The sequence below is a fragment of the Necator americanus genome, chromosome II, assembly GCF_031761385.1.
Source record: "Necator americanus strain Aroian chromosome II, whole genome shotgun sequence".
Classification (NCBI taxonomy): Eukaryota; Metazoa; Nematoda; class Chromadorea; order Rhabditida; family Ancylostomatidae; genus Necator; species Necator americanus.
The window spans coordinates 37,835,399-37,979,577 of NC_087372.1; the positions used below are offsets into that span (position 1 = coordinate 37,835,399).

Sequence of the window (144,179 nt, forward strand, 5' to 3'; positions counted from 1 at the left end):
AGATAATAATATAACAGCAATAAATGCATAATACAATATAAATAGTTTACAATTCAATTTTTCTTTTAATTAAAAAAAGGAATCAAATAATTGCGATATTATTTGTTTAAAAAGGGGGAAATACAGGTTTTTACATAGTAAATTCTAGAACATTCACAAAGAGAAAATTCCAGTTTTCTACTTTCTATGAATATTCTATGAAAGGAATTCGTATGGTCGACTGTAAAGTGTCCTTTGCTTTGCCTAATCGTTTTTCGATATCATCTAAATGAATCCCATTGGATGAAATTCTTATAAGGACATAAATACGTTTTAAAAGCCAGCTACATACATGCGCTCGATCCGTATAGGACCTGTTCGACTAAATCCCATTCATCGGCTTAGACTTTAAAGGATTGGAAAAGAAAGGTGTCTTAACGTGAAAAAATATGCACATAGATTAGAGACCAAAGCTGGGCGCTATACTAAAAGACAGCTTCTTACTAAGGTGTCCTTGTGAGAAGCAGATGACCAAAAAACCCATAAAAGCTACAAAAAATAATCAAATTATATGACTCGAACGTATTTTCTCGTCGATTCTTCATATTTTACGGTTCAAGTGGAGCGAGAAAATCGAAAATGAACCGTTTATTTACCGTCAAATCGTTTCATCGTAAAACAGGTGTTGATTGATGTCACTAATCTTTGTTCTCTGTTTTCACCGCATCTCCGCCTTCAAACGAGTCACTGTAGTAGAATTTTTTTTTCCGAGAATCTAGCATCTTTTTATGGCTGAAAGGGATGTATTATTGTTTGGAAATATTTCACCGTGGGATAAGATGCAAATATTTAATAATTAATGCAATATAATAATAATGTGGACAAATAAGGTAAACATAAATATAAAAATAACAATATATATGATCTAACAATACAATACTCACTAATTTTAAATAGTCAGATAAATCAATTAATTAATATTAAATATTATTATTAAATTTTTTGCCATTATTTATCATTAAACAAATAAATAAACTAGTGAACTAATTTGAAAACATAAGAAAACCACCAGTTAATGACCTAGTTTGCTGAGACTTTTACGGAAATTCCTTTTTTATTTTCAACTGCAAACGTTCACCACTCTCTCGGAGGTTCACGTACTGTCCCAAAAAGGACACTGTATAATTCTGAGTTGATGTATAATTAAAGGCGCAATGATTCATGGATCTCTCTGAAATGTGACTGTAGAGAATAAATTTTCGAGAAAAATAAACGCTGAAAATTACCCTAAATCTCATCGCATTTGTTGAAGATACTATTTATGCAGTCATAAACGTTTTACTTTTTTCTCTATGCTCTTCCTATCCATTAATTTTACGTTGCCTCCAAAAAAAAGCAAAAAAAAACCTCATAAAATTCCTCAATTAATTGGGAATCAATAATCTGATTAGTTTCTCTTCGATTCTTTGTTCTCACGATTTTTTTTCCCTACAGTTCTCTGCTACAGTTCTACTCATAAAGGTTTTATGTGAACTGTAAAGTGGTAAGTGGAAAGTAATTGGATTTTCCAGATCGTTCAATCAAATGGAGCGGTTCTACCGCCGGTGAACACCACCTCATCGTATATATAGTTGTCGAAGATACTAGTCATAAATGGGCTAATTATGATCACACCTGCACGCATGGCCTACTAGGCTACGCTTGGTCGATTCTCTGCGCTACCGTATAGTAGACCCTATGGAAGAGTATACATACACGCTCCAGATGGAGTGGATGGTGGATTAGGTGGACTACTCGTGACTACTCGACTGATAAATGATTCATGGATAGTTCGTGTGCACGTGTCCCGATGATAAACAAAGGTGCAGCGATCTGGAAATGGAATGCTCGAATCTTCTCGACGAGTACCAAAAAACAAGGTGGTGGTTATTTTATACGAAAATATGTTGGAATTTATGTGACTGTGGTTTATGGTAAGAATTTTTGAGAAAACACCATTGTCCCATTGTGATGAGAAAATTGAGTTCTTTTGAGTCACATACTTGTTTGTGCATTGAGAAGTTTCAGTAACGTCTACCGCAGTACATATTTTCGCTCCTAAAGAATACGCTCTAGAAAAATCTTCGATTTGCACTAGAACACGGCTCATTGCGTTTTAGGCGAGCATTACATTTTCTGGCGAGAAGAAAGAGAAGCCGCTTTACGGCTCCTTTAATTTGCTCCTTAAGCGGAACGGATATGAAAACACGTTTAAGTTATACAGCTAGTACAACATGCGATTCGCTACGATACAGTCAGATGTAATTTCTGAAGAAGAAATTTGAATTTTTTCTAAATTCTTCTGTAAGCTTCCACATTCTTCCATCTTTTCTCGAAAAGAGTGCTAGTAAAATTGGATCCAAATCAATTAATTAATTGAACATTTTTTTTTTGAGAAAACAATGTTCAAAGACAAATTAGCTAGGATCAAGAAAGTACAAGAAAGTGTATAAGCAAAAAGGAAAATCAAGAAAAATTATTAAAAGGGACTCTAGGAGAATTTCAACACGTTAATTAAAATCTAGAAATAAATCAACGAATGATTAAATGTAAATCAATAAATTGAAAAATAAAAATTGAAAAGAAATCTTCAAAATTATTAGCCTATGATTCTATTTATTCTATTATTATTTTATTTATAAGGTAGGTTTCATGTATCGAATGAACGTTTTTTAAAAGCTATGACAAATTTTCAGGTTAAATACTTTTCTGTCTTCTATTTTTTCATGTTTATCAAAAAAACAAAATGAAATAAAGCGTATTCCTACACATATCAACTATTTAAAAAAGGTGCAGAGTTTTTTTTTTTTGTAACAAGCGTATGTAATAACCAAAGATATTCGCAGAAAATTAAAATATATTTAAAAGGGGTGCAGGGATTTTTTTTCATAACAAACTTCTGAACCAGACGTATTCGTAGATGCAGAGATGAACTACAGATGAGTTCATATGAACTAGTTGAATCAAATTCTTAAAGAAAAACTCTGTCTGAAGGATTAGGAACATCGGTTATCGCTTGATATTCAGGGAAACTTTACCTCTTACCCAACTTACATAACTTCACTTCCATTAGTGAAATGGGTGAGCGTGGACTCGACTTGAAGGAAGGAAGCGTTGATCATCTATGACACATATCCTGGCACAATCCTAAGCTCCGCCTTTTCACAAACGTTCTCTCTTTTTTCTTTTCTTCTTTGCCTTCTCCTTCTGTGCTCGCTGCTATCGAGGTACAAACTGACTCATCTTGACGTTGTGGCCACGGCAAACAGAATAGGAATTGTTTACAGGACAAATATGAACCTGTTTGATGAGTGTTTCTGGTCCTGCAACGCAATTACTTTCCTCCTACAGTTTACTTTTTACGTTTTGATGGGATTTGCTAGCAAAGTTTAATTGTGTTTAATTAAAAATTACAAGTAATAAATCACTAGGGCGAGTTTTAAGTGACGGCGGATAAAAATTTTTTTAAAAGGTTATGATAAATTCCTTAAAACAACAAATTTCTTAAAAGGACCATTCAAAAGAGAATTATTAAAAGTTCACACTTTTCTATATTACGTAAGCTGAAACCGAGTCTTGCTAAGGCCAAAAAATCCTTAATTTTTCTAGAAGAAAGGGAAAAAAGAAAATATTTCGCAAAGATAGAGCTCTCTTTTTTTCTTGAGTGAAATCACAACAAAAGTTACCGTTCATCAGTGCCTTACGGACTCACTTATAGAATTGAAAACGATAGGACTTTTTTCTTCCAAAGGATGTTAGCAGAAAATCGTTTCCATGGAAGGCCGAAAAATTTCCAGAAATTGTGGCGGATTTTTCCCGTTAATTATGCTCTTCATTCTCATTTATAGAATTGAAGAGAACAGGATTTTCTTCTTGAAAAAGATGTTAGCACATTTTCCAGGAAAAGTCGAATAAAAGTGAGAAATTATTGGAAAAAGTAAAAAAAAATTAAAGTTAAGAAATTAGAAAAAATTAAAGTTAAGAAATTAGAAAAAATTCCAGAAATTCCGGCGAATTTTCCACGTGTTTTTTTTTTCGTGAATTGTGTTGTTTATTGGTGCACAATTCTATCCTAAAAACTTTTTGTCACTCTTCTGAGGTACGTGACCTCGAAAAAAACTCACTCGATAATGCATAGATTCGGTTCACCCACCAGATGGCACACATTTTCGTTACTCATAATCTCACATCAGCACACATATGGTGCTTACGGTCGCTCAACACTACACTAATTATTCAGCACACGATCCACGATCGCTGCTGGTCGGAGTCGTGGAGAAATCGTGCGCTTGGCGCGATGCCAATCTCGTCGAAACGCACCTTTCTCGATAACAATAACACTAACTGACTCATGCACACAGCATCGTTCAACATCAGTAGGCGCTGATTCTTCGATATGATACGGGATTGTGAGAGGTCGTTTCAGTTTTTTTTTCGTTCTGTTTTCACCCGAATCACCCGGATCGTAGCGATTCTCCACTGACTTCCAACCCTGAAATTATCCAGCATCCACTACGGGACCAACGAAAACGAATGAAAATCATGAAAACGAGACCATTCTGATAAAAACGAAACGAGAAAGTAAGCCGAAAGAATAGAGACAGAGTAATTATCTCCGAATGAAAAATGATCGTTTTCGAATGAAGCGTTCAACTTTATGGAAGGAGCACGGAAGTGGAAGAAAAGCTAGCATATTTGAGGATTTCAGCGAGCTCTTCTGTTCCGTAAAATGCTGACTACCAGATCTAACTTTAAGGTAAGCTTGGTAAGCTTAATTTTATTCCCTTTCCAGATACATACTCCTCATGTTAGTAGAAGTAGTAGAAATGTGAAATCAGCAACTCACTCGCTTTCAAATGGTATTTTCAAAATCTAATTTCAAAAAAATCATTAAATAAATCATTCATTATTAAATCATTGAATTAATCATTAAATAAAATCATTAATTTATTTTTCTCTAAGATTTCTACGGTTTGCGTGGGATCAATCCATCGGCGGGCGACTTTGCGACAGAACTTGGTAGTGATATTGTAGTCACATCAATAGAATGCTGAATGACATCCGTATGATTCCGTGTTTGATTCAAGTTCAATGGATTTTTTGTACTTCTTTAGCTTTTTAAACAACTTTACAAGAAATCCATTCAGAGAGAACCTGGAGAGACTCTCTAACACCCATTAATCTTCGAAGCAAAAAAAAAAATGGAACCTCTAAACATATTTCGTTTCGCTTTCGCTTTGTCTAGCAACTGCAGATGCTCGCCACCATTAGACATTTTTTTCTGGATGGTTGCAGAGTTAGCGGCAGGCTCCAACCTTACGTATTTGAAGAGAGAAATCTTTAGAAGCGTTATCGAAGCAGCCTCACATGTGTAAGCGAACGTAGTAGGAAAAATGATAAGGAATTAGGAAAAAAATAAATGAGTGTTTCAAAAATCCATGAGAATAAGAAATAAAGCTAATTAAGGACTAACAGCTGAAAAAGAAGAACATGGATAGAGTAGGAGCGAAATTAAGAGGGAAGAAAAGGAAAGGAAGAAAAAGACATTTTGCACGACAAACAGCGTCGACGCCACCATCTGAGATCGTTTTTTTTTCTGGATGGTTGCAGAGTTACAGAGAGAGTAAGAAATGGTCGCCACCTCGGACCTTTCAGATCAATGTGATTTATTTGAGCGAACAATCGAGAGCTAATTGGTCATACTAAATTCTCATAAATCACCCGGCGCAGATGTTTAAGAATCCATTTACCGTCACGGAAAAGGGAATAATAAATGGAGACGATTACTAGACGATTGAAAAAGCAGGACAACGAAAAATTCTGCATATATCAACTAATGGCATTTTTACTGTGACCGAAACCGTATGTATTTTTGTATGTGTTGATTGTACATTGTAAAGATAAGGTATTGGTCTTTTCTATGTTTTTTTTTCCAAAAGTGGTCCAAGAGTTTTAAATGTTTGATGAAAGAAACTTGAAGGTTGAAGAGAAATTCTTGATGACCGTTCACAAAATTTTAAAGTTGTAGGAAAAAGAGAGAAAACTTAGAGAACAAAATTGTAGCAAAGTTATTTTTGAATGTCAGCTAGAACTTAAAATAATTGGTTACTTTCAATTTTCAATTGTCATTATTCTCAAGATGAGCGGGTGTAGCGCAGTAGGCAAGAGGTCCCACTGCCTGCACGATCGGTCAGAGGTTCGAATCCGCTCAAGTACTCATCAAGCCTATCATCCCTCCGGGATCAATAAATTAATACCAGATTTGTTCGGGAGGATAAAAACACTGACTTGACTCATCGGCTAACCCCAGTAAGCCACTGTATAGGCCAGTTACATGTTCCTAAACCTCAAACGATTCTGAATTGAAGTGAACCTGATGGTGGATCCCAAGCGGATTGTCTAATGCCAGATACTTTATCCACTTTTAATCTTAAGATGATTAACGTATTACTTTAATGAAAGTGATTAGTTTTTTCTTGGTAGTTGTTTGTTAGCTGCTATACGGTAGTTTCCCATACTTATCTAATTTAGGTGCCTGTTTACAGAACAACCCAGGGATCTTGACCTCCTGGAAAAAGTGTGGGAAAGTTTGATTCATCGGATTAAATTAGGAATTACAAGGATCCGAAGGGGTTCTAGGAATAATTTCTAGCATCACATGTGCATACGATCTAACTAGTAGCAATTACAGAGTCGTAGGCCTACATATTTGTTAATATAATAGCTATGATCATGAGGATCAGTAGGTGGCGAGGATAATTGCGCTGAGTATGAACTCTTACAGTATGCTTTTGTTCCGATTAAGTGAAATATTCCCATAAATCCTTATGTTTGAACAAACAAATATAAAAGTCATTTCGACGTCGTCGAAGAACTTTCACAAGGAACTCGGCGGCCTGTTTTCCACTAAACTGCCAGTTTTCACTTAACTACCATCACATTATCGGGGAGGAGGAAAAAAAAAATCTCGTCCACAAAAGGAGTTCTCGACGATGTGTCGATAACCTATTATTTAAAGGAACGAATGCAGAGAATTGCCAGCCATTTTCAACATCATCTTCGTGTGAGTTCTTACCACATACACACATACGCAGACACACCTTTTTTTTCATTCACGACCTAGAAATCCATGACAACACCACACGACCGACCCGTTAACGCGGCTGAAATGAGGTAATCTATAAGCCGGGGGAAGAGGGATCTTCTCCGCCGTTTTCTACAGCTAATCGAAATCGCACACGCGACCAGATGTCGTCGGTGAGAACGCACGATTTTGACGTAATTTAGTGGATAAGGTCGTCGGCGCAATCGTGCCTCTCGCCACTAATTGATATCGCTGCGGAAACGGAATTAAACAAACAGCCATGCGTAAGAAGCGATTAGGAAGATCAGGGTGGGATTGGGAAGGGAAGTGAACGAAGGGTAGGGAAGGGAAGGGAAGCGGCGGGAGGGGGTTCCGTCGTCCGTCCGGTCACCACCTGGGAGGAGACTATCAGACTTGACTGCCTCGGACGACAATAGCTGCTAATCCAGTGAAGGATAATCCTTCATGCCCCGTCGACATAAAGGGATCGTCGCGAACAATGATGATGTTCTACATTCGTGATGATCGTAAATAATTCAGGATTCGAATGGATCGACGACGATACGCGCTCAGCATCGAGCAACATTCGATTCGACAATGATCATCGTAGCGAAACCCGATGGAGAACGATGTAATCAATCAGCATATGACCTCAATGTTATCGTCTGCTATCAACGCGGCGGGTAGAAGTCATTTCGGATAGGAAACGGCGGCACGTCATGCTGGATGGTCATGATCGCCGGCCTCGACGATCATGGATGATCCGCGCAGTTTTTCTTTTGTAGCTGAAACAAGTTTTGCACATAAGCACTGCAAAACCACGTAGGTAAAAATCAATTCGAAAGCAATTCATTGAATCCTGCCTCATAGTTGTGTGAAGAGCTCTTTGGTGGCTTTTTCGTGCAGAATATGACTGACACGGCTCTGTATATCCAGATTTCGAGCGCCACATTATTGTGCTTCCGTTTACCGCTCTTTATATACTCTTGTGAATATGGGGAACTATGAACGAGTCCTAAGTTCTCGCCAGAAAGTCACAAATATGACCAAAAAGGATTAGAAATGTGGAGGGAAAAGGGGTTAAAGTTCATGGAAACTGTGGAATGATTTAAGGTGGAAAAGAATCAACGGATAAAAGAAAATATGCTGGGAGAGACGAAGAAAAACAAGAAAAATGGCAAAAAACTCTAGAGGCAAAGCTATTTTTTGAGAAGAATGTTTTTTTGAGAAAATAATGAAGGCATATTATACCTTATCCTAACTCTTAATCAAAAAACTTATGACCTTGTAAGTTAAAAGAAACAAGGAAACATTTAAATATGAGCGACAGAAAAATATTTCAGGATACTGTAAGAATGATGGAATTCACCCGTCAAGAGTGAGTGCAAGAGCTAAGAGTTTTTTTTTCTGCAATTTCATCGTAATGTCATGTGAATAAATGTGAAATTTCCCGTCGAAGATAAATGTAGCCAATTAGTCCAGCAGCAATGAAGGCATGAAAAGAAAAGCGCAGAAAGCACGAAATTCCCAGGAATGCAATGGAAAGGTCAGAACTTTAAATTCATCAATGGGTCGGCATATAAAAAATAGAGTTCTTCAATTGTATGTGACGGCTAAAAAAAGAAGTCTCGATGAAGATGCGCGATAAGATAGAGATTTAAAAAATTTCAGCAATACAAGAAGAAGCTTTCAAACTACAAGAAAAAAGAAAAGAATAAAAAGAAAATCATTCTAGAAAAAAGCAGTTTATTAATACATAGTGTTTCAGATAAAAACATGTATCTTTATAATCAGTTATAGAAAAAAAAATATAAATGAATTATCTCAAAAATCTATGACAACCACACACACACATTATATGAGAACTCAACATTTTAAATAACTTCATTTATTTCTCCCCTTTAAGTTTTTTGGATTCATTCAAGGAAAAAAATTGAAGTCTGACAGCTCATTTACTTAATGGAACGCCTACACTTTTATAAAGATGACTCCCTTTAATTTAATATCCCTATATCTCAAATTACTTATTTAAATAAACCCTTAAACGAACTGTTCAAATTAATTGGGCTACCAACTACAAAATAGCTGCTTCAGGAATGGTTTTCTGAGATGAAAAGTATTGATTTTCCATACGTTCGCATTAATAATTTCAGGAAAGTATTCTTGAATATCGATCAATCAACAAAAACTGTGAGTAAGCGCAACTCGAATGATATGAGCGCGAAACGGAAAACTCCAGAAAATTATTAATCGAGGCTCAGAAAGGGATAGCTGTGCGTATCGTGGAAATTATTTTCTCTGTCGCTGTGGGACAATCTCAATCAATAGCAGAAAGGTCACTGTATCGTTCCTCCAACTCCTACGTCCATGTTGTATTTGAATGTTGTATTTGAAAGCGAAATATCAATATCGATTGATTAGAACCGCGCGTCTCCAGCGCAACTTCCTATGCCCGAGAAGAATATCGAAGTCCGTCTTAGTCAAGAGCGGCACTGATTCGACGAGTGCTTCCGTGTGAAAGAGCGCCGAACGGGACGGGAACGAGGACGGCGAGGGAGGGAACCACAAAGAACGTCTTGCGTCTTCGAATCGGTAGCGCTCACTAGTCTGGACCATACCCGACAGAAAGGAAAAAAAAAACTACGTCGATACCAGAACCTTTGGAGTTTGTTTTTCACGCGTATGCATCCCGCGTCGGAGGGCACTAAGAGGAGTACGGTAGCAATAATGACTATAGATTAGAAACCAGCTCACTCGCTCACTACACTTCCTTCCGTTGTCGAAATATTTTTGAAATAGAGGTGAAATTCCGGTGAAAAAACTCTTTCTGAAAATTTTGATCTATTTTAAGATGAAGGGAGAACTCGTCCGCGTATTGTCGGTACTTGAAAGCCATTGCTTGTAATGCTGAACGCAGCAATTTTTGGTTACGGCATAATTAAAAGGAAGATCTCGGAGGATTTGGAGGGACCACACAGGACTGGTGGGAGAGAGAGGGTAAATAAAAAATAAAAAATAAATCTTCCAGTAACAATACTAATAATAATAGCAATTTAATAATAATAAATTCAAAAAATATAATTAAATACACGGCTAAACCTTAATATTCTGTCTCCTCAATGTTTCATCATCAGAGATCTTTATTTAAAGTAAATGCTACTATTTAAAGCTTAATTTAAATTAAATTTGAGTTCATCGAAAATATCAGCCCCGAAATATTAAGAAAAAAAAACAAAAAAAAATCGACGATGAGGTGGTAGTTTCCTGCAGCTTTTTCTTTTTTTATCAAAACAACCTCGGAAAAGAAACCTTCTCACTTTAGAATAGAATTGAAACTAATATTTTATTTTATATTTATATATTATTATTTGTATTATTATTTATATTATTATATTCATTTATTCTTTATTTGGATATTTTGTACTGGATTGAAAGGCTTTGTGGTAATTTATTTACGGGGATTTTTGATTTCTAAAAAACTTCTAAGGAAGATTTTTGATTTGCTCCCTCTTCTAGAAAGATTAGTTAGTAAGTTTGTTTGTTTGTTTACTTAGTTTTCGCTTAGTTTCTGTTGAGAAATTGAAGTGGCTATGTCATCGGATCCCAGAGGGAAATTGATGTTGAAGGTCGAATAGCCGAACTGTCTACTCCCCTCCATGAGGAATGGCATCGTTTAAAACCGGCCGCGTAATTGCAACCAAACGATTGGTGAACTTTCTAACTGTCTGTCGAAGAAAACGAAGCGCAGACAATTCGGAAATCGTTGAGATGCTTTGAAAATTTTTTTCGAAGAAAAAAAAACTCGGTTGAGTAGCTGCTTTTCCCCCGTAGAAGTCCGTTTCGCTGAAAATCGGCGATGGCGGGTGCTATTCGGTAATTTTCTCCCATTATTGCCGATGAAAGACGAAGATTTATTGGAAAAATTTAGCGACCACTATTCACTACATAGAAATACTGGATGAGTCGTTGCAACGAAAAAAAAAGAAGGAAAAAAAGAAACCCGTAGAACATCAGAGTTATGCGAAAGAGAACAATGAAGAGGAGGAGCGCATACGTATGTAGGAGGAACACAAGGAGGAGGCGAAAAGAAGCGAAAATGAGTTCGACCGTGGAGTGATTCGTGCGTGAATTGCTGATAAAAATCCAGGTAGACGTATGTATGACGATGATATTATGTACAGAACAACAGACATACATAGTACAGAGGAATAATCATGCCACATTAATCTCCAAGGATATTCGGATGTGTGGTTTGATATTCACGATAGCATGCTTTAATATGTTCGAATACTTGTAAACATGGCAAAAATTCCAGAGGATTTGTCGGTTGTGCGTCATTTGTACGACAAAATTGTAGACATTTACCACCGTGAAATGTGAGTAGACCGGCTCGTTGACAGCATGCACTATGATCCACCTGTAAACACGTAAACACACACACACACACAAACACATCGCTAGAGAAAAATTACAATAAAAAATTAGAAATTTTCGGATTAAAAGATTCCCCCCCCCCGTCAAAACTCGTTTCCTGTGATGTCTATAAAATGATAGAATGCTAGTCACACCTTTGATGATGCACAATCGAACGCATCACGTTGTTGTGGGCCCGGACAGACGTTCGTTAGGAATGCGGAAACCAGCTGGAAAAAAAGAAGAAGAGGGAAGTGTCGCCGAGAAATCATATACGTGTGTGGATACAATGCGCTACCGTATTCGTTGTAATGCTAAGAAAAAAGTTTTGCAGATTTTTTTTTCACCTATTCATTTCCCTTTTTCTAGCAGATTCATCCAAAATTTTCCCTTAAGTCTTTCTATGGCAGTGGTTTAAAAAATAAAATAATAAAAAATAATATAATAAAAATAATAAAAATAAAATGATAATAAAAATAATAAAAATAGCAAATTATATAATCAATAATTTTTTGAAGTAGTTTTTCAAACTTTTTGATCTCCCTAACCTGATCGGCGGTGATAAAAACCGTATTACTTTTCTATGCTACTTATTTGTTGAATTCTCTGGATAAACACTTAGTAATTTAAATAAATAAAGTAACAATAAACATAGTGAATTTTATCATCAATCATTTTTTTCAATTTCAGCAATTTTTTATAGCTTTTTTTGTTCTCCCTAGCCTACTGTCCGGGGTGATAAAAACCTTTTTCTGGATCTTCTACCTTACTTGTTTCTTGAATTTTCCAGATAAAAATCGCTCACGAGCCCATTCTCGGATGCTTACCAGTCCACTGCATTGAAATGACGATACAAGATCAAATACTCTACTTTCCGCTCTTTTTTTTACAATAGAGATACTGAACCGCCAAACCACTGAACATAATTCAAATGGACAACTACATGACTCAAGCGTACACATAAATTTGTTTGGTTTTAAGTTTTTTCCGCCCGGAAAATCCTCTCGAGAGTACTTGGTGGAAAAAAAAGAACACGAGTTCCCCCTTCAAACTTCTCGCGCTCATAACATCTATCAGGATTATTCCAAAATGGACACTTCAGCTAGTTCCCACTAGAACTACTGGTTTAGAGTTTGGGATCGGAAATCGCTGACTGACAGGACAGGATCAGTTGCCCAGATCTGAGGTGTGAGGACGAATTAACTGTCACGCGCACTTCTAAACAATCTGTATGTTGCAAAAATAGATTTCAAATTTCAATTTCGATCCAATAATCCCATGTTATCGTAGTGGATTGATCTATACTGAAAGATGTTACAGTACTGCATCAATCAGCAGACGTAATGTTTTTTTTTTCAAGAAGTTTTCCCAGAGAAAAGTTTATTCGCTCAATGTATAGTTGGTTGCTGGACAGCATTAGAACTGTGTAATTAATGGTTCTGCGAGACCTACCAGTGTGTCACGCTTTGGAATATTTGATTAATACTTAATAGAATAATAAAAAATAATAATACATTAGAAACCTGTTCTAAATATAGAGGAAGATCAAGTTTTGTGGTTTTTTATGTGTATGAAAGAGATGAAGAATATTTATATGAAGTGCGATATGACAACGATAAATATGATAAAATGTGATAATATAAAAAAAAAATATTTTTTTTCCATGTTTTCCCTCAGATGTGAGCTAGTTACGATATTATAACAAATGTGAAGGAGGAAATTTTCTCGTTTCTAGTAATTGTATTTTTTTTTCGTAATTTATCGAGATACGACAGAACTAGTATGGACTACTTGGTGGCAGTTATTCGCCTAAACCACGGATCTCCCTCACTAGAGGGATCACAGCCGGTTAGTCGCGAGGCTACGTGGCGCGTCCCCAGGTGGCGGATAGGGGGCTAACCGCGGACCAAAAGCGACCTTGTGCTTGCCCAGAGACGCAGGTGGATTCAGGGGATGGACTCCCTGCTTCTGCTGTGCCAGGACTGACTCGTAAAATCATTGTATCCCGCACGTCGGTCCGGCCAAAAGCCTGCAATCAATTGACTGGGAGGTGCAAGGGAGGCGGTTTGGAGTCGCCTCCAACAAATAAGCTCCACATGTCCACTCTGGGAGAACGGAAGTTCTCCCAAAAACCCATGGGACTAGAGGCTTGCAACCTGCCCGTGGGTTTTAAATTTCATGCAAAAAACAGTAATAGAAAAGAGTCTCCTGACTCCGGTAGAAAGCCTGGTACGGTAGCGCCAGGTAGGACGGGGTTGCAGGAGTCATGTAGGCTACCGAAACGGAAAAGGACTAGGATGACGATCTGTACTTATAACGCACGCACGCTTGCATCGGAAGCGGCCATCGAAGATCTGATGGTGCAAGCCAAGAAGATCAAGTACGACGTCATCGGACTGACCGAGACGAGACGACGTCACTCTCTCAACGCTGTATTTGAAACTGGAGAAGAACTGTTCTTAGGAACATGCGACAGTAGAGGTGTTGGTGGAGTTGGCGTCCTCGTCAACACGAGTATGGCACAGAACATCGACTCTTTCGAACAACTCACGACCCGAATCGGACGTCTGCGGATGAGAAGATGTGGTCCCACACCGGCTTTGACTATCTTCGTCGCTTACGCTCCAACATCAAGCTACGAAGAAGAAGAAGTCGAAGCTTTCTATATGGACCTGGAGAAGTTCTACCGAGAAGATCATGCCTTTTACAAGGTCATAATTGGCGACTTCAACGCCAAAGTTGGCCCAAGAAGAACGCCGGAGGAACTTCACATCGGGACCCACGGCCTACAATGGAATGACCAGGGGGAGAGGCTTTCCGAGTTCATCATGACGACTAAGACCATCCATGGGAACTCGCAATTCCAGAAGCCCTCCTCTCTACGCTGGACGTGGGAGTCACCCGGTGGAGGGTACCGTAATGAGATAGACCACATCATCGTCAATAAAAGGTTCTGCCTGACGGATGTCGCTGTTGTACCAAAGTTCTATACGGGATCGGACCATCGCCTCCTCCGAGGAAGATTTTCTTTCACGCGGAGAGCAGAGAAAGCCGCCAAGTTCAGCAAGAGAAATCCCAGAACTACCATCAACTGGGATCTCTTCGCTACGTTAGCCGGCTTTTGGGAAGATTCCGCAATGGACAACATCGACGAGGAATACGACCGGCTTGTCAAACACCTTCATGACTGCGCGAAGAAGGCTGAGAGTATTAAAACAACCAAGAGACGCCTGTCTCTTGAAACTCTTGAGCTGATACGCCAGCGTGGAGCAGCACGAGCCGCAGGGAACCAAGAGCTTACGTCCGAGCTCGCAAGGCTTTGCAGAGAGGCGGGAAAAAGCATCCGCTATGCCCGCCGAGACTTCGCCAGTCGCAAGACAAGGATGACAGCTCTCCGGAACCCGAAGGGAACAACCATTGCATCGAGAAGGGGAATGGAGAAAATCATCTACGACTTCTACTCTGATCTCTTCGACAGCCGTGCCCACTTGCCTCCTCACCATCTGAGGGAAGATGGACATGTCATTCCAGCGGTTCTCCCGTCCGAAATACGACATGCTATCATGTCGGTGAGAAATCGTACAGCAGCCGGTCCCGACAGAATAAAACCAGAACACCTGAAGAACCTTCCGCCAGTACTCATCAACACCCTGGCGAGGATCTTCACACGTTACCTGTCGGAATGCAAGGTCCCTAAACAGTGGAAGACCAGCAAGACCGTGTTGCTGTATAAAAAGGGAGATCCACATGACATCGGCAACTATCGCCCAATCTGCTTACTGTCCGTCATCTACAAGCTCTTCACAAGAGTGATCCTTAATAGGATTGAAAAGGTCTTGGATGAAGGACAACCATGCGAGCAAGCAGGGTTTCGAAAAGGATTCAGCACGATCGACCATATTCACACTGTTTCGAGACTCATCGAGGTATCACGAGAGTACAAGATGCCGCTCTGTCTCACTTTCATCGACTTGAAGAAGGCCTTTGACTCAGTTGAGACGGAAGCGGTCGTGGAAGCCTTGGACAACCAAGGCGTTCCCACTCAGTACATAAAGGTGCTTCGAGAGTTGTACAGTAACTTCACGACCGGAATCTCGCCATTCTACAAGAATATCATCATTGACGTGAAGAGGGGGGTTCGACAGGGTGATACAATCTCACCCAAAATATTCACAGCCACCCTCGAGAACGCAATGCGAAAGTTGGAATGGGACGACATGGGAGTGAAGATCGATGGTCGGCAGCTACACCATTTGCGCTTTGCTGATGACATCGTACTGATAACACCTAGCATCAGCCAAGCGGAACGAATGCTGACCGAATTCGCCGAAACATGTGGATGCATCGGTCTTGAGCTGAATCTTCAAAAGACGATGTTCATGCGGAACGGATGGATCTCGGATGCCCCATTCACGCTCAACGGAACGAACATATCCGAATGCACCAGCTACGTCTATCTGGGTCGGGAATTGAACATGATGAACGACCTGGCCCCCGAGCTGGGCAGGAGGAGAAGAGCGGCTTGGGGAGCGTACAAGAGCATCGAGGACGTAGTGAAGAAGACCAAGAACACCCGGCTCCGTGCTCACCTCTTCAACACCACCGTACTTCCTGCTTTGACCTATGCCTCAGAAACCTGGGCACTTCGCAAGCAGGAAGAAAACGCGGTGAGCGTCATTGAACGCGCAATTGAGAGAGTGATGCTAGGAGTATCCCGTTTCAAGCAAGTGAGAGACGGGATTCGAAGTTCTCTCCTACGTCAGCGATCGAAGATCAGAGACGCCGCCGCGTTTGCCAAGGAAAGTAAAATAAGGTGGGCCGGACACGTGATGCGCTTTAACGACAACCGTTGGACCAGAGCCGTGAGCGACTGGATTCCCCGCGATATTAAGCGCAATACAGGAAGACCGCCGACCCGATGGTCAGATTTCTTCACGAAGTCCTTCAAAGAAAATTACGATGCTCTTCGTGTCCCACGCGAAAGGAGGAACCACTGGGCTACTCTGGCACGCGACCGGGACAAATGGAAGAATTACTGGCGCCCGCTCGACCGGTTCGAAGACCAACGGGAGTCAAGGTGATCAAGGTGATTCGCCTAAAATATAACCTTCCAGTGATTTTTTTTTTCAAAGAAAGTCAAATTTCAGACCATACTAACCGGAGAGTGAACTATACCACTACATTACTGTAACATAGCAACAATTTTAACGGAAAAAAGATCAGAAAAAAGGTATTCAAGGAAATAAATTGACAGCTTTCCAATGCTTTCCGGGGACGAAGAGCGGAACTCTTGTTCTACATAATTTTATCGCTTAGACAGGATCAATTTTCACCTCAAATTGAAAATAGATTCGGTCTTAGCATTCAGGGCCAGGAAGACAAGGAAATAATGGAGAATTTTACCAGGTCACGGTACATAGTTCCTTAACTTATGTACGTCGGAGATCATTACCTACAGAAGCACCTACGTCATTCACATGGACCGTAACCTTTGTTGACTATGTACTGTTAGGTTGTACATACACTAACGAAACAACAAAATCAAATTTTTTAGATTTTTAATTTTTTTTAAAATATTCACTTGAGATGGTGACGCAATCACAGAACACTCTGAGTCCAGAGTCCAACGTAATCCTAGTGCTACATGTATACATCCCTGGGGTGTAGGTGATGGAACAAAAATCCAGGTAAATCCCAGGTGTTTTATTTTGGTTCCCATTTTAGTAAAGTTTGTAAATTTTTCTTTTTGTTCGTAAGATTCTCTGACCCAGGCAAAGTGTGTTCCATTTTTCTAAAATCTTTCTTTTCTGGTGCACCATTAATGTATGTGAATAAATAAAAAGATAAATAAATAAACAAATATTTTTTGTATGGTTTTTTTTAATATTATATTTATACTACATTTACTAAAAAATATCAATACTACATTATATCAATATCTATACTATTTAAAATCTATACTACTATATTTATACTATATATATATATTTTATAACTACTTTTTTACAACTATTTTTTCTTTCATATGCAGACATTCATGCGCATGCAAAAGTGCGATACTAACGTTATATTTGTTCAAGTGCGTTGACCAAAGTTTCTACAGCTTTTTATCTCAGTCATATCTACGACTGTGACCTCGAAAAAGCTTATCACGACGCTACTAACGACACATGTTTGGACAACCTTCATAGTGCACACCTATAATAGTTACAAACCAGTTGAATCAGCATGCATTTGCATCTGCACGACGAACGTGTCATACATTTGTGTTTACGTGAATGTTAGTCACAAGGGTAAGAGCATGCTGGGATGAACGTTAATCGTGGGACTCACCGTTTTATCATTAAGGGCCTCAAAATTGCACATTGCCTGACATCCAGGGCTCACACGACGTTTACGGCAACATAAATCCAATTTCTCGTTCGGTGTCAGTGTTGTTCGCGCCCTCGATGACGTCGGGATCTGGCCAACAACGTTATAGGACTGAAATACGAGAAGATTTAAAGAAAAACAAAAAAAAAACAAGAAATTTTGTGGTGCAAAACCTGACTTTAAAGAAAACAATGCAAACAGTTAATTTAATTGCACTGGAACAGGTTCAAAACGAGATAGGATCTCTTTTCTCAGAACGTTCTTGTTTCAAGAAAAAAACGTAAGGGCAGTTTTTTTTCCAACCAACTATAAGATTGAAGCTACTTTTCTTTCAGAGGAAAAAAAAACTGCCAGAACAAAAGGAATGTAGGGTAGAAGTGATCGTCACTTTGCTTGTGGACTTGAATCTTTGAAGAGTTTTCAAAAAAAAAAAAAAATTACTTGTACATCCAATTCTTCAAAAATTCAAGCAAAAAGACATAAAGAATAGACGAATAAAAGGAAGATCTGGCAATTTGAGAACGCTGCAGAGCCATTTTCTAAAATAATTTTTTAATTGAACTTCGCTCTTCCCGGGTACTATGGAAAGCAACGAGAAAACTGAATTATTAGGTCGAGTAATGAGTCATGAGCGTCTCCTTAAATTTGAAAATACACACATCGGAATAAAAACTGTTTTGAAAATGTTGTAGACCATTCAACGAAGAATTCTTCACACAAGAATTCCTAGCACTAACTTTTCAATTTTACTGATTATTATTTTTCTTTAAGTGGATTAAATTAGAACATCAGGTGGACAAAACGGGCATTTTTTTCAGTCAATCGAGAAGATGGGGCCGCCAAAACTGGGGATAAGAAGCTATTTTTGAAAATATTACCCGCTATTCGCTTCCAAGCTCCAAAATTGAAGGTTTTGACCTCGAAAACTGACCACGAAGCTGCTCAATTGTGTAATTGTAATGGGAAGCCCATTTTTCTCCCAAATTTTTTTTGATAACAAAGAAAGTTACTGCAAATCCATGAACATTATTTCTCCAAATCGTTACTTTTCGCTGTGCTGTTTTTCAGGAACATTTTAAGAACATGATCTTGACTCACGCTTCCCTCCACGCCTTTTTACATTTTGCGTCACTTTGTACTTTGTACTTTGTAAATAATGTGATTTTTTTTCCAATTCCCCCGGAGAAGAAAAAAAAACATCGAAAGAAGCGACGATAAGTTCGCACTGAAAGACGACCAAAAAAGTAGAAAAGCTTTACAAAGAACGAAAGAAAATATAATTTACGTTAGAAAATTGTTTTAAAAAAGGTATTTTTTTTATTTTTCAAGTGCTAAAATGTTATAAACAAAGTATCATATTCTGTCTTATATGGGTTCAGTAAAAAAAAAGAAATGCAGTAGAGTCCACCCAAAAGATGAAGTAACATCGAAATAATAAAGGAAAATGATCTTAGATTAAAAAAAATACATTTAGTTTCAATTTATATTAAATTCTGGTTTTTTCCCGTTTTTCTAAGACAAAAATAATAATAAAGTCACATTAAAACAGAATAATCCAATATTTCCATATTCAATAAAACAATCAAAATCACAAGAACAAATATCTTCAGCTATCAGATAACACTGCGCCCGTTTTGATCTCTATTTTTTAAATACACTTTCCTACCTCCACGAAAACGTCATATGTAGGTTTTTTTTCTAAAATTTTTAAAAGTAAATACTTCCACTCCCAAGAAAAATGACAATGAAAACTATAACGACCAGTCGCCTTAGGCACCCATTAAAGCTTTTTTAAGTAGCGATTGATTTTTGAAGTTTCCAAAAAAAAAAAGCTGGGCAGCTTAATGGAACGTAGTAGAAGTTTACCAAAAAAAAATACAAGCAAAAACTACTTCTTATCAGCAGATTTTTTTTGAAAGTGGAAGTGCTGACATGACCACTATCACGAACTAAAATAGAATAGTAGCTCTAATGACAGCGTACGGTATTCACTGAAGAGTTTCCATGAAGGAAAATAGAATGGTTTCTCGATCGTGGAATGGTCCTCTCAGAGTTTACACCATCTAAATTTCGTGCGCGTTCTCTTCCTCGTGCTTTTCGGAGAAAAATCCCAGGTTTTTCTTTTTCCCTAATCCCCTTTATTTCATGTATACTGTGTATTGAAGACTACTTTACATTCACACTTTTCTTTCAGTACTTTTACGTTGTAAGAGAAGAGTGCAAACTCGTACACAACCTGCAGCGAATGAATTCTTTACGTGCAGAAAAATAAAAAGAGCATAATTTAGAGCCAGTCTCAGAAAAGGTCGTCATAAATAAATAAAAATGAACTTGTTTCCACAGCGACCTAAGTACATGTAATATTTCATTCGTATGCATTTTATACCCTAAAAATAATTCTCAGTCTCACCTTTGGCAGAATTAATAGGTTCTCTTTCACAAATGTCTTTTTCGTCATAGATTTGACGATATTCGGATGATTCCTGGCGAATAGGCGGAGTTGTTCGGACGAGTTTTGTTCGTCACGATGTTCTCGGTATGGACCGCTGATCGATCTGAGACGAATCGAAATTATATAGCGTTTGCAAATGGATGTATAATCGTCACCTATAGTACATTTGCACTTAAGAACTGGTCACCTCGGCCAAACGTTCATCTTATTAACACATTCCATGGTTTAGGAGGGATGTCGGGGGTGGTTGGGGGGAACCTGGTTCGGATGAAATTTCCTACATCTATTCGAGGATTCCTCATTGGTGTCACATTATTGATGCAAAAGTCAGTGAAAAAAGGTTCTCATAATCATTATGGTCCGAGAAACCCACTGGTAGGCTCCGTTCATAAAAATTAACTGATTAGTCTGTAATAATTGCGACCCACAAATTCACAAATATGATCTGAACCCAAAACAGTTTTTTTTTCAGGGAAGAGGGATTTTCCTTTATTTCCAGGGACGAGAGATCCAGGGATTTTCCGTCTTTCTCTTTTTTTTCCTTAAATATTATATTGTAGCCGCGCAACCATTCACGAAATTTGCCCAACTACCAGAAGTCCGCACTCGATACGCATACATAATGGGATTTGAAGCCGGTTTTAAAAGCTATTCTCAAACCATAAAATAAAATGTGATTTTAGCGAACGATGAAGAAATGATGGGGGAAAGATTGACAAGGTTGGCGACGATGCTATGCAAACTTACCGAATTTAGCGGGAACTATTAGTTCGAACACTTTTTCGAAAAAAAAAAAAAACATTTCTCAAGGTTGCAGACAATTGTGAGTTATGGCAGCCGCCCATGCGGGAGGAAAAACTCTCGCTGTGTTGGTCCTACTTCTAGGACGCGCAGAAATTCAAGGGACCTACATAGGGTTGTCAGGAACTTTTATATTTACGGAGATAGAAAAAATAATAAAGGTCCCATGCCGACATCCCAATAATTAATAATAATAATAGCAATAATAGTGACAGTATTTGCAGCAATAATAATAATAATAATAATAATAATAATAATAATAATAATAATAATAATAATAATAATAATAATAACACTAGTGATAATAATAATAATAATAATAACACTAGTAATAATAATAATAATAATAATAACACTAGTAATAATACTAATGATAATATGAAAATATTGATAGAAATAATAGCGACAATAATAATATCAATACTAATAATAATAGTAGTAATTATGATGTGATAATAATAAAAATAGTGTTAATGAGGGGGAACTACCGTAATCTTCGGCGAATAAAAACTTACCGTGGCCGGATATGCTTGGCCACGTGAGGCTTTGCAACCGCAACTGCAGACGTCTCGGATCTTGATCCTCCATCGATTAAAAAGTCGGAATAAGGGTACTAAATCATAGCGTGAAAACTTTTTCCAATCCAAAGGGAAAAAGACAAGCTCCTAAAAAGGCGTGTATAGTAAGGTAATTCTCTCCCACCTGTTCGTTTTCTGTTCTGACGTAAGCGCTTCCTGAGACGAGAGCTGAAAAAATTGGAGATAATTCCAGAAAAAAAAAGGATGGAATGGCTTATAGTACACAATATTTGACCCCCGTGCACATCTTAGCACCACATAAGGGCGCTTGAACTTCAAATACTGCTCAAATCTCATGGCGTCCCCCAAATAACGTCATTACTACAAGATTTTACGACGCTAGAAAGCTATTAAAACGCTTCACGATGCGAACGGGCGTTAGGTTGTTCACACAAAATGGCATCAAGGACGACCGACGGACAACTAATCCTTAAGGCGACCAATGTTCAATTTCGGGGAACAGCTATACAGTAGGATTACCTGTAGATTAAATGGAAAAAGATGAAAATCCTGCGGAACCTCGCCAATTTCACCGTCAAACTAAGTTATAATTAATGGAAAAAAATTACGAAATTTTGATGTAAACAAATAAATAGAAAAAACGTAAAAATAATAAAATAAAACAAACAAAGCAAACGAATAAACAAACAACACCTAAAAACTCAACAAAACGAATAATGAAGACTGGAATTGGACACATTCAAATGGTTCATTCTGTCCTTATTCTTTTCCTTTTCCTGAACCGGTTTTATTCCTCAAGCAGACCGTTCATAGGCACTTTATTTGAAATTGCACTTCAAAATACATGAATGCTAGTGGTGGTAGAAGAATTTCTCTTGGAGAGGGAACCACTAAAAGGAGGATCGGTCTTCGGGGGTGAAAAAAGGATAAATTGTCTTTGTCTGGCTTTCATCAATTCGCTTGGGATGTGCCACTGCGTTTCAATTCAGAATCTTTTGAGACTTAAGCGGGAGGGGGCGATGTGTCAAGTCAGTGCTTTTATCCTCCCAAACAAATTTGGTACCAAATTGTCAGCGCCGGAAGGATAAGACACTTGGTTAGCATCAGAGCGGATTGGAACCATCAAAGAATTTTTTTTCGAAAAAAGAGAACATAAAAAATAGATACATTCGAAAACAAATCCGTATGATTAAGTACAGTAATTCTGGTAAAAAATGGTGAATTAAAAAAAAAATTTAATAAAAAAAAAAAAAAAAAAAAAAAAAAAAAAAAAAAACGTGAAAAAAAAAATGGTGAAATTTTACAGTAATTCTAATTTCTGGGACCAGTCAAAAGGGAAAGTTTTTCGATTAGCAACTACATCTTTTATGAAAATTTATACAGTCCTTTACACCACTCACACCCCATTGTCGCAACCGAAAGTACAATATTTGGAAAAGAAGCGTCATTTCAAAGCTCTTTGCATCGTACAAATGACGGGTAGCTGCAAGACTAGAGTCTGTTTTTTTTTTCGTCGAATTTTCCAAGTTCGAATTCAAACAGCGGTTGCAACGAAGAATGAGATGATCCTTTTTCTTTAATAACTTTTTGATTACTACTAATCTTTGATAAGATCTCGCAAAAGGACTTGAAAAAAAAATTCTTCATTGTTTTTAAGCGCTAAAATTATTTTATGGATTGTGAAGATAAAAGGTACAATTGATATTGATAAAAGTGATGGCAGCAGATCACAAAAAACTCGCAAACAATTGATTAACAGAAAAATTTCGTCAAGTATAGGTAATAACAAGACCTGGTGTGGATGGAAGCGGTATAGCGGGCACTTCTCTTCCTCGAACATACGAACCTTGTCGGAGTGAAGACTGAAAGAATAATCCAGAATTAGTGTGTTTCTCGCTCCTCCACTGTCTAATTCTTTGCTGTTCCGATCAAAATTTTACCGAAAAAAAAGAAAAAGCAAAAAGAACCGACCCTATGGATGAGGTTACCATTGCCAAATGGAGGCACAGCAGGAGAGATCTGGAAAATTATGTTAGAAAGTGCTTTGATTTCAAATTCTCTAATCAACTATAAACGGAAAACTTAGTATCACAGAAGGAATAACCAGCATAGGTGGAGAATAAGGTGGCATTGGGTTACTTCTTCCTATTGGCAGGAACGGATAGGTGATGTTCAGCTCTTAACGATAATAAAAACGTAGCTATTGGAAAATTTGGGTTAAAGTTTAGGGAATATACATACCTCTGACCGGCATAATAGGTAGAAACGGGTTCGGTGGTGGAGGTGAAAGATTTGGATTTGGATTCAACGTGACTGGAAAGCATAAGAATAAGAAGAGAGCCATAGAAGTAGTTCTTCAAATAATTTCCTTGTCTTCCTACAGGTGCGATAGTTGGAGCCGGTGGTCCGACCCCTTCACTTTTTGACGGTTGGCGAATGGACCCTCATCGCTTGCGTTGCACCCCATGAGCTGGACCCTCTTCACCTGAGAAGGCTCCGGCTTTTCTCTATCGCACCTATGCTCCAAGTCTTCTCGTATTGAAGTCTCGGGATTTTGAACCGGATTTATGTTTTCTTGTTTTGCCAACGAAATCTTCTTAACCCTGCATGGACACCATTACTTAAGGATATTGCATAGTATCTAGATCTCATTCGATTTGGATTTCACACTCTGTAAGAACGCGTTGGTTCACCAGCCCCGTCAGTCGATGAAACTGATGATTTTGTTCTCCTGTTAGGAGATGTTTTCCTAATTGGAATTTTTACGTAGGGCATACTTAGAACGACAACGGACTTGGCAAGGAGAGAGTAAGAGTTTCATGGGATATGGGTAGCATCAAAAACCTCGAACCATTTCCAGACTTTTGACAAAGACCAGGTTGTCGAAACGTCAGGCCGTAAATAAAGTTTCATGAATTTCACGCAAAAACAAGAAAACATAAATCCAATTTTTCAAATAATTTTCGTGCTGCTTAGAAAACTTACAACTTTGAAAACTAATTATTCTGAGACACTTTTTTTTACTACAGAAATATTAGTTCACAAACCTGGTACCAACGTATTCGATGGTATCTGAAATGATTCGACCGGAAACCTTACACCTTGGGATGCGTATGAATCGGTTGTCCTGTAAAGGTAAAGTATAACATTGTGATTTTTTTTGAAATTACTCCATAACTAAAAAAAAACAACAGTGCAAATAGTAACGAGAAAAATCTGTAATACTGTAACGAGGTCCATCTAACGCAAAGACACCCTGTCCCATGTGGAACCCGTTGGCAACGCTCCAAGCTAACGGCATTCTTACGTTTAAACTATGGAACTGTGGAAAAATACATTATGGAAGTTAATAAATAAAATTTAAGATTATAAGTGATGGCGTTTAAAATCTGTCTGTAGCTTTCTGTGAGCCAGACGTTTAATCTATTTAGTGCAGCGGTGCAATGACTATCTGAAAAAAGTGCTAGGAAAATTTTAAAACCATTGATAATCTGAGAGGTATGAATAAATTTTAATAAGGGTCATAGAAAGATTTAAAATAGCATTTTGGGAGTCATTATGGGACCACATTCACTTCGTGTCTGCATAAAAGAGTTTATGATGAGGAATTTTTCTTCAGACGTTGGTTTTTTTTAAAGAGTATTGATGTATTGAAATTACAGAAGAAATTAAATTTACAGAAATTACAAGAAATTAAAGTATCGAACTATAAAGTCGTTTAGGCATTTACTATTCGATACACCCCGCACTGTAATGAGCCTTTAGAGGACCTTTCAGACACAGTAACTTGATTAATTACTTAATGCATAAAGGATAAAGGATAAAGTTTCTGGCGTTAATCAATCCGCTTGGGATGCGCCCCCACGTTCACTTCAATTCAGAATCGTTTGTGGTTTACGAACGTGTAACTGGCCTATACAATGACTTGCGGGGCCAGCCGATGTGTCAAGTCAGTGTTTTTATCCTCCCGAGAAGTCTGGTACCAATTTATCGACCCCGGAGAGATGAGGCTTGGTGAGACTAGGGGATTCGAACCTCCGATCATTGTGCGTAACGACCTTCCCATACACCCGCCCTTACTTAATGCATAATAGTACATAATCCAAAATCCTCAACTCCTTTTCTAAAACTATCTTTTTTTTTGCTGTTTCCACCGGAATTAAGGTTCTCGTTCACGTATTTATGATATTTTATCGAACAAAAGAGCTGTCGAAAGTGAATGAAAAACTCTTAAGCTTCCAGAAAGTTCAATAAATTTAATTAATATTTTTAGGAGCTATTTGAGTAATTGATTAAAATTGATTGATTATTTGATTAAAAAAAACAACGGTAAAAATCTACTGAGTAATTTCGTATTTCGGTGCTATAGTGATAGATTTGGAATAGTAAAATATATGTAGGTCTCAGCCAATTTTCAAAAAAGTCGGTGTCTTTCGGAGAAAATCTGACAATTTCAAAAGAATACACTAACGTCGTGGAGATGTTGTCTTCCTTCCGTTGAATGATTCGTCGCTGAAATACGTGATAAATTCTTCAGAAAAGTGAAAACTTTCAAATTTCCAAAAAAAAAATGCAGCGATACAAAACAAACAAAAACAAAATAGTTTAAAATATGGTATTTGAGCTCAAATTGAACGTACGCTGACGTGTTTGAAAGGAGGTAGTGCGGTGGTCGAGCGAGGAGGTATAGTGACCAGACGAAGTGGGTACCTTGTAGTGGCTCTTGGATTTTCCTGAATAATACAGTGAATTAAAATAGTCTACTGCGATTCGAAAATGATTCTTTTATCTTTGCAGATTCCTGGGATGGAATCTGCAAAATAATTTCAGGAGTTACTTACGAAAAATCCAAGGGAAAAAATCCAAGAAAACAAGTTGGGGGAAAGGAAAACGAGGCTGCTATTGGTTATTGCCTCGTAAACGCCGCCCATATTCCCATCACCACTAAGAAGTCCGAATTTTTCGAGGAAAACTATGCAACACATACACACATATCTCCACAGAGGTGATATTCACCGCGAGGACGAAATTCTCCGTCATGAACGTTCTGGCACAGCGGCTTTCATTAAAATTTTAGAATAAAGTAAAGAATAATAATAAATAAAGAATGAAATTTTAGAGTTTTTGAATAAGGTTTTTTCATGAATTAAGTAGCTGGGACCCGAAAATGGATTTTATCTAACCTGCTCTACTTCGCCTCCGTCAATTTCTTCCTCCACTTCATCCACACTATTTATAGACTGTTGAGGCGTAGATTCATGGATGTTGTACTTCACAGCTACGGTAGTTCTGTGAGGTGGACGAGTAACAAAGAATGGATCGATTCCATCAGTACTGTCGCTACCGTTAAGCAGAACGGATTCATAGACTGGAATTCGCAGTGGAGCCCTCTCTTAGTCCCTTATCTTGCAATTGAAAAAAAAAAAGAAAAAAAAAACTCGCACTTTCATCTTCGGTTTTGGATCTTCCATTCACGTAATATATTCCTTTTGTGATCACTCGTTGACCATCCAAAGGAGCGTAGATCACATCCTTTGCACTGTCGTGAACATTTGCTAAAACATAGAACGTTACATATACCAGCAGATGTTATTCTGGTAGGAAAATATGGATTTTTAAATTCTCTTCTAAAGATGAACAAATCAGGTACTGAAATTAACAAAATAAGAAAAAACAAATGAATAAACGTTACCACGTTTAGAAATATTGTGTCGTCGTTGACTCTTGATCACTCTAGACGGTCGATGACCTTCAACGATTACCAGATTCTGCTGAAGAAGAAAAAAATCTGTGGCAAGATACAAGTTCTGACAACCAGCTACAGTACAAAAACTCCATGGATGATGCAAAGATGTAAAAGGATCAGATGATTTTTCGCTCAAATTTTTGACCGTTAAAGTCATCCTACTAGAGGTTGTTAGTCCTTAACGCAGGCTTACTACCTTGAGAGTAAACACTAAGTGGCACAAGGTAAACAAATCTTAGATCTCTGCAACAAGATTCCACCCTCTTTATTCTTGATTTCTTCTTCTGAATTCTCCTTCATTCGCAACCTGGGAGGCATACCTACTATTACATTTTCTTACTTTTTTTACTATATATTCTACTACACTTCTTGTATTTTGTCGCGTTTATTTTATATTATTTTTTAAATTCTTATTAAAATAGCGCAGCACAAGGCACCATCCACCGAATCTCCAGTGTTTTTGTACGCTCGCTCACCTATTCATGTGAATTTTCAGGGATAGTTCTACCCTGAAGCTCATCCTTGAATTTTCAAATATTTGAATGTTTGAATACTCGATCCAAGCCCTGAATCTTCATCTTCTTAAATATTGGATCACATAAATATTCCAAAATTCTTCAAAGATGAACTTTTGAGTACTCAAAAATTTCATCATGTAACACCTTCGCAAAGGATTCAAAAGATTGGCCTGTACTTTCAAATATTATACTTATTATTCATAAACTACATCGTAACTATTAAGCCGTCCACATTCATACAAAAAAAGGGAAATCATTTTTGTCATGAAAAAAATCATAATTTTTAAACGAGAAATTAAATAAGCAGAGACTTAGATAAACCTCATAATTCAGGATTTACTGTTACTCTCAGATTTTTTCCAACGAAAAGTGTACTTGTTTCAAAGTGAGAAAAATTCGAGAAAACTCGCAACGTTGAAAACCAGAAATCCACTTACGGACGAGATTTGATGAATAATGACTGCAAAGGCGATTAACGACCGACATATCATTCCGGTACGGTGAATGGAAGAGGTAGATGATGAGGCGAAGAACTTCGCGTAAATCGCTGAGCCAATCGTCGTAGGTGCGTGAATGGATCTGGAATATAATACGAATGCAACTAGAAAATCGTTCGATGATCGACGGTTCGTACAATACCAAGAACTTGTCGAGGTTCTAATATCCGTCGAGAAAAAAAAGAATGAGTTAGTTAGAGAATAAAGCATAGTTCTTGCTTATTACATGAAAATACAAATATGCTGAGTACGAGCGTTGGATTAATTCTACTTCTTTAGGAAAAAAAGAATTTATCTAATTTTTTTTTTGCATCGATAACAAAAATTCCAATATCCTGTAAAAAAAAAATGATGCGCCAGCAAGAATAAAACAACGTCTTGTTTACATGAAAACAGAAATATGCGAGTAAAAGTGGAGTAAAAGTGTTAGATTCCTTATACTTATATTTCTCTAGAAGAAAATTAATTTTTCTTTCAAATTTTCCTGAATTTAATAAGCTTCAATATTCGCTTGCTGTAGCTCCAATATCTCCAATAAATATATGTAGTTCTTCCCTTTTCTTTTTGATTTCTCCATAAATTAGGCATTTCTATTTTGCTTCGTTTCCTATAAGGTGTATAGGGGCAAAATGACTAGTTTAATGGGTGTCTTTCTTCAGATTTGTCTCAAAGGGTTTGACGAGAGATGAAAAATTACATTAATTTTATAGTGAAGTTCGATACAAAAGCTTTCTCTACGAAAAAAATTCACCTGAATCTGTCAAATATCGAAACTCAGCGAATTTTCTGCTTATAACTAAAAGCAATAGTAAAAATAAACATATGTACCAACACAACCGTAGATCAATTGTACAGCGGCTACAATGCCGGTAAACTTTTTGGAAAAAAAAGATGAACCCGATACAACGATCCTAAAAAAATGCAAAAGCGACTGTGTGAATCTCAAGCAGAAAAGTTTCAAAATGTGAAATAATTAGAAGAGAAAAAAGTCTTGAAAATAGCTGAATTCAAAAATTACGTGTCATCCAGGAATACTAGAAGTTATTACGAATAAAACACCCTGTACAGTACAGCTTGCAGGCGTTCGCTATTGTCAGCTTAGGTTTTCCGACTTTTGTAAAGAAAAATCTTCCAATAAATCGTTGAAATAAATAATTATAAACTTACTGCAATGATGTGTACCCTGTCGTAATAGACGAAACTAGTCCTATACAAATAATAGATGATCGTAGTAGTAATGTATTACCCGAAAATGATTCGAAATGAGCTGCTATTCGGTTTTTCTATAGATACTTAGTGATTAGCTCACCTGCTGCTTCTTCCAAGGCCGTTTTAGCCACGAGTACGAACCAGAGCTACATAATTATTATTGCAACTATACAGAAGAAAGTTCTCGTTTACTTTTTTCCAAATATTGTTCTAAAATAGATCACAATGATCTGCATCAGAATTCTGATCAGATTACGAATTATTCGAATATCTGTTCAAGCTAATCGATTATTGAAGTTCCTGTAATGCTCGAAACATTCAATTATCGGCGATTTTGCAGTTTTTAGTGGTTTAACCTTCAAATACGTGATATTTTTGAAGAGTTCGTTCGCTTGATTACCCGAATACCTAAAAAAAACGCAATACAAGCACTTACCTTGCATCCATAACTCAACTACTCAACGAGTCTTTTTTTCAAAAATAGATAACGGGAACGTGCTCTAGAAGAATAGCACTAGTCTTAAGATTTATTAATGTACCATGAAACAAATAAAAATATATAAGACACAACTAAAAATGTGGAACATAACATGTAGATCCGAACATTGCAGATAATTTATTAATGAACGGGAAAAATCAAACAAGAAATGCAAATCTCACGCGCAAAACGCGACACCTCGCAGCTCGGCTATAATTTTCCATTTAAAAAAAAATGAAGAAGACAAAACACATAAAAGGGTGCTAACATATTATACTTACATTTACATTTTTCAAGCAGTAACTCAAAAATTTCCATAAATGCAAAAGTTATCAAGTTATTTCAACACTTCTCTTGACTAGAAGGTAGAACTTACGCTACGTGAAATAATTTAACGACATTATGCATCTATGAAAATTCCTTTCCTTTCTAGTGATTTCCTAGTAATTACTATTACAAAATAAATGGAATAAAAATATAAATTCACTGATAAAGAATGATGGGAGCATTACTTAGTGGAGGGTATTGATGGAGGAAAAACGCAAAAATTAAGTTCGAAAGTAAAGAAGAAACATTTAGCTGGAAATATAATAGCTATATCTATTCCAAGCCAAATGAAAAATATAAATAGAGTCATTTCTGAAGAAATGCCAATACCAGATGACCAAGCATTAGGCGGATCTTAGCCAACCCGCTTGCGCCGCTCGAAAATCGTGGAGAATTTCAGTGATAAGCGATGTAGCAAGAGCGATCAGTTCTAATTGGAAGACGCAGAGTCATAGGTCCAGATCCTGATCTCGCCCGATCTCATGGACAGAACAGGAGAAGCGTTGAGGCGAGGTGACAACAAGCAACACTTCCGCAAACTTGCTAGCGCGAAATTTTAAAGATTACGTTTCGTGATTGAGTTGGAAAAAGGATATTCCTGAGATTTTCGGATAGAAGATGACATTCGCTATGTCACTATGATTATGCTACAAAATCACCCGAATTCTGAATAGAGGAAATTTATCTGATAAATAGGTATTTTCAGATCGATTCATCGTCGTTTTTTTTTTTTGCTTTTTTCGCGAGTTTTTCTGTAAGACTGTCTCCCTCTCTCTCAAAAGATTCCAGCCCTCGCTCCATGTTTTAGCTAAAAATTGCGCAATTCTATCCATTTTCGGCATAATATTAATTTTTCACAAGGAACTTTTTCGGCAAGAATATGCTAAAAAACTACATAACTGACAGAAAAAAAAGAAATGGAGCCATCTAGATTCTGAATTAGGGGACACCTAGGAGACTAGTAACTATATGACACTGGAAAAAACAGGATCACATATAAGCGAACATGCAAATATTATCAAATTGTTCTCGAGATGGTTCCCTCGCTTCGGCCTCTTTGTCTCTTCCTTGTAGCTCCGTGATGAGTTCGTTTTTTATTTGTGCTGATATTTGTGTGTATGTGAGTAATTTGCTGTTTACTTAGCAAGAATGTCCTCAATTGCATCTTGGATGCGTTTTACTCTTTGAATCATCTACTCTACTACTACCTTAAATCTTCTTTAAAGTAGAAAAGCAAAACCATTACTTTCTTTAATTTATTTATTTTCTGCTATTTAACTCTAATGCCTTGACACTTCTATTATTTGCTTTCAAAATTAGCATTCAATTTTGTGGAATAATGTCGTTTAACGACAATTCTGCTAAACGATGATCCTACTAATGTTACACAAAAGCCTCATTACTGAAGTACACAGTTGGTTTTGATTTAGGACATAAAATTCTTTGCTCTAAAGTCAATTCGACCAAAAGCGATTTTCGCCACTAATTGTAAATCATTAATTAATTCTAATGTAGGTTTGGAAACAAGAAAAATGAACGTTCACCATCTTCTTCCCTTTTCTTTGAATTCAATTATTTATTATTATTATTCATTATTTCTCATCATTCTCATCAGATGGAGTCCGTAGAGCACTACAAATCGCTTGATAGCTCCTCGAAACCATACAGTAGAGTAAAAGCGACATGAAGCACCGCGCAGTTCCGTAAGCGGATGCGCTCGAAGCGGTGCAGTGGAGCGTAGCGGTTAGGATCGGGGCAGGACCCCTTGTACCACCATTCACTGCTGCAATACGCGATGGTACCACCTCGATTCCAACCGCTATATCGACAGCGCCGGTCGCAGCAGCGATGAGTGGAGCTAGCGAGGGTGTCCGGACCTTCGCACGATCCTAAGCGCTAGCTACACCGGACTTCTTCGAGCTCGGCAGACTACGCAACTGCACCGAGTTTCAGATCGTTCTGAACCGACCATAACACTGATTAGTGTCGAACCAACCTACTGGAGGAGTTGTTAAAGACGAGGAACTCATACTGGACCATAACGACTGCTGTTCTGACAGCGGAGGTGATCAGACGCGCGAAGCGAGTTAACAGCTGTAACTTGGTAGAAATCGAAAGGAACCACTGAAGGATAAAGTTGAATGTGTCTGACGTTAATCAGTCCGCATGGGATGCGCCCCCACGTTTACTTGAGTTCAGAATCGTTTGAGGTTTACAAACGTGTAACTGGCCTATACAATGACTTGCGGTGGCTAGCCGATGTGTCGAGTTAGTGTCTTTATCCTCCCAGTCAGATTTAGCACCAATCTATGGAGGGATGAAAGGCTTAGTGAGCACTAGAGCGGACTCGTACCGCCGATCGATCGTGCAGGAAGCGGAACCTCTAACCGCTACACTACACCCGCCCCTCCAGAGAACAGTTCCCCGCAAAATCTTCTTTACAGAAAGTGGTACCTCATAATATGTAGCCTATTCGTGACTGTAGTTTGATAGTCAATTGTATGTAATGAAAAGAACGGAAAAGTATACTGCTTCCTGTAACACGAAAAAGTATGGCAGTTTAGAAACTTCGTATAGATATAACTAGGAACATCTACTGAAACAATCTTAGAGTTCATGAATCCATTTATGTGTTCCACTCAAGTTTCAGTTCCTAAACAGAGTCCGTAGTCACTTTTGCTTGCACTGATTTCTTCACGCTGGCCTTCTCCGGCGCAGAAAGCAACAGTCTATCCGAAAAAAGGTGTGACTGAAGTGTAGACATTAGTTGCAGAACTGGAAGTTATCATTCGAACAGTTACCGGGCGGTAATGCGGGCGGAGAACACAGAGCGATTTCGATTAAAGAAAAACTGTACTTCGGTCTGCGATAGTGAGACATTATCGATTTCAATCAACATGTTGAAATTTCGCTCATTTCGAATGAAGAGAATAACAACACACCGATCTGTGGCACAAACCACGAGTAACGATTCCAAGGAAAACAAGGAGAAAGTGAAGGTGACATTGTCTTTCTTCGAAATCGTTAACTACTCCTAGTTACGTCTAAACCATAGGCGATTCTCCGAATTCGACTATCATTATCATATGGAGGAAACCTGCTGATTCGCTGTAATAATAGTTGAACATCGAAGCGCACCATCTATCAGTAACGAGCGCGCGACGCATCTTCTGACGGTGGTTACCTTCGCGGTCGCCAGCGCTGGCGTTTTCTCTCCTTCTCTCTCACTCACCCCAACTTCTTTCAAGATCGACCCCAATCATCTGTGTTCATTCGATCGTTTGTGCAAATATTCGAACTTTTCACAGACATAATTTTACTATTATGCTTGAAGAAATTTATTGGTTTCATATTATGACAGGTTCCACCTCCAGTGGAACCGTGAACGCGAAATGCAAGAAAGATTGCAAATTCGATAATTCAGCACAGGAAAGATTGAAAAAATAAGGACTGGTGAAATTGTTGCGTATACTTTTTTAACGCTGTGAATAATAGTACTTTCCACCATATAATAACTGTGATGATAAATACCATAACCTAAGATAAGCGTTTTTTTTTAAGTAGTCACACGAAAAAATCTATATACTTATAGAATGTACCTACATATTGGGACGGGTGTACCGCCGTCTGTTGTTGTTCGCCACATATTTGGATGCAAAATGTATCCCCTAATCCTTTTTCTTTTTGAGTGATATATCAGTCTCACTTTTTCATCCTCCTTGAAATCAAATTGAGGAACTGAATGAAATTAAAGTGGAAACAAAAAGCATAGGCGAAAATCGCTCTTCTTTCTTTTTTCTGTAGAAGTTGCTAATATTACTATGAACAAAATCATCGGATCCTTTTAGAAAATCCAAGGACGTTTCTCAATAGCGACGAATACTTCTAAGATAAACTGTAGCCTTGTAGAGTGCAGTCAGAAATGCACGACCTTGTGCAGCATAGCATTGTGCACAGTATTAGACACCTTAGACGTGGGGCCCTCTTCTAACTCGGTTCTTGTGCTTATCCCCACTGCCTTAGATGTTCAGGCGTACATCTAAGACGGTGAGAAATGCGCATCTAATGATTCTAACCATTCTTCCATAGCGGATTTGATTACTGTCAGTAATTCTTCTATCACACTGCATATATTCCCCATCTGGAAAATATTTTCAGTTCTATTAATTCCCTTCCACCCACGTGTGCTTCACATCGGAGTTTCCCTCTCAGTTTTTGCATTGCCACTTCCTCTTGGATTTTCCATCATTACCTGCGAACCGATAATTAGATAAACGGCCTCCTATAGTCGAATCCACTTTTATTTGCACTGACGTACGCGCCGCCTTGCAGCATCCCGCGTACTTTCTTCCTTTGCTGCCACTTTCTTCGCGTACTGCTTCAAGCTGCAGCTGGCGGGAAGGTGGGGACTAAGTTATTTCCTTTCAAAGCTGAATAAGACAACTCAACATTAAAATTCGTCTGTAACTAAATGTCTGAGGAGAACAAAACATTCTCCCCGGCCGGGAATTGAACCCGGGTCTCGCATGTGACAGACGCGGATACTCACCACTATACTACCGAGGACCCGTAATTACCCACCCATCAACATCTCTATGGAATTGAGGTGGAATGAGAACACCAGCTGAAATTTGCTGTTTTCTGTCACTGAATGCCTGAAGGGAACAAAACATTCTCCCCGGCCGGGAATTGAACCCGGGTCTCGCATGTGACAGACGCGGATACTCACCACTATACTACCGAGGATATAAGAATATGATCCCACAATGTTTTAAATGCAATACAAACAAGCATTTGGACCTATATCAGCATCCGTCATCCGTGGTTGGGCCCCATTACAGAAGAAGAGACGCGCTCCCGCTTGATTAAGACGGGAGCCCTAAACCAAGCGCGATTTTATCTGCACAACTGTTGTGCGTTAGTTAATGGTCAGCAGGACGAAAAACATGTTGATGGTGAACTGTAAGCGAAAATAACTAAGGAATACATAGAGGAAATTTCCGCCACATCGGAGTAGTCGGAAGTTCTTTCACACCAGTACAACTTCTGCGTTGAGTGAAGTACTCTTTCTGTCATCGTCGGTGAAACGTCCACTGTGATTCAAAACGTTCCAAAAATTCCCTTATCGTATCGAAAAAGGACAAAAACAAGAAGATGGAGAAACGAAGACCATTGAACAGTTTGTCGTTGTCTTCATCATGTTGTATAACCTTGATCTGTGGTGCAACAATGCTTGAGCGGTTACGTTCAGCGTGGATTCGTTTTTAACCTCTCGCAGGTGAGCGTTGCCAACTGAGTGTCGCACGACGTCCGCAGTAGATTCTTCGAAAACATAGATGCGACAGTGAGACGCAGGACAGACTGTAAAATCGGAAACACACGATCACTATGTAGCAGTAAGTGGTAGAAAAGCGAATGCAGAAATAAGGGGAAGGGAGGCTTACCAAAACCAACAAATTAAATAAAACGATGAAGAACGTATACATAATAAAATCCAAAGACGATAACGGACACTCATGATTAGAAATGAATCGCAAAAATCTAATGCCTAGTGTGATTTTAAGCGAATCGGGGAGATGACTGATGTTCTATTCTTCATTCTCCTTACCTCAGTCCATTATAGGTGTTTATCCACACTTTTAGCCGATACCTGAGGTGCACGAACGTGCCTAGGAAGGTGATAGGTACCAGAAGATTTCCTGAGCTTTGCACGAGATCCATTCCACACGTATAAGGGATGAATCCATATAATCGCTAGGTTCCCGGAAGCGCGAGGAGGTCCCACCGAAGCTCAGAAAGCTAAGCGAGGTTTAGGTTCCTCTTCGGAGCCAAAACTTCTGCGCTTAAAAAATGTGTACCATCGCTTTCTAGGAAGAAAATGTTCCTGAGGCACTGCTTGTTTTTTTTTACTCTCATTTTCACTCTTTCTCCCTCCTCAATCATGGAGTGAATCTATAATGTTTGTATTGAAATCCCGTATTCGCCAAGAATATTTGCTTTTCTGCTTCTATTTCTTGAAAATCAAAGCTCCATCAGTTCAGAACTTGCAAAAAACTCAAAAGTACGTTTTATTGTTTCTTCTCTCTTGTAATTTTGTAGTATAGTGGTATACTTTGTAGTATACTACTATAAATACTCGAAAGCGAGTAGTGTCTAATGAAGATCCGTGCTTGGAATAGTATTCGGAAAGGAATATCTCAAATAGAATCCAAAATTACTGTCCAGAAACTTTCCTTTCAGAAGAGGTGTGTTCTGAACCGTTATTTTAGAAGTATCGGCTCTTTAGCATCTTTAGCGGAATATCGACTGAAGTATCTGTCAAATCTTTCGTTCCTCTCATTTCTTTATTAGAAACGCGGTGTGATCTCGGTTGTCCATCGATAGCTTGTTGTGATGATGGAAATTAAATGGTCCAAATCATGCCCATCATTAAATGTTCTAATATCATATCAGAATGATTCTTTGAACAAATGTATTTTTGCACACACCATTTGCAACGCAAAAGTACAAGTGGAAAAAAAAACAAAATTGCTGATAAACTGATATATATATATATATATATATATATATATAGTTTGGAAGCTTTCCTTTTCTTGATCATAGCTGGTATTATCAGTCATAGAGAATTTGTCATTCAAATGCTGTAAGGTGGAAATAATCACGCAAAGGAAAGAATTTATATCATTCAAAAGTATTGACAGTGAAAAGGTTGAGGGTAAACAGTTAAGAAGCCCTACTCCAACAATACTCTTACTATCATATTCATAAAAAGCAAAAAAAAGCATGTATAATGCTAACCAGCGCGAGTAAAAATGAGTACAAGCTAAAAAAAATCAACTAATGAAATTGACGTACCGGAAGAGAATAAGCAGAGACTTGTTTCTCTGGGTTGAGTAGGTTCTTCCATGCTTTTCCTGATTCTTTCCCTTCTTCCTTGGTCAGTTGTTTGCTTGCTTCACATTTTGCTGAAGGTATTGTTTCAACTTACCACGGAGTTGACGATGTTGAAATCTCACCACAAATAGATTGGCGTAGGACTTCATGCTCAACACCACTACTAATCCGGAAAAAAGTGCGTGAAACAGTCCTAGCTGCATTGGTATCCCCGACGATGTAACTTATTACGGTCGTAGAACATTAGCAACATCCGCAACGTGTCTGCGATGCTGCATGTTGGAGAGATTCTGCTGCACACAGTTCAGTTAAATTAGCTGGTATGAGTACGAGGAAGGAACTCATGTTTAATCGCATCGTAGGGAACGTAACAAGTTGCATCGTAGGGAGGAGCGATGCAGCCCCATATGTTTCTTGTTGGATTATTAGGGAAAATTTCACGTATTCATAGTTGCGAACTACACCACTACTCCTATTTATTCGTCTAGGGACCTCAACACTGTCAATTTCGTGGCATCCTATCTTTTAAACACTAAACACTTACTGATGCAGAATGCATTTTGGAAAAAAAATCATATTAAACAATACCTCGCAAATTTACCTCCTCCTCCCTCAAAAAAAAAACGAATGAGAAACACAATTTTGAAGCAGTTAAGTGATTAAAACGAATGATCAAAAGGTTAGACAAAAATAGAAGATTAAAATGTAAAAAAAAAACATAAAAATATTTACTCAAGACCGGAACTCAAACCTATGCTCAATGCCGACTCGATCGGAAATGCGCTGTCCAACACTAGCTCTTCATACGATCCTTTTCCGAAGAAAAAAAAACTGTATCTAGCATAAAATAACAATAAAAAAACAATCAACAACAATAACGATATGAGCGTTTCAAGAGGGAAGAAACCACTTGGTATGAGGGATGATGCGGAGAATTGGGGGCCGCGACGAACGTGATCACCAACTCACGTCAATATCAACAATCATCAGACGTAATTTCAAGCGCATTCCCTGGCAGAAGGAAACTGGGATTTCTTGCGAATTTTTCGGAAAAATATATGTTAACACTTATCGAGGATTGGGAGGTAACAGCGTCAGCGAAACAGTCCAAGTTAGACACTTTACGATAGGCGTTGTCAAGAAAGAAACCAACAGAACACGTGCATTTCTTTAAAAATGGAAGTTTAATGCTTTAAAATCTGTTAAAAAATAGAAAAAGGTATGAAAGTAAAAAAAGGAACTCGCTTCGAACGAAAAATCCATAATTCCGCATGCGTTGAAGGAATCGTGAACCTTGTGCCGTCGCTCCGTTGTACTACATGCGGGCATAGTTGAGCTTTGCGCGGCAGGACCCTTGGATTCAACACGGAGTAAAACGAAAAACTGGCGGGAAACGTTCGGCTGATCCTCCTAGCTGTGGATGAAATCCTACCCGAAATTTCAGTGCTTTTGTTCTTAAGTTGTCCCAGGTGACGCTGGTGTAATTTTTTGTTCATGGTTAAAGTTTTTTTTTTTCGTAGTTTGCCTTCTCCGGAACTTGAATGGTTGAAATCGAACGATCCGGTTGAACTTCTTATCCACGCAATAAAAAGGAGCAATCCTAAGTTCACTTTTTCTCTTTTTTTAAATTCGTTATTAGGCGAATAGGGCATTTGATCGGGAAAATCACATTCGACTACAACCATTTAGGCTCTGAAAAAGTGAAATTCGCTGAATCCTTAGTGAAAAAGAAAGGAGTATATATATAATCAAAACGACATGAATCACGACGGCGGTGGCGCGTAAACGGCTACGCTCGATGCGAGCGCGGCGGAGATGGCGGTTGCAGTCGAAGTGGGACCTACGCTACGCTCCATTGCAGCGCTTTCAGCGCAGCGCAACTGCTTACGCAATTGTACCGTGCTCCCTCCCATCATGCTGAGATTTCTAGGAGTTTTTTCTCGTCCTGGGAAATTCCCCATAGTTTCCATGTAGGAAAGCTATGGAAGATAAAGTTTTTTGTAGATCAATATAACTGCACAAAAAGATTTTATTTCACTTGCTTATAATTTTCCAATTTCCTCTCCTCCTTTTATCTAATTTTATTCCTATATTTTCATTTCCTTAATTTCTATAATTATTACTCCTTCATTTCTTCTAATTTTATTCCTTAGGTGCCGAATTTTATTTCTCTCCTCACTTCAACTTTTATTTCATTCTAGCGACACCATTTTGTTTTGTAGCAGAAATTTTTAATGATTAATAATAATTAAAATGAATACAATAATCGATAATATAATTTTGAGGATTTTTCTTCGTTCGCCGTTTATATGGGACTTACGACACTGCATTACTGAGCTTAAAGGCATCACTCTACGAATCTCAGGTGGTATAGATTTCAGATGGAGTATTCGTATACGGGATCGTAGATTATGGGGGGGGGAGGAGAGGGTGCTTCCATCCATTTCTTCCTAACTGCCGTAAAAACAGTGCAGAAGATGCGGCGCCGCACAGGGTTGGCGCGCTCCAATCGAACTCGTTGTAAAAAATAGCGCGCCGGAACCCTCGAAACCGTATCTTCCGACCGTTTTCTACGGCAATGTGAATGGAATCCCATTCACTTCTTCCTAATTGCCATAGTCTACGACCCCGTATACGAACATGCCTTCAATGTTAAGGGTCAATTTTGTCGTTCTGACTACCTCCATACTGATGAAATTCCCTTTTCATAGAACCATTCTTCCTAGACGGCTCTGGAATTTTCCTGCTGCTGAAAAAAGGAGAACTTAGCAAAACCAGTTTATATCGTCATTTCAAGTTCACTTTTTCTTTCGTTTTCGTTACTCATGGTATCGTTATCGAGAACCATTTCAGTCACATTATCTCAGATCTAATCTGAAGAAGTTTTTTTTTTTTTTCGTGTTTTCGTCAAAATTCAAGTACTTAAGTCTCGAAAGTTTTCCCTTACATTCTATGGCGACTGTTCATATACTTTTAATTTTCTTTTCTCTATTTCTAATATCTCATCAAATTTCATTAAATTCTCACTCAGAGCTTCAGTACCAGTAATGTCCATCCGGGTTGCCGCGCGATACGCGTTCTGCCGAGGTAGAACGGAGGGGAGCGGACGATGTGGGAGAAGCAGAGAAAAGGCTTGTGGTCAGGCGTAGCGATCATCAGGGCAAAGATAAGATTAATAACATAATAATAGTAATAATAGTAATAGTAATAATAATAATGAAGGATAAAGGATAAAGCTTCTGGCGTTAATCAATCCGCTTGGGACCTTCGTCACCACGTTCGCTTCAATTCAGAATCGTTTCGAATTCAGAGGTTTACGAACGTGTAACTGGCCTATACAATGACTTGCGGTGGCTAGCCGATGTGTCAAGTCAGTGTTTTTATCCTCCCAGACAAGGCTGGTACCAATTTATCGACCCCGGAGGGATGAAAGGCTTGGTGAGCACTAGGGCGGACTCGAACCTCCGATCGATCGTGCAGGAAGCGGGATCTCTAATCATTACACTACACCCAACTCCAATAATAATAATAATAATAATAATAATAATAATAATAATAATAATAATAATAATAATAATAGTAATAATAATAATAATAGTAATAATAATAATAGTAATAATAATAATAGTAATAACAATAATAGTAATAACAATAATAATAATAATAATAATAATAATAATAATAATAATAATAATGATAATAGTAATGGTAATAACAGTAATAATAATAATATAATGTTGACTTCTTTTTATCACAAATTATTTTAAAGGGAAAAAACAACTACAAATGTTTATTATACATCCAGAAATTCTTCTGATCTTCTCGTACTTCTCCATTCCGAAGCGTTTATTTCTCGGTTCCTTCACGACTTCCATCATGAATTTTTTCCCCATCCGTTGTTACGACGCGTTTTTTGTGCCATACGATGACCAGAACAGGTCCACTTCATTAAAAACGCTAAACTTAAGGGGGAAATCAGTGCCTGCTACACTTGCAAAGCTATGAAATCTCTGTGATTACGTTTCAAGCCTTTAACTTCTTAGTCGCTTCGATTTGATTCCTTAATTTCAACAATTGGAAACAAATGGTGGAATGAAATCATATATTTTAAATTTTCGTTCTCGAAAATTCGACTCAATTGTCTAAATACCATATTCTCATTGATTTCCAGTCACCACAAGCGAAGAGATCCTAAGATATTTTCTTAGTGTAACCTCTGAGCGCGGCACGTTAAACATTTTTCTTTGGAGAACAGCAGTGAACCAGAAAATCTTGGTGAAGGAATACGAAAGAACTCGAGTTCTGTGATCATAGGTGGATATTTGACGATTTTTATTACTGTATCCCCCTGATTTCTACAAAGGAATTAGTGAACTTTTATTTTTTTTTTCCACAAAAGTGCTACAGTCGTTTGTTGAGGGTTTTTCGCAGACGTCTTTTGAAAAAGGCATAGAAAAATTCGAAATTTTCTCGTCTTCTGCGACTTCATTTATTTAAGGGATCTGAGTGCAGAAGACAGATGTGTTCCTCGAATAAGAACATCGATTATTCATGGAAATACGCATCGTCCCATCCGTATCTATTCGTTCATTGACACGAACTACACACATGAAGCTTAGGAACCAATTTGCTCTCGTTTTTGCTTACGTACATATTTATGTCCTCAGAAAAAACTCATAAAATTGCCCATGTTCGACTGTCTTTGAACTTTCCAGGCTCTGACGAAGGCGATAACGCCGAAACGTTAGCCGTTGTCTAATAAAGGCGATCAATATCAATCCTGGCTACAGCTCAAGGAAATCAATTAAAAATCTCATAAAATTGCTCTCTTCTGGAATTTTTCTTTTGAAATGCTATGCGGAAAACGGAGAGGTCGTTTATTTTTCGCAACGTTTATTTGTTTTCATTCTGGTAATAAATCATTCGAAGACGAATGAATATATCGGTCTCATTCTCCAGGAATGCAACATAGTCCTGATTGCAACGATATGGGAATTTTGAATTAAAAAAAAAACAAATAAACAGAGAAATAGTTCCAAGTGGGGAAGTAGTTCTATATAGACATCAGATTATTTTGTTATTGAGCGTACGAAAAATCTTAAATAAACATAATAATAATATAAAAATGTACGCGAATACTCATTTCCAAAACTTCACATCTATACACGGGTCAAAGCGACATGAAGTACGCTGCAGTTACGCGAGCGGCTGCGCGGTCCCCCCTCCCCCCGCCGATCCCAAACGCTACGTTCCACCGCATAACGCGGTTCGAGCGCAGCCGTTTACGTAACTGCACCGAATTCATTTCGTTTTGACTAGACTATACTAGCTGGTAGGGGCAGGTGTAGCCATTATTATTTGTTGTGTTGGTTATTATTTGTTTAATGATAAATAATAATAAAAAAATTTGGTAATAATATTTAATATTAATTAATTAATTTACCTGACTATTCAAAATTATTGAGTATTTTATTACTATATCATACACTGTTATTTTTATATTTATGTTTACCTTGTGTGGTGTAGCGGTTAGAGGTCCCGCTTCCTGCACGATCGATCGGAGGTTCGAATCCGCCCTAGCGCTCACCAAGTCTTTCATCACTCCGGGGTCGATACATTGGTACCAGACTTGTCTGGGAGGATAAAAACACTGATTTGACACATTGGCTAGCCCCCGGCAAGTCATTGTAGGGGCCAGTTACGCGTTTGTGAACCTCTTGTGATGTTGAATTGAAGTGAACGTGGTGGCGAAGGTCCTAAGCGGATTGACTAGCACCAGACACTTTATCCTTTATTTTATACTAGCTTATATTATACTTATACTAGCTCTTACGGTCACTTGTAGCCAAATGCACTTATGTTCACATTGACGTACGCGCCGCATCGCAGCGCACCACGTAACTCCTTGGCTTGGTGTCACCCGGTTCGCGCTTAATTCTGCTTCAAACGTACTCATATGACGTCGACAAATATAAGCGCTGAAAAAAATGAATAAAATTAATGCAGTTTTGTTTGCGTATTGAGATTTAGCGCACGATATTGGAATGGAGCATTGAACGTTATAATTATAGTGAAATAGTCATTGCATACCGGATCATTAAATAAATAGATTAGTATGTATATTATTTATGAATATAATTAATGTGTATATTTATATGAATATTTTTTAAAGTTCATTATCCTGAATTCTCTAAGTTTGAGCTTTTTTTGTTTCTGTTTTTTTTAAAGTCCCGATAATCCGTTCGTTTAGTTCGCTTCTCATAGTCTCGTCTGCAAACACCACTCCTCTCTCTTTTGCAAAAATTTCCTGAACTAGAACTGCACTCTACGTTTCCTACCAGTTCTTTCGGCGAATCGTGTTGTTAATGTTGCGAAATATTTCTTCCGCTACTTTACGACCTAATTTGCAGTCGTATGAGATCGACAATCGAATTTGCCGTCTTTCCGGTCATTATTTCCATTGCCTAGAGAAAATATGCGGAATTAAGAAGCTAATAATACAATCGGCGTAACACGTGTTGAAGCGATGTGACGCAACGTGCCCTCGGCAACGATTTGCACACATTTCCCCCTACAGTATGCCGAAAATCCCTGGGACTATTTTCCTGTTGATATCCACGGTTTCCCACCATTTTTTCACGTACTGGTGCACAAATATGGTTATGTGGTCCTTACAAAGTCCTTTTCCAGTAGTTTTATGATTTTTTTGCTCCCAGGATGCCTCTAACATTTTAATTTATATGGATTCAATTTTGGTCACATTTTTCTATGTAATTGCTCATGATTGGCATTTATTGTTATCAAAATCATTATAGAATCGGAATACCCATTCCAGAAGAAGTCTAACTATGCACAGTTACAGAAAAAATGCTGCAGAAAATCAATTCCTGCTAACTTATTTCCTTAGGAAGATGTCCTGGAAGCAGTAGAGGCTACTGAGCCTACTAGAAAGGGTTTTCGGGGTTTCACGGCTACGGAAGAAGCCAATACGAATAAATAAATAATAATAAAATAATGTTATAATATAATAATAAACACACAACTACACAAAAAACGGGATAGGAATAAAATCAACACAAACTAAGACCTTGGAAACTTTTAATCACCCTAGAGCGAAACAAACGAAAAGACATTTAAATAAGGATTTCACTAAGACCTAAGGCTATGTTACCGTATACATGCCCTATTATACGAAAAAATAACGGAAAATCCCAAAAAGTAAAAAGAAAGGTGGCCTGGTGAGTTTTGCTCATACTGTAGAGTTCAACGCATGCTTTCAGCAAAAGATGCGTCGCGTCAGCTCGTTGCAACATATCTTGCGCTGACTATAAATGTAACCTCAAATGCGAAATGGGATTTAAGAAAATGATACACTGTATCAACATTTATCATATTTAAAATGGTTCTGACCAATAAACGTTTTTTTTTCTACTGCCAGCTTCTACGCATAATTGATTTGAAATGTTCATTCATTCGCGAGACTTCGAAAAAAAAGGAGGACTTTTCAGAAAAAGGAGGAAAATGCTCCTGTCTTTGTAAACGGTCATTATGTTCAGTTGATAGTGTTATAAAAGCGGTGAGTGACGCAATGGAAAGGTCACGACAGTTTCTGAAGAGATTTCCTTTGACTCCACTAAGCCAAACCATGAACCCTCATCTCATTGAGGTCGATAACTCGACACCAGACATCTCGTCCGGAAGTGTGACGGTGTTAACGTTGTATATAGCTTGATCACCGCTGATCCTCACTGCGTGTAAAGTGAAAATTCGCTTGTAACCCTCTATGATTCAGTGTTGACGTTGAGTTCGTTGAGGGACAACGTACGCCTTGACGTTGTAACGGATGATCCCTAAAAGAGTTTCATTGTCTGTTCATAATTTTAAATGCCATTCCTCCAGTTATAGATACACGTCATCCAGGACCATTTCATTTTTCAAAAAAACCGCTCAAAAAAGCAACCGTGAAATGACGAATTTTGAACAATTTCATCAGTGATACATTTTAGTGAAAAATTCAAGTTTTCCATGCGCGCCGCGCTGGTCATATATCATCCGTAGGAAATACACTTCGTCTCTTTTGAATTGGCGTGAAAAAGGAAACTTGATGGACTTATCGCAACCATGATACCGTGTCGAAAAGCTGGTGTACTTCGAACTTCAGAAGGGACTAAAGTTTATATATTATACTTAGCGGACGCAAAATATGTCCAAGCGGACGACCGCGACGCTTCCTACGCGACGTAGTCTTTTTCTCTGCATGGGACACATTCCCTTCTCCTTTTATTCTTCCCGAATTTGAAGTGGCGTTGAATTCCTGGGCTTCTTTCAGCTAGCCGATTTAATTTTATGCTCATATGACTTATATGACTTTGTTCTTTTACTGCCGATTCATGTCGCCGATAAACTTGCATTCTTTCTCTGATTCATCCAGGTTTTGTAGAATTCTAGCCCTTTAATCCTGATTCAGGTACGATCGCGATCAGATCTGTGTTTCACCCGTATGCGGACTGCTGCTCTGCTTGCTGTAGTCAGTACTCTAGTGACAGCTGCAACCGTAGGTATGATTTCGGGATTTTCCTTAAATTGCATCACCCCACGAATCTGAGTTGGTACGGATTTCAGGTGGAGTATACGTATACGGGATTTTAGATTATGGGGAGGATGGTGATTCCGTCCATTTCTTCCTAATTGCCGTAAAAAACGACCCGGAAGATGTGACTTCGAGCGTTCCGCGGCGCTATTTTCTACAACGAGTTTGATTGGAGCACGCTATCCTTGTGTACGCACCGCATCTTCCGCGCGGTTTCTTACGGCAATTAGGAAGAAATGGACGGAATCACCCTCCTCCTTATAATCCACGACCGAGTATAGGCATAAGTCACCTGAAACCCGCACCAGCCCAGATTCTTGGGGTGATGCCTTTAATCAAACATTGAGTTGAATGGAAAACTTGGATCTATTTCGGGAGGATAATATGTTTATGTTTTTAAGATGTCTAATAATTTGAAGTTCCCCTGAAATATGCTGGTTTAGTGCTTAGAAAGAAGAATTTGTAGATACTGTTTTGGAGGAATATATACTAGAGGTACAGAAACTGTTTCCGCCACAGGACCGCTTTCGTCTGCTTGAATCTCAAGCAGAAAAAAATACGTAGGACGATTTTAAAAGTCCGCTCTAGTAGTCCACTATTCACGTGATTTGCTCACGTGTAAATGATTTTGTATTGTGTTGTTGACATCCAGAAGTTTTGAAGATAAGCGTTGTAAACTCGTCTACACAGTTATTGAAATTGAAACAATTGTTCCACACGTAGTGACAGTCACTATCCAAATCTATCCTTAAATTTATAGTGGATAATTGTTCGTTTGGATACATAGAAAGTACCAGGATACATTTTTTCCACGTTAATTGCGTTTGAGAAAGTGAAAAAATCTCTTAAGCTTAGAATATTCCGAAGGACCTGTGGAAACTCAACTGAAATGCAATCGAAAAAGCTTCAAGCATACCCTGAAAATCAATCAACCTCGGGTAGTTCCTAGTTTTGAAGAAAAAGAATGTACATATAACTGGTCCCATAGTCATTAATTTCTTTTTTCAATTAAGAAAAGCCATGAAATGCATATTTTTACCTTTTTTCAACAACCTTATTTTACGAAGAACAACGACAAATAAGTAAAAAATTATTAGTTGAAGAAAATTAAAGAAAAAAAAAACAAAAGAAAAATAAGAACAACACAACAACAGCATATTACTGAGCACAAATTTCAAAAACCATGAGATTGGAAAATTTACAGAATGAAATATGAAAAAAAAAACTTCAGATCACATAAGTAGTGGGATTACAGTCAAGACAAAAAGTGAACAGTATGTCAATGTTCGTCTCCAATTTCTCTCCGAATCTCTTCGTTCTTCTTTCGTTCGCTTCAAATTGTTGCCATTTATATCTAAGTGTTAATTGTGAGTCCATCCGGAAGACAGGCGACACACCACCGTTATCCTGCGCTTCAGACTGGAATTACTTTTCTTGACCACCCTGGAGAACTATTAGTTGAAGCATTTGGGGGTTTTAGTAGGGGGGGAGAAAAAAGGAAACAGAAAAATTTCCTTTAAAAATGATTGTCTTGTATTTTTGAGGCTGTACATGAGGTTGTCAGTTAATTTCAGTGCTTAACGTTCCCGAAAGTTGTACTTTTTTAGAATATAAAAATGGATGGTTTCCCCTGCGGAAGAAAAACCCTGTGAACCTCCTATAATCAAGCAGACAAAGCTCTTAGCTTATTATTCATTAAAAATTCATCATTTAAACGAAAATTTACCTTAGATTAGAATAGTTTTAATACTGATCGCTGGCTGATTCCTCAGGTGAATGATTCAAATGTCTTATACGAACCAGAATAGACGAATTGCTCGAATTCCCACATAGTCCAGAGGCGCATAACATTCTTTGTTGTGACTTATTTGAGGGCTTTTAGCAGGACCTATTCCAATTTGGATATGTTGTAGTATTCCAACGTTCAAACCGAACTGGCGAAAATCAACCACAACCAATGCGGTGCTCATGTTTGCGAGGTGGAACGTTCCACGAATTTAAACGAAGCATATCACAAAAATGACGATGCTCAGCTCTCTGTGGGGCAAGATAGAGTCTGGATTCTAGGTTATGAGTTTGAGCGTAGCCTCGCTAACGCTCAACTCCCTCTAAAAAAACGGGACCCGCCTTAGCACTTACGAGGTACGTTAGACGTCCCACCCTTGTATACGTTGGCGTTCCTTTGGTACCATCACTTTTACGTTCACTGGGTTTAGTTAACTAGGATGCTGAGTGGACCTCATTGATTTTTGACCGCTCGCTACTGGACGCGGCGCATGCACAGGGTCGTCGCGTTATGGCGTAACTCCCAGGAATAAACACAGTTTCTGACCTACATTTTCAGGACGATCAAGGGGAATCGAGGGTGGCCACGCTCACACTTCTAATCTAGCACTTGAACTCTGCATAGTCCCACAGAGATCTGAATATCGTCAATTTTGTAAGATGCTACCTTTGAATACTTTTTGTAATATTTAGCATTTAGCGAAGGTATACGCATGAAACGTTGGAAAATCACGATAGATAAGAAATTTTGCTTCAAAAATATCATGTAGAAACCAATGTTTCGTACTACGGCGAACTTGCTCCCGAAAATTTCAGGAGTGTTCTTAAAGTGGATGATACCAAAGCGGCGAGCCAGTGCAAACCTCTCCGAACAAGAAATAAAAGGTTATGTACATGTGCTGTATATCATTAGGGTCTTCCAAATTTTAAATAGATAATAATTTCCACCTAGAGTTCGCAGTATTATCTATTTGGTATCAAAAAATACTACTATTAGAAAATTGGAACAAGTAGTGGAGTAGAAGTTTTGGTGGCTGAAAGCATGTACCGAGTATTTATTATTATATTTATTATTATTACTATTATTTATTATTTATTATTTATTTACTATTTTATTTATTATTATTTATTTATTATCTTTCGTGGCATTCTATTCTACAAAAAAAAAACCGTGATAAATCAAATTTAAATGAATTTTTTTTTATTTTTACGTCTTTTTTTTTTCGGGGGAATGATTCAATGATTAATAGCTGTTTCGCTGATCTCCTCCCTACTGGAACTCTTTAATCTTGAAACCGCTAATAAATTCTCAATTGATCCCATGGAGTGAGGATGAAGCCTGGGTGACGTGAAACTCATTTTTTCGCCTCATCCGCATCCCTACTTCTTACCTCTCGAGATTTCCTATTCTTTATGGATTTGTGATCAAGATCCGTTTCAGTAGACTTTCGGCTCATTCTCATCTAAAGAAAATCCACGAAAAGTATCCACAAAATTACCGTTTCCTCAGACAGGTTCACTCTGAGCAGTTTCTAGATAGATAGCTCTTCTTTGAGCACATTCTAATGGATTTTCTGGCTCATCCAGAGACCGGATTAGTAATTCATGTAAAGAAGTAACAGGATTCCCTTGCGTTAAATATCGATGCACCTGCTCTCATATCAAAATTAGTGTTAATTTCTTTTGATTTGATAGCGAATAGGGAATCCTATACATTATTCAATGATGCAAAAATTCTATCTATACTGTTGTGACCTTTTTGTTGTGTCTGGTGCGGATTCTGTTCTGTTTTCTGTCTTCCCCCGTTCACTTGTCGCAATTATTTTATCGTTTCGATAACAAATAACCGAATTATATAACGTTTATGACTTTAAACGTTATATGGAAGACATGTGAAATTAATTTCAGACCCCCTTGCAACGGTCTTTATGGTGGTGGTAACATATTTTTCATATTCCCGTGACTTGAACGCCGTTTTTTTTTTCTCACCCGCTCCTCCGTCGTCCTACTGTTTACATTGAAAGTTGGAGAAATATGGACATGGTATGATGTTGAAAACGTTCAACACTGACTGCCTCTGATCAGAGTACGATTTATTTCGATGATTGATGATCGTTGAAGAGGTTCGGATAACGTGATGATACACAGTGGTGGAACATGCGCAGACCTATTGCACATGGAATAATCCTTGATCGTTTGCACTTTTACCATTTAAAATTGACGTCACGGAAATGTACTGTTGTCCGCGTTCATGTACTTGGAAAGTGCAAATCACTTTAACGAATTTTCGACCTTTAAACCATTGAGAAGTGGAAAAGTGCAAATAATCGTCGTTTCCCATGCTCGGAAAAAAAACACACACCCTGTACAATCTATGATTAAACTGGCCACATTAGACTAAGGATATTGGAGATTATCCGGGAAAAAAAAACTTTTCGACTATATAAACAAAATATTGCGATGAGAATTACTACATCCATACGCTCGTTGTTTTTTTTTGTTATCCTGATTTTTGAAATAAACAGATTTTTAAATGGGACATTTCTTTCAGAACTTCTCGAAGAAGGTGATATCTACGGTTTGGAGGAATTTCTAACCGGTGTCGATGATGAGAGAACTCGAGAAGCGGTACGGTAATTTCTGGCTTCTGTATGAGTATGATTATGGACTATGGAAATATTCTGGATCTAAAATTGACACCATACTGGTTTATATGGGATTCGTATCCATAAAACGTTGAAAAATCACAATGCATACGAAATTTCTCTTCGAGAATATCATGTAGAAGCAGATGGATTATTCGAGAAATTCCTCCCAAAAATTTCAGGAATATTCCTAGAGTGGACGATGGTTTATAGGGTGGTTTATACTTTATTTTGTGAGCGTCGAATAACCCTTTACTAGTATTATTATAGTGTAGTAATAGAAATGATGGATGATGTTGAATTTGAATTGATAGACAGTGGAAGGGTAATTTTTCAGAGTTCGCTAGTTCTTGAATTGTACCTATGGGGGAGACGTCCATGAAGTTCTCGTCTGTCTTTAGCTGAAATGAGAATATTACAACAACTTTTCCAAAGAAAAAAATGATATTTTCTTGTCGAATTAAATTCTGCGCTCTCAATGCATTTACGAATACGTTTCACCGGCGGCGATCGTATCCATTTTAAATGAATGATATTGTTGCTGGAGCTAAGATCAGACAAGGACATTCGTTCCATGATTTGATTCGTTGTGTGAACTGTAGGGAGTCTGTCGGCTGACATTTACACCGCTTGGCTGTTGATAGCGACGTTGCAGAACGCGGCTTTTTTTGCTCAATGAGATAGGAATTAGAGGCATTTTTCTCGTTCACTTCCTTGCGAATCGAATTCCGTGAAAATTTGCAAGGATATCAAATTGCAGAAGCGCTCAAATTCTTGGTCAAACATTTCCTATATTTAATAAATGTGTTAGTATATGTAAGTGTCCGTATAGCCTAATGATGATACTTTTTCCATCGAGAAGAATGGGAAATGTCTTTAAATGGGAAAAGAGTAGGAAATTTTGGAAATTTTCTCGACTATTTCCTGGTCCGCTTCCTGCACGATCGACCGGAGGTTCGAATCCGCCCTAGTGCTCACCAGGCCTTTCATCCCTCCGTGGTCGAAAAATTGGTACAAGACTTGTCTGGGAGGATATAAACACAGACTAAACTCATCGGCTAGCCCCTCCGCAAGTCATTGCACGGGCCAGTTACACGTTCGTAAACCCCAAACGATTCTGAATTGAAGTGAACGTGGGGTCGAAGGTCCCAAGCGGATTGATTAACGCCAGAAACTTTATCCTTTATCCTTTTGTGTCCTGGTCCGATCACTTACCGCTTTGCAGAGAAAAATTAATGAATACGTTTTTTTTTTAAATGAATACCTATGAATATGAATGAATGAATACGTTGACGAGATGAATGAATGAATACGTTTTTTGTTGATTCCCTGAAAATTTAATGAATATTGATTCCAGGTAATTGAACTTCTGGAAGCGAAACAAATTGCCGATGAAAAAGTTGTTGCAATGCGTATGCGACGAATTATTCGACAACTACCCGATGATGTAATCGATAAGCTGTTCGAGATCTATAAGAAAACATTTCCGAGAAGATAATCATCCAGACGTGTTCACCGAAACGTTCACGTAGTGTTATTTTGTTCTGTACATAATATGTATACTTCTTGTGTACGTTAAGAATTCATACACAAGCAGTTGATGAAGATTGATGTGACGTTGTTGAACAACGAACAAATTTTAACGCTTTGCTAAGAATGTTTGTGGAATTGAACATTTGAAGAAAACTTCTATAAAAAAACTATGAACACTAACATCGACGTGTAGTCAACATCAAGACCAAATTTTGTATTTGTTCGTCGACGTTTACTGTTCGATGAATTATTTTGATTCTCATTTCGTGCACGTTTTTCAATCGCAAAAAATAGCAATTGTTAGCAAAAAAAAAGTCAGAAATTTTCTTCGAAACGACTACAGAAATAGAGAGATGTGAAATGAAAAAGGTAGAGCGTGCTTGGGGAAAAAAGTCCCCGTAAAGATTTTCCACGTACATTTCATAAAAAAAGAAGGAAGTGGAAGGCAAATTTTCTTCTACTTCCGAAAAAAAAAGAGATAAAATTTAATCATGTAGAGTCAAACGAAATGGGATGCTGATTCCATTTTTCCGGACAAATACCTTTAATATTTAGAAATTTCGGTGTTTAAATATTAAAGGTACTTGTCATACTTGTCAATATTCAGTATTTATTTCAAATATTTCAGTATTTTCTTTGCCTTCTACTTCAATAATTCCATTCTAATTCTATTCCTATAAGAGGTGTAACTCTTTAAAACCAAAAAGAATTGACCACTTCTGGGAAGATTAATCGGTGGTTAGACCATTTTCCAGACCTTACAAATTGGGGAAATTTTTGTTATGAAGTGGTTACGAATAGAAAAAATAGATGAAAAAAGACGAAACAAATAGCTGAAAATGAACAAAAAATAACAATTGAAAACAAAATAACAAATAAAGTGTAATGAAATGAGAAATAACTTTTTACAAGCGTTTCATCTTACACCTGGATTAGTACCTACAGATTCCCAGAAAGGTGTTAGGTATCTGAAGGAACATGAAGAATTCCATGAAAATCGTCTACGGGAAGAATAGCATCCGTTCCATCCTTCGGGAAAATAGCGATAGGTAAACACATAGGTCAGCTAGATAAAAACTAAAGGATAGTCTGGAAAAAATCACAAAGTTTCCGGAGAAAACCTCAGCTTCGGCTCGTTTCTGGAGCTGGGACGCTTTGGTGCAGATCGAGCGCGATCAATTGCACGCGATCAATTTTCAACGCCAGGAACTCATCAAAAAAAAAGGAAATTTTAAAAGGAATTTCATTGTTTTCAATGAAGGAAAAGTTAAAACTACAGTTGCGACTACGGGCGAAAATGAGGATGAAATGAAACAGCATATGTGGCGATGGAGGAATGAACGAGACTATGTGTCCATACATCCATGAAATGCGCGGTTAAGTTGTCCATGAGCCGCCACATGATTGATCGGATGGTCTTGTGTTTTTGATCTATGACTAGAAACTGGTTGAAGTGCTGGTGCTCCAATCAGCCGCAAATCTATGTATGTAGAACTTTTCTTTTTAACTCGCACTTCTTCTTCGTTACGGTAACAGTTCGCCTCAGCTGCCGAAATCTACAGCACCGAAAATGTGTACAATCCCGAAAAGCTATTTGTTAATAATCAGTGACGAAAAAAAAATATCATAATTAATAGCACAGAGATAGATTCTTCTAGAACGTTAAACGTGTCTGGAACGGTATTTGATAAATGAACGCAGCCGATCGAAGAGAAAAAAACAAGCGACGTACGATTTTGATTGGAGCAATGACTGTGGATCGGCCCGAAAGATCCTTCAGAAAACGTCAAATTCTCTCGGCGGTTATTTTAAATAGCGGTTTTTGGGATTTGGATGAAAGAACGAGGTACAATCGATATTTTTCTCCCTCAAAAAATCCTAATTGTTATTGAAGCGAGTTACTACTTCAGAACGATTTTTTTTTCTCAAATATCCTCAAAATAACGTTGCTCTGAAATAAAATATGGTAACCCGACGATTCTATACATCTTCTTGTTCCTTATTTTCTTCTTCTTCCTATTCTTGTCATCCTCCTGTTTTCTCCCTCTTATTATCGCGTCCTCTGATTTCTTCTTCCTCTCCTTTTCGCTTTTTATCAACTCGACCACTTCACCACTAATTATACAATTTCTTAAAATATTTTTAGAGAAAAATCTTCAAGGTTATGCGACTTTTTTGTTTCCTTTTCTGCATCCTTATTTTCTTAACACTTATTACACAGTCATATTTTACCCCGTTTCCACACTTTTTTATAATCGTATTTGTGAAAATGATGTGTGTGTTACCAGAGCAAGGATCACGGGGAAAGAGTGATGATAAGTGACGTGCACTTCCACGCAGGTGATCAGCTGACAAAATTCAGGAATTTGAGGGGGAAGAATCGAATCATTACCTAAGGGGCCGATCCAAATAATCGTTGAAGTTATCGGAAAACTGTCATGTCAGTTAACGTTGTCATTGCTAGAAGATTCCAATGGTGGATCCGAACACATTCCTGAAGTTTTCCCGTTCCATTCCCAAATTTGCTCCATGTGGAGTGTAAATAGGGAAGACTGCAACTCTGCGAGGTAACAAACGGGCACGGGCGTCATCTACAGTAACCGCCAGTCACATAGTCACATTTCCGTTTCCTGACTTCGGTTCCATGAAAAATTCATTTTAGCTCTTTTTTTTTAGGAGAGATAGGCTCAAGTACGCGCTAAGACACTTATCCACCCATTGTTCATTAGCATACGGTAGTTCTGGGGAACAAACATTACAGTATGCCTTTCGTTCAAGATTTTCATGCACTGCCACACTGTACTATCGGATAAAAACAACCTGCAAGCTGTTGTTGCAATTGCTGTGTGACCGTTTGCTATCGAGCGGGGGGGGGGACCCTTGCTTGTCACGGTCGCGCTGCAAAGATAAGCGAAGGTCCCATGGGAACTTCTGGCTCAGCCGGTTACGCAATTGCACCAGATTTCAGGGAGTTGCGACTTACATTTACATTACATCATTACAGATTACAGTTACAATATATCGTTTCTGTAAGGGACAAAAACTTTTCCAAGGTTATTCCAGGATTTTTCGAGCAAGGATTCAGCTAGGGTTCAGTGGTTTTGGTTATTTATCGAGGATGTTCACAAGAATTCAGCTAGAATTCAGTGATTCTGCTTATTTATTGATTACAACAATTATAAATCAAAATGAGCAAAATATGTTTTTTTCTACTGCTTGAATACTCCATTCCATCTGTAATGTGATGTAAAAGCGATTTTTTCGTAAAAAAATTGAAAATTTCTGACTTTAAATCACAATGACAGAGATCACCGGTGGATTGACGATAAACGCGAACGGGCTAGACTCGATGATCGAGAACAAAATGGTTTTTCTCATTTGCACTTCGGGCCTGGCATGTCACGACTCTCCATATTTTCTGTTGTCCCTTGTGATGGAGTTCAAAGTGGGAAAGATTTGCACTTGTGAAGGCGACCTACCGACGTATCTGTTTCTTTCGACGACGATCACGACGACGCCGACGTAAAAGGGCGTTCATTTCGTTACAACCTTCATCATTTATATCCGTTCTAGTGCTTTGTTCAATTCTAACGGTTTTTTTTCCTCCCCTCCACCACCACCACCACCACACTTTAATTTCAACCGACCGTTCTCCTCCTATGAGAATGTGGTTGTCGACTGTGTCGTCGACTATCTGCTTCTTTCATCGTTTTGGGGCTTCGGAGGTAGACAACGATACGTTCAGTATCTATTTGGAGGGGGGGGGGCCCTATCAGTAAAACTATTGGCTGCTGGTTCATCACTGACTGCATCATGAGGCGGTTCTAAAGCATCCAGTCAGCAAAGAACATTCACCTATTACCAACGTTTCTAAAACCTCTCTCTACATTTAGTAGCGTTCAATCCAATGTTTTTTGTATTGTTTACAACAATCGTGGTTCTATAAAACACCGTATGTCGATCATTGTTCGTCTTTCGCCGAATTCCCAGTCTTCCAAGCCGTTTCGTTACTTCCTCCATCACCTTCACTACTGATCTTTATAGAATAGATTACAATAAATCTATTTTTCAAAAAAAATTCTTAGATGATGTGTCATTTTTAAACCCTATAAGTCCACCTTCTTAATCCAGTAATTTCAAAATTTCAAACTACTCTTCTAAACACAGCTCATTCTCAACGGAAAATCCTAGGTGCAAAATGTAGGAATATTTCCCAGTTTTTCATAATCTTTCTCCAGATCAGGGAGCAACAATGGAAGTACTAATATATTATAGATTATTCTCAGCGTCAATAGGTTCACCATCTAAATTCAGTAAATTCAAAAGATATTCTCTTAAACACAACTCGTTCCCAGAGAAAATTCTTGGATCAAAATGCAAGGAAATTTCCAAGTTTTTCCTAATCCTTCCCAGATCAGGGAACAACAATGGAAGAAGTAATATTATATGTATATTAGTCCCTTTAATCGCTTCCTACTTTTTCAAATAGCTCTTCTCTAAAAAATCGCTTCCGTATTTATTTCAGGAAAGGAAAAAGGAAGAATTTCATTTTTTAACACAAACTGTACCTATGTTATGCAAAAATTTCAAGTCAACGAAGGTAATAAAAAGATTTTCTACCTAATTCTTGGTGATATACTCCACAATTGGTGATTTCCGGGTTTTACTGTGGAGACTGCAAGCGGATAAAACAGGGGAAAGATCCTAGATATCTGTCTGAGGTCTACGGGATCGAACATGTGGCATCTTTTTTGGAAAAACTACTCGCCGTGGGCATTTATTTTCCACGCCCATTACTACTTTATAAAGGATCATTTTGCACTTGTTCACTTCACAATGTGTTTATGACCCTTGGATTCATATTTCTTCTTTTCATCAGGAGAAAAACATTCTTAGAGCAGCTTGTAAATTCTCAATCATATGCCCTTGCTGGAATTTTTTTCTCACAGAGCCGGTTCGTCTTTAAATACATTCTGAGATCGTAAACCACGGTAAAATCTGCCCGGAAGTGTTTTTGATCGTATAAATTGTCATGGACACAGAAAAAGAGTTTCTGGAATGTTCTTCCTGGTTGAATAATTAGTTTAGAAGTAGGAGAGGTTGCAAGATTATTTATCGTACATAAAGAGGTCTTTAGGACCGTAAATAACCAAGAAAACATTTCATTTAACTAAAAAAAAGAAAACTAACTCTTTGTGAATATATTTGAGCCACTTAGTAAAGAATCACCTTTCGTGCTTTATTGAAATAGCAGAAGAACAGGAATTCTTCACAGGAACATCATTACAATGCCTGGAGAGGAGATGGGGTTAGGGAAATAAAGGGCCGTGGATGATGCATTAGTACTGTATTGTCTGGAGTGGAACGTTTTTAAGAGTAGTTCACCTAAATTCCGTAAATTTGCTTAAAAACGTCACACTTCGTCCAGCACATGCAAAGAACTCCAACGAACTAGCTGTTTCAATTTTTTCTTAGTCGAAAAAAAGATCCAGATGCCAAACGTGACGCAATTTTTGTCCTGCAGAGCAGCATAGCATTTTTAACGACAGTAATGTTTGAACATTGTCCGACAAATGATATGATGACCTTGTGAAAAATTCTGAGATAGAGCGTCGTACACTAACTGGGATACGGTAGCCTAAATTCGCATCTACCCACGGAAATCACTTGGGTCTCACTCAGTACGAATAGCTATGTGGTGGGCTGATTCTTTCTGGAGTGTATGTATGTTCATCGATGTTTGTCTTCCTCATTTCTGATTTTCTCTGATCTCGTCCTATCTGTTTAATAATTCTCTTCTCAGAATTCTTTAGCGCTTCTCTTGAATCCTCAAAAACTCCGCTTTTCACGAGAAAAAATTAAGAAAAAGTTTCCAGGATAAAAGAGTAAAAACCGGAATATTTTAGAAGCCACCGCTAAATGATAGCTTCATTAACACCTTTCAACCATTGAGAGCTACTTAAAATCCAACAAGTGTTGAAAAGTTTTTATTGATTAACAGAAAAAAAGAAGAAAATTTGAAAAGAAAGGATTTTTTTTACTATACATATACTTTCTTCAACAAAAAAATGTAAAAGTTTGAACATTTTGCTCTTCCATGAGTTGAGCGGTGGTTTGCCTTCCCGTAAATGAATTGAAGAAAAACTCAAATACAAATGTTTTTATTTTATCCAATATTATTTCTCTTAATTAATAGATGCACTAATGTAGATATCCGTCATTGCATATGGAATTACAGAGAAATCAGATGTAAAGAAGAAAAAATTGTTAAAAAAATAGTACAAAAGAATTTTTTCTGCAAAAATTTTTTACCGATTTGCCCCACGTTTTACCTTATCTTTACATTTTTTCCTATCTGTTGATCAAATCAGTCTCTGGCTTCGATCCAAAAAATTCTGTTAATACATAAAAATAGATATTCTCAAAATGAATATTTTCAGAATGGGCGTACCCGAAAAAGAAAGAGAATTAAAGGATATTGCATGGCTTTGTGGTCTTTTCGCTTTATTTTCTGCTCTACTTATCAGGTATTTAAATTAAATTTCAAAAAATTCAAAAATTTGTTTATTTGGAGGAATATACGTAGGTAACCATTTTGATAATGAACAATTCAAGAATTCAAGAAATTTCCAGATTCTTCTCGTTATCCTATGTCCTGGGTTCGCTGCTTACTGCGATCCTCATATTCCACCAATTTTATTGGCGTCGACGACATCTCCCGCCAGGACCCACTCCTCTTCCACTTATTGGCAACACATTGTCTGTAAGTGAAGCATGACACTTATTAAAATCCTAAAGATGAAGATACCCATTTTTCTGAAATCCTGGCTTTAATTTTTATCATATATAATTTTATTGGGATTGTAAGGGTAAATAAAAAGTTGATGAGAGCGAAGAACATGAATTGCTCAATAATTCCTGGAAAACAAAACATTGTTTTTTTTTTCGTGATGACTGATAAAACTGACTTGTTCAGGCATGGGTTATCAATCCTGAAAACTTTTTCAATGATAAATTTCTGAGGTGTTTACACGAGAACGTACAACTGAGAACGTTTCTTTTTTCTTCTGTGCATAAGAGTTCTGTTGTGTTAGTTTCAACGTTTCTACAGTATTCTGGAGAGCGTTTTTTCCCTCCAAGATAAGAAAATGAGGTGCGCGAAGTGGCGTAATTTTTAATAAAGGATAAAAGGATAAAGTTTCTGGCGTTAATCAATCCGCTTGGGACCTTCACCACCACGGTCACTTCAATTCAGAATCGTTTGAGGTTTACGAACGTGTAACTGGCCCGTGCAATGACTTGCGGGGGGCTAGCCGATGTGTCAAGTCAGTGTTTTTATCCTCTCAGACAAGTCTGGTACCAATTTATCGACCCCTGAGGGATGAAAGGCTTGGTGAGCACCGGGGCGGATTCGAACCTCCAATCCATCAGGAAGCGGAACCTCCATATTCCCTCCCCCCATAATTTTATCTCATCCTTTATCCTTTATGAAATTTTTAATAATTTAATGAAATTTAATAATGGAATAACTCCACTTTGATTAGGTAAGGTAAACGGAGGAAAACATGGTGTCAGGCTTAAATTGCGACAAAAAAAAAACTAAGTACAAAGCCTTGAATCGAGAAAGAAAAAGGAGTCAAATTTTTGAAGGAAACGATAATTCCGTATCACAAATTCGACGTAGTACGGAAACGTCAGGGAAACCGTAACGTCCGGGTTGTGTGTTACAGAAACGAGAGCGGGCCCGCTCATCTTCCCTGTGAGTGAAACGTGGGTGAAAAAAGCGTGAGCGTGGAAAACAGCGTTCTTTCCTACGAAATCAGCTGCTACGCGCCACGTCCACTAGGTGGCAAGCCGTCGATGATTAAGGACGCCTTCTCATCAACGTATTCAACTATAGCCTGATGAGGAGAATTAAAACGAACTTGATAAAAAATGATTAAAAAAATAGATGAACGCGAATAATAGGAAGTGTTCTAACGTACCTCGTAGGAAAAAAACGTCTCATTCCCACGCCGTTTTTTCTACGACGATTAGGGGAAGTTGAGCGGAGGTGCCAGGTTTCCGCTTTCTGGTTTCCGTAATTTATAATCCGTACTCTACAGTTTCCCTAAAAATTCCGTACCTCGTCAATTTTGTGATACGCTGCATTTAAGATTTGCCTCTAAAAAGTCTTCCTGTTTATTTGCTTGTTTACTTACTCGAAAACACCTCCAGGTTTGTCATAAAGATAGGAGTATAGGAGAGAACAGTGCTTAGCTCACAATTCCGTTTACGTTAAAGGAATCACCCAGCGAATCTGGAGTGGTGCGGGTTTCAGGTGGGTTATGCCTACACAGAGTCGTAGATTATGGAGAGAAAGGTGATTCCGTCTATTTCTTCTTGATTGCCGTAAAAAAGGGCCCGGAAGAAACGGCTTTGAGCGTTCCGGCGCGCTATTTTCTACAGCAAGTTCGATTGGAGCGCCATGCGCACGCGCAGCATCATCCGGGCTGTTTTTTTAACGGCATTTAGGAAGAAATGGATGGAATCACCCTCCTCTCCATAATCTACGACCCTGTATAGGAGCTCTCCGCCTGAAATCGGCACCACTCCAGATTCGTGGGGTGATGCCTTTAACGGAATAAACTTTGCCTCTTTTTTTACACTTTCGTGTGATCGATGATTGACAAGTTTGTAATGTATTTTACAGAAAAGTAAGTAAAAGAACTGAAATTGTTGTCTGGAGAAAAAAAGCTAGACGATCAAACAAGTCTGGTGCATTTCATGCTGAACTCATGTGAAGAAAAGCGGTCTTAATTTTTTTGAAACATCTCAAATTTTTTTTCATTTTCGCGCACTTGTATGAGTATTCTCTTGAAGTATGGAAGAGTCACGTGGGCGGATGTAAAGCGCAGTGGGTAAGAGGTTCCGCTGCCTGCACGATCGATCCGAGGTTCGAATCCGCCCTAGTGCCCGCCAATTCTTTCATCCCTCCGGAGTAGCGATAAATTGGTGCCAGACTTTTCTGGAAGGATAAAAACACTGACTTGGGACATCGGCTAGCCACCGCAAGTCATTGTATAGGCCAGATACACGTTCGTAAACCTCAAAGCGATTCTGAATTGAAGTGAACGTGGTGGTGGGTCCCAAGCGGACTGATTAACGCCAAACGTTTTACTCTTCATCCTTTATGGAAGAGTTGACCGTGATCCATCACTTGATGAAAGATTTTTCGTGAGAATTTGCGAAACAGTGATGGACCACGCGTAGAAATTTTTTGACGGCTTTAGCTATGGATGGAGGAAACACGTCCAGAACTCTCTTCTATGTAATAACGGGCTGAGAAAATCGCTGTCAAAGTGGTACGAGTTGTTTCACTTCGACCTGCGTGGACGAGATTACACCCAGGATCTCTGTGTTTCTTGTACGAGTCGACATGCACTTCACGTGCGCAGATCATGTGAACATATCGTGATCACAAGGGGTCGGGAAACTCGTACACTATGCTGGTTTAGGTGGTGTTTTTCTCGAAGGTAAACCTAACCAATCTGGACGAACGAACTCGCCGAGTCATCACTTTATGTTAGACGCGGTGCACGCTTTAACTCAGTAATCCAGATCTACAGTAACCAAGTGATTTTCTTTTTCTACACATCTTATAATAAATAAATGGTATAATGGTGTGGAGAATTCTTCCTCATTGATAAAGGAGCATCCACATCTCATCGTGAAAATCTCGAAGCGATGTGGTGAAGTACAGTAACACTGTACGGATAAAGGAGGCACTAAGAATTTTCTCCTTTCTTTCCTTCTCACCAATTCAGGATTAAGTCAAACATGGTTCGAAAAAGCTGCTTCAGGTGAAAAAGACAATTTTTTTCCGTGTTATCCTCAAGAATTGCTCTTCCGAAATATTTTTTTTTGCTGGTAGTATATCTCAAGACCTACATAGTGTCTGTAGCGACCGACAAAGGAAAAAATGTTACCTTTAAGGGAGAAATTGTTTGTCTTTTTGCAGAATCGTGTTTGAAAAAAATTTCCGGGCCGATGTGAATGATTACTGGTGATTTACAGGGTTTTTAAGACTCATTAGTAGTGTAAAAAGCACTCCTTTGTCGGTTTTTCTTGAAAAAAAAATCACGGTTGAAGTGTGTTTTTGTGAGAAAACAAATAAATAAATATAAATTTGATTAACAAATAAAAGAATAGATGAATATAAATTTAGAGCAATGCAAATGAGGTCTGAAACTTTCTCGGATTAGCTAGATGTTATATGATGTCTGGTCAAGACGACCACGAAACCCTACTGTACTTGCGTAGGCGGCTGCGCTAAAAGCGCCGCCGTGAAGCATAGCGGAGCGTCGGGATGGGACCCTCGTTAGGTGAGCTCATCTCTGCAGTCCGTATGAAGCTAACCGGGGTCCCAAATCGATCGCAACCACTGGATACCCTGCCGGCTTCGAGCGCAGCCGCCTACGCAGCTGCAGCACGTTCCCGAGGTCGTTTTGATCAGACAATACCCCAAAATCGCTTATTTTTCAAAAAAAAAACCCTTTTCGGATTTGTATCTTGTATCCTTTTGTGACAATTCAAAAATTATTGCAATTATTTTAGATCGATATGCGAAATCCGGCGAAGACGTTCAGTCTATGGCATGCTCATTACGGTCCCATCTACACGGTATGGCTACCACATCCGATGATAGTGATGGCAAGCCATGAAGTCCTGAAGGAAGCACTTATTCGGCATGGTAAGGATCATAAGCACATGCATAAATTTTTATAGATTCTATAGAGTCGGATTTCTATAGAGGTTCTCGTTAAGGTCCTGCTTTTGCCGGACGTCCTTCTGGATATATCTGGTCGATGTTTACGAAGAACTCAGTGCACGGGGATGGGATTATTTTATGTGAGGGTGAACGTTGGGAACAAATCCGAGAGTTTGCACTTAAAATATTTAGGTAAAATATATTTTAAAAACCTATAGTTGAGTAGCCTTTTACGTATTGATCGAGTAATTATTAATTATTAATCAATAACATAACTATTTTCAGGAATTTTGGACTTGGTCGTACGCAAATGGAAGAAAAAATCGTGCACCATATCAATTATATGATTGGACACATTGACGCAAAACTTCATGGACGTGAGGCGAGCTACATTTATGGAATCCAGGAATATTTATATAGAAAAAAATCTTAGAAAAGAAATTTTCAGAGCATAAAACTGGATCTAGAGGAACCGATATCGCTCTGTGTCGCGAATATAATTCAAGATTTTGTACTTGGGAAATCGCATCCATTCGGTGATCCACAATTTCGTAAATTCAAAAATCTTATCGATTCTGTTCTATCCGATGTGAGTTTTGGAGAAAAATTGATTTTTTTAAGAATTTTAGAAGAAAAATTTTTCCATTTTCAGATAGCTTCAAAATCCGTTCAAATGGTGAACGCGTATCCAATTCTAGGATATTTGCCTATTCCAGCGCTAAGAAGATATAAGGAGAACGGATTCGCTTTACAGAGGTTGATAATACAGTATGATCAAAGGTGACCGATTATTCCTGAAAAGTATCCAGAAAAATTTTAGATATTTCTTGAATGCTATACGTGAGCATCGAGAACGTTTGGAAATGGACGGTGAACCACGTGATTTCATGGAAGCATATCTACGAGAAATGGCTTTACAGAAAGATAATCCACATTTTAAGTGAGTTTTTGTTTTGGAAAAAGGAAAAACGTAGGAAAAATTGAAAATCGATGGATTCCTAAGAATGATTAGTCTAAGGAAGTAAACTAAAGACTTAGCAATTTAGAGCTCTGGAAAATTTTGATTTAAATCACTATTTGAAAATAATCTTTATTCATTCTCATTTATACTTAATAACTCCACTTATCGCAGTCTCAGGATTTTTCCAATAATTTTCTCTTTAATATTGTCAAAATGAAGTAAGATTAGATTCAAAATAGGGCAGATTTAGCACAACGTTCTGCCATTAGAAAGTAATTGTGTGGAAATTTTAAGTGGTGAATAGTTTTTTAGGAAAAAAAAATTCGATAGATTTTCTTTCGAATGTTGTAAAGAGATTCGAAATAGTAGAGATCTTGTAATTACTAGAGAATTTCAAGGAAGGAATTCTAGAAATTTCTGGCCCTATAGGGAAATTCCTGGGAACTTTGCCTAAACAGTAACTGTTAATATGCAAGAAAAAGAAAACCTTTCGAGCTAACAGAATCGATTTTTAGTCAAATTTGATGGGTAGTCTTCGTATATTTTGATTTCTTGGTGGTAAGATCAATGTTGTAGGCAGTTAAGTCCAAATAAGTGTAAAATTTCAGTGTTTTCACTTTGGCCTTGGCCTCTGGAGACCTCTGGACTGGTGGTATGGAGACGACTGTGACGACACTTCGATGGGGATTCGCATATTTACTCTATCATCCAAGTGTTCAGAAAAAATGTTACGATGAAATACATAAGGTCCAGAGAAATTATCCGGATGTTTTACATCTCTTTTTTTGAAATTTGTAAAAAAAAAGTGGATTTGTTTTAGATTTTTGGTGATGAGCAACCATGTTACGCTCGTCGAAAGCAATTACCTTATATTGAAGCAACTTTAGCAGAATTACAACGTGTGACAAACGTATTGCCGTGGGCAATTCCGCATCGGTAAAATAGGTTTTCAGCAATTTTTTGCTATTTTTTCACTTTTTTCCGTGAAATACGAACTACTGTTCTTGCGGAAATCCCTGATTTTTTCAGGACTATGGAGGATGTTGAAGTGATGGGATTTCATCTCCCGAAAGGAACCGTTATCTTACCTCAGTACGGAACTGTACATTACGATACGCGTTACTATCCGGAACCTGAGAAGTTTAAACCGGAGAGGTAAGAAAATTCTGCTCCAGGGGTTCATTGAAAATATTGTTTGGTCATGTATGAGGAAGGTTTCCGAGGACAGAACTTGTGACAATGGGTCCCATCCTAATTTCAAAGCTATGAAACCAAGCCTATGCTAATGCCAAATGAAAATTATAGAGTAATAACAATCAAAAGGTAAACATTATTGATCAAAATCTATTTGTCAATACTAAATAGGTACGACTTAGTAGGGAAAATCAATAATATAAATAAATAATAGTAGCAATAAAACTAAATAAGTTCTAAGTAAGTAATTTTGACGTAGCGAACAGTCCACCCTGAAAGATATAATAATTTTTAGGACCTAGTCCAATTAGAAATAAGAATTTAAAAATATTAATATTTAGAATATTTTTATATCAAAAATAAAATAAATAAATAAAATATATGAAATATTTTAGAAATATAGATTTTATTTTGAAGATTTAAAGATAGGTCAGAGATTTTAAAAACCTCGTTCAAATTTCAAAGACAGCGTATAAAGAAATCCACGATATTGGAATCTGTGAACAAATACATTGCTATGTAGAGGTAATGGAAGTGTAGCTCACGAGCATCCTAAATTAAAAATTAAAAATTAAAAATTAAATTAAATCATCTTAAATTTCGTCGGAGTACTCCAGGAAAAGATGCGTAAAATAGCCTAGGTTAATCTTCTAATCTAAGCTGAAAACCTAGCTTTTTCTCCGGAAAACCACAGTTGCCGGGGTGATTATACGGTTTGCGGCGTTACAGTACTAGGTTATTGTTGAAATTTAGATTTTTAAGATTTTTCAGCATTTTTAACGGCTAAAATCTAGTTTATAAAGCTTATAATCACGCTTAGGCTCCTAATCGAATGAATCGTTTAGATTCCTCGATCAAGAGGGCTATTTCAAGAAACGACCTGAACTGAATCCATTCGGAATGGGGAAACGGACGTGTCTCGGCGAAAATTTGGCTCGTTATGAACTTTTTCTACTCTTCACAACGTTACTTCAAAAATACGAATTTCGACCAATAGGTGAGCAAACGATGGGAGAAAACTAGTTCCGGATTTTTCTTCTTGATTATTGTGTATATAAGTCTTTTTTTTCCAATAGAAGGAGAACCGCTTCCATCACTGCAACGAAGCGAAGGGATGACGAACGTTCCACAGAAATATCGATGCACCGTTGTACCCAGAAGACCATCAACAGTTGTTTGATTTTAATCAAATTTGTGGAATACTATAGTTATGAGCAGGCGGATAGAGGGAGAGGAGAGGGAAGGAGGGCTGGCAAAGGTTCGAATAGTTTACTTTTCGTAAAAGGAAGTGAATTTCTCGCCGGAGAACGCATCCACCAGGTCTACAGTACCGAGAATCGAAAACGTCAAACCATAGAACCGTAGCACAGCCCACCTTTCCTTCCAACCCCCTCTACGCCTCCTTTCAAATAAGTAGAGTTGTTTCTGGATACACATAATTATTTGTTTAGGGCGTAAAGCCCGATCTCTTACCTAATTTTTGATCTTCGTTCACGACCACGTAGCCAAAACAGATATCACTGATCTCCTCTTAACTAATATTGCAAAGATTATTTATCTTCGCTTAATAAAGTATTAATAAAATTGAACTATTGCTAAAACAATGTTTCAAGGATGGGTTTCAGATCAGTGATAATATGTATTTGTCGGGATTTGCAGCGGCTGCGTCGCAGCAATGCGAATGGCGGCACTTACCAGTACTGTATGCGGTAATAGTACCATACTCAGTATTGTTATTTCAGTAGTATTGTTATTCTATTCAGGTATCAGAATTGTTTTTTCTAATTTACCTCCGTCTGTTCTCTGGTCCTCAACTTCAAGGGAAATCATGTCAAATCTCCGAGAATATTCGAGATGATCCCAGATTTTTTTCTAGCAATAATTGAAGATAGGAAAATGTTATGCATAATAGCTCCAGCACAATAGTTTTATGCCCCCAGGATAGAATGTACACGTCGTTTTGAATCCTGTATAGTGGCGCCCCCCTCTCCCAGAAGTTTGGTACATTCACGTTCAAAGTAGCTCAAAGCTCAAAAAGCCCTCTCATTACTGTAAATTACAGGAGATTTCATCGTAAGGAAAGTCATCACCTCAGGACGATTCAAATTAAATCATTTTTTAAAAAAATGTAGACGCTCAGTTTCTATCGCATAATGAATCGCACTGGCGGACGTAGCGCAGTCGATAAGAGGTTTCATTGTGGAGGCACGATCGATAATTCGAAACCGCCGTAATGCCAACCAAATCCGTCGTCCCTCCGTGGTGGTCGATTGATTCGTACTAAACTTGTCTACGAGGCAAAAACACTAACTTGATACATCGACTAGCTCCCACAAGTTATTGTATAGGCTATACACGCGTTAGTAAACTTCAAGCGATTCTCGGAAATTCGAGTGGATATGGTAGCGCATCCTAAGTGGATTGTTTTTTTTTACACCAGACACTTTATACTTTTTATCCATATTTTTGAATACTTCCGTCTTAGGTGCCGAATCTGAATCGGTGTCGGTCAATGAATCGAGACGAAGTTTTTATACTCATGATGAACGCGGAATCGAGACAGTAGTTTGCGAGACTGGACACAATACACCAAACACCAACAACAACACTTTTTATATGTCTGCGAACGTTGTGAGAACAAGGCGATAAAACCGTTACGGTAGACAAATTATGAAACGTTGCTGAATCGATGAATCCCACAATGAAAGAAGGTTAGCATCGAAAAAAGCGCTACACCTTTTTCCGATTTGGACGCAGTGATGTACCGAAAAGCGAAGAAAAGTGTACATGTGTCTGTACAGTTATGTACAAACAACGCAACATTCCAACATACATTGCCTATCGTTAGGTCCATTACGACTCTGTTTTCACTTGATACTGTCGTTCGGGATGTCCACCAATACAACATCATCATGTAACTGTGCTCGCAAAAGGGCACAGTGTATATCACCGCAGTTAAAGGCATCTGAGGAATCCCCCACGAATCTGAGGTGGTACGGATTTCAGGTGGAGTATTCGTATACGGGATCGTAGATCAAGGAGAGGGGGGTGATTCCGTCCATTTCTTCCTAATTGCCGTAGAAGACGGCCCGGAAGATGCGGCGCGTGCAAAAGGCTGGTGCGCTCCAATCGAACTCCTTGTAGAAAATAGTGCGCCAGAATGCCCGAAGCCGTATCTTCCGGGCCGTTTTTACGGGAATTAGGAGGAAATGGACGGAATCACCCTTCTCACCATAATCTACGATTCCGTATACGAATATTCCACCTGAAATCCGCACCACCTCAGATTCGTGGAGTGATGCCTTTAACGAGTCGAAGATGCACATTGGAATTCTACCTTCACGTGGAGTCCTCGCTATTTTATTTACAGTTCGAAATTGGAAACTGTTAACTTTCGATTTTGTGTAATCATTCGAATTAGCTATGCTCATGACTTTGATAAAGACGATGTTGTCGAAACATCGTCAGGCAATAAATAAATTTTCACCAAAATCTCGTTTAGAAAACAAGACTCCTTAATAAATCCAGTTTAAAATGTAAAAGGCGTGGAAGTTTGATGACACCATCAGGGCGGCACACGAATGAGAAACATGATGGAAACGAGTTTGAAATAAAAATTACGAAAGGAAAACCAAGAAAAATCTGTCAGAAAGGCATTTGAGAGATTCTGAATTCCCATCAGGAATCTATTCATAAACAACAAAAATGAGTGCTGATCTAGTACTTCATGCCGTTCCTAATACTTTGTGACGTTTAAGATCGTCCTAAATACAGTTCCTTAACAGAATATGTACAAACACAGCACAAGAAAAACCCTAGCGACCTTGCCTCACCGTAATCTACTTGGATTTAAACGTCGACTATAATGTGAAGTGTGTGAACCACGAAAAAACACTGTGATTGACGAGCATGACCTATTTAGAGGCAAATATTGAATTCTAGCGATCTAGTCTTACCATAGCTTGCTTGCTTGTATTTTGGGATAAATTATAGGGACTATAGGGCTATGAGGACTACGGAAAAATAGAATGCTGAAGAATGTAAAAAAAAGCCGAAAAATGCAGGAGATGAATATAAAATGCGAAATCATACTACCGTATTGTAACATTTGGGTACAAATGAAATAAACTCCGCCCGATGGCCGCCGATCCCGACATCACCAACGCAGACGCGCTATATTGATCCTAACAATCTCATCATACTGTAATTCACCGCATTTAGGCGTCAGTTATGAAGTGCACTCTGTGGACTTCACAAAACCCCTCTTATCGGCGAACATGGCACAGATGGATTGGAACATGACGGAATTTCGTTGCTGGCAGCGATGGACCCTGATTTTTTTTTGGTAATTTTTTGGCCGAGGCGAATTTCGCGAGGATTTTTCTAATGTCATGAGTTGCTGGAAAGCTGACAAATTCGCAAAAAGGGGGATTTAAGAAAATTATTACAGTGGTTTCTCTTTGATTTCTGAGCGGCCAATGTTTTCGTGAAGGAAACGGTAAACTTATGTGTCTTCAATCCATGATTTCCCTAGTTGGGAACTAGCCACTGAGGGAAAATGTGAAATTTTCAAATATTTTGATTTTTCCCCCTACTATTTGGCCTTTTTCACTTATAGCCTACTATTAGGCGTTGCACGCAAACTTCTTAAAAGTCTCAGACTGAATTTTGTCTGATTCAGCACCCGGCCATATCAGGAATCGTGCTGATATCATGGATACCGCCCTCCGCGTTGAATCACTCGCCGGTTATGCAACTGATAAGCGTCGAGCATTAAATAGTTATCAGAATCTGCAATTTTGTCATTGTACCCGGCGCAAAAATCAAAATTTTTACAGTATCCTCCCTTCCCTAAGCGTCAAGTTAATGATTTCAGATTGGAGAGTTGACCATGATGAAGCTGGATTACATTCGTATTGGCCTTATAGTGGGCAATATCGTCTTCATTATCCTCTCAGTGGTGTTTATTATACTTTTCGCCACTAAACACGGTATTAGATTTATTTCATCTCAATTTTTTTCGCATTTTAAATTTTTTTTTGCCATATGAGCACGATAATTCCCAGATTCTTCATCCGCCTTTCTGGTCTCTTCTCAAATAGCAAGTAACGATACCGCAGACAGTTTCAAACAAGCGGTAAGTGGTTCAGGGAAAAATTTAGTGAAATAAATTTTGAATAAAATAAAAAAGTTGAATAAATTGAACAAATTCAGAATAAGAAATAAATTTGAACAACAAAAAAACATATTTGAAATAGTAAAGTTGTGATACTCTCTCCGGAAAAATTTCTTGTTAAAAACTTCAACCAATAAGCCGAACAAAAAGATCATTTGATAACTATGTGGGTTAGTAGGAAATGGTACTTTTCAGGAATTTTCCAGAAAAAAATTCTAAAATTCATGTCCAGAAACTGGGAAAGCAACGAGTATTATTTTCAGCTCACCAAATCGCTTCAAAAGAAATACTCCGTAGGCACTATAGCAACGGAAAAATCCGGGTAATTTTTATCGAGAATATTTTCATTGTTTTGATTTGTAGTAGAAGTGCTCATTTGGATAGAAATCGTTAAAAAATAAAATCAAAATTAGGAGGAGCAATTGTATTCCTGAAAAGTTCGTAAAATTTCAGTTCAACAGGCAACGCTGTGTTTTCGTTACGGGGATCACCCAACATTAAGGATGTGGGAGCTCTCATCACAGGGAATTCAGCATTTTCCAATGTTCAAATTACAGGTAGGTTCATTTTCTGAGTTTTCAGGAATACTGTGACATATCTGACACTACTTATAATGTTTTGCATGGATTTGAAACATTTCGTACAGAAAAATTAGAGGACTGGAACTTCCAAGGAATCTTTGCGACATCCAATGATTTCTTTCGGCGCATGCAAAAATGCCATAGGTCCCAAAATAAAGGGAAAAATTAAAATTTGGACCCCTATTTACAAAAATAGCATAGTAAAATACAAAAATAAATAAAATAAAGAAGTGTAAAGTAGTAAAAAGTCTAGTAGGATAGTTGTAGTAATCTAAAATTGTAATAATATGTAGAATAATACAAAAATGTAATTTTTCTGCATCTGTTTTCGTATTATTCTCAATTTTTTTTTGAAAAAAAAATGTAAAAATTGTCTTGAATTAAATATAAAAACTGTACTATTTTCTTATTTATTGTTAGTTTCTTGGCAATTTTTTCCCATCGGGGAGAGATAGCCTCTCTTGCCTGTTTCTTATTTACTTACTTACTCTATTTCTTTTCTATCGTCGTCTGCACACTCTCCAATATCAACGGCCTCTCAATAAGTGTACTAGGGAAGAGAGAAAATCGAAAAACAACTTATTACAGTAACATTAACTTACATTTTATTAAATGTAGCAATCTAGAATTGTTTTATAGTATGAAATAAGGAAGTAACACATTCACTGTCATGAAGAGAAGGTCCCATGCAAATGTCAAAAATGTTCCGACCACGGCAGGATTCGAACCTGCAATCTTCTGCTCCGTAGGCAGACGCGTTATCCATTGCGCCACGCGGCCATGTTACTGCTAGCTCAGAAGCATCCCCTAGAGTATACAATTAGATTACTGCATTTAGAGTGGTTATTGTTATAGAGTATGCCGTAGTTTTTTTTACTCTATTTATTAATTATTATTTTCGTTCCTTTTCAAAATCCCACAATACCGTAATAATTACTTTTCCATCCATCGACACCGTGGATTTCGTTTTTCTCGCGATTTCGGCGCTGTTTCTTCTGGATATCTACGCATTTCATCTGCTTTTTTCCTTCATTCATTATCCTTCCGAAAACTTTACTTCTAATCGAGGAATACTCCGTCATATCTTTTTGTTCTCAATGCATTCGAACGGCTTATAATCGTGTCGCAATCCTCGACTTTCATCCAACTGAGCGAAAGATAAGATAAGTTTGTGATCGGCTTCACGTTGCGAAATCAATGGTTCCGTCCATGCTTCGGAGCGTTTCTGATAAAGCGTTGCGACGAGCAGCAACGGGATAACGTGCTGATAGCGACTACAAATCATCAGTCGATGGCGGGGGATCGTTAAACTTCATGGATGAGTTTTTCTGGATGAGCATCGCCAAAAAAATCGCTCAAAAATCGATCAAAAGAAGATTTTTGATAGTATTCTAGGTTTATTATTTTTAGTAAAACATTAAGATCTCTTTGAGAATTATAGTAGTATATATATAGTTATATATAATTAATCATATAGAAAATATCTTGTGTTCTTATTTTCTTCTTAAATATTAAACTATCGTTATAGATCAGAATTGCTGTGGATTTTTGAGGTGGCCGGAATAAAGATAACAAAGATCTTGGTTCTGCTATGAAAAGTGGTACACGATTTTTTTTTTGATTTCTTTTTTTTCAGATGGAGCCAAATCTATGGAAGTATGCAATAGTAAACTGCCGGTTGGCAGTACTCTTCCTCCAGCTACCGTATTAACATCTAAAGCTAATCCGAGTAGTCCTGCGGGGCCGGGTTCATCACCAATTCCCAGTAGTCCTGCGGGGCCGGGTTCATCACCAATTCCCAGTAGTCCTGCGGCGCCAAGTTCATCACCATCTGGAAATACAAATCCGACATCACCAGCATCGAATAAACGTAAGAATTTGCAATGTGATGCGAGCAATTAGCAGTAATTCTGCTGCAGATTCTACGATCCTAAATCTTCGCCACGTAAATCCGTTTACAGTACCCTTTTTTAGCACCAGCGTCAACAGCTGCTTCTGTTACCACTCCAACTCCTCCAGTATCTAACAAATGTAAAAATTAAAACGATTTCCCTATATAATTAGTTTTCGTTTATAAGCTATGATCGTTTCACGTTAAATCCAATTTTTTTCCTTAGATTGTCAAGGGAGTCTGAAACGAGACATCATACTTCTTGTTGATACTCTCGCACCAACGGGGAATCAGGACAAGAATGCTGCCCTTACTGGACTTGGACAAAGGGTTTATTTAATTTTTTTTTGTTCAACTTAGGGACTCACTAAATTCGTAATGTCGCAAAAACTCACGAGAACATTTAGTTGGCCAATGGGATCCCGTTTGGAACGGGAACACGCGTCGCTTTGATGACTCTTGAGCGCGGTGAACAAATTGGCGGGTTTGCAACCGATGTTGCAACATTTCAAGATAATTGGAAGACTGTGAGTATTTTTTTAAAATTTGTTTACGTGATTACAGAGCTCAGTTTACGAACGATATGACATCAATCTGGATCAATCCAGAACAAGCATTGAAATAAATGCTTGACCTCTTCTATCTACGCAATAAACAAGTGGACAAACAAATTTCCAGTCAACTCTAAAAGTTTCCATCCTTTTTCCAGTAAAAAATATTTCTATGGCTGTTTACTTTGTCACGAAGATAAATATTCACGGCGCGTTCATACGGGAAATTTTACTTCAAAGTGAACGGGGAATCTAATCCAAAGCAAATTGCTGGAATTATTATAAGGTCATTAATTATTTGAAATCTTTTTTTCGTTCCAATGTTATGGATATGACAGTACCATATTCCATTTTTTTTAATCGAAAAAGGGTTATGCGCTTTTTTTTTGCGGTGAGAGAAATCACTTTGAATTTTGGCGTCGATAACAAATTAACATCCAAACGTTTTCCGTGCGTCGGTGAAATTCAGTGACAGACAATTATATTTCTATAGAATTTTACTCTAATAAATTCTATTTAGCTATCCACACTCTCATTCAACAACACCGCATCTTCAATCGATGTATCGATCGCCTACGGGATGCTGTCCCAGCTCCTCCAGCCGCTGAATCCTGTGGAAGTGATTCTAGTCACTGAACACTCCCTGTATGTTGCTAAATTTGGACTCTTCCACCTAATACGTGGAAATTTTCGAGGATTTCAGCGATGCAATCGCACCAACTGCCGACATCCGATTGAGAGGCGTGTTCGTCGCCGCGGTCGTTCCAACGAAAATCACTCTCCCGTATGTGATTAGAATTCTTTAATTTCACATACTTTTCTCTATCAGTGTACTGTAAAGGGTACTGTAAATGGAGATTGCTTCTAAAGGCGTTGGTTTCCTCGTGGAATATTTGAGCTAGTCAAAAATTGGTGAATTTATCGCAATTTATCGCGGGAGAATTTTATCGCAAGTAGATGTATTTATGTGTGTTACTCCGGAAGCAACAAGGGAATTTTTTTTTTGTATTTGCGAGCGTGAAAAATGAAAATAAATGGAAAACAAAAACGAAAGATTCGTTTGAAGACTCGACCATTAAAACCATCAACTGATGTGTTCATTATTGTTCAAAATAGGCGTGTTCAGCGAAAAAAGCTGCTTTTTTTTAAACAAGCGGCTTATTTCTCTTCTTCTTTTCTTCTTCTTATGAGCAAATTACACAGATTAAAACATCATTTACTTGATTGTTTTTTTTTCTATACCGAAATGCAATCAGAAAAAATCCCACATGGGAATGAAACTACTTCTTGGTGATAAAAATACTAGAGTTTATATTAATTTCTGCAAGAGTTTTTGAATATTAGAAAACATTGGAAAAATAATCAATTAAGTAATAATAGTAATAATAAGCCGAAGAAAATGGAAATAATGGAAAAATAACTGTGCCTGGAATTTCTTCTTTGAAAATATCCGGGGTTTGTTCATATTTTTCGTGCCAAAACTAGAAGCAAAATAATTTTTTCTGGTAGAGTTCGTTGCTTTTTATATTTCTTCCTTTGAGGTCACAAATCACAAAAAGAAAGTAATTTAGAATTTTCTTTCTCATATAAATTTTTTTTTTGCATAGAATTGATATATAGAAGCAGCTTGTAAAGCAAAAAAAAAAGTTGGAAAAAGCTTAAAAAAAATTACGTGGAAATTTCTATAGAATGGTTTTTTTCCTCGAGTTTCTACGAACTGTCCTGAATGACGTATTTTCTTTCCTATTTCCCTCCTATTTATTTTTTTCCTAATTTCCACTTATTTATTTACAGAGGTATAGATCAGCTAACTACGGTCACCAAGTCATACGGATCATGGGCTGATATGACGACACAAAATCCATTTTCGACACTATTTTGTCAATGTAAGTTTAATTCCATGTGTTATTTAATCTATTTTCATTAAAAATATTATAGAGCATGTTTTTTTTGTAAGAGTAAGAAAATAATTGAAAACATAAACAAAACAAGTAAATTTTCGAAATGGACGAAATAATCCTTGACTAAACAATATTTTTTCCTAGATAACGATGGAACCGCTTCAACAATGACCACACGTTTCGCGTCAAAGGCGGTGGTGGCGAACAATGGTGGTTAGTAGAAATGATGGATTAGTGCCTAATCCTAGAAATCATGTAAAATTCGTAATATATGTGGAATTATTTAAAAATTTATGGTTTTAGATACTCCTAAATGTCAAAAATTGGACATTATTGTTGTGTTCGACACTTCACAGAGTGTGGTTGAACCTTTTGTGCAGGTACCTATGATTCTTCCACGATCCAGCTGGGGAGATGTTTTTTGAAAAATTAAAATAAACCGATAAATGGAAAAAAAGGGAAAACCACCCACTTCTTTCAGAAATACGTGAATTTTTCCATTGATTTCATCTCACAATATACGCTGATGGGAGCAGTCGATGGTGATAACACTCGTACGGGAATTATTTCTTTCAAGTACGTGATTATAGATTTTCGGAAGGTCCCACTCGCATTTTTGAAGGTCCCACATTGGACTCAAATCTGACAATTTCATGTTTCAGCTCGGATGTGAATGTGGTTCGCGAGCTAGGCGAACGATCATTGGATGATTTTAAGGCAGCGGTTAGTGGAATTCATTTTACTGGAGGAGTAACCAACACGTTAGGGTAAGAAATTTATGAATAATCCTTATTTATTTGAAATTTCTTAAGAAGAAGAAAGAAAAAAAAAGAAAAAAAGAAGGAAAGGAGTTCAGTTTGTGTTATAGGTTTTACCATGAGATTATTATAACTCGAACTTATGTATTCAGGAATTATCCGGTTTTGATAAATGCCAATGATCTTCTCGTATAAAGTGAGTTAAGGAAAAATTTAGGAAAAAAGAATTTTCTTACAATTAACCTAAATGTTTGGATTATAATCTTTGCTTCCTAGGAAGGGAAACGAGAGTGAGAAAATTGTTAGCTCAACGGAATTTTCTAGCGTTTGAAGAATCGAGGGGTTCGTGATGGGTAAAGGATAATGTGAAGAACTTTAATATAAGATTTAATATAAGATTGAAAAAAAACTTCTATAAGGCTGACTAATCTGTAAAGTCCGTATTTTTATCTTCCTTGACAAGGCTTGAAAGCATTTTAACAATCTCAGAAAGATGAAAAGCTTGGTTTACCTCAGGGCGGTTTTGAACCATTGAGCGTGCACACGTGGTTGTGACCTTCTGACATTACACCACCCTCGTCCATTGATTCTTAGGAAAACATTGAATGGAATTTTACTTTTGAGCATTGCATAAAATAAGGACTTAAGTTAAGTCAAGGATTTACTTATAAATAAATAAGTTTAGCTAAGGGGTAACTGCTTTTATGGGCTCACTGGTGGTAGTTCACTTTAATGGTTTCTCTTTTATCGTTTGTAGTTTTTTTTCTCTAATATCAGGTAAGCACTTATAAGTTTTTTTATTTTTTAACAAAAATTTTTGAGGACATTTTCCGAAGCTAAAAAATCCATAAATTTTTTTGATGGGTTTTTTACTGGATTTTTCAAAGGGTGTATAATTTAATTATGGGTATTGTACTAATTTATGTGTTTTTTTAAATATACGTTTTTAGTTTTTGCCAATAACGGTAGTTCGTGGTAGTTTTCTCATCTTTCAATCTTTCAGACGTGACCGCTTCTCCAGATGTTTTTTTCTCTCTTTTTCTCTTCAATCTCTTAGTTTTACATCTTCACCTCTAATTGTACCAAATGTAATACAATTATAAAAAATATTTTCCGCGTCTGTTTTTCTGTTTGCTGTTGTTTTCCTGTTTTTTTCCTTAGAAACAAACAAACAAACATAAACAAGCAACTTTCTTCAAGTATAATGACATTTTTTCTTCCAGAGCAATGAAGGCAGGATTGGCCATGTTCCAAAGACACAGTGATACCACTCATGGCCGAACAATGGTGTTCCTTTCCGATGGCCAGTAAGTTCTTAGCTTCTTTTAGGTATATCCTCCTTAAATCCGCAACGTTAAGGCCTTATCCACCAAGTCCGGATACATGGTCAGAGATATTTAGCGTTGGCGTACAGCTTCGAGCAATGGGTGTTGATATTTTCTTCGTCGGTGACGCCAATGGTTACGATCCTGAAACAAGAACTGTAAGTGTTCGATGAAAATGAAGAAACGAAAAAAAAGAAAAAAATAAGGGAAAAATCCTGAAAAAGGCCAAAAGCGGACGTTCTGTTCCCTTTCAATTGCAGTTATACCATATGGAATTGCTCTTTTCTTCCAGCAAAAAAAAAAAACAGAACTGAATTTTTCTTCTTTTTTGTTTTAAGAGAAATTCCCAGAAGAATATGAATAAAGGAGAACTGGAAGCAATAAAAAAATTGGGGAAAAAATCGTGAAACAACTATGAACCTAGATTAAATTCTTATTATTCAGATCCTGTCGAATATTACTGGAAATCCGGATTGGGTATTCGATAACGTCGGGGTCGCCAGTGTAAACTTAACAGTGGATCTTTTGATGCAATTCCCCTGTCCACCACTAAGTTTGTATTTTTAAAATCTCCTAAATAAATTTGTTGCTTAGGATTACTGCTCAGTAGGATTTATCGGATATACTTCAAAAAAAAAATTTAGTTTGCGAAATGGCCTATTATGCTGTGGAAATCTCGGAAATTCTCAGCGAACAAACTAAAATTGCGGTTCGTTCACGGAATCTTTGATCTTGGATTGCAGATTTTCCAAAGAAATCGTCTTAACTTTTTCAAAGAAATTTTTTTTTAGACCTTGAACTTTACTCTTCAAGTAGCTCAAAATGTTTATAATCAGAAGAATTCTACACAATTCCAACTGCTCATCTATAACGATAAACAATAGTTAGTTTTTTTTTTCAAATCCTCGTGACTTTATGAGAATTTTTTTTAGAATGAAAAATGCTCTTCTCTTTATTTTTTTTTTGAAAAAAAATTCAGGTTTTTAGTTTTTTAAATCAGTCAGGAAAAGAACAGTGGAATAATTAACACCTGAAAAAAAAAGAATTTAGCTTCTTACCAAATGATGGAGACTACTCGTTTGCCAACTTCAAATCCAATATCGATCGATTGATCAACGATAACGCATACAGATCAAGTTTAAGCAGTGGACATACAAGAATCGATACGTGAGCTAAACAGAAAAAACAATTTGTGAATGGAAAAAATCAGGGAAAAAAATTTCATACATTTTCAATTCAGAGCAATAAACGCACTTGCCGATCAGATGACAATTCAACAGAAACGTCGACCATACTTCCAGAGTAGTGTGTTGTTTGCTGGACAAGCGAAGTTAGTGTTCGATTATTGATTGGTTATTGATTTTCGCTCAAGATTAACAGAACGTTCTCGTCTTTTTAGTTCTGGTGTTCTGGATCCGATTGGTGATGAGATCCAACAGCAAAATGATCTCGCGCAAGCGGCCCAGAACGTAAGTTACCTGAAGCGTTAATTAGAGATCCAGAAACAAAATAAAAACAAAAATAGGAGAAAAATAGAAAGAAAAGATCCATAGATCAGAAAACGCGGATTTTTCCAGATAAAAGCAGTATGTCCGCTAATTTACGCACTAGATGATTCGAACGGTAACACTGCGCTCTACGGTGATGATCTTTGGTACATTGTACGTGTACACATTTTTTTTCATAACAATGATTTTTATTTAATACAAAATTTGCCGATTTTTTTCTCAAGGTGGTCCCAAAAACGAGAACAATCCGACTCACATCGCTTAACCTGGAAAAAGACTTGGAGAACACCGATTATTACCCGAAAGTCTACGCTTTGGATTGCGTTTTACCAGCCAGAGGTGACTTTTGGCACAAACTTCTGGATGCGTTTTTTTTCGTTGTTGAAAAAATTAATTGCCATTGGATTTCAGCCCGATGCGATTTGAACTTTATCGATCTTGGGGTTGCATTCGATCTCACAGGACCGTTAACTAGTAACGTAAGCGTTTTTCTCACGTTTATACTGAGAAGAAAAGTTAGAAAAACTCCCAGGAAAAATATTTTCATATATTTTAGGTTACTGACTACGTGAAATCACTTCTTGCCCAATTCGACACGCAATACACCGGTAACACTTTTTCCTGCCACTTTCAAAATTTCATTACAGAAAATTTCTGAAGTTCTGGGTTTTCTAAACGAAAACAGTTAGCTTTCTATGAATTAAATTTTTCTAGGAATCATAGAAAAAAGGTTAATCCATCAATTTTAGCTCACATTTCAATGTATGGATTCGGAGGTGGCAAAGATGCTAAAATTTTTGCTTCATTGTCTTCTCACGACAGTAAGTTCGGCTTATCAGCGATTTTTTTTTGAAAATTGTTTCAAAAATATAGTTGAGATTTTTATCGAGTAGTTTCGAATATTCGAATATTTCGTAGCTGAATTTTCGAAGAATGTTGTAGGGAATTATTTATGAATGTTTTATTTAGAAGTTTAGAAAGCATTCCAACTCAATCATTCAAGCATTGAGATCTGCACTCACATTATTCGAATTATTCGAATAGTCGAATTGTATTCCATCTAAGATGCCTAGATCAGTTGTTCTTGCTGTTATGATGAGCTTAAATAATTGAAATTTTTGAAATACTACTTTTCCTCCAACTTTCAATAAAACCGATTAGATTCCAGCATTCGAATAGTCGAGTAATCGAATAGTCGAAGGTGAAATAGTGTAAATTTGGTGCTCGAAGCTGTGCACCGTCTTTTTCTCGTAATTTTTTAGTCGTAGTCAAAAATGGAAATTGCGAAAGGGGGATTTCGAGCGAGAAAATAGTATATAATAATAATAATAATAATAATAATAATAATAATAATAATAATAACAATAATAACAATAATAATAATAACAATATTGACATAAAAATTAAGATAAAGAAAAAAGATTAAAGATAATATATAATATGAAAATTTAAGATATGGATAGTTTCTTCTATTCTCTAACCAACTGGGAGCTGGGGTTGACTACGACGGCGGCACCAACGACAGTTCAAGCTACCACATCAAAGGGAAATCAAAAAGAAGAATTTTCAGAAATTGATGGTGATTTTCTTTTTCGGAAACTCCTGTGAAATTTCTATCGAGAAAATAATGAGAAATCCCATTAATCGTATTTTTTTTGCAGATGTAATACCAATCACGACCGGTGACATAAATAGGTGAGTCTAATTTTCTTTGAGGAGAAAAAGTGCGGAGAATTTAAGACCTCAGAATATGTCTTTGTCTTTAAGGTTTAAGCGAATAAATTAGGTTTATTTATAGCTGAGTTTCTCTTGAGTACAATGGCTTTACCGCCCCTACTCTAGGTAAATCCTAGCCCAGAATTTCCAGGGTAATGGGGGTGGAGATTGGGGAAATATAGGCGAATTAGAATGATCTATAAGATACTGGAGTTTATTTTTAGCTTTTTTGGGTGGGGAAAAAAGCAAATCCGATGGGGTACAAAAAATTACAGGGATTTCAAAAACGATTATTTATTTATTTATTTGTGAACACCTACAGGTGTGCCATAAAAGAAAAGCAGGATGGAACAGAGTTCACATGAATTTCGCTTAAGTTTTACACAGCCCGACTGTAAATAGGCCGTAGATGGTGTTTACGCCGTAGAATATCTGTTTTGGGATCGTTTTTTCTTGGATTACAAAACAATCTATGAAGTAAAAATGTGTTGAAATAAAAAGAAAATACTAATTATGTTCCAATCATAAGAGAACTAAGTAACTAATCCCAGCTATCCTCCGGGAGGTGACACATTCACATCAACCGTTCCTCTGGAATCGATATAGTGATACAGTTCAGTAGCCCTATCTTTGAAAAAAGTCCTCTAAATTTTAAGAGTCAGATCTTAGGATCTATCTTTCGCATATTTACAGCCTCTTCTCCCTTATTAAATCACAATTCGGTTGTGGACATTATTCCTCGAACGGTGATCGAATTCTCGTATCAAACGTCATTTTGGTCGTCTCGGATAATTTTGCGTAAGTTCCAAAGTCGAAATCCACGAATCCATAAATATTGCTCTATTTATTCGCTTACATATATTTTTCTAGATCCTACCAGAACAATGTTTGGCAACAATTCGCAGACGACAGCCAAAATGGTTGGACATGCGACGATTGTCCAGGAACGCCCGCGTACGCGTTCCTTAGCTCGACCGCCGATAAAGCACCAATCGGTCTCGGAGTAAGTTTTTAGTTTTCAGTTTTTTTTAAATTTTCAAAAGTTTATTTACGATAAGTCCAGAATTTTCGTGTTACATAACAATTAAATTCTAATAATCATGAAAAATTTAATAGCTATTAATTAAAATTTTTAATAATTTTAATTTCATAAACAATTTTAATTCAGCTCACCTACAACATTAACGATGACGAGTACTATGATTTATCGTATTCGATGAAAGCCGTTAATTTATTCAACTCTATAGTAACTGGAGTATGTACGATGCCACTTAAAAGTAAGTTTACGATGTCCCAGAGCGAAATACAGTACTCCTCGTTCCTCTATTCCTAATCTGATCTATGAAATTTACAGGTTGCTGGAGTTACACAGTACCGACCACATGTCAACAAAAATCTAACGAATTTTGGGAAATTAATTGAGAAATTCTCATGTAATCTATTTGCTATTGTTTTTTTTCCTATACATATACGATACTCATTTTTTATGTTGTTGAAAAATTTACTAAATAATAAATTTTAATTTTTCTAGTGTCATTATTTTGTTTATTCGAATGTTGTAGCTTTACACGTGAAATGGAACGGGCTGTATAAAATCCATGGATGCGGTGCTTCCTTGGCCCAAAGAAACCAGTAAGAACACTGACTGGACCCTCCTGCAAAATTAGCCGCCGGCCTACGGCGCAAAGAAGGCACTGGAATGGTGCAAAACTAATCTTCCGGATTTCTGGACGACGGTATTTTGCCGTAAAATTCGTTCCATCTCAATCCTTTCGATTTTCCTGCCTTATCGATTCTACAGCAAAAATTGTACTCTTTCAAGAATAAGTCACTGGATTCGCTGAAACGAGTCCTGGAAAAAGCACGGGCTATGGTAGATGATCGCGCGTATTCTCAAAAATTTCAAGACAAAAAAAAAGATGGATGTTTGTATTAAGCTAAGGGCGGTCATTTTGAATGCGTGATGCGTAAGAACTTACGTAGAATTTTCTTATTACTGAATAAAAAAAATTCTTGATTGGATTAATTTGCGCAAATTTGTGGGTAGTGTTTTTTTTTGTCACACTTTATGTGAACCGTGTAGATAGATGTTCTGGTGAAGCAGCTATATTTTTCTCGGTTTTTCTTTTCTTTGAGGCTATTCGGAGCCATTCGAGAATGACTTGAACCGAAGCTGATCCAAAAAAAAATCTTATGATTCCAGGGAGAGTTTGGACTCGAAAACTGAATTCTATGAAAAAATTTCAAATTTTTCTGGATAGATATAGTGAAAATTTAAACGAACCTGTGATGTATGTCCATCTCAATATCACCCGGTAATCCAACATAGAGACTGAATGGGATACATATAATCAAATTTTTGAATTCATCCAAATTTTCTCTAGAATCATTAGATTTTCTGGAACGGTTTCTGTTCGAATACTTTCCATATTACTTCGAACGATCGCTCCTTGTCGATATTTTTAGAGTTTTGCACATGATTCTGCTATTTAATGGAAATTTGGGTTTCTTAAGAATTAAAGCGAGGAGGAGGGAGCATTTTGAGCAGCGTCACACGCCGATTAAGTTCATTGTTGTCGACGGAAAACGGAGGAATTAGGCACGCGAAGATCATAGATCAAACGTTGTTAAAAACGAATGGAACATATATACGTAAGGTACGGTACACTTGAATGTCAATGGATCCATGAAACTGTACCGTAACCTCGGATAAGCCTTGCATTTCTAATTGTTTATATTTCATTTAAAAGCACGAGGGAACTGAAAAATTACTGACTGTTGCCTTGAGCTACTCATTTATACCGTCGTTTTGAGTCTTTAAGGATTTGAGTCTAGAAGGATCTTCTAGGGATTATTCTTATTCAACTATCCGTTGCGTAAAGTAAGAACTCCACTTATGACGCTAGAATCCGTGGATGCTTATCGTTATTATGTGCCAAAGGTGCAGGAAATTTTTTTGCCCATGTCATTTAAAATTAAATTAAATTACATTTTCAAAAATTAAAAGCTAACCTTATTCGTCAGATTAAAACTGGTCGAACAGATGGTAGAATGAGATGGAAAAGGATTTTTTAATCACAAGAGACCGAAAATTACCAAAAAATTATTTTTTTTTCAGAAAATCTGGTTCAGGTTTATCTTGAGAACATAGGGACTGTGTTATTTCATTGCGTTGATGTAATAGAGGATATAATAAACGGATACGGTAATAGAAAAACTGATAAAATGTATAGAACTAGTAGTGTAACAGAGTGACATACATGGAAACGCATAGAAACTATTAAACAAATCCAGGAATTTGGAGAAAGTTGTGTTTGCACAGAGCTATTCTCTGTTTTTTTTTTTTGTTTTGATCGTTTACAGTAATCCACAATGGGACGGTGATCATTGTTGACCTATTACACGGTTTTTCTACGATTCAAATGTGTGTTTATGTTGAATTTGCCAAACTCATCCGCATTACCGAGAAAATGATTCGTCAAGGTCAATGGGTGGTGTGCACAGACACAACATACGATGAGATGAAATCATCGGCCGACGCACGGCGAGAAGAAGACGTATGTGGGTGGGTAGGGATGAGACTTTCGACGGGGTGAGAGATGTATCATCATGGAAAACCAGGTTTCTGTTTTGTTTTGTTTACGAGACATTAGACGATTTCAATAATGACCTTGATTGACTGATTGACGAATTCATGGTGGATACGATTGCTGACTCGCTGACTTGCTGGCTGGCTGGCTGATCGTTCCTATATAAAGACGTCCAGAACATCGTGTCGTTACGATTCCGTTGATTCGAGGGATCACGCCGTGTCGGCCATTAACAACAACGCTTTCTCTTATTTTAATGACATTTATTTTCGTTTTTTTTCCCTCCATCTCATTAAATCCTTTCACTTTTTTTTCTTTCCTTTTTAATATTTAAAAAGTACCAGTGAGGAAACATTTACATCCCAAAGTTGAACAATTTCGATACTACTTGGAAGAAGGGGTCCTTTTTCTAAATTGACAGATTTTCAGTCATTATACATTTTACAATTATATTGTCTAATGCTAAGCATTCAACAAAAAAAAAGATTTCTGACTACATCGATGTAATTTTCGAGGAAAATGTCTCTTTAGAGAAATTTGCTTTAAATCCTGGGCACTTTTTTGAAATTGTTTATTGTTTACGTGGTATACTAAAGTGTCCCTCACTATCCGTTGCTATTCGATTTCTTATTTAATAGGACTAGTAAGCGCTGATGCGCTCTAGCTCCTAAGTGTCTATAGTCGGCAGAAAAATTAGGTAAAGTAGAAAGTTCTGAGCATTTTTGCAAGAGATCTTTAGTGACCCATATCTGACAATGTGAACATCACATCGGGTTGTGCTATACGGGGATTTTATGGTGACATTAGAAGAAAAATCGAAAAAATCGTGGTCCAATAGCGGTGAGAGCGCCGGACCTAACGATCACCAAGCCCGGACCTAGGCTTCCCGCAGAGTTCAGAGCCGCGCGGTATGGCGGCTCTGGGGTTTTGGTGATTATTGACTAGAACGAAATTCAAAAAACGTGGTCAATCGCGGTGCGCTCTAATAACCATTGCCAAGCCCGAAACCAGAGTTCAGAGCCGCACACCCGCGCCCGTGCGGGGGTCTAAACTCTGCGGGTAGCCTAACGGCCAAAAAGGTTTTGCTGTGTGTTTGGTAGGATTGGAACGGAATCAGCCACTTAGGAAGTCCTCCCAGCGGGTCAAAAACTCAATTCGGACCTTCACTGTCAACAACTGACCAGATTGATGCAGGAGATCGACTAGAAGCGGTCAGAATTGACTAATAGAAAAGGTCCCATCAAGATAACGCCAGGTTGCACACATTTTTAAACGAGGAGTCAGAGGATCGGAGAGGTTGGATTGGTGATTTCACCCTACCCTCCCTATAGTTCAGACCTGGCACCAAGCGACTATCACCTTTCCAAGGATATGCGAAATTTTCTTGATGGCACAAAACTGACCTCAACAGAGGCTTGTGAAACTGAGGTGGTCAAGTTTTTTGCCAGTAAGGATGAGGACTTCTTCAATTGCGGATTTACAAAGTTTATGAATTGCGGAGTTCTTCAATTGCAGATTTATGAAGTTGATTTAAGAAGTTACTGTCAAAATGGACCAAAGTTGCCGCACTAAACGTCCCATTGATTGTTATTGATTACCATGATTTGATCTAAACTGGTTAGTCCTAACTATGTTAATTTCATCGTCGAAATAAAGTGAAAAAATGCTTAGAACTTTTAACTTCACCTCATATTACCTCGGGAGACCGCGACGCGTCGGCACAACGTCGCACCCGGCAATAATTTCTTCTTCGTGTGGAAAACTGTTCCTTTTCAGCGTTTATACTTTTTAATTCCTTTCCAGGCAATGATTCGAAACAATCTTCTTCTGGCTGTGCTTCTTATGTTCGCACTTACCCACATCACTTCCGCCCAATGGGGTAAGACAGCAGTAAAATCTTCGCTTTCTCGATTTACTCAAATAGAGTTTTTTTTTCTTTCAGGCTATCCTGGCTACGGCTACGGAGGGGGTTACGGCGGCTATGGAGGCGGTTACGGAGGCGGTTACGGAATGATGATGAGTCCATGGCGACGTTATGGCATGTACGGTATGGGTTATCCGGGAATGGGTATGGGAATGGGAATGGGCATGATGCCATATGGAATGTACGGAAAATAAGCAACATCTTCGCACCGTTGATCACCTTGACATCATTGTAAATATAATATCTTGGTGGAATTAAAGCAAAAATAAAGTATTTTTTTTATCACGGAATTTTCGCTGAAGTTCACAGTTCAATGAAAATCTTTATTATTTGATCAAAAGATGTACATTGTCGGCTTAAATAAATAAATAAATAAATGTGGATATAGATAAGATTACATTGGAAAAAAAGACATTTCATCAGTCTTTAAAGAGTAACAAAAGGATAAATGGAGGTTACAAGGTTCGACGGCATAGAATATGTCCACCAGAAAAACCTAAACTGAGCAGCCTAACCAATAGTTTCACCTGAAAAAGCTGCAGTGGAATCTCATTGATTTTCAACCGCTCGCTCGTTAGTGCGGTGCGTTCACAAGGTTGGTGCGTTCTCACGTACCTCGAAAGAATAAAAGCCGTTTCTCACGCTGTTTTTTCAGGAGATGATAAAGGGAATAGAGCGGGACCACGCCCATACTCGTCATCTACACCTTGAACTCCATATTTTCCCCACACGTTTCCCTAGTATGTTAGCTCAAATAAAAGGTCTTAGGTCAAATAAAATTAATCGATGGTAATCGATAGCACACGACGATGGAGCACGACAAGGGAACAGTAAAATACCCCAACAAGTTAATAGTTTTAGTAATGTAAAAAAATGTATGTGACGGAAACAGAAAATGTAGATTTCCATTATTTTCAAGGTACTTCCGTAGCATTTCGTAGTGTTTTCAATCGCTTATGAGTAAACGTAATTGGTTTGCACGAAGGTTCAGCATATGACAAAACGTTCACCTCAAACTAGGGTTTTTAGACAGAATGTTGACAACAAGGCGTTACAATTGTGAAAAAATGTTATATATGTAGTTGAGCATAATACAGATAATCGAGTGACCGTACATGTATCGTAGAGTCAGAACGACATGAACCACGTTGCAGTTGCGTAAGCCGTTGCGGTTCTCGAATCACTGCGGTGGAGCGTAGCGAATAGTATCGAGTGAGAACCACAGCTAGCGCCGTTTCACTGCTGCAGTTCGCGATGGTCCCACCTCGATCGTAACCGCTACGATCCACCGCGCAGCTTCGAGCGCAGCTGCACCGTGTTTCGTGTCGTTTTGACTCGACTATAGCTAGGGGTAATACAGGTAATTTGATAAATTATACAACATAGGAGAACAATTACCTAAGCGTGATATAAGAGCTGTAATAATCTGGGCGGGTATAGCAGAGTCGGTTAGAAGTTCCGTTGCCTGCACAACCGATCGAAGGTTCGAATCCGCCGTAGGGCTCACGAAGCCTTTCATCCCTCCAGGGTCGATAAATTGGTACCAAACTTGTCTGGGAGGATAAAAACAGTGACTTGACCCATCGGCTCACCCCTGGTGGCGCATCCTAAGCGGATTGATTAACGGCAGACACTTTATCCTTTATCCTTTTAATCTCTGACTAAATGGGGAGGCGTAGTTACAGTACAATTAATGAACGTGAACTATGTACATGACATAACTAGGCGTTAGGAATATAAGACAAGGATTACACAGAAAACAGAATAAAAGGAAAACCCCACCACAGATAAATAAGATACCTCTCTGCTTTCCTTATATCTCCGATGAAATGAGCACTGCCATTAGGCGCTGTCTGAGGAGAGCAGACTTGGATCGAACTCGAATCGAACTCGTTGTGAGAAAATAGCGCGCCGGAACGCTCGAAGCCGTATATTCCGGGTCGTTTTTTTACGGCACAGAGGAAGAAATCGACGGAATCACCCTTTTCTCCTTACCATACGACTCCGTATACGTATACTCCATCTGAAATCCGTCCTGCCTCAGATTCGTGGGGTGATGCATTTAAGATGACTTGGCTAGTAATCCAGGGTAACGATGAATGATGACATTCATTGATCCATACGAACACTTTCCTTCCCAGATAAAAAAACTATTTCCTGCTTTGATTTTATCGAAAGATTCAAGAATCCAGAAAAAGAAAACTTTATTCCTGCTTTGATTTTATCGAAAAATTACACCTACAATCAAAATGTAGTGATAAATGTGATTTTTTTCTAGTTGCCCTGAACTCCACTCATCATCATGCACATCGGGCACATCCCCATCCCCATACCATGATGCATGCCATGGTGCATTGGATAGAATATTCTGTTCATTTCGTTCATTTCAATTTCGCTTATCAAATCAGTTGGATTGTCGTTGCCGTTGTCCATACTACTATTACTGGTACTGGTACTGTTCTCACCACCTGCAAAAATTCCTTGGAAAAAAAGTAAGTTTTTCTTTCGTCTCTAAAATATGGGTAAATACGTAATAAACCTACTTCTACCGTAATAAGTCTTTAATAACTTCAATGTTACCTGACCATGTTCAAGCGACTCAGCGGATGCGATGTAGACGGATGCGACAACGAAAAACGCAATCGGAAGAAGATAGCTTGAAATCATCACCTGAAGAGGAATCAAGGAATAAAATGTCGAAAAAGAACATATCGACGCTACGTGGATACAGCGAATGTGCACGGGTTACGGTAGCCGCGTCACGGTCGCCGGGCGGAACTATTTCCGCGCCGACTATGTACGCGTATAAGCGACTGCTAGAGAGAAGAAACACATTAAAAAATTGGGATGCCATGTGGTAGAGAAATAGCAGTATAAACGTTAAAACATCAGTTAGGAAAATAAGCTGTGGACAAATTAGTATCAGATAGTGTATATTGGAAGTAAATTTTCTCATTAGTTTTTTTTCTGTAGTAAAATGGTATTTTTGTTAGAACTAAAAAAACTGTTCACCACTGTTATTTCGTTTAAATTATTAAGGAAAGGATGAAGTCACTGGCATATCAATCCGCTTGGGATCCTCCACCACCTTCACTTCAATTCAGAATCGTTTGAGGTTAACGAACGCGTAACTGGCCCATACAATGACTAGCGAGGGCTAACCGATGCTTAAAGTTAGTGTTTTTGTCTTCCCAAACATGACTGGTACCAATTTATCGACCACGGATGGAAGAAAGGCGTGTTTGGCAGTGGAGCGGTTTTGAACCATCGAGCAGGCGGCCATAGCGAACCATTTACCGATTGCGCTACCACCGCCTTTGGTATTGTAAAAGAAGGAATAAATAAACCCATAAAAACAGTAGATAATAATAGAATGCAATTAATAATTAATGCAAAATCGCCCTAAAAAGTCTCTGTTTAGGGCTCTGGAAACAGAGAAAAAGCCGAAACGTCAAGATAGCAAAGGATCTTCCAACTGTAAAAAACCTCGAAGACGAGTTAAAGGTATTACTCCGCGAATCTGGGGTGGTATGGATTTCCGGTGGAGCATTCGTCTACGGGATCGTAGATTATTGAGAGAAAAGTGATTCCGTTCATTTCTTCCTAATCACCGTAGAAAACGGTCCGGAAGATACGGCTTCGAACGTTCCGGCGCACTATTTTCTACAACGAGCTCGCCAACCTTGTGCAGGTGTCGCATCTTTCGGGCCGTTTTTTTACGGGAATTAGGAAGAAAAGGACGGAATCACACCTCTCTCCATAATCTACGGTCCCGTATACGAATACTCCACCTGAAATCCACACGACCTCAGATTCGTGGGGTGATGCCTTTAATAAAAAACATGGACAGAAGTAGTGTGCTTTCAGGACATCGAGAAAGTTTGAACTATGGCCTATCCTAGTCCTAGGTGATCCTATTCATTGAAATATGAACGCAATCAGAATGATTTTCAGAATTTCTTCGTATAAGGAATATAAGAGGACATTCAAAGCAAAATACAGCAGCCCGGTAGAATAACAGAAATAAAATCGACATTCAACGTCAAGGTCATTTCAGGGAATTATTTATGTCATAAATTAAAGGAAAGCGAAACCCGGTTCTGCACCAGGGATTTTTTTCCCTCATACATATGTCCTGTGTCTCACATTCCAATGGTATTTTGTAGTCATTTTCCTGGAAATGAAAGATTGATTGGATTTGGAAATTCTGGAAGACAGCTGTTCGGCCTCCGTGAAATTCTAATCGCTATCGTCCTGTCCTAAAAACTGAGTAATATCGAGGATGATAGAGATCAAAATTCTGCCGTAAATTACTGTAGAAACCCGGATCGAAGGAAAACTCCTCACAAACGCTTTAATTCTTGGATTATCTATAGCTTCTGTACGTATTCCTGTATTTACAATGCTCATAGATATTTATTGAATATCCATAAAGGAAAAGAAAATCATAAGGCATAAAATTATTCATTGGAGAAGTTTCTCGGCAAGAAATCCTTCCATTGCTCTCCATGAACGTTTAGCTGCCTTCTCGTTGTATGCGGCACCAGGAATTCCCCAGTTCTCTACTCCTAGGGAATTTTTTTCCTTAAAATGGGAGTCTGTAAATTGATCCAGAATAAATTCACCTACCTGGTAAAGTGAATGCATGTTGAGCATTAGCGTAGGAGGTGAAATGCCAATCAGCTTGTCTTTCTCTCATCTCTTCGAGGAAATTAGCGGCCTTAACATTAAATCGATTTATGGTTAGGATAATTGGGTGAAAATCCTAAAAATTTGAATCTACCCACATCTTCGTTAGTAGTATGAGGATCTGCATCACCATGATGTGCTTGAATCGATGCCCCGATGGCTCTGGAATGATCGCGGTAAAAAATCACCTTTAAAAAGAATAAGTTCGAGAAAACTTACGTATTATTCCCCGGATAATCCGTGAGGGTCCCATGAAAGGATACGGCTGCTTGAAGACCGACATTGAATCGTGCCAAATCCAAGCACGTCAAGCCACCGAAGCAAAAACCGATGCATGCAATCTGAAAATCATCCCAAACCATACATGAAAGGATGCCGCACCGATAAGGGGAATTTACCTTTAGGTCGTTAACGAACGGCAGATTTTTAACGACATTCCACGATTCCCGGATATTTCTTTGAAGCAACGTTTCACGTGCAGCCAACATTTGTCCCATAATAGCAAAATTTTCGTTCGTGTCGTTACTGGCCACACCTTTCCCATAGACATCGGCTGCGAAAGCGACGTACCCGAGCTGAGGAAGAGAGGCTCTTTTTTAGATTATTTTTAATATTTAACACTTACTTAATATTTTCTTTTTTTTTAAATTTCTTCAAACTCTATACATTTATGGAAAAGAAAATCCAGCTTTTTCCGCACCTTAGCCAAATCCCTGGCTTTTTGATTGTCGAATTCCGTTCTGCCGGTGAACGCATGGAATACAATTACGGCTGGAGCGGATCTCGGGCGTTGACCAATTGACCTGAAGAACAGGAATCAGTAAATTCCCCTAGAAACAACTTTTTTCCGGAAAAAAATCACTTGGGATAGACGAGGAATCCCTCAAGGACGGTCCCATTGTTGGCACCATATTGTACCAATTTTTCCTGATACGGTGAGGATGGTTTCCTTAACAAAACCTTTTTATTTAGACTTTTAGGTAGTCTAGCGTAATGAAAGGAGCTCACTGAGGTGGTTTCGGCTTCACAGGATGACCTCCATGAACTACCGTATAGCATAAGCAGGTAAGCAGCAGAACTCGCATCTGGAATTAACAGTACCGAAATAAAAGAGAAAAAAAATAGAAAAAAAGGAATTTGGGAAATAAGGTTGCGGATATGGTGAGAAGATGAGTTAACGTCACTAAAGCTTTTTCTCTACCTCATTCTTTCTATATGATTTCAGTTTGTTTTACCGTAAAGCATTAACTAAGGTTCTGCCTAAAATCCGGGCATAAGATTAAGTTAAGCATTGAAAGTTTCAAGAGTTTCTTTTTTTTACTCTCTCTCTAGTTTCTTTTCTTATAGCATTTTCCTGCAAAATAGAAATCTATGACAATATGAGTAATGCCCATAGCAGCTCGAATTATCCAGAAAAAAAAACAGGAGAAATTTACTTCCTACCTTTTCTTATTTTTTAAAGAGCGGGAATCGGAGAACGGTAAAAAGGCTCTCGTAGACTTTTCCACGAATGCCTCCGGGACTTGACTAGCTACATTTTCAATAATTCGCTCAATTTCCTATAGATTTCTGCTGGAACAGATGATTCTGATTTCAAAAAATTGTTTTCTTCAAGTTTCTTTTCTTTTTGCTAAAAAAATCTTTTCACTGACAATCATATAAATAATTAGGAGGTAAGGGCAACGAATTTGTTTTTCAAATCGAGCTAAACTAGATGATTAGGATTTAGCATCTAACGATGGTTTTTGAAGTAGAAAATTGTTGAAGAACTGCTTTAAATTGTCTATAACTAATTAATTTAAAAAAACAATCCTTTCGATTTCTAGGAATTCTAGCCCCATCCCCATATCCTAGTTTTACTTTTGTCGTTTAATCAGGGACCATACAGTATATACAAAGGTGTGCTTGAATAGAAACTTTAATAGCTCGCATAAAATGTGAACATGAGGAGAGAAATAGTTTGTGGATTCGTGCTCCGACGAGATGACCGGAGAATTTCCTTAACACCTCGAAGTGAACCAAGTGCTCTCGATCAGGCGGTTATCACATTTAAATAAGCGTCGCCCGTAAACCTCATTAAAATAATACGAGCGCGAAAATTCACACCACACAAGCCGTGATCACTGGAGATGAAAGGTTAACTTTTGTGTACCAGGAACACGCCACCGGGTTTCTCTATCAAACAGGTCTTATCCAGAAAAAAAAATTGGGGTAATGTGAGTTGAAAGAATGATCGAGGGAATGTTATGAGCAAAAATAATGCGACAAATAAAAACTACTCACACAGTATATATTTATATATAATAAAAGAATACAAAATATGTACATATGTACATATTATGAATGTAAATATGTAAATGCAACGTAATGTATGCGTATAAAAACGTTTGTGAGAATAATTATCAAACTAATTAATTATTAAAAATTATCATCAAAAAATTAATTAATTATTAAAAATAAAAAATCACTAATTAATTTTTAAAATATTTTTAAAATTTAAATTTATTTTGGCATTAAGTATTTAATTATATTAATATTAATATTAAAATATTATTAAAATTTAAATTAATTTAAAAAATTTAATTTTAATACAATTTTGTCTTTTCCTCCATAAAATGAGCAATTATGGATCAAGTGAGGAAGTCAAGGAATGGACTTCGCACGATTACTGTTGGTAATCGTCCTAAAAAGAATTATTTCTTATTTATTTGTTTTTATTTGTTAATTTTTTTTTATCTGAAAACAGAAGCAAGAAAAAAACATTATCAATCATAATTATCCATTAACTCTGTACAGCAAGTACACTTTTCTTCTGTATTATTGTGTGACGAGTGTCAGGATCATTTTTCAGCTACGACGTCGAGAAATCCCAAACATGTGCGGATTTTCCCAAGCCAGAATGCAATAACAATCAATTATTGCGTCGGTGCATAAGTATTGCGACTTTTTCTGTTAGCAGCAGTTTCTTCTTTAAAAATTGCTGTTTTGATCAAATTTTTCTCTACAAAAGAAAATACTATTTTTTCATTTAATGAACCTACTATCGAAAATCGTATCCACTCCGTTCGTCGTTATTATATGATTAGCTTATAAATATTTTATTATAACGTTATTATTAGCTCTACCGCTACGAAAAAATAAAAAAGGCTAAAAGGGAATAAAAATAAAGAATAAAAAATAAAAATAAAATGCAATGAAATAGGAAATAATCCCGCCTCTGTCCCACCACACACTCCGCACTGCCTTCTTACAGTGGAAACCTTTTTATATTTCTTTGGGTGGAACATCCGGGAGAACGGAACCTACTTTTTTTTGACGTCTTCTTGAAGAGAAGCCACAATTCATCCCCAGTGATGAGATTCTGCAGAAATAGAGTTTGCTCGTTTCGTTGCAGCAGAAATTCGGTCAAAAATTTGGAAAAGTAAGTTGTGGGAGTGTTCGACGTGGATCTATGCATGTGTACAGTGAATTTTTTTTTTTTACTTTTTCCCAAGCATTTTGGGGCGACTCCCATCGATTCACCGCTTCTGACTTCAATTCACATTCGTTAGAATTTTACGATCATCCATATGCCTTATATTATATTATTATTATTATTATTATTATTATTATTATTTATTTTTATTATTATTATTATTATTAGTAAGCGTCCGTCCCTTTGATGTATGGGAATAGTATTTTTATTCTCTCACACAAGTCTGGCACTTTGTAATTTTTTGTCCACAAAAGGATGAAAGAGTTCCCTAGGGCGGTCCATATTAAAATGTAAATCCGCGAAAAGTGCCTAGTCGTGGAAAAAAAAGTCGCCGGATGATCGATCTCTTTTTTCTTCATTTGCGAGATTTGTAACACCTGATTTGAACCTTTTGGACCATTTCTTTTTGCTCAGATTCTCCTGATTGTTCCTTCCGCAAAAGGTTTCCTGAGGTCGAGAAATCATTGCGGTGCTTGCTAACTTTTCCTGAAGTGGTAGAGTATTATGGATATGATTTTCAATAGCATTTCTTTCACTTGAAAAGGGAAGTATATTCCCTAGAATTTAGAATTTTGTAAGAAGAATATGAAAACTAGATTTATTTATTTAATTTATTTATTTCACTGGTTGAAGAGGAAAGTTCATCTTTATACAAAAAATAAAATAAAAAGTACGTAAAGATACCATGTAGCGACAGACCTACTCTTCCTTATGATCTTGCTTCCTGGGCTGGATCTATCCTGTTCGATTGTAGTGGAGAGCCGAAATAGCAAAAGGGAAAGACGGAACCAGTACTGACCGGCCACGGGAAACACAGTAGGAAGAGTTTCGCGACGAGAACCCGTTAGGGTAAAAACTCACGAAATTATAAGGACTACAGTAAAGTGAATGAGTGATAATTCCCTATAGTAATTCACTTACACATTTGACTCCAGATCATAGGCTTATTTTTCATTCCATTCATTTTTTTAAATTTCATTTTTTCATTTTAATCATAGGTTTGTAAGGGTACGCACTCCTGTGGAGACCTTCAAATAACTTGCGGAAATATATGAAGCCAGTGTCATCGATCTCAAATTGATGAAAGGTTGGTTGGCGCCAGGTCGGTTTCGAACCATCGATTGATCGTGGAATCACAACGAACTTCTCATCGACTGCGCTACACCAGGTCTCTTAAAAACCGAAGAAACCGAGTGAAAATTGTAGATTGTTTTTTGTTTGAGAATGATTCTAGTGGATTATTTGGAATACGGTGATTGTATTTATTTATTTGTGTTTATTTAGTGTTTGTAGAATGAAATAAATTAGTGCAGGTTGTGGTTCAATGCCTCGGATTGCTGCGTTTCTAGTACGCGTTGCTAGTTTTCGTGGATTTTCATTGTTTTTTCTTCTGGCTATTAAATGATGAGTAATTTGTTTACATTGTGCGATGTTCTCTTTGAGAACGAGGAATGGAATTCAGTTCTTGTGTCCAGAGACGGTCCAAAAGACGTGCACCTCACGTCTGTCAGTTCATGAAGTTCTCTAAGAGACGTGAGGTGATGAGGTGATGTAATCTTTTTTTTTGTTTTTTTAAAATCTAATTTAAAAAAGACAAATAAGCATGGAATCCCAACGAGTTTTGTACTTGATGTGCTGGCGGGAGTTATAGGGGTAATTTCAGGAAATCTCATGGATGACCGACTGAATGTGTACAAAATCCAGAAATCCGGAGAATTTGTGGTGCAAACCATATTGACATCATCAGTTTAGGATTCATTGTAAACAGTTAACTTAAACTAAGGCGAATGCACTGCGATGACTGTAGCGTCTATAGTTCGAGACCGCTAGAGGCCGATCCTCTCTTCGTGGACGATAAATCGATGCCAGATTCATCCGGGAGGACAAAAACTCTTACCTGATGCACTCGACTTACCTCAAATCGCTGTGTGGCCGATCATAAAACTCAAACAATTCTGAGTTAAAGTCAGAAGCGATAAAACATCTCGAAACATTAATCTGGTCTTCAGGCCATCAGGATGGTCTTCAGGCCGTCCTGATAGCCTTAAGACCAGATTAATTGTTGAGGCTTAGCTTAGACTTATTTTTAGGAAAGCCAGAATATTAACAGATTGTATTTCTTCAGGTCTTCCTTATCCTTTTAGAATCGAACTTACTCGCGATTTTTTAAAATATTTTACGAGTTATTTTTACGAGGATTTTTTAAAATATTTATTTATTATGAGTTCCAGAGAGAAGACTATGTACAATCGCTTGCGATGCCACGATTTCTGCCCCGTCTTCACACAGATTTATTTCCTGAGAATTTATTCTGAGGTTATGTCTTATTTCAAGCAGACCTACATAGGCCCGGAATCATCCGTCCATTCCCGGCAAAGACGATTTTTCGAGAACATTCCATATAAGGAACATGAGATTGGTGGTATTCGCACAGTTTCGGATCCTTAAAATAAGTCCATAAATGTAAAAATGGGGAAATCAATTGAGGTTAGTGGGCATTAATGGGTCGACTAACCCCAAACTGATTTCTCCATTTTCAAAAAAAAAACCAAAGAATATAGAATGAAGAATAGATAAAGGAAAAAATAAATAGATAAAGAACTGAATTGCTTTTTAGCAGGCGCCAGAAAGCATGTTCAGGGATTTTCCTTCTCGACGAAATCCTTCTTGACCTGGTTAGTGGTAAATCAACGTGAGATGATCTACGATTATCAATAGTAGAGGGGTATGAGAGGGTTGAGCGCGGCAAACACTCCTTTCCTCAACGTTTCGTCAGATGTTTTTCCAGAAATTTCACTTGAGATCAGAACGGTTTCATTAACTTTATGTTTCCCTTTTTTTCCATGTTTTTTTTTTAAAATTGTTATTAACTTATCTATTATTATTATTATTATTATTATTATTATTATTATTATTATTATTATTATTATTATTATTATTATTATTATTATTATTATTATTATTGATTATTCTCGAATATTTCCGTGGATTCTGAATTTTTTAAGTCCAACATTTTAAGGTCACATCTTTTTTCTAGTACTCACTCTTTCGTACTCATCGTTCCTCTCATTGATTGTACAGATTTAGATTTTCGTTGTTGTTTGAAATTTGCCACACTTTTTATTTTTTACATTTTTTTTGAAACTTGTCCTTGTAATGTAAAAATGTCGTGCGCTTAAAAGAATGTGCTTGCATATCTGCTAGGGATATAACTAAATAAAAAAAAACAAAATAACTAAATTTTCTCGAACGACAAGACTGTAAAATATGAGTCACTATCCTACTTTTATTTTCATCATATGATTACTTTGATACTGCTCACGCCACTAGAATGTTAATTTGCATTGAACAGTTCGACAATTTGATGTCAAATATTAAATTAAATTTAATTCATTTAAAAATTTTCCATAGCTAATGACGTGATGGTTTCTGAAAATAAATGACAGCGAAGAGAAACTTCATATGCATTGTAAAAATTAATTTCTGATTCCTGGCTCGGACATTATTGATGATGAAAAGAAAACTGTAAAAATAATAATAAATAATCACAATAAGTAGTGAATAAAAACTTTCACAAGAAAATATTTTTCAAGAATAAAGTGAATAAAATATCATAGGAGTTAGAAGGACGAAAATTCCTAGTCCTCAAAAATAAAAGAAAATAAAGTAAGTAAAAACAAAAAAAGGAGCGGGCAGAAATTATTTAAAATTAATGAGTAGTGAATAAATTTTTTTTCAACAAAATATTTTCCAAGAATAAAGTGAGTAAAATATTGTAGATGTTAGAAGGCCAAAAACTCCTAGTCCTCAAAAATAAAAGATAATCAAGAAATAATTTCAATGAAATATGAACATTAATGGTTATCACGTGCCATCGATGCCACTTTTTGCATTCGAGGGAAAAAAGAACGATATCCTGAAAGATGTCAGCGCTAAAACGACCAAATTGCAGAACCATAGATAATTAAACAAATGGAAAAGATCACAAGAATTTGATAGACATACTGATAACAATATCGAAAGAAAGGAAAAAGAAAATTAATAAATCACATGTAGATAGCAATATTTCAGCGGAAAAAATATTACAGACCCCTTTGAACCTTTGGATAATAAATATGTAAAAAAAAACTCGCAGATCTAACCTAATCAAACCTAATCTAATAAAGTTCCATTTGGTCCATCGGTGGGCACGCAATTATTGATTCGTATGGAGCTACTGAGGGGTAGATCATAAGATAACAGAGAGAATTTATAGTAATTGGTAACAATTTGAGGAAAAAACAACAAGGAGAAAAGAAAATAGAAGAAATAGAACGAAAGTTCGAAAAAATTAAAATAGAGGTAAAAAGTAATTTAAAGTCTAAGGTGTAATATTAGGAGATAGTATAGGAGGAGATCAAATAATATCAAAATTAATTTTAATGTTGGTATAAGTACTTTAGTATTATTATTATTATTATTATTATTATTATTATTATTATTATTATTATTATTATTATTATTATTATTATTATTATTATTATTATTATTATTATTATTATTATTATTATTATTATTATTATTATTATTATTATTATTATTATTATTATTATTATTATTATTATTATTATTATAGTGTGGATAAAAAGGGGAATCTTCTTAGTAATATTTCCTCTGGAAAACCATAAGAGTTGAGGATTTTTTCTATTTGAATAATTTGATCGATTTATGATTGATCTCTTTTCTCAAGCAGTCCTCTGAAATTTCCTACATACAGCATGTGTTTGAACCAGTTGGTTTGGCAACCATTTTCCGGAAAAAAAGAAGTTCCAGGCGAACGAATAAAAAAAAGTAATTAAAAAAAAGAAAAAACCCTACAAAGAAAAAAATCCTAGAAATCGAAGCTGGACGATGATGTATGGTATGGATTACAACCTGAACTTTGGAGCCATTTCAATTAAGTATTTTTTTTTCTTATTTTTCTAGATATTTCTCCGAAAAAAATCATGTTTTTATCTCTGAAATTAAGTTCTCACATTGAGAATGTGTGCGTACGACTGCGATATCGATCAAAACAATCGGTGAACGTTGTCCTTATCCGGCGACTGCCGAAGGATGCACGAACTTCAACACATCACGCGGTGGTGGTGATTTCTGTTGGCGTGGCCACGTTGGCGGCGGGCGGTACGTCGTCGCTCACCCCCGTAATTCGCACCGACCACGCGGTGTCAGATTTGATGACACGATGTTACGGTATGGTTTATGGCATCGTGTCGGTGTGCTGTTGCTGTATATGTATGTGTGCGCGTGTTGGTCAAGTTTTGATGTCCCAGGCGCGTGCGCGACCACATGTCGCTCGCTGTGTGTCGCCGCCGGTCGCTCGCTTGTCGTCCGGATTTTTTTTATGAGGTTGAGTTGCTCGTCGTGTTCGCGCGAACATATCTCGCACTCAGCCCCCCGTAGTCGTATAAAGGCGGTGTCACCGTTGAAGGCGGTGATAGTGGTGACGGCGGCGGCGGTGGTGGTGGTGGCAGTGGTGGTGGCGGCGGTGAGATGGATGCGTCGATCACGAGCCTCCTCCGGGTGCCGAATGGTGGTAGTTATTCTACTGACATACGGGAGACACGTGCTACCGTTTATTATCTCCTCCGTGTACGGTCATCTCATGTTCTTCCTTTCTATTTCCCCCTCAACAATTACTCTCCACCGTAAAACTTGTTCTCTCTCACACACACACATTCTTGAAGCGGATTTTGATGAATTAACTGTAGATAAAATCTGTTCCAATCGAACCGTTGACCTCCATAATAACTTTCAGCAGTCATTTATTTTTCTCTCCCCTCGCAAATCTTACGTTTCTAAGATTACAGATTTTTTTGTTTTTTTTTTTTGGAAAAAAATTTGTTTTCTGTTTTTGGACGCTATACCGGAGTTCTACGTAGAACGTTCTACGTTTACGACTGTGAGTGATGCGGCTACAAGTACAAATCGGAATCGAATGTATCGTAATCCCCTGCAAGGAGGAGGAAACTGTTCATACGGTAAGTACATGTACTACGAATAAGTATCTATTGGTAATTTTACAAGTGATTGTGATAAAAAAAACATTTGCTCCATTAAAAATTTTTATTAAAAATTTGAAATGAGTATACTAGAAGTGTTCTGCTCTAAACGACAGTGGACGATTTTAAGCTAATTTGGAAGCTCATTTTTTTGCCGAACTTCTCAAAAGCGGTAAAAATTCTGGGAAAAGCAGGTAACAGCGGGTGTCCTTTCTAAGAAAATAGTTAATTTTGCTTCTTTTTTATTCTCCTAGCGAACATCTTCCCGAAGAAAAAACGTTTGGTTGACATTTTTTTTCAAATAATAAGAACATGTATATTAACAGTACGATAATACTTGAAATAATAATAAATAACAATACAATGGATAGAAAAGGAATTCAAATAATATAAAAAATTATAATGTAGTAAACATAATATAATAAATAATAATATAAACTATTTAATAGCAGTATTAAAGCTTCTGTGAAGGTTCTCCGCGTCCTCATGAAAAGAGACATGCTTTAATTCTGGATTCTCCTGGAATCTGGATTCTTCTTTGATCCAGCATACTGATAGCATACACTAACACATAAGCACTCCAAAAAAAATTGAATTGTTAGTAACTTTATGTTAGTAACTTTCTATAATATTTAAGCTACGACTATTAAAAATATTCGGAAAACATCCTTTACGGTTAAATGCACAGTGTTAAAGGTGTGTAAACATTACCAGTAGAAAATTGTACTTTTTACCCTACAATTAACCGCTTCTACCTCAAGAAGAAGTGGAGTTTTCCGCCTACCTTACTTTGTCTCCTAATTCGATTCAACATTTTAATTGAGTTGAACTATTATTAATTATAGAATTATTTCTGGGATTAATTATGGAAGGTAGGTTGAGAAGAAATAAAATACCTTATCACTTCTAGAGATAATTATATTTGGCATTTTATTTGAGTTCGTTTAGCTTAACGTTTAACCATGTGCCATTAAGTTTCCAATCAAAATCTTCCGGATCTTATTTTTGGCCGTAGATCTGCAGCTGATCAGATCGCTGGAATCGGCTGGGATCAGAGCCGAACTTGGAAAAGCATGCAATGCACCTTTTACTTCTTGCAGAAGGTGGACTAACCGTTTCAATAGGAAGATAAGGCTCTAATTCACTTAATTACGTTACCCGTAAGTCGAGAAATGTGTATCTAAGCAATTTTATGGTATATTTTAAAATTACTACTCGCTGCTTTTTAAATTCCTTCTTTGAAATATCTATTAGTGCATATTTTTCCCGGAAAACAACAAAGCATATGTAGCATTGCATGAATCAGCAAAATTTTATGTTTTCTGCCTTGGAAGAAAATTTCACAATGATGTCCTTTGCGGACAATGAGCTCGTCTCAAATCACATCATTCCTTCAGTGACGGTGAGAATCCGGAAAGATCTGTATTATCGGTTTGATTGTCGTCGATTCCACGGTTTTCGGAGACAATTGCACAATCAGATATCAGAAATTTATTGCTACCTTATCTTACCAAATCACGTTCCCCTTAAAAACTTTACATATGTACTTTGTTTATTTGGGAATAGCGGCATTCTCTCTCTGTCTTTTGGGGGAAAAAATTGATAAATGGGTGGTTTCGCTGTCATTCGATGAAAACAACGTGCTACCTGAGGACAGAGAAGGACATATGCACTTAGAAATATTTATTTCCACAGTCTTAGTCTCGTTTCTACGGGAAAATACCGTAGAAATATAAAAGTTTCGACTACGACGATAAAATTCCTCGAATTTCTCAAATTTTATGGATAAGAAATTCCATCCTGGAATATATTTAGGCATTCTAATTCTGAAAGAAAAAAATATAGTGTCTAGAAATGACAGCAGTTTTCCGAGAGAAGCATTTTTGATCTACTCGGCCTTCTTCCATGGAAATACAGTAAAAATATCAAATAGAGCAGTGAAAAAACGATTATTTATTATTACTCGTTTATTTGATTGTATAATTATTCTTCTTATTAGTTACTGTAGCTTACTGTAATGATAGGAGGTGAACTAAAATAGTGTTAGACCTATTTTATGGTGTAAACCTTATGTACACCTCAGTGGATTCCTAGTCCAATTGAGAGAAGCATTTTTGATCTACTCGGCCTTCTTCCATTTAAATACAGTAAAAATATCAAATAGAGCAGTGGAAAAAAAGATTATTTATTATTACTCGTTTATTTGATTGTATAATTATTGCTTTTTGCTGAGTCAACCTGAAAAAAAAACAATTTTTTCATAACGTAAATGATTTTGGAGGTTGGAGGTGTAGTGCTTTCGAGAAATGAGTCTCGACACAGAGTTGATACCACCTTCAGCTCATCGAAGCGTGAACGAGCAATTAATTTCCTGGAAATTTTCAATCTGACTGAGAACTGTTGGGAAAAAATCAACGAAAGAATTTTCCTGACATCTTCAGCATTAGCTGAGCGGTCGGGTGGAGTCAGAAGGTGAACTCTGGAATGAGGTATAACGTCATTCCAAGGACGTCTACGTTAAGAACTCCAGAGATAGGATGAAAAAGACGAAAAAGAAAAAGAAAAAAAAGTGAAAAAGATTAATAATGGGAGAACTCCAATGATAATACATACACAAAAAGAATACGAGTTATTAGTCGAAAAGAGAGTAAGAATCTAAGAAAATCTAATTTTAATCTTCTTTTCTACATAGCTTAATCCTTGACTGTATTCCTAGGGACATTTCCATTATCATCATTATCCATGCATTATTCAAGTATCCTAAAGATAATTTTGATCTAAAAATTTTATTTGGAAAAGAAATTGGCTTAACAACCCCAGTCAATAGTTGCTTCCCACTGTCCACACATCCAGATGACCAATATCCTGAAAATTCACTCGTCAATGATCGCACTGTTTCCCGTTGCCTTAAAAAAACAGCACACTTTAGCTGAAATTCTCTCTGAAACGTGCTGAAATGCCAGAGACGTGACGGTTTTCAACGTGGCAGTCACTCTTTCGAGTTGATAACGAAATATTTATCGAGTATTTAGCAAAAATCATGCACGACCCTAAATATTTATCAGCGAACGTTTCTCGAAAAAACTCTCTAATCATTTTGGTAGTTCTTTGCTTTGCAATTATACACAATAAAAATATGTACATACAATAAAAGTATTAAGATAACAATACTTTCAGAAAAATATGGATCTTTGCTCTGGAATGAAGCACATATCATTCTTCTTAAGTTTTTATTTTCCATTATGACATTTGAAAAAAAAAAACTGACAAGCAAATTTATGTCAGTTGAAGATTCGGCTGACGTTAGGAGCTGTTCGGGGCTGGAGGAGGAAATGGAAATGAAAAAAAGGGAAATAAATAGCTATATGTAGTAAAAAAATACTATTGCAACTTATACAATGCGAATTTAATCATTATGTAAGGTTGTTCTCCGGATTTATTTCCATAATTTTTGATTTTGTAGATTTCTTTTTTTCAACCACGAAGATATTTTTTAAAATCAGTCCACCAACAGAAGAATAAGTGATCTCTGATCATCGATCGGTTAATTCCTTGGTCCTTTCAAATGTGAACTCAATAGAAATAATATATATGTATTTCTTTGTATTTTTTCTATCTATTCTATATCCTGCCATCTTTTGTATTTTTTTTAATACAAGTAGAATTTTCTGAAGAGGAAGAAAGCTATCGCTCAAGTTGAAAGTCATAAAAATGTCTTAAAATCGTGTAAGTGTTAAGAAAGAAAAGAAAAAAAGAAAGAAGAAAGAAATGGGGAGAAATGGAAATTCTTTGTTTCTTTTTTTGTTGAATTAAACACAGGCACTTTTAAAGAGGGCACTGCTGCTTGGCTCCACTTTTTTCGTACAAGTATTATTTACAAGTAGTTTTTTTTTCTCGAGGACCATAATAATTTTGAAAAACTCTTTCCAAAAAAACATCCTGTAGACTTGAAACAAAATTAGCTGAAAAATTCCTTTTAAAATTGCAGATGTTTTCCAGATTGCGCTACGTGCGGTAGCAAAAATGCGTAAGCTACGCTCCGCCTTAGTGAAACCACCAGGAGGCAAAGAATACGAGGAGGTACGGAGAACCATTGGGAATTCACTCATTGATCCGGATGATCTAGCCGGAGACGTGCTAAAAGACGGAGATTTTGTGATAATTGGTGAGAACTGCCCCCATCCTAGTGGTTTTTCTTGCTGTACATACAGGAAGATTACAGTAATCGATTACAGTAATCCATCACGACGAGACGGAGGAGGAGAAGGAGAAACGGAGACAGGTGGAGCTCGAAAGCACCAGAATTGCCTTGGAAAAATTGGATAAGCCGAGAAAGTGAGTTGTTTTTCTCTTATTCCTTAAGATTACTGCAAATTGTAAACATTTCCTGACTGATTTGTGGCTTTTCAGGATTAAATTCGATTTCGATCCGTCTCCGGAAGTTCCTTTTGTGGACAAACCAACACAGCTGTTGGTGCTGGATGGGGCGAGCTTGTCACCGGCTGATCTCGTTAGATGCGAGAAGGGTGAATGTATAATACAGGTGTGGATATTAATCAGATTTGAATCCTTGATTTTTTGCGAGAATTTTTGTCCGAGGACCTCAAGAAGAAGGGAAAAAGCGACGGAAAAATTTCGCTCGTTATAGTTATCCAGCGAAGCAGAAGACAGGGTCCGAAGAGGTCGTGCACTACTCGAAAAAATCGCAACGGAACATCGTGGTACGGTTTGAAAATCCGTTTTTTCTTGTGAAAATCTAAATTTGAACCGATTTTTCCATAATTGATCAATAATTTTTCCAGCTGTCTACGGTGTAACCACAGGATTTGGGATTTTTTCCAATGTTCGCATCGCTAATGACCAACTGAAGTGAGTTTGGAGGCGGTTTTAAGGTTGTGAGGTAAGGCTTAGTGGCCTAATTCCGCAATTGCAGACAATTACAATTGAATCTGATACGATCACATGCCACCGCATACGGACAACCATTGCATCCGGCAAAAGCGAGGATGCTTTTGGCGCTTAGGTACGTTACCTACCTCTCATAGAACCTCAAAAAAAGAAAAATGAAAGAGCGTTTTATAGAATCAACGTTTTGGCGAAAGGGTACAGTGGAATATCGTTGGATAATATTAAGAAAATGATAGCCGCTTTTAACGGTGAGTTTTTTTTCCTCGTGAGCCTCTACTGAGACCTAAGTGACCTTCTTTCCAGTACGAGTTAATTTGTTCACAGGTACCTAGGAATGAGTTCTTGTCATGAGCACACTGAAGTAAAATTTTCCTTTTCTAAATAAATAATTTTGTATAAACAGAATATAATAAAATTTTTAAAATATAATTCAATTTTTAACCACACGAATCATAAAATTGTGTAATTTATTGATTATTTGGTTATTATCATTGAATTATTTAATTATTATTGGAATTACAAGAACCTTAGTAATATTTTATTTAAAGTCCTTAATCATAGCTAGAGTTAGGGACGCTAAAAAACAGTCTTCTTCAATAAATAAATAAATAAATAAATAAATAAATAGAGACTAAGAATGGGTCTACTCATCTAGATGATTTTTTTTGCTGGTAAGGATAAGCATTTGGAAAAGAAAAAATACAAACAGAAAAAATGAGGGGGAAAAAATGAGGGAAATGGAATTTTTTAATCAATAAGTCCTGGCCTTTGCGTTATTTTTATTCATAACCATAAATATTCTTTTCCTAGGAATGTTTCTTAAATTTTTCCTTATTTCCCCTTAATTTTTTTTGAAATTTGCTGTTTTTTTTCTTCTAGAAATATAATTTTTTCTGGCTTAGTTTTCTAGATAGTGACAGCAAATTTTTTTTCTCTAAAAAATGAGGTTTTTACAATTTACACACTATAATCACACAATTTTTCAGCTTTCTGCGTTTCTTACGTCCCCCAACAAGGCACGGTCGGTTGCAGTGGTGACCTCGCCCCGTTAGCTCATTTAGCGCTTGGACTACTTGGTGAGGGAAAAATGTGGAGTCCTAGCACAGGGTGAGTGAAAAAATTTAGCGCAAGAAATTCCAGGAATGATTTCTCTGGCTTTAGTTGGGAAAAAGCTGACATTGTACTGAAAAAGAACAATCTGAAAACGTTGGAATTAGGCCCTAAAGAGGGTTTAGCGCTAATAAATGGCACACAAATGGTCACCGCACTTGGCGCATACAGTAAGCTACAGTATCACGTTGTTTACTCGATGACGTCACTGTTGATTGTTGACATCAGCATTGGAACGAGCGCATAACATCGCAAGACAAGCGGATGTGATAGCCGCCCTATCGCTGGACGTTCTGAAGGGAACCACCAGGGCTTATGATCCAGGTAGATGCAGTTATGGATAAGGACCAAGTAAGGATTGTTTATCGTAATTGTTTACACGTTTCCAGACATCCATAAAATTCGACCACATAAAGGACAAAATCTTTCCGCTCTTCGACTTCGATCACTTCTACATTCGGATGCAAATCCTTCTCAGATCGCAGGTTTATTTATTTTTTTGGAACTGAAAATATGGAACAGAAAAAAAAGACAACAAAGAAAAACAAAAATGACACTTTATTTCAGAATCGCATCGAAATTGTAACAAGGTTCAAGATGCGTACACGCTACGTTGCGTTCCACAGGTGAGAAAATTCATCGTCTTTCAGGTCCCTTGAAACACATCCTCAAATCTTTTACCTTTTCCGGGATCAGAACATAAGATCCGCAGTTAAATTAAAAGACTCAGGGTTTTTTTTTAAACTAATTTATCCATATTTTCTCACGCAATTCATGCATTCGCAAAATCGTCAGGATGAAATTTTATCCTTTTTTTTTCGGAGATGAAAGCATAAAATGTAAGGCAACATTTTTTTTTGGAATTAAAAAAACAAGCGCATTGCGTATTGGAAAAAGTACAATAAGAGCTATAGTTTTAATGATCTTCCCAGAACGTTCATGTAAGATAATTTACAGGAAAATGTGGAAAGTTTTTCAATTTTCCTTATAATTGCTTAAAGACATATCCTGAAAAAGAGCAATTTACTCAGTTTCTGTGTATTACATAGAACCATATTATTATTATTATCACCATTATTTTTATTCCTATTTTTTATCACCAAGTTCAAAAAATAATAAAAATAAAGGTAAAAAGTAATTTAAATTCTAAGGTGTAATATTAGTATAGGAGGAGATCAAATAATATTGAAATTAATTTTAATGTTGGGACTAGTACTTTATTATTATTATTATTATTATTATTATTATTATTATTATTATTATTATTATTATTATTATTATTATTATTATTATTATTATTATTATTATTATTATTATTATTATTATTATTATTATTATTATCATTATTATTATTATTATTATTATTATTACCATTATTATTACATTAAGCCGTTATCTCCGGCGGTTGATATTGTTAGAATTAGTATTAAATTAATTACCAGTACTAAATATTAGGGCAGGTGTGGAGTAGCGACTATAGGTTTCGCTTCCTGCACGATCGATCGGAGGTTCGAGTCCGCCCTAGTGCTCACCAAGCCTTTCATCCCTCCGGGGTGAATAAATTGGAACCAGACTTGTCCGAGAGGATAAAAACCCTGACTTGACACATCGGCTAGCCACCGCAAGTCATTGTATGGGCCAGTTGCACATTCGCAAACCTCAAACGATTCTGAATTGAAGTGAACGTGGGGGCGAAGGTCCCAAGCGGATTGATTGACGCCAGAAACCTTATCTTTTATCCTTTTATTAAATATTATTTTTTAATTAGGGAGGGGGGGGGAGATTTTGCTAAGCTATCCGAACAAAATTTGCTTGAACAATTTAAATGATAAATGAACAATTTAAATTTAAGTAGTCTCTTCCGCTTGGAAAACTTTTGGCACTTTTCCAACCGAAGGCAAAATATCCAGAGAAAAATAGAGCGAAATTTTCAATGTTAAAAAGATCACATGTTTTGAAAATATTCGTGTTTTTCTTCTTTCGTTACTCAACCACGTCTAAAACGTAACGTAATTTGACGTCGTTGCACTCTACGTGCGCGTAATGTTCGTTGTGACCACGAAGAAACATTTTTTTTTACACAGCATCCTAAAACTCGTTCTCAATCCGCTTATTCACGTCATTAACGTGAATACGAGCAATTTATTGCCAGCAAAGACTGTTGATGTCCTTAGTCGCTTAGAAATAAGTTTGCAAATGCAAAAAAAAAAATCCCAAAAAAAAAATTTTGTACATTTGAAACTAGATATTTCTCGCTGCCGTGCCTACTTTTTTTCAATAAACGAGAACTTTTCCTTGATAGCGCAGTGCTTTTCTTTAAACAGCGAAAAAAACCAAAAAAAAAAGAATAAAGAAGAAAAGAGAATTTAATAAGCTAACATATTTCAAAGAACATAAATCTTTTCGAAGGAGTTTTCCTTCCTAACAAAAGCCACACACTGTCAAGATCAATTACGGGATTATTTCGTGTCCAGAAAAACGGGAAAAAAATGAAAAGTGGAAAAATTCACAATGTGGTGGCGCTTCACGGCGCTATCCAGTTACCAGACTGTGGAATGAGAAAAACTTCCAATAAATAATATAGTGGCAGACGCTTAAGAACTGAAAACAAATGTTAATATCTAACTAATTTTAGATCTCCTTAAAGATTTGAGCAAAATCATTGGAAACTACTTTAATTTCTTCAGGAAGGAAATTATTTGGAACTAGAACAACCTTATTATGAAGCTAAAACAAATGACTTAGGAGAGTTTAAAAATTCCATTAAAAAATTAAAAGTTTAAAATTTTTTAATTAAATTTAAAAGAAAAAAGTTAGCTTCCATGAAAAAATCTGCCAAAGCCTATCTTACCTGCATCTTCGTCCTGAACCTTTTTCTTTGACAACTATCCAGGAGAAGATTTTCGTTGTAGGTCCACGGAATCGTCCACGACACAATCGAATTCGTTCGAGAGATTATCACAACTGAAATGAATTCAGCCACTGATAACCCGTTGGTGTTCGCTGACAGAGAGGAAATTATTTCCGGTGGAAATTTCCATGGAGAGTATCCAGCAAAGGTACGCGGTCGCATGCTTTAAAGCACTATATTATAAAATAAATTAAATACGCTATAAAATTGAAGATAAACTAAAATATACTATAGTATAAAATAAAAGATAAAATAAATCTAAAACAGATGAAATAATCCTCCAGGCACTGGATTATTTGGCGATAGCCGTCCATGAATTGGCACAGATGAGCGAGCGACGATTGGAACGTTTGGTGAATAATCATCTGAGCGGCTTGCCGACATTCCTCACACCGAATGGTGGATTAAATTCAGGATTTATGACAGTACAGCTGTGCGCCGCGAGTTTAGGTAAGGCGCTTTTTTTTCCAAATTTTTCAATCTTTTTGCTTCTCAATAAGGAATAATTTCTTAAGAAGTTGACCACGGAACCGTGGCCTCAAGTAATCGTAATCGTAGAGATCATGTCGAATAAATAATAAATAAATATATTTTCCTAGAAAGAAAAGGCAGTTGCTGCGAGCCAGACAAAATGTCCATGCGGATGAAAAGACGGCGACATACAAAAAAAATATTTATGCGCTACTATCTTTTCAGCAGCTACATAAATAAGTAATCGATAAATAAACATAAATAAAATCGTATATATATATAAATGTAATTTTGAAATTTCACGAATACATCTCTTTTAGAAAGGGCTTATTCCACGCATCTTTTTGCTTCTATATTTTATCGACCTTTGTTTTTTTTTAAAATTATCTTCTTTTGTACTTGCCCTGGCCGTAATATTGCCAGTGATCCCGTAACGAGAAGTCAAAAATATGTAGGATACGCTGGAACTGCCCTAGAGCATATAATTATAGTGTTAGCTGCGGAAGTACCGCTGTCCGATTGAGGAAATTCGTCGCTTCACCAGCACCACTTAATGATTTACCTCTGTACATCGTTGATCAAAATTGAATTAATGAGCTTCCTCATTTCCCTCGTTTCCTCTTCCGAGTAACCACCGTCGAGCCATGTATTCATATGTTCGATACCATTACGTTAGGCCTACGTTAGGCCTAAGTTAGGCCCTACGTTAGACCGATCACGGTGACCTAACGATGCTGATAAAAAAGTGAGATTTTTTTCCTGAAATTTTCTTCTTGAAAAAAGTAAGATTTCGTGCTGAAAATATGAATTTCTGCAAATTTTTCAAATCTGAATTTTTTTTCTTTTTTTTCTACAGCTCCTCTTCACCCTACAGGGAGAAGTTATCAATCCAGAAAAAAAAAATTTCGCAGAGCAACACCATTCTCTGCATTGCATATCTTCAATAATTGAACTCTTTTCAAATATTCTCTCGTCTAAAAACAAATCCCAAGAAAAAATCATTCCAGTATTATTTAAAGCGACTCTTGCTAGTTATTTTTGCCATTTCTTTATTCTTTACTGTTTACTAGTTGGTTTTTTTTTCTAGAAATTTACTGAGATCTTCTTCTTCTTTTTTTTACAGTCACAGAACTTTGTTGATTTGAATAGAAGGTTCTTTTAGGATGCACTTCACACAATTAGATATTTTGTATTATTATCAGATATTTTTTCGTAATTTTTTCCGATATTTCACTGATTCATTCAAAAATTCTACGGGAGCTATTCGACGAAAGAGAAACGTAACATCAAACGGTTTGGTTTATGGTTTACGTAGCGGTTTGGAAAAGAGGTGTGACAGTGCCGTAAACTTCTTTCACTACGGCCGTAAAGAACTGTATAATTGCCCGGTCTGCGCGATCTTGAACCTATTTATCAAGGTGAGGTGTCGGTAAGATTCATTCTAGCCGAAATAAACGTATCATCAACAAGTAGAAGGGAGAGGATACGGTAGCTGATAAAAGGGAAAGAAAGTATGAACGTTAGGATTTTTTTCGAGTCTCAGAATAATTTTCAGATTTTTCTTTCTTCTAGATTTTTAAATCGAGATTGCGATAATATCATGAAATTTTTAAAAATATAATATGAAACAATATAATAAGTAAAAAATAAATTGGTTCAAAATTAAAGCTAATAAAGAATAAGAATAATAAAATAAATTAAAAGTTGACAAACTTAGACTTAGTGCCCAGTAGAAATTTTTTTGTTAAAAATTAAAAGTGAAAAACAGCGAAATAAAATTGAAATGTAACAATTTTTGGATTCTTTTTTAGTTTCTAGGGATGAATTCGATTTTTTTTCAAATGTCGAGGTGAATACGGTCTTCGTAGATTTATATTTTGAAAGCACCTACAGTACCTTATTTATTCTACTGTACTTGTTATTGTAATTATTTACTCTAGAAGCTTTCTGGGCTCTTTGTATGACCATCAATATTATTAAAATATAGCGAAACCCTAGCGTCATCCCGAATATTTAACAGGAAATAAAAAAATTTAACAATAGCAGGGAAATCTTGAAAATTTAGCAGGAAATAAAATAAAATAGAAGAAAAGTAAAGAACTTCAGTCCCTCTTCTTAAGCAACTTGTACCAAAATAAATTTTGTTGATTTACGTGCACATTAAATTTCCTCACCGTCATAAAAATATCTAAAAATTTTGATCCATGTTCCAATTCCCAAATATTTTTCGTCGTATAAAATTCGCTAACTGGTAAATCACAGCGATTTCTACGTGAGCTCCTCAGAACTGCTTCTGGTTTCAGTTTCCGAAAATAAAGTGCTCTGTCATCCATCATCTGTGGACAGTATTCCCACGAGTTGTAATCAGGAGGATCATGTGAGCATGGGTGGTTTCGCCGCACGAAAAGCGCTGACAGTCGTGGAACACGTGGAAGCAGGTATTCTATGGAATTTTCCCGAGTTTCAGTGTAACCGTGAGATCTTTTTCCTTTTCCAGTGCTGGCGATGGAATTGTTGGCCGCGTGCCAAGGAATTGAATTCCTCAAACCGCTCGTCTCCACCGCTCCACTTAACAAAGTCTATCAGTTGGTCAGGAGTGTTAGCGCGTAAGTTCAAAGCGTACTATGATTTTTTTTTGCAATGAGAAAAAATGTTTCTTTCTTCTCTTCACTAAAGGCCGCTGACCCAGGATCGTTTTCTACATCCAGATATTGAAGCCGTCATTCAGTTGCTGAGGGAAAATAAGGTGAGCGATAATTTTTTGGGTCTTCTTGGTTTTTCCAACGAAAAAAAAAATCGAAAATGCCGGTCATTAGAATTTATCGGGTACGTATTATCGTAGCAATCTAATTGTAACTGAAGAATTTTGCCTGTTTTGCCCGCTTTTTATTTTTTGAAATTTTGTTATCCATGCCGTTAATTTTGAAAGCTCAAAATTACCTAGTGTCCAAAAAATAAAAGGCAGTGAGAGTTGCATTTTGAAATAGGTTGGTAGTATGGTTATTTATTTATATTATTATTATTTTTATGGAATGAGCCAATACGTAAAAAGATTTTTTGACGAATTTTTACGATTTTTTTCGAACGAAATAATATGAAATCTGACAACTCAGAAAAGGAAAACCAGGGAAAATCGATTCGTCAACGACTGATCAATAATTATGGAATTTTTTAAATGTCGAAATGACCCCGAGTCAAAACTCTGAGAAGGATAACCGGACCCCTGGAAGTTGCAATCATCCAGGGGTCCGGTACAAAGAAAATATTTTCCTTATTCATGCAAATCAATTGTTTTTCCTGTCAAAACTCACTTCATGGAGAACTTTCCGAGCTCGTTCTGTATGGATAAACCTCATCATACATTCATGGAGCAATCCGAACTCATACGAAAAGCTGCTGGCTCGAATTTAACTCCACGCACACCTAAATACCAAATCGAATCCTCCACGAGCTGAGAGCTCAAATTTCACCGCAATTCATGACTATGACTATGTAAATTAACTTCAGGTCTGGGAATGTGTACAACCTCATTTGAAAACATTACGGGAAATGGAGGAGTTGGATCCGGATGCGTTACGGATTGATGCAAAGACTCCAACCGGAATCGTGATGTCCGAACGATTGGATTCGCCAGAGAATTCGTGTTCAGATGATCATAGCGATCATTAACATTTGCACCTATATACATATAATACATTTGTATTAATCATGTTTTTTTTTTGATGCTATGGAAATAAATATGCGAATTCTCTACACTTTTTTCCATGCACACTAAAAACTAGTTAGTAAAATTTGAGTACAACCAAGTAACGACTTTTAAGGATTTATTATTTTTTTTAGGGTATTACTATTTTTTTTTTTTTTTTTTTATTATTATTATTATTTTGTACGTTAAAGTAATAAGCAGATGTAAAGAATATTTTTAGAACTAATTTTGTTACTCAACCTAAAATCTTCATTCTAAAACATTAAAGGACCTAAAATCTTTGGCTCCCCCTCTTTGCTTTATCATAGAATTCGAGGAGAACTTTCCTCGAAGATTCTAACGTTTTTCGAACAAAGATCTGTTCGCCCACTTTTTTGCGCTAATTTTTGATTTACTGGTAGTTTTTTTTTGTGTGGGGAGGTCAAAAGGTGGGGGAAAGCGTTGAATTGAAGTCTGAAATCAAAAACAGAGGAATTCTAACATTTTAAATGAGGTTTTCACTGAACTCAAACATGTCAAACTATGAAATTCTTTTGCGACCTGCAGGTTCCTTCAGAACAAATTCGTTTCACTATAATTTCAGTGCGATAGGGAATAGTTTAACTAGAATTAGAGCATTCTTAAAGTAATGTGAACTTACTGGTACGGTGAACAAGTCAGGCTAATTACATGGGAACTTTTTTTTTGTGATAAAATGGAAGTAAAACTATGTACATCCCTTTAAGTACGGTGTCGAGAAGAAGCACTCTTTATTTTCGTTTTTTAAACAATAATCAACAATAACAACATGTGTAAATCACGTGTACCATATTTATTTACTAACTTTTTGTTTATAATGTAATGTGCCGTATTTATTTATTGACTTTTTTAACTCCATACGGTTGACAAAATCTTCACAATTCCTCCGATTTTCGGATTTCTCAGAAATGAGAATAATACGACTAATAAGTAGGTGGATCAGAGAGCTGAACTTTTCTTCGTTCTTTCTTTCTTTCTTTTTCTTTGTTTCTTTCTTTCTCTTCACAAATAGACTAATGCGTTTCTTTTCCTTCAAGTCGGTCTGTCTTGAGTCTGATTTTTTCCTCTTTCTTGTTTTTCTTCCTTTCTTCCTCTCTGTGTCTCTCTCCCTCCTCTCTATCCTTTCTGTCTTCGCAATCCACTGTCTTTTTTTCTTTCTCTCTATACCTGTCACTTCTTAACTCTCAATTTACTTAACTGAGTTTTCAAAATTTCTTTTTTATTCAACTTTATCACGTTTCGTTTCTTCTCTTCTCTTTCATCATCTCTCTCTACATTTCTCCTTAATTTCAATGTTTTTTTTTCTTCGTTTTCTATGAATACGGCCCACCAGACACCTTCTTGTCAAAGTTTTGACCTAAAACTTTCCTTTTTAATTTCTGGAAATAAAGTTTTCCAAGAATTTAACCTTTTTTTTAAACTGTTGATTTAATTTTTGGATAGTCGCCCCTCTAGGAACTTCGTAGTAAGTTTTCTGGATATCAGCCTGTTCTTATGGCAAATTTCTTAGGACTAATGCTCTTTCTATGCTCATAGGTCCTGTCTGTCTAGTTCCAGCTGACACTCGCTCCCTCTTCGTAACCCCCACTTGCCTCATTAAGATTTGACCCCATAATCGTTCGTGCAGCGTAATCTCTCTCTCTCTCGCTCTTCCAGAGGCGAACAGCTAATGAGCGAAGATATGTTGACGTGTGGTGGTGTGGTGTGTCTGGATGTCTGGGATTATTGGTAAATTAGCAAGGAAAACACTTAACCTCTCGCCCTCTTGGCATGTAATCGTTTATTATTGTTATTGCTGTTCAACAACAACCCTGTGCGATAGCAGTACATAGCATACAAATTCCAGAAATAATATCCAGAACGAAAAAAAAAACCACGACAGACAAAAAAAAAAGCTCTTCGAAATAACGGAGATCACACGGACGTAGATGATGTCACACGGGTGGCAAGGAACAAATTCTATTTACGATTTTCTTTTTTTTGCATAGATTTACGATTGTGATACTGTAATGGGATGAGAAATTTCGACTGAAATGAATTAGTACACGAGGAATAGTGGGAGCTAGAATATCCAGTGACTAATTCTGGATCTGGGTATTTTTCCTCATCTTTTCGTCCCTCAAACACATCATTCTATGTGTTTGAATAAAAAGACTCCGTCTAGCGTAAGAAAAAATGATGGCGCAGTCCAATCGCTTATCGCTCCGGTTTTGGGTTTTGGGGAACAGTTCTCGTTTTCTCGTTTTCGGCAAAAGAGAAGAGCAGTGGTAACTAGAGGTGGGACGAGTTTTCCGCTGTGTGAAACGAGACCTGGGAAAATTGAAAAACCATTACAAATTCAAAACGAGTTCAGCTGATAGCCTCACGTTCACAGAACTATCTGGAGTGGGCGGGGCTTAATTGCAAAACGCTTTTTCTTGGGACCAATCATGGTGATGCGGAATTGGACTGTTCCTCCACAATAATGAAAAAAAATAGTACGAATTAAGCAAAAGCACACAAAAATAAACAAATTGACAGGCTTCGCGTCCTCAGAACATTCGAGAGAATGAGAAAAAAAGAACATACACACAATTCAATGGCGAAATAACTAATTCTCAAAAAATATTTGAATTTTTTTTAATAGTAGTAGTAGTTAAATAATGACTTAGATGAATGCACTAACTAAACATGACCGGTATATTTATAATTAATTAATTTTTTTTTAAAGTAGATTGTGATCAAAGCGAAAAAAGAATAATAATAGAACACTTAGAATTTCAAATGGACAACTCGAATGTGCACTCCATAGGAGGACGTAGCCAGTTCACATTTCGTCGTAAACGTGCTTTTTCGACGATTGAGCGAAGTTCATCCGAACGTAACTGAAATATTTGTGGAATATGCTCGGATGGATCACTGGATTACTTCGATTGTTGTAAAAGAGAATATTTAGTATTTATTTAGTAAAATGTATATGAGGGAGAAGATTCTAGAAAACAGAACATTATCAGCACTAATATTTATAGAAAATCATTTTTTGTCTATTTCTATTATTAATAATATCCTTAAAATCATTTGCTTTGCTGAACAAATAAAAAGTTCATTATTTTTAGGATCTCCTGCAGCATTTTTTTTTTCACATTTTCTCCTCTTTCTTAATCTTAAGAAGTTTTGAAATATCGAAAGAATAAGTCTCACTTTAGAAGTAACTTTAGTAAGTTAAAGTCAGGGTACGGGAAAAATTTCCGTTGATGATTTCTTTCCACCAAAAAATATGTACATACATACATAGTTTGTCACTGTTACAGCGAAAACGTTTCCAAACAGAGATATTCCTTAAAAATCCAGGAAGTAAATGGATAAGAAACATGAATATGGCCATTTCATCCAACGAAACAACTCTTTGCGCCCATACAAGTGATAAATTCTATGGTTAGAAGGTCTTTTTATATCTATCTTCCGCCGATAAACTTGCTAGCATTCCCCAAATTGAAATTGAAAATCCAAAATTGGAAAAAATAAGTCAAACAGAAATCTAGGGTCCAAATAAAGAGAAAGCATCAGGCTCAATTTATCCAACAAGACAACTCTTTACATTCGTAGAAAAATAGAATCCTTCGAGTCGGTGAAATTCTCAATTTCTAGATTTCGTCAGAAAAAAACTTGCATGAACTTCAAAAGTTGAAGAAAAAACATGGAATTTTGTAGATTTCAGTGGAAATCGCTAGGATTTCGCAAATTTTTGATCCGAATGAATCACTAAGATCCCTACAAAGTCCCAAACGTTACTCCCACACACACATTCCCAGGATGTTGATTAAAGGGATGTGTGTTTGCGCGCGCGGGCGCACGCAGTACTCACTTCAACTGTGAGAATTCGGACAGCTGTCACAAGTCAGATATTTCTATGGAAACAATCTCGGCGTTCATTATAATGTGATAGAGGATAAATTCCATGAAAACTGCGCCGATCATAGACGAGAAAAAAGAGGAAATTTCTAGGGAAATTCCTCAATGTTCTTAACCCATAACATTAAAAAGCAACTCGTTTTTATCGGTTCAAAGAATTCGAACGTTAGATGTCCAAGCTCTTTTCAAGGAATTTTCAAGGAAATCCTCAAATATTAAAGGAATACGCGCCCTGCGCATGATGACATACAATCTTTATCCAGCCGTGAATCCCTGGATGTGCGTGTGTGTGTGACACGAATGAAGGATTTGCCGCAAACCGCCGAAAATTTTGTGAATTAGTCCCTCGGGCGAGATGACCAACGCTGAATCGGACCCGAAAGCCCGTTCCATCATATTTCTGACAAAAGTTTGTCCCGTTGTTTCGTGTACAATTTCCTTCCTCCGATCCTTATGAGGCCGGAAAAAACGTGCGCCCGTGATTCTGTCCGCAAGAGGAAAAAGTGGTTAAATTATGGTTAACTACCACGAAACTTGCGATTAACATATTTTAACGAAACACGGAGCGAAGAGAAAATTATTGCTTTTAAAATTTCTGATATAAAAAAAGATGATTTATTTGAGAAATGCGAATAATTGCAGTGAATGCAACCTCCAACCTAAGTAGGAATTAGGAAAACCGGTTCTATGAAAACGGGAGCGGCAGCAACAAAATCCTAGCATCCAGAAGAACAAAAAAGTAGAATTATTCGAAAATCCCGAAGAATTCGTAGGAAAGGAGAAATATTAAGTAAAAAAAATCCGAAAAGTCGCAAGAGATCCGCGCTTCTGTCCCCATTGGGTCCTTTATTGGAAAAATCACAAATGGATCAATCCTTGATCATCTCAACGGGAGGACATTTCCTATTTTAATGCAATACACAGTAAAACGATGGTGGCAGGTAGCAGAATTGATTAGTATTGATTATCGGTGAATTTTACTTGGGAGCAAGTCCAGAAATTCCAGAAAATTGGACAGTGTTTCTGGAAAAATCGAAAGAAAGTGGTGCTAGTGCCTGGACGAAACGATTGATGATCAAATCCGTTGACCTACTGCCAATATCCTGACCCAACAGCACGAAATGTTCCACCTAGTTGTCGCTCCCTTATTGCTCAACTATTTTTCGCTTTATTTCAATTATGTATCCGCGATTCCGTATGGGACCCTTATCCAGCTTTCTATTTTAGATTTTACATCTCTGTTTTTCGGTGGTTAGGAAAAGTACCAACAATTTTTCTTCATTCATTTTTTTTTATCAATTTTCATCCATTCATTTTTTCCCTTAGAGAGTACCATCTAGTATGTTTGAATATTATTTTTACATGTATGTATTTAGTTTGTTTTGTATTTTTTTTTTGTAGTTTTGTTTATTTTTTATATTATTTTTAGGTATATTTTCGAGATTTAAGGAGATAGCTTTAGAACTTAACAGTTAAATACCATAGCGAATATCATAAATCACTTAGGTTAGTGTCAATTTTTTTTGCTCCAGAATCTCTTCAGATCCTCAATTTTATGAGTAACAGAGCATTGGAAATTTACCCTGCGGCCATCCATAATCATCTCTTTTCGCTCGTAATCCTATGTAAAAGAGCTTCGTCGAGAAATTATTTAGTGCTTGCCGAAGTTTTATGACTATACACGTGGGAATTATGGATTTTTCCCGAGATTTATGCTGTCCATTCAAGGATTATAGGTGTTTTAGCACTACACCTTTTTGCGTTTGAGAAATTCAAAACATGCAATTTCTGCGATTTGAACGAAATAGAGGTAAATCCTTTTCGTGTATTTGCAATGGATCTTCTTCCCGGGGGAAAAAAAGCAACAAAATGTGAATTGGTCTTTAATTTAAAATTTCTTTTTTACTCAAATCTCAGAAGATCTACAATTGTTTTCCTAGAGATGGAAAATTTCTTTGCCGTTTTTTTCTCAGGGTTTTTTCATGGATAAGATTTAGGATAACACTTTTTGGCAAATGATTTCTAAGGCTAGAAATTCTATCTTAAATATTCTAATATCTTAAACATTCTAGTATCTTAAATATTGCTCCTTATGTATTTCCAATGTGCCGAAATCGCTTTTTGTGACTTTTTATCTTTTATTTTTATTTTTATTTTTAGTATAATTTCTAGAGTTTGGAAAAAAAAAGAATTTTGCTAGGTTAGAGTGTCCACTAATCTGTTTCTCGATGGTTAGGAAAAGTGTCATGATGAAATACCAGCAATTTTCATTTATTAATTTTTCTCATTTTCGTTAAATTAATTTTTTTTTCCTCTAGAGAATATCATTTTCAAAAATGCACCTGCAACTCGGCGATTTGCGCATCCAACTCCGTGAGGAACTCCTCCTCTGTCTCCTCCATCGGTTCCTCCTTTTCCTTTCTCGGTTCCTCATAAACATGCATATTAGAGACTTTCGAGAAATATGATCCTGGATACACGAAGGAATTTGTACGGTCCAAATAGGTCATCGATGTGGAAACAGCGTAGGGTTTCGCGTAATCGCTGTGGATTTCGGGCAGCATACGTCGGAACGACTGATTTCGTACGGTAAGCGGTTTAAGGTTTGGATTACGTTGTGCGAAGATGACGTTAGGGATTCGATGCTTGGGCACGAGCTGATAATGTGTCCATGGTTGAGCGTAGATCGGAGAATCTGGACGAGCGTAAAGCGGTGAACTGGAGCGTGAATCGTCCAGGCTGGACAGCTGCTCCGAGCTGTAGCTTCGTTCAGGAGCACGACAGCAGAGCTGAAAAAGGACTTCATTTTTTTTTGTTGAAAAAAAATTAGAAATACAAGTGAAAATTCCCTTTTTTTAGAGAGAAACATGTTTTTGCAGCGCTTGGAATCCTACGCTGTTTCTTCCGCGCTCTGAAATCTTGTTGCAGTAGCGGAAAGAAAAACAATTTTCACTCAATCAGCTCGACTAATTTCCAGAGTCTCGCGGAAAAAAAAATGAGATTAACGGCTAGCAATCCGTCTTAAAAACAAGCTCGTCTTCAATGGAAACTTGTGAAATATTTATTCAGTCGCAGTCGGCATGGATGCGATGTTTATGGATTTGACATCGCCCATCCATTACGTTTTTTTTTTCGCCCCCGACTATTGCTGAGAACCTTAAGCCTCGAACTGACCTCCAGCTCATGGTAAATGTGCTCATCATCGTCGCAAACATTGTCATAGGTTGAGAATGAGGACGTTTCTTCGAGGAAACATCCATCATCAATTGGTTCGTCCGCAAATGGACTGCTTGCTGTCTGCCATGATGGCAGATGTACGGATGAGTCCGGACTGCAAATAGAAATGTATAGAAAAAGAAGAAAAACGAATGTAGGAAAGAAAAGAAAAAAGAGAGACAAAATTGCTGTGCTTTGCTGAGGAGAGGGAGGGGAATTGTACAAAAATAGGCGGTAAAAAATGTCTTTTGTCTATTTGCAATGGATTTTCTTCCAGGAAGAAAAAAGAAAATGTGAATCAGTCTTTAATTTGGATTTTCTTTTTTACTTGGATCTCAAAAGATTTGTATTTGCCTTTCTAGAGATGGAGAATTTCTTTATCGTTTTTCTCTTAGGATTTCTTTTTTCACATTTTTCAGGACGATATCGGTGACAAATTCCTCCCGGGAGGTGAGGTGAGAAAATGAGGGAAAATGTTCCCGAGAAGAATAAAATTAGCAAAGTATAAAAGAAATCTTAAGCTCTATCTTGTCCTCGTAATTGCTTAGCAACCCTGATTGAAATAAAATCCATGTAAATTGTTACTAAGGGAACTTTTATCCTCCAGGATTAGCTTCCATATATAAGATTCGAGAAAAAGAAAGGAAAACTAAAGCTTAACAGGGAATTAATTTTGCTTTCATTGTAATTAATAAATTATTGATTGTAATTAATTAATCTGCGAATTTACGATCGGATAAAGGTCCCACGGACACTAGTGATCTATCGTTTTTTACCTCAAATCTCTTTATTTTTCTTTTTCTTCTTTTTTTCTTCTACCGATTCTATTTCTTCAACGTTAAAAATCTAAAATTGATTATTTAAATAATTTACCAAAAATCTGGAATTTTTTGTGATTCTTTTTGGCTGATCGAACTAGATGACCAAAAGAAGTAAATATGAAAATTTTATTTTTTTTATAAGTAAATGTCGAAAAGGAAGTAGAGAAATATTTGAAGGAAAACAAGAAAACGTTGAATCCTGGCCGTTTAGGAGTCACTGACTGACTTTCAAAGTAAGGCCACGGATAATTCCTATCATAATTCCCTCAAACTCTTGCATTTATAATTTTCCCCATAAGACCGAGGAAAGTTCTGCTGGAGTTTAGTTCCTGGATGTGGAATTGCTAAGCATTTCCTAGGATGAAAAAAAGTCTTCTTTCTTCGATTCTTCCCGTAGATTCGGTTCTGTTCCTTCCGACATCATCTGTCATCATCCTTCCCTATGGACTCTTTTATCCTTGGAGATTTTCTTTAGAGTGTCGAAGACCTTTGGCTTAGGATTCGGCTAATTTCTCAAGCTGTAAAAACCCGATTCTCCTTCTCCCCAAGAAATAATGTGTCGATATTCGGATTTTCGGGATTTTAACCAAAGAAAATTCCTTTAAACGTTGAAAATTTATAGACGACTCAGGTGTTTGATCCATTCTCTCAGTCCAATTCACAATCTCTTCCGGATGGTTACGTGTGGGTTTTGTTTTTGCGCTTGCGTACTACATATTTCTCTGTTTGCATAGTGCACATCATAATCACTCGTCCAAATCCATAGTAATCCAAGTAAGTGACTTCATCGGAGGTGCAACCAACTTTTAGGGACAAATATGTTCAAAATTCATTAGGCCGGGTAGGGGAATTTTTTTTAGGTTTTTTTTTTCAAAATATAAACCACTTTTTTTCTAAATTAAACAGATTGAATTCATATTTGTGGATTGGGAAATTTTGGATTGGAGATTGATTTTTTCTGGACTAACAAATTAGGGGCTTATCTGGACTAGGAGAGATTTCAGAGCATTCGAATTTTCGAATTATTCAACAGAGGAATTTCTCAAAAATCAACAAGAATTACCACCAAAAATTACCAGAAGGAAGGCAATTACTAGAAGGTATGAGGTCTTCACTGTAAAACTACCGTAGCTTTAGGTGAGCACAAAATAATTAACTGGTAATTTTTAAAGTTAACCATGGCGTATATAACTGGTAATTCTTGTAATTTTTAATGTAAGCCTAGTTAGAGTTCTTCAATAATGTATAGTAATAATTAAATTTTTATGTAAGTCTAGTTAGAGTTCTAGGAAAGTGTCGCCTCCAGGGATCTACCGTATCAAAACGACTTCTCTCCCTCTAAGTATGTACGACTTTAATTCTATTTCCCGTCTAGAAGCAAAGAATAATGTCATTAGTTCGTCGTGGATTCGTGTTCTCCCGCAATCAGAGCGAGGAGGACCGAAGGACGGACGGAGGGACGGACGGACGGACACGTTCGAGTGTTTCATTTGTGTGTGTGCGCGAATTCCGTCGGATACTTACGCAATCAGCCGGGAAGAGCAGCCGGTCCTTTAATTGGCACTCGAGAGACCAACTCGAGCACATTGTGTGTGTGTGTCCGTGCATGGGCACGATAATTCAATTCGTGAATACGTCTTAGATTGACACATATGAGTAGATAGATACAGACAGACATCTCGTACTCAATCGCTCGTATACTCACACGCATCTTCCGAAGATATGACGAGTAAATGAAGAAGACAGATGAGCAACCGATGACAACGATACTTCCAGACTTTCCAGAGATTCCACAAGATTCCGGACCCATAGTTTTATAATATTAAAAAATTTGTCTTGAAGAGGATTATTTTTTGTTGTTGATTCAAATGTGTATGTTTTATTAATTTTTATAATAATTTTTATTTATGATTTATTTTTCCTCCCTCGGGGCTCTTGGGGCCCGGGAAAAAACCACCTCCTCGTCCCGTCACATCATTAATTTCCCCGGTTCTTCGACCTCGTCGACAACTGACATCTGAGGGGCGGAAATCGCAAGAGGGCGGAGGAAAAGTGGAGAAAATTGTTACTCAAAACCTCTGTACTAGACTAGTCATGACGTACTTTGCCGGAAGGCATTTATCAACAATGAAAAACCGACAATGCGAGAGCGAATGAATGATGTGGGGGGAATTGTTCGCGGTATGTGCGCTGGTTGAAAGAAACAAAATCTTTTTTGATGTGATGGGGCAGAAAAAGGAGAACGGACGAGGAACAGCTGAGATCCATGAGACTTCGAGCAATTTTCAACGAGATCAGAATATAGTTGTGATGTCCACGATTTCTTTTCTCCCAGAAAATCCATCTGTTTATCGTATTCTTGTACTTTTAGCCAGAAATGTCGGCGCATGGAAATAAAGGACACCTAGTAATTCGTAATGTAAACTTTATAAAGTTCTTCTTCTTTCTTTATATTCTTTTTCTTTATAAAGTAATTCTTAAGTAAAAGTAAATATAATTCTTTATAAAGCAAATTCTGGATGGTTAGAAATTTTTCTTCGAATAATTTGCGTCAACAGATATCATCTACAAGGATCTTGAAGGATTTTAAGTGCCGTATCCTAATTTAAAGAGGTTAACACTAATTATGCCAACATTAAAAAATTACTCTTTTGTGTATACCGTAGTAAAAATCAAGAATTGAACACTTTTGAGCGGAGAACATTGCCTAAACGGATTTTTGCATATCTGCTGATTCTTATGGTCTACAATTTAGTAAAAGAATGAAATTTTATTATTATTCAATTATTAATTAATTATTTATCTGTTTAGGAAGAATAAATACCCACAAAACCACGCATACATTTATTCAAAAAAGACCCCTCGCGATAATTATTCGTGAAAATTCCAGAGATTTACACTAAGAAACCACCTATACCATCGTTTCTAGATTGGAAATTTTCCATGTTTTTAAATTTTTCGCTGCTTTCTACATCCATAAACACTCGGATATCTTCAAAATTGTGTTCGAAGTGATTTTAAGACCTATTATCAAGATTCTTCTCCCTCTACGCTCAGTTATACTTTATAAAGGGAGGACATTTCGAAAACAAAGACCTACCACGATAATTATTCGTGAAAATTCCAGAAATTCCCGCAAATAAATCACCTCAACCACCATTTTTAGACGGGAATCTTATGTGTGTCTACATTTTTTACTGTTCTCTATGCATACATATATCCATAAACTTATTCTAGAAAAGATATTCTAGAAATTGTTCCCGAAGTGACGTTCAGTTAAGATCCACCATCAAGATCCTTTTCCCTTTAAGCTCAGTTTTTTTATACTTCGTAAAGAAAGAATCCAGATTCTATGTATCTGCAAAGGAAAACTTCCAGAATTAATCCTCTTTATGAGTTTCTCTCTTTGGTGGAGGATTTGATTCTGTGACGGTCACGCGCACTCATGAATAGCGTATCCGATTGCGAGTTTTTTGAGGAGCTGAGGGAAGGAGGGGAGCGGAGGGAAGGAGGGGAGCGGAGGGCCGTTCCTTTTAGCTCACATCAAAGACGAAGACGTCAGTCAAATCATGGCAGCGACAATGAAATGAAGTTGACGGGGTGTTTTCTATTATTCCATGGGAAAAAAGACTTCGTTTACTCTCGTAAGATCACAAAAATCACGGGGAACATTGAACGGGGAGTTTGGCATGGGAATCGCTGGAAATTTTTCTTCGGATTCTCTGGGGATTGAATTTTTCGCGGAGTTTCCCGATCCCAGCTCTCAATCGAAGGGAACGTTGAACCTATCACCTCCGTATACCATTATTTTTAGACAGGAAATTTTCCCGGCATGGGAGTCGCCAGAAATTTCTCTTGGGATTCTTTGGATAGAATTTTGCGCGGAGTTTCCCGGCCCCCGCTGTCAATGCAGCTTCAGTTTTTCGTCGTCATCGTCGCCCTCGTCGTCGTCGTCGTCCTCGTCAAGCTCCCCTCTCCCATCCGAGTAGTGAGCAGCCTTGAGGCATCGCGTCGACTATTTAATTTAGGTCCATTAGGGTTCGGTGTTGCAAGCGGCTGCCTCCTCTTCCCTATTGCATTACCATCCAGTGCTAATTGCCCGTCAGCATCCCTCCCTCCTCCAGCCATCCGAATGTAAACGTCGTTTGTCGTGACATAACACTATAATCCGAAACGCGACTGGGAAACGGTAGCCAGTTGGAATCGTTGGAAATTCTCTTAGGAAAAACTGGTTAAATAAACCAAACAACAATTACCAACACACACACAATCATTTTTCCTTTCATAGCTAGCCAGCTAGCGCCATTAAGTCCCGACGACAAAAAGCTGTAATCCCCGTAAATACGTACACGCCACGACGTACGCACGTGAATCAGTTTTCGCTGCTTAAATCGTGTTTCTCACATATGAATAGCATGGATGTATGCCCGCTCGGACCGAGGTCAACAATAGGTCCATGAATAATTTCGGGCACAGCATGGTCGTAGCATACATACACATACATACATACGCACGTAACGCGACGAGTATGGCAGAACTCGTAGCCTGAATGGCAGGAGCCGGGAGGAGTTGGTAGAACTCACCTGCAATCCTGACTTCCATATCCGGAACTACATGTGCTCTCCTCTAAACTTTTCACTCCAAGCAATGTGGTTGGTGGCAGATAACGATGTCGATCGAGTGATTGTGCTAGCGCCGGTGGTTCAGCACGAAATGTGGACGAGTTCCTCAACGAATTCTCACCGTATAGCCATGGATTCGTGCGAATACCCTGAAAATATTTGCGAGATATTAGATAGAGGGTCTGAGCGGAAAATTCCATAAATAATACCTAGAAACTACTAAGATTTACTCTTAGGAGGAAGGAGGAACGATTTTATCTATGATCTAAGATTTTATCTTGATTTTTCTAATCTATGATTCTATCTTCAATATATTTATGGTTCATAAAATCCTCTATGGTTACATCAGTCTGAAAATTTTTGATTTTTTCTCTTTTAAAAAATCGAGAACATGTGGCCCTACATTTAAGATTAACTTTACTTTCCCCGAGTTTTCAGTGAGACAACACTTTTTCTTTTTTAACAGAGCTGGCTAGGACTACTCAATTATGTCCAGAAAAAATACCCGCACCCGCTAAGCTTACAGTATTTAAGAAATCTGTTTACGGATTCCTTAAGGTAATTCCTTAAATAAACAAGTAATTAGAGGTTTCTTCACTTGTATACAGTAACCTATATATGTGCTCATTGCTATCACTTTGTCGGTGTTATTTGTGCTATTTGTTCATTGTCCACTCCACTCGTAAACACATGGATTGCCATGTAAAGAATAAATAAATAAATAAATAAATAAATAAATAATGATAAAGTGCCGTAGAAATAATTTGTTTCGAGTTCAACGCATCCCTATAATTTTGAGGTAATCAGAAAGTTATGGAGAAGTAAGTTAAACAAGTAGAAATAAAGTAATCAGACCGCCTAGTGACGTGAGAAAGAAAAAAATTGTGGAAAAATAATCGCTTAATGGAAATTATCTGGAGAAACGCATTAGCGAAACATTCCAGATAGCGAAACATCGTGGAATGAATAAACTTGTGTTTGCTTTTCCCTCATCCTCAAAGAACGATCACCTCAAAATCACTTGCTTTAATCATGGGATTATTATTGAATAATCCAGAAACGACATAAATTAGTCCCTGAGCAGAATCCTTCGATTCGAAACAACAATTAAATATTTATAAATGTTCTTTTGTTTTTTTTTTCGTCAAAAATCCATTTAGTCTCGAAGCGAAAACACGCATGCGAAGGTAACACGAGGCATAGTTATTACACAGAGTTTATTTAAAGGTTTTTTTCTCGGATGAGCTAAGCTGCTGGAATGCTGACTGCGAATTCTTTACAGCGAATTTTCACAGACAGGAAACCCGGATGAGAAAAGATGTCATCAAGCGAAAGGATTTTTTAAATAAAATTTTTACTTTTATTGCTACGAGTTTTACGTCATCATTCGACGTGAACTAAAGTTTAATTCTCATTTGAAATGTAAAATAAAATAAAATAAAAATAGATAATAATAAAATATATAAATAAAATATCTATGTGAATAAAAATAAATAATAAAATATATGATTAAAATATAAAATAATAAATAAATCAAATAAATTGATGGCCTCAAGCGGAACTGCAGCTACATAGTGTTAAAGGAAATAAATAAGTCAGGATTGTTCTCTAAGTGCTTATTTAGTCTCCGAGGAAAAAGGTTTATTTATGACAGAGAAAATTTCCAGCCGAGGAAATGACTAGGAAGAAATGACTAGGAGAAAAACCAGAATTTTTTTCCTTGTTTTCTGTGGAAACTTCCAATCTCACGCTATTGTTTCTATTCCAGTTTTTCCCGAACAGTTAAAATCTAATGATGGCTAATTAGACTAGCTCCCGACTTTTATTTCCATGAATTATGGCTATTGAGGCATTTGAGGCACAACGTGAATAACTTCACGACTTACGATGCTACGCACGCTAAGGAAAAAAATCCTTAAAGCTAATGACTATAAATTATGCTTGGAACCGCCGAGGAGTTTCACTATCGGAGGGAACCCGGCTTTTCCAATGTTTTGTTCCCCTCCGGTTCATGGTTTTTTTTTCGGCTTCGTTCCGTTCTATGTTTCTCTTTCGAATCACATCAAACTAACGAAGAAATCGTAAAACGAAGGAAACCAATAAAAATTATAACAAATGTGTCAGTTGTCCGCTAGTGTTCGCCGCCTACCAGCAATCAATGGGACCCGCATCCATATAACGTGCTCCAGTAACTTTTCCAACATTCACATTATTCATAAGGAGCCATTTATTGTACTCCAATAAATCTTCGGTGGTAGTCTGTGGTACCTTGTCCCATTCGGTGGTAGTTAATTTTTCATCCAGGACATTAGAATTGAGGAAATTGAAGAAAATTTTCAATAGTACGAAATAGAAAAGGAGAATTAGAGCAGGACACAAAAAGATCCAGGAAGTGCATACATTATGGAAAGAGAAGAGAGAAAAAAAAGGAAACTACGTATTCCCGTTTTTCCCTTCGAGAGCTCGGAAAACTTAGAAAACATGGCTATTTTAGTAATTGATGACAGTGAAGGATGCCGGGAGGTCAACGAGAGGAAAAAGTCCGGCTTTATCTATTTATCTATTTATTTATTTATTTATTCACCGTCAGTTGTGCTGATTTAAGGAAATGTTTCAGTCAGTTGGAAAAGGAATTTATTCCAGAATTATGCATAGCCGTTATAATAAAACAGAATTAATAAAAACATGGTTTTTTTTCTGATTATTGAATTTTTCTTACTATCCTTAATTTTTTACCTCAATGCTGAGGCTAAAGAGGACCATAAATTTTAAGAACTGATTTCTAAACAGCAAAGGTGACGATGTTTCTAATTCTGGTCCATTCAAACCATTTTTTTTAACGAAATTTTAGCATTCTTGTAGGAGGCATAAAATTACAGCTATGTAAATTGAGAGAGGAAATTCTGGAAATCAGATGAAAGCTATAACTAAGGGATTTCCTGAACCTTAAATGGCATTAGGAAAAAATTGAAGTCAAAGGAAATTCGAGTTGAAGTCAAGTCAAGTTATAGAGAAATAATGATTTTGGAATCCTTCTGCTTCAAAATCCTTCAACTTTCAGAGTATTCAGAGCGTATCAGCATCCAAAATGTGCATAAAATTATAAAGTAATCGTTAAATTGTGTAGAGAAAGGCAGAGCAGAGAAATTTCCACCTCTGCTGTTTTACGGGAGAAAACTTTCTGTCTCGAAAATTTGGTAAAAACTAGAAATAGAGGAAAAAGTTGAAAAAGTTAAACCTGAAATTAAATATAGAGAGAAAATTTCGCCTGGGGAAACATATATCATATGAGATCGAAAATTCTCCTGAATTTTTCCAATCAACTACTCCTGTGTGTTTCAGCTCATCGTATCTCTGTTTCGATAGACCTCACGTACATCTCAGCGACGGTTTTTTTTCTCTCCAGAAATAAAACTTTCCAGAGCTATTTGATTACGGTGCTCGGGAGAAGAAAAAACCCCATGCCGAGTTTATCAAATTCTCCTTCAGAATTCCCGAAGGCAGAAGGAAAGTTTTCGGATTATTCGGAGGAAAAAAAACCTCCCCAATCATGCATTTTCAGCTATTTTTTCCCCGGAACGCTGAATATTTGGTCAATATGTGTGTTTGCACTCTCTTTCCAATATTTACTTTGCTATAAATTTGATACATGATGATTGGATGACCATTTTTCTGGAATTTATGCTCATGTAATCCTGGCTGGCATTGGAAATGCGGACAGTTGTTGAGAGAACACTCTCCTGTCTGTCTATCGAAGCTGAAATTTCTGGACGGATTTCTTTTTTCTCGAAAAAATCGTGGATCGTATAGATTTCCATGTATTCTTTTGCAGTTCTCGGATATGATCGCTTTCATGTGATCAGTTCTGGCCGCATGACACCCACGCAAAACAATCGAGAAAACATCAACAATCCGCCGATCAGAGAGAGAGAGAGAGAGCAACATACGTGTACACAATCGTTAGATCGTGGCTAATTTTAGGGTCCCATTCTGTACGGCGCATGGAAAAAGTGATCCTTAAGATTATCCACGTACATATACGCATACATATAGTGCAAGGTGCGTAGCAGTCTCCCTCCCACGCATGCAATTTGCATCATAAATCGAATGTGGGGGGGGGGGGGGAAATTCCTAAGGCTTTGCTACTGGCGCGCTGCTGACCACCCGAGGATGAAGCCTCAAATTAGTCGACCGCAGTCCATTTGTTCGCCTTGAGGTATTAGTGGTCGGCTAATGAATGACTAACCACGAAAATTCCATAAAACTAGAGCTTTTTCCGTAAGGGATGGAAAAAAAGGAAAAGAAAAGCCTCCCTCCTCCTCAATTCCTCCTCTGACATTAGAAAAATGAAAAAGAGGGAGCAAAAATAAGGAGAACTAATGAAACACTCGAAAAGAGTAAATGAAATCCAGAAAAACTCTCTAAGCCAATAAGACAACATGATTTACTGAAAATTTCTTAGTTACGAAAATATTTAACCAAAATTTGAAGACGATGAATGGATTTACAGCTAGAAACAATGATTACCGTTAAATTATCACGGAAATATTTGGAATTTTTAGAAAATATTCAGAAAAACCCAGAGTTAGAGCTTAGGTTTCAGCAGACGATCCCTAAATATATATAATGTGACGGTATGAGTAATATTGACAAAAATTATTCAGTTCTAGTTCAAAATTCGGTTTAAATTTAAGAAAATTATCTTTACGGAAAGAACTCTCATCTAAGACAATTCAAATCGTTGTAGGATCGGGAAAAAAGTTTTTTCCCCCTGGGAAAAGGTGTTGTTTTTAGGGGATTCCAGAAAAGAAAGGGACAAATTGTTGAGCTTCCAAAAATTTCCGGTTATTTTTTCCGGGAGACGAGAACAGGAGAGATCAGATAGATTATCACGTACGGATCAAGGATTGAATTCCATAATTTCTAATTATTATTTCAAAAAAGCCTATAAAAGCTATCTTTATCACGAAATGTATTCTGAGAGATTTCTACTGTAATAACTACAGTAATCCTACCATAATTACCTAGAAGTCGAAGTTGAAAATTCTCACATATAATCTAATAATTTCTAGTATTTCCTTAACTGGTACTATCATAGGTAAGCACCAAATTAAAAATCAGCTTTTTACAATTTATTATTTCCCTGAAGCATTCTATTTCACTTTCTTCAATTAATCAGTGAAGTAATTAAGCACTTTTTAACCATTTCTCAAGCAACTTAAAAGCTACATTCTAGCTTTTATTCGCATATCCTTCATTTTCCTAAAGAAAACCTAAGGATTCGTGTACATCAACGAAAATCCTTCATCTCTCTTTTATTCTGGAAAAAAACACGCTGCATAACAATGGATTTCTACGGAATTCCCGTCAAGAATCTAGTTTAACCGCCGACGTTCTACGGTGTATGAAATGAATCCCAGTGATGTCGGATCCAGATCCTTTCCACCTTGTTTTCGAGTTCACATCAAAAGAAGGTGGCCGTCGTCGTCGTGGGATGTGTGTTTACATCCGACGACGACGGCCAAATCTCATGAAAGTCAACTTTCAATCCTATAAATCCTGCCATTTGGCTAGGATTTTATGCGTTTTCAACGGCGTTAACGAGTACATTTCGCCGTCGTTTCTGGATTTATTGCTCCTTTTTTGCAAATTTCTTAATCGTTCTTATCCGTTCTGGATAGTGTGCCACACCGACGACGGATTCCCCGGTTATCCATGAGATCATTGAAGTTGGATAAGAAAGAAGGAAATCCTACCCGTCTCCTAGCAAATGACCCCGTCTCAAGTTTCCGCGCCATTGCCGGAGGAGGAGCAGCGGCGGCAGCGGCAGCAGCAGCGGTGGTGGTGGTGGTGATGGTAGAAGTGATCAACGGCACTAAAATAAATGTGGGAAAAATTAGATGGGACCCAGACAGAGACGGAAGGAGGAGGATCCATGAATCCAGAAAGAAACTCACCGTTGACTGGTTTCAGCTCGGCAGTATGTTGCTTCGATTTCGACTCCATGTTCAGACGACAACTCGGCGCCACACTTTGACTAACACTTCGACGTGCGCCAGTCGCATCCCTGTTCCGCGAGCGGCGGAGCGTCAGCTGATCGAGCCAGCAGTGCAAACGCTGCATTTCTGGAGGAGAAAAGAGGTTCTTATGGGATTTCAATGTAAAACACATGAGATCGAGAGCAAATGTAAAGCGGGATTACATTACAAACATCCACATCAAGCACTTGTGGATGAAATCTGATCCTTATAACTCTCAATTCAAACAATGAGGGAAAAAAAACAACGAAAGCCAATAGGTGAGCATGTGGAAATTTTCCAGGAAATGTATCAGGAAGCGAACGATTCACAGGAATTGTCCCGTAGTGTGAAAAAGCAGCTGAAAAGAAAATTTTCATCTTCAGACTCTTAAAACCTCTCGCTTTAAAACTCTTAAAACTTTTTGCTGTTTTCCCTCTCCTTTTGAACCTCAATTAGGAATTATTTCTTGATTTTTTCTCGGAAGAATCTGTGCTCTACTTTTAAAATTTGCTCCAAAACGATCATATTCTCTGCGTCGAGTACAATCTTGAAAATGATCCCATTTCCGCACTCGACAATGATTCCAGAAAGATAATTACTGGTCCGAGGTGATCCCTTTAAAAGCGTAAGTAATTAATGAGGTACTTAATTATCGTCGTAGATGATGAGAAGAAGAAAATAATTACAATTATCCCCGCTAGTCTGTAAGAAAACTAATAATTCCACAAAAAAAAAACGAAAAAAAGTAGAGAACGAAGAAATCGCCGAGGATAAGGATGAAGTCAACGGATAAACAACCCCGCACACGCAGGTAAATCAATACGTAAACAAGTGAAAAGGTAAACAAACAGAAGAAGCACGTTCCACAAGTGAGTGAGGAGCAAATAAAAATGTGATACTAACTTTCCGGAGGGGGAAAAAAGCATGACAGAAACTTTACAACACAAACGAAAATGTGGCTAGAAAGTGTGACAATATGGGAAAAAACGCGCAGGTATCCAAGAAATTTCATGGATTTTTCCACGCACGTCCGGCAGCAGAAATCTTATGAAACCGCCAGAAATCTTAGGAAACGATTTTTTTCTTCCATACTAGCATACGAATAGCTTGGCTAGATGGAGACTAGTTCCGAAGTTCCTCGCCGCCGATCTGCCTGGATTTTCGGTGGAGGTGAGCGGAAGAGGAATCCCATGGAAACGCCGTGACGACAATTGTGATAATGAAAGCGGCAGTGAAGCGAGTGAAAATAGGATTTACTCAGCGGGGAAAAGCCCTCAGGGGGAAAATGTGTCCTTAGAAGGAATTTTCGTTTTTTCTTTTTCTCTTTTCTTTTTCTGATCGCATATGTGTGTCTAAAACGAGGAGGTCTAAGTAACGAGGTTTCGATTTGTGACCTCAACTCTGACTCCCCTCGCAACAATGAAATCGGATCCATGTCTCCGCATATCCTTAGCCTACGCCTATGGTTCAACAACAACACAAGCCGGTGCAATGAGGAAAGGAGAACAAATCGTCGAACGTATTTAAATGGAAAGTGAATTAGTGAATTCGTCGAATTTCCCCCCTCACACGGATTCTAGTCAGGACCTACATTTGAGATATATACATATATTAAATTCGCTTCGAATTCCACATCAAAGAACGTTACCCAATCAAGCGGAAGTGCAATAAAATTTCCGCCAAAGAAGTAGGTCTCGATTCGATTCTGCGCCGAGTCGAGAAGAATTCTCTGGCCATCGCCTCCTCCTCCTCCTCCGCCTCCTTCTCCTCCTCCAGAAAAGTGCATCGACGACGATAGAATGAGTGAACGAATGTTCCATAATAGATAGTTGTCTCTGCAGCTACTGCAAGCTAGGAGTAACGATGAAATGAGGCGGAGCCATGGGTGGAGGACGGACGGACGGACGTACGGATGGACGGACGGAATGAGCGTGAGCGAGCAATGGCAAAATAGGCGTGGCCTATATGAGGGTGGCCGACGCCGTGGCCGTCGCCGTCGCTGTTGCCGTCGCTGTTGGAACCGAGCCAAATTAGATTGCAATCGCTAAGTACTCCACTCGTGAAGCAATATGTGGACTCTATCCGCGGACAGACGCGGAGAGATCCAGAGGGATGAGTTGGTGAATGAGATCCGAAAATGGAAAGGGAGAGTCCAGCGACCAACCGATGATGATGATGATGGCGGAATGTGCTTTTCCAGACATTTCCGGGTCCAGAACAGCTAGAAAACAGCTGAATTTCTAGGAAAACTATTTGCACCAATTTATTCATTATTTATTTATCTTTACTTAGCTAGTTGTAAACATTCTTAAGGGCAACATTTATATTCGAAATAATTAATTCTAATTAGAGAAAATAATTTCAAACTGAGCTGAGACATTTCCAGGGTCAAAATAGAAGAAAAGTTTTCCGAGATTTTACTGGGAAAAAGGAATTTCTATCCAAGTGATGATTAACCAATTGCTTTTAGTCACACCTATTTTTTTTCTTAGTTTTTTTTTAAAGGAATTTCTCTTGTTATTTTTTCCTTATTCTTTTAAAATCTAGAATTTCTACCTTGTCTATCTATTTGTAAAAAATCACTTATTTTATACTTATAACAAACTTACTTTTATTACTTATGTTACCATAAATACTGATAAATATGAATAATAATAGAAATAATAATAAAGAGTAATTACTTACATTGTACTTGTATTAAAAGTATTATATAGATTATATATTTGTTTACTATTTATCTATTGTCTATTGATTTATTATTTATTAGTGTTATATAAAAGAACTTACAGTTCAAGAACCGTAACTCCAGGAATTTAATACGAGGAACTGCAGATTTCTATGAAAAACACTATTTTTTTCCGAGGTCCAATCAAAAAGCGTAAAAAGCCAAACACAGTTTTTTTCCTGAGATGAAAAAATATTCCTTGAAAATGGTTTAGGACTACTTGTAATATTGTATGGACTAAATTTAGCTTCTTCGTGCAAATTTTCACATAATTAATCAGTCATTGGGAATAAAATAGAGTTAATTATAGAATAAATATAAATTACGGTATTTTCTTACGAAGGTGACAGCGACAGCTGAAGAGTGCGCGTGTAGTTCTTCATGGAAAGAAAGGAAACTATTTGTACTGTATGACTACGGTAACGATGGCTTAACGATACTGTATATTGGAATTGGAGGGTTTTCAACGTTTAAACACCGCCATCACTGTAAAATATGTAATTTATGTATTTTATCTCTGCTCATTGATCACTTCCAACCCATCACTTCAATCTCATCGATTCGATCGCACCTCAACAATTGAAACCGGTTTCATAGCAGTGTTTTTCATATTTCAAGCATAAATTGGATATTTTTATGTCCACAACTTGAATAACCGGCTCTTTTCGGGACAATCTCATGGATGGTGAAAGCATCGTGAACCAATAATCTTGGAAAAAAACAACCATGCATTGAAAAGGGAGGTTTGCAAAGAGGAATGAGGAAATACATATCATATCTTTTCTTTTTTTAAATCCTGTAATCAAATAAATAAAAATAGTTAAAGAAATAATAAAAAATAATGATAAATAATTAAATAATTTAATTTTAAAATGTTACAATTCAACACACGCATAACGTAATCGGACAACTATCACAAACGTTTGATTGCCACCTTCATCTTCTCAAATTTCCTCCTGGAAAACCTCGAGTCAAGAGGCAGCAATTGTAAATTGTAAGAGTTTTCGGGGAAAACTTCAGGAATTAGAGAGGTGTTTATTTATTCGGCAAAGAATGCTTCGCTGAAGAATATTTTCCGGAAGAAATCGTGGATTTTATTCGTTTTACAAGCGGCGTCAAAATTTAAATAGCTTTTTTCACACAAATTTCTACCTTTTGTAGAATTGAGGAGTTTTTTGTTTGAATTTTTAGAGTGGGAAAATGGGGGAAGAACAAAAATCTCTGGAAGAAAACCTCAAGAAATAGGTGGACTTGGATGGAAATTAGGACGGTCTTATTTAGGAAATGCGTCTTCTTTTTTGTTTCCATGTGGATTCTTTTTACTTTACAATACTTGTTCTCAGAAAAGAAAAACTCTCAAGTTTTTGTGGAATTAAGGATTTTTGTAGTTTTCGTAGAATGGGAAAATGGGAAAAAGAACAAAAATTTCTGAATGAAATCCAAGAAATTGATAGAATTCGTCGAAAATTAGCAGGGTAAATGCGTGTTCTTTTTTTTTGTTTCTATGTGGTTTCTTTTTTAGTTTACTGTACTCGTTCTCACCGGAAAAAAATTCAACCATCTTCAAGTAAGAAAAAAAAGGAGGAGACAATGAACTGGTTTTTTTTTCTTACAAATCGACACTATTCCATGCTTTTATTCATTTTATTGTTCCCTGGAGTACTTGAAGGACATCGTTAAGTGCCTCCGGAGAAAGTTACATGAGGAAAACGCTTGTTTTTTTCTCTGTTTCGAATGAAATGACAACATTTCTGATAAGAATAGGTGAAGTGCTATTCTCAAATTTTCTCTCATCCGTTTCTTTTTTTTTTGAAATTTCAAGCATCACTCGTTTTATTTTACTTGTTCTACTCACTCGCATTCAATTGTAAAACTAGTTTTCCGGGAGGGGAAAATCCCGAGGAAAAACCGACTAATCCAAACAAAATGCGGGCGAATTCAAATTCCCCCCGTGCTGCTGCAAAACTACGTCAACACATCGATGGTTTTCTACTCGAATGAATAGAAAATACGAACAACTAATCAATAAGCATTATGTTAATGTCGATGGAAATCCCTCTGTGTTTTCATCGCTGGAATATTTGAATTTTTATAGTTGGTAAGATTACGGTGGTGATAATCTGCTTATTTTTGATTTGTACGCTGAGCGAATGGGAAAACAACATTTATAGGTTGGAAAAAATCCCGAAATCATGAAAAAAATCTCTGGAAGAAATCCAAGAGAATACATAGAATTAGCTGAAATTTAACAAGGTAAAATAATGTTGAGAGAAGAAGAAAATCTTTGGAAAATATAATGAAAGAACAAATAAACAATCTAGAGAGTATGAGAATTAGCTGCGATCCTAAGGTTTTTTTTTCTGGAAAATGATTTGAAAGGATATATTAATTTTTATAACCCTTGGTGTAATTTTCTTTAAAGCTATTCATTTTAATTAAGTAGAAATATAGAAAATGCTAGAAAACAAGTAGAAATATAATAAAAAATATTTAACTATAGGAAATTCATCGCCATATTTTTTTTTCAGAAAAAATTATATTACACTCTCTATCCCACTAGAAAGACAGTGACATGTCTGTGGGTGTCTACAGTACACGTTTTCCTTGCTGGACCATGCAGATACGGCTATACTGGGAAATAGAGATTATTTTATGTAAAAATACGTAGAAGACGCCTAATTATCACACGAATCATTGAATTTTCTTAGTAAATGTATTCTTACTAGATTACTGTAAAAGACTGTTGTGGAAAATGGAGGAAGAGTGGGTGAGTTAAAGGAAAAATGGTTTTCTCTACACCTCCAAAGTTTATTCACAAAAGAAAGAGGTTCTGGAGAAGAGTGGAAAACTTGAGAATATTATCAAGTGGTAGTGAAGTGGTTCCATAAAAACGTAGTGAACAAGGATACCTCACTCTTTCTGACACTCGGAATATTTACAATAAAATATTTCTAAAAAAAGCAGCATAATATTTTATTTTCGTGAACGAGTCGCGTCTTAAACAGCAGAATTGGAATCGTTTTAGAAAATTTTCTCTGGATATCGCGACAAAAAAATGTTTCTCAACGACAGATCCGGACGAATCCACAGTACGTTCAAGCAGAGAACGAGCTTTACTCTCAGTTTTATGACGATCCGCTTTGCTCTCGGCTTGGTGACGGTTTTCTTAGTTTGCGCCGATTGCCGCCATCAATTTTTTCTTTTTTCCTTTTTTTGCGTGTGCGCGTCACGAATGTTCCACATGAAAATCATTGGAAAGAATGCGGTCCATAAAACTTTGGATGTTAAATCAGTGTGCGTTCCCCTGTGCGTGTGTAAACTCTCAGCGATGAATACGATCAGTAATCGTTTGAGAACAAAATAGTAGAGGAAATAAATAAAGAAAAGAATGAAAAAGAAAGAAAGAAAAAGAAATGAATGACGGAAGATATCCACAGTAAGACCCAAATTGGAACAAAGTTTTATTTCTGTATTTTAGCCAACGTTTTCTATTGGTTTAATTCTGCCAGTTACTTAATTATTAACTCTTTTACAAAAAAAATTAGAAATACATACTCATAAGAAGTACGAAATATAAGAAAAAGTGAAATAATAACAAAGATAAGAAGCTAAAATAAGGAATATATTTTGAAAAAAAAAACTTTGGTCACTTCATTAAAGCAATCTTCTTTAATAAATGAATAGCATCATTTATGTTAGCAGAACTCTAATCGGATTTACCAGATAAGCACGAGTTATCGGTCAGCAACTACTACTTGGAAAAGGAAAGTTGGGAAAGTACCCAGCCAGGACAAAACAGGAATCGCTACGAAAATATTCACCTCTCCTCCATAGCGAACTCGGCGAATTCTTGAGAACTTTTTGGAAACATGTTCATGTGCTGATTAACTCCTAGTTTTCTTCCAATATTTACTTATTTATTTATTCAAAAACATGAAATTAAATTTTAAAAAATTAACATATAGGTTTGCCATAAGACAAAAAAAATGAAGAGAAATGTCTAGAATTTTTGTCTAAAATTACACGGGAAACTTGAACATTTTTACCGCGCTGCGTGTGCACCTTAACTGGTGATTTTTTTACTACATAAAGCGATGGGTCCTGATGGGACACGAGATCGTTTCCCCTGATCCGAAACGCTACAGTAGGAGAGAAAAAATGGTCAATATCGCTCAAAATTACACCTATCTCCTCATAAATTGACCGTATTTTTTTTGCCAAAAAAAAATAGCGCGAAAAACACTTATCACCTTATGAATCCACTGTAATTTTGCAGAAAGGAAATAGAATAAAAAATAGTTAATATCATTCAAAATTACACCTATCATCCGATGAATTTGCTGTATTTTTGCAGCCCGAAAACCCCTATTGCGGCGAAATCACAGTCATCTGGATGTTCTCGACATAATCCTTAGCATAAACAGAACCGATTATATTCCCGATCCAGCCTCGATACTCACACAATGCTGTGCAGATGTTGTCGTTGATTACACACACACACGAAGACACATTTGTGGGATTATCCGTACGCTAATCGCCGTTTTCGATTTTCTTTCGTTACGAGAACGTGATACTGTACGTCTGTAAATGCGGTAGATACATTAAGTGTCCAGGGGAGAAGGAACTGATGCGCTCTATTGCTTTGTTCGGTTCGTTTCACGGGATTAACATCATGCATCGAACTCTCCATAAAACTATTCACCACAACTAGGTCAAGCGATCCACAAAAGAAAAAAAAAACAGGTTATAAATAGGATATCTGATAGGAAATGGACGTTTATTCGATTGTACGGGATTTACGGTTACGAGATTTGTTTTTTCCCGGAACGATTAAACGAGTTCATGTGATGTAGAGCATAAAGTGGAAAAGAGAATGGATGTAACTGAAGAAATATCCTTGATGTTTATTCCTAGTTTTTACGGCTACTTGGGATTTTTCCAAAACAGCTATTTGACTTTTTTTTCTAAAAGAACTGGTAATCATAGTAAGAAATTTTATGTAGTATTATTTATTTTATTTATTCTATTTTATTTATTTTATGTAGTATTTTTGAGCCGAGTCATTTTTTTAAAGTGAAATAGTTGTCTTAATCTTAGAATATTTTTTTATGTACGGGCTAAATTTCTGCTTTCTACAATAGGAATTAAAATGACAAAACTTCGATGAAAAAATTGTGGTTACCGGTTAATTCTCATAGCAATCAATTCCTGGGAGCTTTACTGTGCGCTAATTCCGGAAAAAATGCCCTCTTAACAAAGTTAGTAAGAAGGAAGAAAAATTTCTAGAAAGAAAAGTGATTATCTTAGGGCAAATAGTCGAAATATCATTATCTGCTACAAGCTACAGTGAATTAAAAGGAAAAACCAGGAGAATCCATGAAAATAGCATAAATAAGCTGCATACTTCCACAGATTAAGAAGCTACAGAAATTTTCCTGATTCCGCCGCAGGTTTCTGGGTGTTTTTTTCGTTGAGGTTCAAGTGTGGATCTTGCAAGTTTTATGTACGCATGGCAAAAGGAAAGACGAGTTTATGACTAATTCAAGTTGCTGAAATTTGTTTATTGATCACTTTTCCAGAGATTTGCCTTTTTTTGGTTTATTGACTGATCCTTCGGAGATTTATTTTTGAAAAAAGGGGTTTGAGGGCTAGATTTAACGTTATTAGTGGGCGTAGAAAAAAAAATTGGCTCAACTCTGAAGTTGATGGCTATTAATAATAAATTATAATAGAAAGTAAAAATAAAATAAAATAATAAGAAAATAAACTAACAAAAATAATAAAATAGTATAAATAATATAAATATTAGTTATATAACAAAGAAAAAAGAAGCATCCTGAGATCTTCACGGATCCTCATAGCTTGACCAAAGTTAGAAAAAAAGATCATTCTTGAACCGATCAAAAAGAAATAATGATAAGGAATTTTGATTGTCAAAATATTAATCATTATGTATCGGTTTCATACTAATAGTTACTCTAGAATTTTTTATATTAATGTAATAATTTTAATTTTTAATTAACCAATATTTTAGATATAGATTTTATGTTTATTTCTGATAACTTTTTATCACTTTTAAACTGCGTGGACGAGTTTTCCGCACTATCCTGCAGCATTTTTCCCAAATAAAGTGACATAGTTACGTGAGAACTTCTCCCGTGATGCGGCGGTGGTGGAAACTCGTCCATGCCAACAATCCGACGAGTATTTTTGTACGAAATTTCCCTGATTTGATGGGAGTTGTGTACGAGTTGTACCGAATTCTATTTACGGAGTGACACAATACTATTTATCCAAATCCATGCTAATCCATAAGAGTGGTTTCGTCATGAAAGTTACCCATACATGCTACCGTTTCCAATAGATACAACAATACCGAAATCGTCAACAAATAGGAAATCCCTAAATCCAAAAAAAAATGATACTGGCGCACCATGAAAATAATTTTAAAAAATAATTAGGATTTTAAAGGTACAAATAATTTCTAAATTAATAATTAATAATTGAGATAATTTGAAGAAAGTAAAATAATAAATGCCAATGACCATTACCAGAGATTTCAGTATATATGGATAAGAGAAATTTAACAACAAAAAAAAACGATTTGAGAGGAATGTAGGAGGAATGTATGATATTGTGCCCACTTAGGGAAAAAATTGCTCTAAAATATCACAGATAGTTCCCTAAAACAACAAAATTCTGTATTCTTTTGACTTTTTTGCCACATTCATGTACCTAACTGGTCCCGAGAGGAATGATATGAACGGTCGACGCTCTCTTTAGAGCGAATAAATGATGAATGAATAAAATATTCGAACATACGTCGAGCATTCGGTTCGTAGGCGGAACAACCACAACACGCTGACTCTACGAACATGTTCGCCTTCGGATAAGAAATGAAGAAACAGCTTAGCAGGGCTCGACGACGACGACGCACGTGTCGCGCGCAGAGAACTCGTCCATCGCCGTACGAGTTCGCCTGCTCCGGTAGTTGTAAAGAAAATACGATTATTATGATGCGCATTTGTTTTTATATGGTTCCTGATCCTTAACAAGTGTTATAGCTAGGAAAAAAGTTTTTTTCTAAGCTACTCCAAGGTTTCATTAGATTCCTCCAAATTCTGAGCTGTTATATCCGCACAATTTTTTTGTGGGGAATTCGGATAAAGATTTAAAGCTAGAAACATTCCAATGGATGTTCTTCTCAGAAAATGGCGTTGTGCCGAATGTTTGAACATTCGAATATTCGACAAACACTTTATTCCTGGGACTGTTAGAAGGCTACTTATGGGAAAAAAAAACCTTGAATAATTAATTGTTGGATTTGGTGTTTAAATAAATATCGCCTGGAATCAAAAGGGAGCAATGGTTCTATGGTTATTCCAGAGTCTAATGCATAATTTAAAAACTCCTGGTCAATAATTATTAAAAATTAAAAACAATTAGAAAAAATCAAATCAATAAAATTTATGCCATTTTGATTATTGGTTCTATTGTCGAGCATAGAAACGTATCGTTTCATATGAGAAGGCAAAACTGAGAAAAGACGTACCGCTTAAAAACTTTGACGGATTTAAATAATAATATAATATTTATAAATAACATCTAATAAATAATATGATATTTATAAATATATAAAATTTGAACTTAAAACCTAGTAAACTTGTAATATTTAATTTAAAATTAATGCAATAAAATTAGTTATGCAACGGGCAGATTGTTGACCTCAAATCAATTATCTATTTAAAATATTTATCAAGCTGAAATCTTGAATATCTCTAAAATTTTTGATTGATAAACGATCGTGATGTGGTAAACTTTAAAAAAAAAACCAATAATGTTGTTTTACATATGTAAAAACAAAACATATGTCTTTTTGGTTTTGTTTCTGGCAATTTCGAGTAAATAACAATGAGATTAACTTAACAACTTGAGATTTTATGGATGAGAATTCGAAGACGAATGAAATCGGAAGGTTAAAAGGAAGGAAAGGGAAAAAAGGAGAAAAAAAACTATATATTTTCTTTGCATGGTATTTTACGGCCCTCATTGAGTCTATAGTAACTTGATAGGAAATTTGATGAGACCAATCCCAAACACGGAAACGTATGTGGTCCAAAGCGTCGCCATGATGTGGGAGCAGCCACGAAATTTGAGGATGTGAGTGAATGAGTGAATGAGTGGTGCGGAGAACCGCGGTGGACGTAATCCCTATGTGAATGTGAGGGGTTGCCGGATCGTCAGAGGAGTGTTGGGGATTAATCGAGCCTCGTTTGCATATTTCTGCGCGAAAGAAAGCATGACTGACCACATATGGCCAAGACATTTGTGTCAGTCGCCCGGATTGACGAAGACGGGAAGACGAGGGGGAGTGGAATCGTGTGACCGATCCGAGGACGACGTCATTACATGTTCGACGAGCGGCTGGGGAAAAAAATGCAGCTAATTGACGTATAAATCAAAATTTCCACCAGGTCAAGGGAAACGATCCGCACAATCTGCTTATTACGTGCGACAGGAGCACATGTTCATTTCCTTCGAGAGGTCAGATCCGTGGTGGTGGTGGTGTGAAGTGGGAATGAGAGGGGAGAGAAAGAAAAGATAAAATAAATTGAAATAAGGCTCTGACGAAGGCGGTGACACCGAAACGTTAGCTGTTTTTTTTAATAAGGAGGATCAATAACAATCTTGGCTACAGCTCAAGAAATTCAGTTAAAAACCACGTGATAAAATAAACCTTTTCTTTCCAATTAACATTTTCGTAGCAATATTAATACAATAATAATAATAATAATAATAATAATAATAATAATAATAATAATAATAATAATAATAATAATAGTAATAATAATAATTCCATAGTTTGAGGCAATCATTCAGAAAAAACTGAGTATTATGACAAGCTTAATTACAAGCACATTTTTCTTCGTCACCACTCCTGTCAAAATAATACAGAAAATTTCTAAAAATAAAATTTCCCATGTAATGAATTTATGGAAGAAATAAAAACTGATTTCACACAGCTGCCATTGATGAACATAGAGACTAAGACAGACTAACCATGTACCGTATCGCTTCCCCCAACAAGCAGAAAAAAATCACAATAATCAAAAAATCGTTTAAAAAAATCACGACGTAGAGATTAGATTTCCTGGTTGGGACCCTCACGCGTTTACAACGCTCATGTCTTATGTCTCACGTCTCACAATATTATTATTTCTATTTTATTATTATTTATTTCTATTTTTAGCAGCAAATAAACGTTGCTAGCGATTTTTGGGGAACTTTGACCGCGTCTGGCTCGCATGAAATTTTCATAACTTTTTATTTAAGACGAACATTTAGAGGAATTTTCTTATCGAATATCCCTAAACTAAGCTGGTTAGAGACGCATAGACAGCTTAAAGTTCTATTTTAAAGTTTTTGAGATTGCAGAAAAAAACTCTCTATCGTGATCAATCGAGGAATTGTCCAGTAAAACCAGTTCTGAATAAAAACGTTGAAGGAATGTGTCAAATTTTCGATTCAGTTTCAAGATTTTTTGCGGGAAATTCTTCTACGAGAACTGGTCTTCAATGTTTTCTCACATTGATAAATAATCACGAGACGGTTTTCTTTCGGGATTTTCGCCGTTTCCAATTCTCAATTCGCACCTCAGCTGACAAAAAAAAGTTGGCATAGGACAAGTTTTTCAGTGGAATCTTCCGAAGAAACGGAGATTCAATGGGAGAAATCCGCGTTGTTGATCGAGAAGAAAAAAAGAAAGAAGAAAGAAAAGAAGTGAAAAAGAAAATGGATTATTTTGAGCGGTAAGGATTTTTCTTCACT

At 37.0% G+C, this 144,179-nt stretch overlaps 11 protein-coding genes across 18 annotated transcripts; 5 read left to right on the plus strand and 6 right to left on the minus strand.

The window, feature by feature from the left end:
* Positions 1–11,324: 11,324 nt before the first annotated feature.
* Positions 11,325–13,514, minus strand: RB195_020706 (uncharacterized protein; the record flags this gene model as incomplete). The annotated part of the gene is made up of 3 exons (XM_064189120.1): positions 11,325–11,519; positions 11,671–11,745; positions 13,416–13,514. 3 exons carry the CDS (start codon positions 13,512–13,514, stop codon positions 11,325–11,327), a joined length of 369 nt encoding a protein of 122 aa, XP_064045001.1.
* A 97-nt stretch (positions 13,515–13,611) lies between these two features.
* Positions 13,612–16,596, plus strand: RB195_020707 (uncharacterized protein; the record flags this gene model as incomplete). Of its 2 annotated transcripts, none has more annotated exons than XM_064189122.1 (1): positions 13,612–16,596. In XM_064189122.1, the coding sequence occupies one exon, from the start codon at positions 13,612–13,614 to the stop codon at positions 16,594–16,596; it is 2,985 nt and encodes a 994-aa protein (XP_064045002.1). The 2 variants fall into 2 exon arrangements, with proteins under 2 accessions (XP_064045002.1, XP_064045003.1); XM_064189121.1 differs by having other exon boundaries at positions 13,813–16,596.
* Positions 16,597–17,722: 1,126 nt separating this feature from the next.
* RB195_020708 (uncharacterized protein) lies at positions 17,723–38,677 on the minus strand (the record flags this gene model as incomplete). 2 transcript variants are annotated; one of them, XM_064189124.1, is made up of 19 exons in its annotated part: positions 17,723–17,755; positions 17,849–17,998; positions 20,298–20,442; positions 21,656–21,753; positions 21,843–21,886; positions 23,472–23,541; positions 23,651–23,698; positions 23,784–23,857; positions 23,921–23,992; positions 24,727–24,806; positions 26,151–26,191; positions 26,320–26,412; positions 26,863–27,047; positions 27,124–27,234; positions 27,372–27,450; positions 28,381–28,522; positions 37,310–37,338; positions 38,439–38,516; positions 38,594–38,677. In XM_064189124.1, the coding sequence occupies 19 exons, from the start codon at positions 38,675–38,677 to the stop codon at positions 17,723–17,725; spliced, it is 1,656 nt and encodes a 551-aa protein (XP_064045004.1). The 2 variants fall into 2 exon arrangements, with proteins under 2 accessions (XP_064045004.1, XP_064045005.1); XM_064189123.1 differs by lacking the exons at positions 37,310–37,338; positions 38,439–38,516; positions 38,594–38,677 and having other exon boundaries at positions 28,381–28,434.
* Positions 38,678–40,847: 2,170 nt separating this feature from the next.
* RB195_020709 (uncharacterized protein) lies at positions 40,848–42,966 on the minus strand (the record flags this gene model as incomplete). Its single annotated transcript, XM_064189125.1, has 2 exons — positions 40,848–41,092; positions 42,936–42,966. 2 exons carry the CDS (start codon positions 42,964–42,966, stop codon positions 40,848–40,850), a joined length of 276 nt encoding a protein of 91 aa, XP_064045006.1.
* Positions 42,967–45,848: 2,882 nt separating this feature from the next.
* RB195_020710 (uncharacterized protein) lies at positions 45,849–51,866 on the plus strand (the record flags this gene model as incomplete). Of its 2 annotated transcripts, XM_064189126.1 has the most annotated exons (4): positions 45,849–45,906; positions 48,540–48,608; positions 50,275–50,351; positions 51,726–51,866. In XM_064189126.1, 4 exons carry the CDS (start codon positions 45,849–45,851, stop codon positions 51,864–51,866), a joined length of 345 nt encoding a protein of 114 aa, XP_064045007.1. The 2 variants fall into 2 exon arrangements, with proteins under 2 accessions (XP_064045007.1, XP_013308000.1); XM_013452546.2 differs by lacking the exon at positions 48,540–48,608.
* Positions 51,867–58,342: 6,476 nt separating this feature from the next.
* RB195_020711 (uncharacterized protein) lies at positions 58,343–81,635 on the plus strand (the record flags this gene model as incomplete). Of its 3 annotated transcripts, XM_064189129.1 has the most annotated exons (46): positions 58,343–58,428; positions 58,535–58,664; positions 62,498–62,633; positions 62,708–62,843; positions 62,937–63,033; positions 63,100–63,240; positions 63,304–63,407; positions 63,472–63,591; positions 64,221–64,359; positions 64,433–64,548; positions 64,642–64,767; positions 65,652–65,803; positions 65,883–65,977; positions 69,683–69,797; positions 69,873–69,943; positions 70,246–70,304; positions 70,436–70,539; positions 72,200–72,433; positions 72,538–72,594; positions 72,681–72,784; positions 72,862–72,981; positions 73,526–73,650; positions 73,709–73,789; positions 74,800–74,891; positions 75,051–75,119; positions 75,210–75,286; positions 75,388–75,482; positions 75,569–75,673; positions 76,888–76,971; positions 77,024–77,147; positions 77,434–77,542; positions 77,634–77,698; positions 77,781–77,872; positions 78,040–78,156; positions 78,230–78,319; positions 78,389–78,458; positions 78,567–78,650; positions 78,722–78,836; positions 78,909–78,976; positions 79,054–79,105; positions 79,247–79,318; positions 80,159–80,192; positions 80,907–81,011; positions 81,084–81,216; positions 81,382–81,490; positions 81,568–81,635. In XM_064189129.1, 46 exons carry the CDS (start codon positions 58,343–58,345, stop codon positions 81,633–81,635), a joined length of 4,677 nt encoding a protein of 1,558 aa, XP_064045008.1. The 3 variants fall into 3 exon arrangements, with proteins under 3 accessions (XP_064045008.1, XP_064045009.1, XP_064045010.1); XM_064189128.1 differs by lacking the exons at positions 58,343–58,428; positions 58,535–58,664; positions 62,498–62,633; ... (8 more) ...; positions 65,652–65,803; positions 65,883–65,977 and adding exons at positions 66,017–66,064; positions 79,951–80,076; XM_064189127.1 differs by lacking the exons at positions 69,683–69,797; positions 69,873–69,943; positions 70,246–70,304; ... (28 more) ...; positions 81,382–81,490; positions 81,568–81,635 and having other exon boundaries at positions 65,883–65,986.
* Positions 81,636–83,635: 2,000 nt separating this feature from the next.
* Positions 83,636–85,921, plus strand: RB195_020712 (uncharacterized protein; the record flags this gene model as incomplete). 2 transcript variants are annotated; one of them, XM_064189130.1, is made up of 4 exons in its annotated part: positions 83,636–83,774; positions 85,140–85,231; positions 85,607–85,682; positions 85,746–85,921. In XM_064189130.1, 4 exons carry the CDS (start codon positions 83,636–83,638, stop codon positions 85,919–85,921), a joined length of 483 nt encoding a protein of 160 aa, XP_064045011.1. The 2 variants fall into 2 exon arrangements, with proteins under 2 accessions (XP_064045011.1, XP_064045012.1); XM_064189131.1 differs by lacking the exon at positions 85,140–85,231 and having other exon boundaries at positions 83,636–83,770.
* A 2,080-nt stretch (positions 85,922–88,001) lies between these two features.
* RB195_020713 (uncharacterized protein) lies at positions 88,002–88,394 on the minus strand (the record flags this gene model as incomplete). The annotated part of the gene is made up of 2 exons (XM_013438510.1): positions 88,002–88,195; positions 88,313–88,394. 2 exons carry the CDS (start codon positions 88,392–88,394, stop codon positions 88,002–88,004), a joined length of 276 nt encoding a protein of 91 aa, XP_013293964.1.
* A 1,797-nt stretch (positions 88,395–90,191) lies between these two features.
* RB195_020714 (uncharacterized protein) lies at positions 90,192–91,501 on the minus strand (the record flags this gene model as incomplete). The annotated part of the gene is made up of 8 exons (XM_013450728.2): positions 90,192–90,295; positions 90,357–90,447; positions 90,515–90,578; positions 90,636–90,757; positions 90,815–90,991; positions 91,117–91,219; positions 91,279–91,365; positions 91,425–91,501. 8 exons carry the CDS (start codon positions 91,499–91,501, stop codon positions 90,192–90,194), a joined length of 825 nt encoding a protein of 274 aa, XP_013306182.1.
* Positions 91,502–99,839: 8,338 nt separating this feature from the next.
* Positions 99,840–113,001, plus strand: RB195_020715 (uncharacterized protein; the record flags this gene model as incomplete). Its single annotated transcript, XM_064189132.1, has 19 exons — positions 99,840–99,911; positions 103,932–104,097; positions 104,168–104,267; positions 104,343–104,475; positions 104,581–104,653; positions 104,735–104,801; positions 104,866–104,955; positions 105,015–105,088; positions 105,827–105,947; positions 106,002–106,120; positions 106,179–106,274; positions 106,340–106,435; positions 106,518–106,576; positions 108,863–109,009; positions 109,146–109,311; positions 111,636–111,770; positions 111,830–111,938; positions 112,009–112,078; positions 112,840–113,001. 19 exons carry the CDS (start codon positions 99,840–99,842, stop codon positions 112,999–113,001), a joined length of 2,055 nt encoding a protein of 684 aa, XP_064045013.1.
* A 2,814-nt stretch (positions 113,002–115,815) lies between these two features.
* RB195_020716 (uncharacterized protein) lies at positions 115,816–133,412 on the minus strand (the record flags this gene model as incomplete). Of its 2 annotated transcripts, XM_064189133.1 has the most annotated exons (7): positions 115,816–115,920; positions 119,290–119,736; positions 120,122–120,278; positions 125,568–125,755; positions 131,363–131,481; positions 131,564–131,731; positions 133,214–133,412. In XM_064189133.1, the coding sequence occupies 7 exons, from the start codon at positions 133,410–133,412 to the stop codon at positions 115,816–115,818; spliced, it is 1,383 nt and encodes a 460-aa protein (XP_064045014.1). The 2 variants fall into 2 exon arrangements, with proteins under 2 accessions (XP_064045014.1, XP_064045015.1); XM_064189134.1 differs by lacking the exon at positions 133,214–133,412 and having other exon boundaries at positions 131,564–131,729.
* Between the last annotated feature and the right edge of the window lie 10,767 nt (positions 133,413–144,179).